The 140,172-nt window shown below is 47.6% G+C and overlaps 7 protein-coding genes and 2 long non-coding RNA genes across 24 annotated transcripts in view; 4 read left to right on the forward strand and 5 right to left on the reverse strand.

Moving 5' to 3' along the window:
* Positions 1-304: 304 nt before the first annotated feature.
* Positions 305-24,560, forward strand: VAX2 (ventral anterior homeobox 2). The gene is made up of 3 exons (XM_081587380.1): positions 305-602; positions 17,250-17,437; positions 23,898-24,560. The coding sequence occupies exons 1-3, from the start codon at positions 365-367 to the stop codon at positions 24,336-24,338; spliced, it is 867 nt and encodes a 288-aa protein (XP_081443506.1). The 5' UTR covers positions 305-364; the 3' UTR covers positions 24,339-24,560.
* A 1,846-nt stretch (positions 24,561-26,406) lies between these two features.
* ATP6V1B1 (ATPase H+ transporting V1 subunit B1) lies at positions 26,407-57,649 on the forward strand. The gene is made up of 14 exons (XM_081590346.1): positions 26,407-26,732; positions 33,630-33,685; positions 49,517-49,615; positions 49,817-49,910; positions 50,484-50,561; positions 51,124-51,263; positions 52,194-52,295; positions 52,750-52,847; positions 53,840-53,963; positions 54,123-54,273; positions 54,517-54,599; positions 55,568-55,672; positions 55,865-55,994; positions 56,079-57,649. The coding sequence occupies exons 1-14, from the start codon at positions 26,615-26,617 to the stop codon at positions 56,240-56,242; spliced, it is 1,542 nt and encodes a 513-aa protein (XP_081446472.1). The 5' UTR covers positions 26,407-26,614; the 3' UTR covers positions 56,243-57,649.
* Positions 37,403-38,478, reverse strand: LOC145545558 (nucleophosmin). Of its 2 annotated transcripts, XM_081590357.1 has the most exons (3): positions 38,328-38,467; positions 37,808-38,033; positions 37,403-37,723 (listed from the first exon to the last, which is right to left on the reverse strand). In XM_081590357.1, the coding sequence occupies exons 1-3, from the start codon at positions 38,383-38,385 to the stop codon at positions 37,504-37,506; spliced, it is 504 nt and encodes a 167-aa protein (XP_081446483.1). In that variant the 5' UTR covers positions 38,386-38,467; the 3' UTR covers positions 37,403-37,503. The 2 variants fall into 2 exon arrangements, with proteins under 2 accessions (XP_081446483.1, XP_081446482.1); XM_081590356.1 differs by having other exon boundaries at positions 37,808-38,478.
* Positions 50,881-54,967, reverse strand: LOC145545563 (uncharacterized). The gene is made up of 3 exons (XR_014082151.1): positions 54,886-54,967; positions 54,340-54,449; positions 50,881-54,196 (listed from the first exon to the last, which is right to left on the reverse strand). It is a non-coding gene; the product is annotated as an uncharacterized LOC145545563 (long non-coding RNA).
* LOC145545562 (uncharacterized) lies at positions 55,124-67,609 on the reverse strand. The gene is made up of 2 exons (XR_014082150.1): positions 67,466-67,609; positions 55,124-55,960 (listed from the first exon to the last, which is right to left on the reverse strand). It is a non-coding gene; the product is annotated as an uncharacterized LOC145545562 (long non-coding RNA).
* A 47-nt stretch (positions 67,610-67,656) lies between these two features.
* ANKRD53 (ankyrin repeat domain 53) lies at positions 67,657-76,069 on the forward strand. 4 transcript variants are annotated; one of them, XM_081590343.1, is made up of 7 exons: positions 67,657-67,821; positions 70,125-70,431; positions 70,610-70,757; positions 71,064-71,263; positions 72,500-72,664; positions 73,011-73,131; positions 74,696-75,456. In XM_081590343.1, exons 2-7 carry the CDS (start codon positions 70,169-70,171, stop codon positions 75,413-75,415), a joined length of 1,617 nt encoding a protein of 538 aa, XP_081446469.1. In that variant the 5' UTR covers positions 67,657-67,821; positions 70,125-70,168; the 3' UTR covers positions 75,416-75,456. The 4 variants fall into 4 exon arrangements, with proteins under 4 accessions (XP_081446469.1, XP_081446468.1, XP_081446471.1 ...); XM_081590342.1 differs by lacking the exon at positions 67,657-67,821 and adding an exon at positions 68,011-68,964; XM_081590345.1 differs by lacking the exon at positions 67,657-67,821 and adding an exon at positions 75,819-76,069 and having other exon boundaries at positions 69,967-70,431; positions 74,696-74,971.
* On the reverse strand, positions 76,044-84,122 carry TEX261 (testis expressed 261). The gene is made up of 6 exons (XM_081590361.1): positions 83,961-84,122; positions 82,979-83,058; positions 81,667-81,820; positions 79,774-79,841; positions 78,988-79,090; positions 76,044-78,760 (listed from the first exon to the last, which is right to left on the reverse strand). Exons 1-6 carry the CDS (start codon positions 84,028-84,030, stop codon positions 78,645-78,647), a joined length of 591 nt encoding a protein of 196 aa, XP_081446487.1. The 5' UTR covers positions 84,031-84,122; the 3' UTR covers positions 76,044-78,644.
* A 21,515-nt stretch (positions 84,123-105,637) lies between these two features.
* Positions 105,638-114,965, forward strand: NAGK (N-acetylglucosamine kinase). Of its 8 annotated transcripts, none has more exons than XM_081590352.1 (10): positions 105,638-105,788; positions 108,086-108,170; positions 108,325-108,423; positions 109,186-109,327; positions 110,046-110,213; positions 110,903-111,015; positions 112,251-112,338; positions 113,229-113,404; positions 113,914-113,992; positions 114,629-114,965. In XM_081590352.1, exons 3-10 carry the CDS (start codon positions 108,364-108,366, stop codon positions 114,817-114,819), a joined length of 1,017 nt encoding a protein of 338 aa, XP_081446478.1. In that variant the 5' UTR covers positions 105,638-105,788; positions 108,086-108,170; positions 108,325-108,363; the 3' UTR covers positions 114,820-114,965. The 8 variants fall into 8 exon arrangements, with proteins under 8 accessions (XP_081446478.1, XP_081446480.1, XP_081446479.1 ...); XM_081590354.1 differs by having other exon boundaries at positions 113,307-113,404; XM_081590353.1 differs by having other exon boundaries at positions 110,103-110,213.
* Positions 114,966-117,799: 2,834 nt separating this feature from the next.
* PAIP2B (poly(A) binding protein interacting protein 2B) overlaps positions 117,800-140,172 on the reverse strand; it is a 43,961-nt gene continuing 21,588 nt past the window's right edge. For 2 of the 5 annotated variants that reach the window (XM_081590364.1, XM_081590365.1), the window contains 4 exons: positions 139,893-139,999; positions 126,464-126,612; positions 124,369-124,545; positions 117,800-123,393 (listed from right to left, as the gene is read on the reverse strand). In XM_081590364.1, the coding sequence (XP_081446490.1) occupies positions 123,337-123,393; positions 124,369-124,545; positions 126,464-126,601 (372 nt within the window). In that variant the 5' untranslated portion in view covers positions 126,602-126,612; positions 139,893-139,999 and the 3' untranslated portion in view covers positions 117,800-123,336. The remainder of the gene's footprint in view (positions 123,394-124,368; positions 124,546-126,463; positions 126,613-139,892; positions 140,000-140,172) is intronic. The other 3 variants (XM_081590362.1, XM_081590363.1, XM_081590366.1) reach the window with 2 other exon arrangements.

Consider the following 140,172-nt stretch of genomic DNA (forward strand, 5'->3'; position numbering starts at 1 on the left):
GAGCAGGCTGGTGGTTGGGGGAGGGAGTTGATAAACTCTAGGAGGGATGCAGGCGTTCCTCGGTACCCCAGGGCCTCCTCGGCCTCCCTCTGCCGGGCTCGGCGTGCGGCTAGACTAGGGGTGGGAGAGGAGGGCCGACGACCCCCCACCCCCAGCGCAGCTCCCTAGCGCCGCTGGGAGTCGGAGAACCCCGACTCGGGCCCAATCAGCAGGGAGGGGTGGGGCGGCCGGGCGGGGGCGGGGCCGGAGAGGGAGGAGTCGGGCGGGGGGCGCGGGGGGCGCGGGGGGCGCGAGGGGCGGGGAGGCTCGGGCTTGGCCGGCCCAGGCTGGCCAGGCGGTGGCGAAGGCGGCGGTGGCTGCCGGCATGGGCGATGGGGGCGCCGAGCGCGACCGCGGCCCCGCACGCCGGGAGTCGCGGAGCGGGCGCGGTGGGGACGGCGGCGGAGCAGAAGACTCGAGCGCTGATGGGGGCGGCCGCAGCCCCAGGGAGATTGCCGGGACCTCCGACTCCAGCCCTGCGGGCTCTAGGGAGAGCGGCGCCGACAGCGACGGGCAGCCGGGTCTCGGCGAGGCAGACCACTGCCGCCGCATCCTGGTGAGAGGTAAGGAGACGGCTCGAAGCCCTGGCCCACTGGATTCCCCTCCCTTCCCTCACCGGGGCCTCAGACCTTCCTGCAGCCTCCACCTCCCAAGTCCTATATTCATTCAGACGATCGTCGTCCAGTCATTCATTCAGCAAACATTATTTTGAGCGTCCATTGTGTGCTGGACATTGAGCTGAGTGCAGGGGACAAAGCGGCGAGCGGTACGGAAGAGATCCCCGTTTCACTGCCTTGAGATACTCAGCTCTCCAGTCTCACCCGGGCTGGTTACCGTGGCGGGGGCCAAGATGCGAGGGCGGGATGCGGAGAGCCGAGTCCCCGCCCCGCGGCCCTCGCGGCGGGTGCGGAGAAAAGCGTCACGAGCGCTCCGCGGGGTCAGGGCGAGGATGGACCAGCGCCCGGAACCGCGGGAAGAGAAGGCCCGGGCTCCGCTCAGCTGCCGGGGGCCTCCCAGCCCCCTGCCCAGCACAGCTTCCCGGTCCGGGCCTCGCAGGCGCACGGGCTGCTCCCGGGAGACGGCACCAGAATGCAGAGGGCGGCGTGCGCCGCGCTCGCCCGCCCGGGCTTCGCTCTCGCGGTTCCCACTTCCTCGCGGCGCCTGGGCCCAGCCGGCTCTCGGCGCGGCCTTCTCATGGCCTGGCTTCTCGCGTCTCTCCGATTCTCCCTCACCCTTTGCCCTCCTCTCTTCTTTCCCGGCCATTTCCCTCCGCCGAGCTCGCCTTCCCCGCCTTCCCTTCCTGCAAGAGTCCGAGTGCCCGGCTCTGCCTGGCTTCCTCGCTGCGAGGCTGAGGCTTCCCGACCCCCAAAGCCAGCCTCACGCCCAGCTCTAGGCTCGCCTTTCGCCGGATCCGGGCCTCGCCTAGCGAGATAGGAGAAGAAAGGAGATTCCGAGGTCTTGCCTTAAGCCCGTCCCTAGGCCGTGGCGAAGCCCGAGGTCTGTTTCCCCCACCATCCCAGAGTCCCAGACTGGGAGACCCAGTGGAAAGAGGCCACTCGAGGGTAACAGCTGCCCCCGGTTCCTCCCGGTGCCTTTTTCTTGCCCCTTCCTTTTGATCGCTTCTCTTGGCGAGCCTAAAGGCCTAGAAAGAAATCAGCCGGAGCTGATTTCCTCGGCCACCGCCTAGGGAAGGGAAACCAGCACCAGGACCCCCGAGTTTGATCTGGGCTGGGCGGTGTGTGAGCTACCCGCACACACAGACTGAAACACCTTGGCCTGGTCGCTCACAGCTTCCCCACAGCTGCTGAGTCTGGGTGACTCTGGGAATGGGGGCTAAGGTACAGCATGGAGGCAGCCCAGTGTGAAGTTGCCTGATGACCATCCTGGACACAGACTCGGGGACCATGGTCTTCAGGAAACACAGCAAGCTCCAGGCCAGGTATAGTCACTCAGTGCCGTTCTGGGTCAGGCTTTGGGGGTCAAAGGACAGAGCATGGGGAGGTGGTCCCCAACCAAAAGGGATTCCAACAGGTGTGTGGACCTCTTGGGCACTCGGGATTAAATTAGATCTATTCCATAGACTGTGGGGTGTCCTGTGTACAAGGCGTTAGCAGCCAGTTTGGAGTTCCCTTAAGGAAATCTGCAAGGCTTCCAGAAACAGAGAAATCAGCCTCCTAAGCCCACATTAAGGACACTCACCACCTCACACTCCATCTGTGGGTTTTTCATTTCCTTCTGCCTGAACAGTTGTGGTTCTGTGCCCACCTACCATCCCTTCTGCTTTAACTCCGTGCAGATGGAATAGATTTTGTGTCTGCATGTGATGACAGATAACTCCAGGTGTTGACTCATAGAAGGTAGAATCAAAAATGATGCCCTCCAAGAGACAACCCACTCCAGGAGCAACCCATGGACCCCTGCTGGATGTGGGACAGCTAGTGTGCACTGTCAGGTGTACTTTTCCAAATTCCTGTAGGCAATGCAGCAGTGCCATTACACTTAGACAACATAATGAAAAGAGAGTACAGAGGAGGTATTTATTCACTTAAGAGAAACACACCTGTGGTGGATCCATGTCAATGTATGACAAAACCACTACAATATTGTAAAGTAATTAGCCTCCAATTAAAATAAATAAATTTATATTAAAAAATTTAAAAAAGAAAGAAATAAAAGGTAAATGCAGGGCCCGCATAAATCTCTCTGTCCTTTTCCATTTAACGACAAGGAGGTTATTACAGGCTTCAGATACCAGGGATGTCATTGACCGCTAATCCCTCCTAGCCAGGGTCACCTGCGTCACTCCAGGCTCCACTGGGCCCAGGGCAGAGGCTCTGTCAGATGAAAGGCCCTGCACTGGTGAAAGGAAGTCTGCAGCACCCTGGTCCCTTGACGAATGTCTCTCCATTGTGCTCTAAGCAGACAGTACATTTCGCCCTTGACCTCCGAGGATCTATCCTCCCAAAGTACCCGTGGAGGAAACTATAAAATGGGGGAGAGTAGGCAGTTAGCGTGTCTGTTGTTAAGTTGCTGACGGGGTGAAGATTCTGGGAAAGAGCCCCACTCTCTCTGAGTCTTTTTTTCTGCCTCCTTCCCACTCTGCCCTTGCTCCCTTGAGGGCTCCACCCCAAGGTAGCAGATCTGTTGAGGGAGTCCCAAGATGCAGAGGAATAAGAGAAAGGCCTGGTGCTGGAATTATGTGAAGCTGATTTGGAATACAAGTCTTACAGCCTTTTGAACTTGAACTAGTTTCTTTGCCTCTCTGTGACCCAGTTTCCTCATCTGTACGAAGAAAGTTTAGCTCTTCCCTTGAGTGCCTGTGCTCAGGGTCAGAGATATTGTCCATAAAACTGCAAACAAGTAGCGGGATCTCCATAAATATTCTGTGGAATGAGAGGGGTAGGAGCTCCAAGGAGACTAAAGCTGCTTCAGGCCGTGGGCCTCCTTCCTCAGAGGCCTCCCCCACTGCAACCCCTGGCCCCAGAGGCTATGTAAGCGTTCAGAGGTGAGCAGCCAAGGGCATGAGGACTGGCTGATGAAAGGAGGCCCAGTGCCACCTTGCAGACCACACAGTGCGGCCTTCCCCAATCCCCTTCGAGGAACCCTCGCACAACCAATCACTGAAGTTTCCCTGCCTCTGCAAAATGTGGGTCAGGGAGCCAGGGAGGCCGACCTACTACATCCCCTGCCTCAAAATGGAGGCCGCTTCATGCCACACACGGGCACAAGCAAGGCACCGAGATGACAGGGGTGTGCACACAACAGGCACCCCAGACACTCCACTGAGGACACAGCTAGGCTTCCACAGGGGCCCTAAAGCCACCTCGGCTGCCCCACACCTCTGCGTGCACAGCCTGTTGACTGGTGAGGGAAAGGGGTGGGAGATCCTTTTGTTTTATATTAACATTTGGAAAAGACAAGCCATGGGCAGGAAGCAGGTGGAAAGAAAGCTGCAGCTCCCAGTTCGCTGCAGCCTGAGTGGTACTGCCTTTTCTGTGGAGCTGGGATCCCTGCAATCAAAAGAGGGGGAACAAGTCTCACCCCAAACCTCACAATCCATGCTCAAATCTGCACACTCAGATGCACTTAGGTGATTCTCAAATGGACTCAGAGTCAATTCAGCCACACTTCTGGACAGATCCGGGAATGGCTGTCCACCAGCCTCACCCACCCAGCAGATGTTATGAACAATGCCTAGTGCTGGTCCCAGTTCACCCAAAGCATCCCTCTGATCTGCCAGTCTCAAAACCCCAGTCGGGCCTCCTCAGCTCTGCACTACCACCTAGGCCTGAGTCAGGCAGAGTTCAGAGGTGCCCCCGATGCACTCCCACACCTTGAGACCTGTGACACCCTGGGCCTGACTCAGCACCCCTCCATCTGGTAACAGGAGGACAGGAAAACTGTGGGAATCCTCGGACTGAGTGAATGACTACCGCCCTCACCCCTGCAGCACCAACACCCACTAGCAGAAATGCTTTCACCTGGGATCCTAATGGATGTGCCCAGGGCCTCTGGCTGTGGCTGAACAATTTCCACTGTGGATGTGAGTCTGGGGCAAGGGGTGATTGAATTTAGCGGGGTCTAGCCCCCTGAGAATTGAGGGCAGTGCCAGACCCACGCTGCAGAAATGTATTGGAAATAGCACAATGGCATACACCAGGCAGAGCCTTGGACGCTGCAGACATGTTTGAGGATGCTGGGCAAGGGGCCAAGACTTTTGGGAGCTTGAGCTAGTAGCAACCCTGGGAACAGACAAACCCCTTCTGCAGCCAGGTCTGGGCTCAGCGTTGACTGGCATCACCAGCTTTCCAGTTGGATTTAGAGCAGTCCCTGGACCCAGGATGACTAGACCTGGACCTAGCGTCCTCACTCCCCCCCCCCATACAAGTCATGGCAGCTCCACGAGGGCACACCTGCCACCCCCCACCCCCATGGGGTGTCTTGGCAATGGAGTCAGTGACCCAGAGTGTATTGGAAGGAGCCGCTGGATTGCAAGTCCCTGTGTCTGGGCCCTCCGCGCACTAGACCTTGGGACTGGAGCCTCAACATAAGTCTGTTAAGAGATAACCGGGACCATTCCCCACAGCAGTGGTTGAAAGGTTTAAATGATTCATACAGGAGGTTGTGCTTTGGAGGTTTTGGTTTTAGTTTGGGAGCTTGTGGGGGAGTATTAGGTTTCTTTTTTATTTTCCTAGGATTGTTTTCGTTTTATGTTTGTTATGTTTTTCCTTTTGCTTTGTTTTTGGCGGAAGGACCCACATTCTCACGGCGGGTCTATGTGGACCCTATCATTTCGGGTCTTTATTTTTCACTTGATATGCATGCTCCCACCCCACCCGCAAGGCGCGCACACACCCAGAAGCAGACCCTACAGACAAAGGCGTCGTCTTGTTGGTGTGTCTTGCGTGCACACTTTCATTTTCTGGGAGCTGTGAAGGGCCTTCCGGGGCTCCTCGAAAGTGCTCCTCCAGCTAGTACTGCATCCCTGCGTGGTCTCTTGAGCTCGGGTGCCTGTGGACCCGCTGCCAGCATCCCGCGCGCAGCAGACACCCGTGCGCGCGCGCGCGCACCTGAATGGTCAGAGCTTCTAGGTGTCCCCCGGGTGACCCAGCCGGGCAGGGAGACTGGGACAGTGGGTGGGTACTGGGAACTGGAAGGGAGGGGGCGGGCTGCCGCAGCGTGCGTCCCTGGACCTTTGTTCCGCCGCACCAAACACGTTGAGGCTTCGCACAAACTGCGCACCCCCTGTGGCGAGACAGGGCTTCTAAGGCTCGCGTTGGCTCGACACCATTTCCTCAATTACCCCGACTCAAGTCTGGGGCCGAAGTAACCGACCCAAGCTCCCTCTCAGTTCGCTCTTTGATTTGTATTTTAAATGGGCGACGAGGTGGGGGACGGTATAGGAAACATATGAATTTTGTCTTTATTTCCTGTTTGCTTAGTATAAACTAAAGATCGGCCTGACCCTCCTCGGAAAGTGGGTAGCGGGTTACCGGCAGCACAGCCCGCGGAGTCGCGTACCCCAGTTTGAAAACCTCTGAGAGAGGTCGCCGGGGCGAGTGGGCCTACCCAGGGCTCCCCGGGACCCGGGTGGTCTGTGCGCCTGTTTTGCTCCACTCCGTCCGCATCCAGGAGGGAGGTTGGAGGGTCTCGGCTAGGGGTGCCAAGGTGGCAGTGGACACGGCAAAAAGGGGAGGCGGCGCCAGGACGAAATTTGGCCCACAAAGCCGAAGAGTGGGCGGACCTGGAAGAGCCCGGGTTGCGAGCGCGGCGGGTCAAGGGTGGGGCGGGGAGGGGGCGCGACTGTGAGACGCTACTGCTACCGCCAACCCCAGTAAAATCCCCCCACCCAAGTCACCCACGTGTTCCCATGATCTTGCCTTCGCTTGCTAGTTGACTGATTCCACAAACATTAACGAGTACCTACTATGTGCCAGTAGAGTAGGAAATGGCACCCCACTCCAGTATTCTTGCCTGGAAAACCCCATGGACAGAGGAGCCTGGTGGGCCACAGTCCACGGGGCCGCAAAGAGTCGGACATGACTGAGCGACTGAGCAAGTACGTGCCAAACCAACACGGTGGGGCTCCTGGCGCTGACAGCCAACCGAGAGACCATTTGGAAAGCGGGGACATGCGAGGTTCCTGGCCCGCCGGGGCGTCGGCAGGGCCTGGGTGGCGAGGGAGCGATGTAGGCGAAAAATTCAAGGAAGGAGGGTGCTGGAGCCGGGTCCCCTAGACGCCGCGCAGGGACCACGAGGAGATAGACACTGCCCCCGCCAAACCCTAGCGATCTCCCCAGACGCATTCCGTGTGCACACAGTAGGCACTCAGTAAATATCTGCCGAATGAATTATAGGAAGCAAAACCAACCTCGTGTTCCACCAGGTAGGAGGCCGCAATGCCCCTCCCCGGGAAGAACGTCTGTCCTGCAGTGACCTCCTTATTCTTTGAGGTTACAAAGGCGTTCCTTACATGAAACGGTGATGATGCCAGAGCACAGAATAATTGTTAAAATAGAAAGTTGACGGCGCCCTATTTTTGGAATTTTGTGCAATCGTCAACTTCGGGGGCCACTGAAATATAAAACCTGAAAAAGCTCAAATATGGTTCTTTTTACTCGTTTGGACCCCCAGGGCCGCGGAGGCAATCTGGAGGCAGCCAGCGTCTGGACGAGGAGGCCGGGCAAGAGCAGGGCCCGCAGGGCGGTAGTGAGTCTCCCGGTTCTCCGCAGCTGCTTGGGGGAGTTTCCGCTGCAGAGCCAACCAGGGAAATATTAAATCCGCTCCCCTTCTCCCCGCCCAATTCGCAGGCCTCCATTCCTTGGTTGGAGCTTGAAATAGCGGGGTAATTAAAGTTAGGTTTGTTGTGTTTTGTTTGTCCCACCGCCCTCCGCAGAGCTGTCGGCAGCCAGGGCTCGGCGGGTGGAAGACACCCAGAGAAGAACGTAAGACCACGCTCACAAAATAGATGGGAACAAAGCAGGTAGAGCATTTAAATTCAAAAAGCAAAACGGGAACTTCCCTGGTGGTCCAGTGGTTAATGCAGGGGGGGATACGGGTTCCACATGCCCGCTGGCCTGTGAAAAAACAAACCAAAACGTTTACAGAAACATTATTGTAACAAATTCAACAAAGACTTTTAAAATGGTCCACATGAAAAAAAAAATAAGAAAAATAAAGCAATATGGTCTCAAGGTTAAAAAAAAAAAAAAGGCGGTAGAAAGCTCCCAGAAATAGCCACCATTCCTAGTTTCAGGTGAGCTTCAGCAGATTTCTCCCCTCTTATATACACATTACATAAGCTGTCTTGTAACTTACCATTAAAAAATTTTTTTTCAACCCCCCCCCGCCCCGGGGTCATCTTTTCTGCCCAACCATTTCACACTGTTCCCTTTCTGCACAGTACTCCTTTGGAGGAGGAAAGCGGATTTTCGTATCTTCTAGAAGGATGTTCCTGTTGTTTTCCTCTGGTACATTGAAGCTTTGTAATTGTGAAAAAGTAAAACCAATCTAAATATCCAACAACAAGGGACTGGTTAAATAAAATTTTATTATAGCTGCATAATGTAGTACTATGTAGTTAAAAATAATGAAGCACTTCTAGATGGAAAGACATTTATTGAATAAATTTTATCAAATGAAAAACAGCAATTTGCAGAAAATCTTACTTTTGTAATATATAACTTACATATTAATTTTTTTTCAATTACTGGGTAAAGTTTTAGAGCTTGAAAAATGAACTTCCAATGCCCCGGTCTTTGAGCTCTTGAGTGTTTCCTAAAGATAAATTCCTAGCGGTGGAATTGCTGCTTCAGGTCAGAGCCGCAGGTGCACAGCCCTCAAGTGTCATAGTAAAGCTGCTCACTGATCTCTCCATTCAGAGCCTCCAGTCTTAATGTACAGTGATGAGATACTGTTATTTTATGATCTTTTCACTAAAAGCTTGATTGAAAACTCATGTGGAAAAAAAGAGTTACACTCTACAAGTTTTAAATGTGTTTCCTTTAATTTTAAAATAATAACTCATTTGATTCAAACATCAAAAAGTTGTTTTAAGTACACATGAGAAATCTCTTTCCCATCCTCCAATTCCCACTGGGCTCAAAGGCAGCCATTAGTTACTGCTTTCCAATATGTTATTCCAAATCATTTCTATGCTTCTGTCAGCCAGTCCATTATTTTTTCTTCCTTTTGCTTGTTATGCATATGGTGGTATCTATATATATTTTCCTGCACCTTGCTAATTTCACTTGCCAGGATATAAAGAACTTCTGTTAGTTTTTTACAAATGGATAGTATTCCATTTCTAGAGACTGGGTAGACCATAATGTATGTTATACCACCTGTGCCCTAATGGTAGACATCTAGCTTTTTTCTTATTTTCTGTTATTACATACAATGCTACATTAAATATGCTTGTTCCTTGGTCATTTCCACATGTATGGGTCTTATCTGTCAGAGAAGTTCCTGAAAGTAGGTTACTGGGTCAAAGAGTATCTGTGTTTGTAATTTGAAAGATAATGCCCAAGAGTCCTCAGTAAGATGGTACCTACTCCCCTTAGCAATGCCTGAAAGTGCTTGTATCCCCAAGTCTTGCTATCACAGGTCACACTTTTTATCTTGATAGATGTTAAATTGTTCTTTCAGAGGAAGAAAAGTTTAGCAATTTAGACCCCCACCTTTGCCCTCTCCCTATATCAGACATTATATATCTTACACATCTTTGCTAAGAAGTTTCTCACTGGCATTTTAATTTTTATTTCTTTGATTATCAGTGAAGTTGAGCATCTTTTCATGTTTATTGGCCAGTTGCACTTCTTCTGCTATCTATTAATTCATTTCATGTGACCATTTTAATTTTCAAATATTCCTTTCCTAGAAATTCTGTATTGTGGACAGTGGCTCATTGCTTTCAATATATGTTGCAATTTGGGGAGTTATAAATTGTCCTTTAATTTTTTTCTGATGTCTTTTGTTTTCTTAAGTATAAAATCTCTTTCTAATTACAAAATCAATCCATGCCGTTTTGCTATATCATGTAAAAGTTGCAAGTTCTTCATTTCCCCCACATAATACACTTCTACTCCCAAGATGCAATCTCCCAAACTTTCCCTAGATATTGAAAAACATAAATAAGTTATAGATTGCAAGAGTGAGGTTTTTTTTTGCAAACTTCTTTTCTTCATTTAATAGATACCTTTTGATTTAGAACTGCCTTATTATTTTTAACAGTGCATGATACTATATTGTGCAGATATAATAACATTTATTTAACCAATCCCTTGGTGATAGATATTTAGGATGGTTCTACTTTTTTCACAATTACAAACAATGCTTCAATGCTTTGTATCCTAATTTGAACAGACTTATTTAAAAGTCTCATTTATGAGACAATATGAAAAATATGAAAACAAGTGAGACATTTTATTATATTAAGGAATGGTTGTTAATGTTTCTAATTGTGACAGTAGTATTGTTATTGTTTTTTAAAGATACTTATAAAAGGATTTATAAAAAACATTTATAAAAATGTTTCTGGATGAAATGATATGGTGACTGGGATTTGCTTAAAATTATAGGGAGATAGAAGAGCTAGGATTGTTACTGAGTTTATAATCGTTGAAGCTGGAGGATAGGTATATCACAATTCATTATACTGTCTCTCTTTCTCTCTTTGTTCTCTCTTTTCTCTCTTTTTCTCTTATTTTATATGTTTGAAATTTCTCATGGTAAAAATTTTAAAATAATAAACATCATTTCACATATATCTGGTATGCATATAATTACAGAGTAAGTTCCTGGAAGTGAAATTTTAAAATCCAAGTATATACACTTAAAATTGTGATTGATATTTCTAAACACCAAAATGTACTAATTTATACTCCTGGAGATTGTGTATAAGTATACCATTTCTCCCCTACATCCTCCCAACCCAGGATGTACTTAGTCTTTTAGAGCAAACTCTTTTCAAGTGAAAAAAAATCTTATTTTATTGATGTTTATGATTACTAGTCAGGTTAAGTGTATTTTCATATACTTATTTTTCATGTTTATTTCCTCTTCTGTGAATTTTTCATTCATATGCTTAGCCATTTCTCTATTGGCTTACTCATTGTTTTTTTATAGTTGTAAACTATTTGTAGACTACATAAATAAATAACATATATGTAACATATGTAAGCATACAAATATACACATATTTTAGTATATTTATATAGAAAGAAAATGATCCCTTTTTCTGTGACATGTGTGGCAAACATCCCCAGATCTTTTTCATTCCTTTTTTTTTCTTTTTCTTTTTTAACCTTACTGTGAGTTGGGTTTTTTGGGGGTTTTTTTGACTCAAATTTTTTGGGCTTCTATGTTTTAGTTCTCAACTAGAAAGTTCTCCAACCAAAGGTAGCATATGATGTATATGTTATATATAGAATACCCTTAAAATTTTTGTTACAAAAATTCAGTATATGTTACAATTTTTGAGTTTATAATTTGTCTTTTATTTTTCTTTCTCATGTCTTTTCATTTCTGAAGTATAAAATATTCTTTTAATTATAAAACCAATTCAGGCTGAAATGAAGCGAAAGTTGAAAACTCTTCATTTACCCCACCCAAGGCACTTCACTCCCAAGATATAACCTCCTAGACTTACTTGAGTAATTGAAAACATAAATATGTAAGTTATATATTACAAAAGTGGGATTTTTTTGCACACTGCTAAAAAAGTCTGTTTGCAGACTGTGACAGTCTTTGCAACAAAGCAAATAATAAAGAAGTACATGAAGTAAGATGGGGGAAATCTTTCCTTCCTTACCAGCTTCCCCTCCACAGAGTAAACAGAAAAGAGAGGTGTCCATCCTGCCAGATTTAATTCTATATAGGTATAAGCACATGCGCACACACATACACAGTTTACTTTTACCTTTTGTTCTTTATAAAGCTGGACTTGTACACATGAACTTGTTTTCACGTAGCAGTATATAATGGACACCCATTCAGGTCAGTATATGAAGATGGACCTCATTCTTGTTAATGTCTACATAACAACCAAAGGCATGACTCTACTGTGGCTTCATCAACAGTGTTGCTATTGATAAACATTCAGTTTTTCCTCTCCTCAACCCCTTCTTAAAAACTGCTACAAACAGTGGCTCTTTATGAAATATACAATATTTCTCTTGGGTAGAAACCTCTGTAAATTTTCTGAAACAAAAGAACTATACATTTTTAAATTTAGCTAGGCATTGTGAAATTTTCCTTCAAGAAAAACTTTTCCTATATTAACCTGTATTCTCACCAATAGAGCTTGAGAAAACCTATTTTCCCTCACTTTTGCCAGTACAATATTCCCAGTCTGATAAAGTATCTGAAAAAAATGTATCTCTTTTCTATTCTAACTTTCATTTTCTCTAAGTCCCTCTGAGCGTATTTTTTCATATTTATTAGCCACTAGTATTTCTTCTTCTCTGAGTAACCCTTTCATATAATTTGTTCAGTTTCCTACTGGACTGCTTGACTTTATTCATTAGACTATAAAGGCTGTGTGTGTACTAGACATTAAGACTGTTATGCATGTATTATTAATATTATCCCAATCTGTCACTTTTCTCTTAACTGTCTCTCATCCTGCAGCAGTTTTTTTCTCTAGGTGCTCAAATCTGTTATTTATTTTTAAAAATTCATCAGTGTTTTTATTCTGCTTTCAGAGATTTATTTATTACATCTAAAGTTTTAATCCATCATGTATATATTTTTGCATGCAGTGTGAGATAAATGACTTTATTCCAGATGATGCAGTAACTGTCCAAAAGCCAGGTCTTGAGTAATCTTGTCTTTCCTCCAACTAATTTGAAATTTCATCTTGATAATATCACAATTCCTCATATAGGCATGGATTTGTTTCATAACTCGTGTGCCAGCATCACCAATTTAGTTGCTGTAGATTTGTAATATATTTTGCTGTGACGGTAATGCAAGAATTCTCTCCTCTTGCATGTTTTTTCTCAACTGTTCTTCCATTTTCAATATTTCTAGTAAACTGGAGAATGAAGTTTTTTTATAAGGAATTTTCATAGTGATTACATTTCATTTGTAGTTTAAGGCAGAAAGGACTTTGTTACATTTAAAAATCAATATGTTAACAGCTTATCGTGTAAAGGGACTACCTGGGTGCTACCTGAATGAAGTCCTGGTAGGACTTTGAGGGGGTCTACTGGGAGAGGTAGTGGGAGAGGGTCACTTTTGGTGCTGGAGGTCAAGAGCATTAGCTATCTGTAATCAGGCAAGAGTCACCACTCTCCCATGGCAATCGATCTTTGGGTGGAATCCACTCTCCCTGGTACCCCTGAGGCTCACCCCTCTTTGAGGAGACCTGAAGAACACCAAAACTCAACCTTCATTACACTTAGACTCATGCCTTTCACCCCAACAAGACCCTACCCACCTAGAGGCTCTGGAATTACTGTCCCTCCTTCCTGGTGCCACTCAGCCCCCGCAACTCCACCTAGAAAAGCAACAGTTCAGGAAAGAGGGCTCTGTCAGTAGGAGGGACTAGATTTTGCTGCAGAGACAACCTCAAATCTCAGAGGTTTAACCAAGAAATATATTTCTAAGTCACTTGATAAGTCCATCACAAGTGGGCAGGGACTTGTCTTGGTACTCAGAAACCCAGGCTGATAAAGCTCCAGCTTGGCTTCTGCCTCTGTGACCATCCCGGTAGAGGGAAGGGGAGGTGGGAAATCAAGACCTGGCTTTTGACATGTTCCCTGAAAGTGACTGCATCCCTTCCTCTTGACTAAAGCAAATCATGTGGCCGTATCTGATTACAAAGGGCAGAAAATGAATGCAATCCTACCACGTGCCCGGAAGGAATTGGAAATACTGGCGAGCAGCATCCCTGGTTTTTCCATTAGCTTGACTTTGATGAGTGGTCTCCTCTGCTGGTCCTAGCTAAAACAGCAAGCACAGAAACACTGACTATTGGATGTTAGCTATTTGGAGAAGGTAAGAAATATCCCGTTGTTTTATTTTCTTCACAGTATTTATCATACCTTACATGTTAGGTTTTTGGGGTTTGTATTGGTTTGGTTTTGTTTATCTGCACTGGGTCTTCCTTGGGGTATGTGGGCTTCTGTAGTTGCAGTACTCAGGCTTAGTTGCTCTACGGCACATGAGATCTTAGTTCCCTGACCAGGGATCCAACCCACATCCCCTGCACAGGAAGACAGCATTCTTAGCCACTGGACCACCAGGGAAGTCTCTACATATTGATTTTCTAATTTATTATCTGTCTTTCTCCCCAGAACAAGGTCTGTGGGAAAGGGACTTTGTCAAATTTGCTCATTTCTAGATCCTCAGATACAAGAATACTATTTGGCACATAGTAGGCATTTATTACAGCTTTCCTGGTGACTCAGACAGTAAATAATCTATCTGCAATGCAAGAGACCCGGGTTCAATCCCTGGGTCAGGAAGATCCCCTGGAGAAGAGAATGGCAACCCACTCCAGTATTCTTGCCTGGAGAATCCCACGGATAGAGGAGCCTAGCAGGCAGGCTACAGTCCATGAGGTTGCAGAGTCGGACCGACTGAGTGACTAACACACGCAGGCATTTTTAAAATTTATGTTGGATGGTTGAATATACACAGTTGTTTTATTTACATAAATGGGATAGTACTACTTACTTTCTTTCACTTAATGTCAGTTTATATGGATACTGCCTCATTCTTTTAGCTACATGGTATTTTATAAAATATGAATGGCATGAATGTATCACAATTTGTTCATCTGTATCCCTTATGGGGAACACTCAGGGTGCTTTCAAATTTTCAACATTTTGAACAACGCAACAGCAAACATCCTTATGTATACCTTGGAGCACATGAGTCTGTGCTTAAAATAAAATTGCTGGGGCAATAGTTATGTGCTTCTATAAACTTGACAAATGCGGCCTTGAAAGACTGTGACAATTTATGGTCCTACCAGCAGTTAATGGGAGTGTGGAATCACCAACAGTGCATCTTTGCTTTATTAATCATCTACTAATGCTGCCATTGCCAACCCACTCCAGTGCTCTTGCCTGGAAAATCTCATGGACAGAGGAGCCTGGTAGGCTGCAGTCCATGGGGTCACCAAGAGTTGGACACAACTGAGCAACTTCACTTTCACTTTTCACTTTCATGCATTGGAGAAGGAAATGGCAACCCACTCCAGTGTTCTTGCCAGGAGAATCCCAGGGATGGGGGAGCCTGGTGGGCTGCCATCTACGGGGTTGCGCAGAGTCAGACATGGCTGAAGGGACTTAGCAGCAGCAGCAGCAGCAATGTCTCTCCAATCTTATGAGAGATAAAAAATTATCCATTGTTGCTTGGACTTGCATTATCCTGGTTACTGTGAAGCTGTGTTCATCTTTTCACATATTTATTGGCCATTTGGATATCTTTTCTGTGAATGGCTCACAAAAATTACTTGACCATTTTTTCTATTAGACTATTGCCCCTTTTTAAAATAATTGCTCTTAATTGTATTTTATATAGTCTGGATATTATTTCTTTGCCTTTTAAAAAAGATTTTCAATTGTGTATTTTGTATTTTATCTTGGTTTTGATGCTTTTGTCATATAAAGTTTTTACATTTAATATAGTTGAATACATCCTTTGTTTTTCCTTTACAGTCCAGATTTGCATATTGCTTGGAAAACTCTTCCCAAGCTTAGGATTATAAAAATAGCTTTTTATATTTTCTTGTAATGCCTTCATCATTTTATAGTCTACAGTTTGCTCTCTATTCCATTTGAAACATTGTTCTTTATGGTGTGAGACATGAATTTAATGTAATTTTATTCCAAATGGATAATTTATGGTCCTCAATCTACTTAACTGCATTGAGAGACTAAATACTGTCAGTATGATCTTGGGTAGGTACTTATAACGTGTTCCTCCATTTCCCCATCTCTAAAATGGGGATAATCACAATACCAACTTCACTGAGACATGGGGAAGGTTTAAGCACTTAAAAACGGTGCCTGGCCCAGAGCATGCGTTGCAGAGGTGTCAGCTATTACTATGAGCAGCCAAGGCTACTAAAGCTTCTGACCACATTGCAAACTCTTGCTGTGCACGCCCTCTGGAGAGGGGTGGAGTTCCTGCAACCTTGGAGCCTTGCTTTGTTACCCGTGCTTGATCAGGGCTGCCTTGAGTTGGTCAGTTTCCCATTGACACTAATCTTCCTTCATAATGGCAAATTACTGTTAGTTTAGCTTTATTATTATCAACAGCATGTGTTGGGTGAGGTTTGGTAAATCCCAGGTGGCACAGTGGTAAAAAATCTGCCTGCCAAGGCAGGAGACACAGGAGATGTGGGTTTGATCCCTGGGTTGGGAAGATCCCCTGGAGTAGGAAATGACACCCAACTCCAGTGTTCTTTCCTGAAGAATCCCATGTACAGAGGAACCTGGTGGGCTGTGGTCCATGTGGTCGCAAAGAGTCGGACATGAGCACACACATGGAATATGATGCTTCATATTTCCACACTCTAATTTTTGACAAACTTTTCTAATAACTAGATTTGAAGCCATCAGTGTGTGTGATTCAAACATGGATCATCTTTGCCCCTATACTTAAGGCTGATGTATATATTTATAATTCGTCCCCCCCACCTCCATGAAATTTTGCTTTAGCTGAGTTTCTTTAAGTGGGACTATCTGGCAAATGTTAGCTCCACGTTTTTCAATCTCTCTTAAGTAGGCTTCAAAATATTGGATATGCCATGCATGGATGACATTGGCCCAGGGACCAGGAGGGTGGCCTTGCTGTTCAGGACTCAGCACACAGGGAGTGGCAGAAATTCCCCCTCTGGAAGGCATCCCAGCAGCTTGATGTGGTGGCAGTAGTCCTCAGGCTCCTCCTGGGGATCCCAGCTCCACCCCACACCAGCGAGCCTCTTCAGGGACCCCAGGAGAGTCTGTGGATAGAGAGAGTACCCATGCATACTACACACACACACACACACACACAGGACTTAAGACCTGGCTCTGGACATCTCCTCCAGTAAGCCTTATCTGATTGATCAAATCCAATTCTAAACCATCCTTTCCTCTGCACTTAAGGACTTGATATTTTCTCTTTACATTTGTTTCTTATTCTGCCAAGGAAGAGAATCCTGGCTGGGGCAGAGTGAGTCCCTTCTGCCCAGGCTGGATGATAAACCTGACATTTGTACTGAGGCCCATTCACATACACAACATACTGCATTGGGTGATTGAGGAGGCTAGGCCCAGAGAGGGTAAGCAACTTGTCAGAGGTCACACAGCCAGGCCCACACCTGAGGAGCTTCCCATCAGATCATGCTACCTCTTTTTTTAAAAATTTATTTATTTATTGTATTTTTGGCTGCACTGGGTCTTCGTTGCTATGTGCAGGAGGCTACTCTCTAGTTGCAAAGCTCAGGCTCTCATCGTGATGGCTTCTCTTGATGTGGGGCACAGGCTCTAGGGTGCCCAGGCTTCAGTAGTTGTGGCCCACAGGCTTAGTTGCTCTGAGGCATATGGGATCTTTGTGAACCAGGGATCGAACGTGTGTCCCCCGCATTGGCAGACAGATTCTTAACCACTGGACTATCAGGGAAGTCCCACACAGCCTCTTATTAAGATGTTCATTGGTGGCTTACATCCTTAACTAGTGAACTAACTTGCCTCCTTTCACGACCCCTGCAGATGCCAAAGGAACCATCCGAGAAATTGTCCTGCCCAAGGGCCTGGACCTGGACCGGCCCAAACGGACCCGCACATCCTTCACGGCTGAGCAGCTCTACCGCCTGGAGATGGAGTTCCAGCGCTGCCAGTACGTGGTGGGCCGTGAGCGCACTGAGCTGGCCCGCCAGCTGAACCTCTCCGAGACCCAGGTAAAAGGGCAGGGCCAGGCCACTCCACTGCTACCCTGGCAGTCCAGGAGCGCCCTGGGGTGTGAGGCCCATGGGCTGCTGCCTGGAAACCCAGCTTTGGAGTTCAGACATCTATTAGGGAAAGGCTTAAAGTTACTGGTAAACCAGAGCAAATAAACACAGTGCTGACAAGAGAAAGTTGGCATTTGCCAGTGGGGGTGTTAGTGGGGCACTTCTGGATCCATCAGGCCCTTTGGATGGAATTTGGGGAAGGCCAGAGAGATAGGAGAGAGGGACATTCAAGATGCAGGGAGTGGCTTAAGGGGGTGTTTGTGGGTGCAGCAGGGAGCCTGCAGAAAGGCATGGGGCAGGGTTGGCTTGCTGGGAGCACAGGTTCAGAAAAGAGATGAGGCATTACAAATGGGGGTTGGGGAACTCTCATTTCCACATTCGGGGCCTTTTCCCATCCTCCCTTCATCCCAGTGAGCCTCAGAACCTCTTGTTGAAGAGAAAAGATCTGAACTCCCCCTTCACCCAGGTAGGGCCCAGCACTTAGCAGTGGTCTGTCTGACCCTAAGGGAAGACTTTTGTAAATGGAGCACCTATTCTGTGTGAATGGAGGCATTTCAGACTGGTTGTTGTTGTTGTTGTTCAGTCACTAAGTTGTGTCTGACTCTTTGAGACCTCATGGACTGCAGCATGCCGGGTTTCCCTGTCCTCCACTGTCTCCCAGAGTTTGCTTAGACTCATGTCCATTGAGTTGGTGGTGCTATCTAACCATCTCATCTTCTGTCACCCCCTTCTCCTGCCCTCAGTGTTTCCCAGCATCAGGGTCTTTTCCAGTGAGTTGGCTCTTTGCATCAGGTGGCTGACGTATTGGAGCTATATTATTCAAACTAATAGATCTAAATAATAATGATAGTAGTAGTGCAAAATTCCCTGGGGGTCATTGGTTAGGACTCCACACTTTCATTGCCGTGACCTGGGTTCAATCCCTGGTCTGGGAATTAAAATCCTGTAAGGGCGTGCAATGTGGTAAAAAAAAAAGTGATAGTAATAATAATAATACTTCCTCAATACTTATTGTGCCAAGGCACTGTTCCAAGTTAGTTATATTAGTTTGCTAACCCCTACAACCCTGTGACTGTAGCAACCAGTAATATCCTATTTTACCCATCAGGAGAGGTTATGCCCAAAGTCATACAACGAGTGAGTTCCAGAACTAGGATTTGGACAAGCAATCTGGCCCCTTTATGCTGCCTGTATACTGGGCAACCACACTGGAGCTTGTCAAAAAAAGACTCAGAGACTCTAAGTCTAGCTACAGGTAAAGAGCTTGAGGTACCAATAAATGTATCAAAAGGGCCAAACCAGGACATGTGAAGAGAAGAGGAGAGGAAGGAGAGGAGGAGGAAGCAGATCAGTCTGGGGAGGACTGGGGAGGCTCTTCTCACACCCCCTGGCCTTAGCACCCCCACCTCACCCTGCAGTGAGGTCAGGATCACGGCTGCTGGGAGGGGCTGCTGTCTTGCAAGCCGGGGCATCTCCCTCTGGCCTGTTTTCCTCCAGCTGCCCCTGTAAAGTCCCAAACAGCCCAGCAGATGGCCTGGGGCAGCTGGGCCCTCCCTCTAGCTGAGCTCAGCTGGACTGGACAGCCAGGCTCTGTTCAGGAGACCTGCAGTGGCCAGGTGGGACAGAGCTCGTAGAGGGAGTCAGGGAGACCCCGTCAGACCAGGGTCTGAGGTGTAGGCACAGGGTCCCTCCTCCTGTTTGGCCTAATTTCCCTTTGTCTCACGTAGTTTACCCCCAGCTCCCCTCCTCTGAAATTTTCTTCCCAAGGGCACCGCAGATGCCCAGGCCAGCAGCTCCTCCTCAGTCCTCATCCTTCCCTGCCCTGCCAGTACAGGCCACCTGTATCTGTTCTTTAAGGTCAAAGCCAAGTCCCTTCTCTTCCAGGAAGCCTTCCCTGAGGCTTCTTGACCTCACTGCAAGATCTGTTCCACATGGCTTGACCTGTAGAGTGTGGTGTTTGGGGTGTGTGTGTGTGTGTGTGTGTGTGTGTGTGTGTGTGTGGTGGGCACCAGGCTGTATTCATTTCCCCAAAACAAGAATGTATTTGAAGGGTACATCTGCTCTTCAGGCCTCCTTGGGGAGCCGAGCACACAACTGGGCACACAGTGGACCCTCAGAGAATCCTCAACTAACTGATTATTACTTACCAGCCTCCTTCCTCTTCCCCTGGTCCTGGGGTTTGGCCGACAATATACAGTGTTACTAACACTCACTGAGAGTTTTCCTGTGTGCCAGGCATTGTCTTAAGTGCTAGACGTGTTCTAACTCGTTTAGTCCTCACCACAAGCTCGTAGAACAGGTGTGAGGTTTTTCTTTTGACACTGTGTGGTGTGTTCCCACACCAACAGCAGCCAGTTCTCCAATACCAGCTGGGTGTCCAACAATACAACTCAATTCAGTTCTGACCTTAACTCCTGGAGGGAACACCCACGCTATAGGTTATGACCAACTATACAAGGCAGGTTCTCACACCCTCTCCTTAGGTTTGATAATTTGCTAGAATGACTCACAGAACTCAGGAAAACTCTTTACACTCTACTTACTTCTACAAATTTATTTATTATAAAGGATGCATGCATATATGCTGTGCTAGGTCATGTATGACTCCTTGTGACTGCTTGGACTGTAGCCCAGCAGGCTTTTCTGTCCATTGGGATTTTTCAGGCAAGAGTACTAGAGAGGAGTGCCATCTCCTGCTCCAAGGGATCTTCCCAACCCAAGGATGGAACCCACGTCTCTTGCATCTCCTGAATTGGCTAGGTGGATTCTTTACCCACTGAGCCATCAGGGAAACCCGATTATAAAGGATACAACTCAGAAATAGGCGTATAGAAGAGATGCATAGAACCAGGTATAGAGGGGAGAGTTCATGGAGGAAACGTCATTGTTCAAGAGTGTTTATAACCCAATCTCCAGCCCCACTGTGCTTCCTGAAGGGAAGGGAATGAAAGTTCCAACCCTCTAATTACAGGTCTGGTCTTTCTTTGACCAACCCCCATTCTAAAACTAGGGGTCCACCCTGAGTCACCTCATTAGCCTAAACTCAGATGTGCTCAAAGGGGGCTGGTTATGAACAACAAAAGCTCTGGACCAAGAACCAGGGACAAAAACTAAGTATACTTTTTTTTAGTACAACAGAATGGCTCTTTATTGTTTTTATATTAGAGAGAAGGAAACTGAGGCACACAGAAATTAAATAACATGCTCAAAATGTAAAGCAGGCACATTCATTAACTCATCTAATCTTAATAAAAAGTTAGCTTTCAGGACTTCCTGGAGGTCCAATGGTTAAGACTCCAAGCTTCCAATGTAGGGGGCATGGGTTTGATCCCAGCTCAGGGAACTAAGTTCCCATAGGCCACACGATGCAATCAAAACACTAAAAAAAAAAAAAAAAAAAAAAAGATGACTTTATGAGTCATATTATTCCCATTTCAGAAAGTTGAGCTCAGAGAGACTAATTAACTTGCCGAGTTTATATGGCTAGAATTTTGTGAATTCTCAGCATATTCACCCATGCATGTGTGTGCGTGCTCAGTCACTTAGTCGTTTCCAACTGTTTGTGACCCCATGGACTATAGTCTGCCAGGTCCCTCTGTGCATGGGATTTTCCTGGCAAGAATACTGGAGCAGGTTGCCATTTCCTCCTCCAGGGGATCTTCCCAACCAGGCATCAAAGCCAAGTCTCCTAGGTCTGCTGCATTGGCAGGTGGATTCTTTACCACTGGGAAGATATATTCACCCGTACTTTTGGGCAAATATATTATTGACTGCCTACTGCGTACCAGGTGCTGTTCTAGGGAGGCCCTCCCCTCCCTGTTACGCCCAGGACAGGACAGGACAGGAGCCCCTGTGAAAGCTCCCCGCGGTGTGTAGCACCCCGTTACTGCTGCCCCCTTTATACCTACTTGCCCTGTGTTTGGGGGAGCGGTCAGTCTCTCTCCTGCTACATCCTCAGGGTCCAGAGGGAAGGAACCACGACCTCTGAGTCTGTCCTCTCCCTCCAGGTGAGAGGTAGGAACAGAGAAGATGAGCAGTACACCTCACACCAAGTGTGGGCCCCAAGGATTTTGTGTTTGATTTCTGCCACAACCCAGGTATTTTTGTCCTTATCTTAAAGATGAGAACTGAAACTCAGGGGTCCCTTGGAGGCGGTGCCTGGCCTAGAACCCAGAAGGCTTCCCAGCAGGGGAAAGGATTACAGTGACGCATAGAGCCAGGTCCCCAAGGATCTGGCAGGACCTATTCCTGGAGCAGTCAAATTCCAGTGTGACTAACAGTCACATCCTTCAGCCAGGCTTGGCCGAGTCATCCTTCTTCCTTGACTGCCCTTCACTGATAGCAGCTTCAAATGTCACCTCTTTAGAGGGGCTGTGTTTGCCACCCCACTGATAAGACCCTGCCTCCCTGCCTCTCCTCTCGTTTTTGTGCCCCCTTTCTCTCCATCAGTGTCCCCGAAGTGCCAATCCACAGCTGTTGTCTGTACATACCAAGTTAATACAGAAATGGAGAGTACGTGTTTAGAAATATACGGAGCGGTTTTTCTAGTAACTCACTTTAATTGTATTTTACTAAAGTATTGGTCCACAACAGATTGGAAACATTAAAAAGTGACTCCTCACCACGAATCATTTGAGAGATGCTGCTCAAAGCACTTACTGCCACCAACAGCCACGCCTGTTTGCCTGTATTTGTTGTTTATCATCTGTCTCCCCCTCTACCCTGTCCACCCTACACGGCAAGGATCCTGCAGCCTAGAACAGTGCCTGGCACATGTGCTGTGGGTGCTAAGTAGCTTCAGTCATGTCCGACTCTTTGCGACCCCATGGACTGTAGTCCACCAGGCTTCTTTGTCCATGGAATTCTCTAGGCAAGAATACTGGAGTGGGTTGCCATGCCCTCCCTCCTCCAGGGAATCTTTCCAACCCAGAGACTGGATGCTCAGGCCACAGCTGCTGAATGCATGAGCCAGTGAGTGAATGCAGGAATCAACCTCAGGTAGATCCCCTAGCTCCCTGGTCACTTTCACTTATCGAAAAGCAATCCAATCCTGTTGAAAACACCCAACTCATACGTATTTCAAATCTTTTCTTCTCCCCCCTCCTCCACTCAGAGCAGGCATGACCCACTGCTGGAGGGATGTGCAGGGGAAGAGCCCTCCAGAGAGCCTCTAGAAAGGAGGGGGGAGTGTGCTACCCCTCCCCCACCGGGGTCAGGAGGGCAGGGAGGGTGGCACCTTCTGACCTGAGGAGCCCCATGGCCAGAGGCCTTGGCTGGAGGGTCGGTTGCTCCCACAGGGGGCCTGGTAGGCATCGCCCCAAGCAGCCTCAGCTCTGCCCTCGTCCTCTCCCAGGTATCAGCCTCCCGGCCCTGCTCCTCCTCCCCACCTCTCCTTCAAGTTGCAGCGTCCCTTCAGTCCTCCCAGGCTGGAGGACACCAGTGGGTCTCTCCATGTGTCTCTTTCCCAGCCCTCCACTCCATGGTCCCCTGCTGGCACCCTGCCCAGCCAACGGCCAGCCTTCCAGAACCTCCCAGCCAGGAGCAAGGGAGCCTCTCTGCTCCTTGGGACATGGATCTGGGTGCTGCAGCAATTGACAGGCTTGCCAACTGGGGAGCAACTGTCAGTCCCTCCTCCTTAGACACTTCAGGACTCCCAACATGCCTCCTTGGGGGAGCACCCTGTCTTTCCCCAGAGAGGGCAGAAAACCCCATCACCGTGAGGGGCCTGCAGAACTGACCACTGAGCTCACCTGCCCCCAGCCTTCCTTTCCTTCTACAGATGAGAGGGTTAGAGTGCTGGGTGCCAGGTGCCTGGTGCCTGGTGCTGACAGAGGGCAAGTTCTCCTTGTCTCATCAGCCTTGAGAAAGGTCTCTGCTCTTTGGTGGCTCCATTTAGGATGTGGGGTACTTGGCACCTCTCTGTCCCCAGTTTGGGGAATGAGGCCATTGGAAGTGTCCCTCACCATCCTGACACGTCCTCTTATATTCAGCGTCATGTTGAGAGGTGCTTTATAGGTGATGGGGTGGGAGGGGGTTGCCGAGAGGTTCAAATAGGGGGACGGCCAGATGGGCTAGGGAGCTCCCTTCAGAGGTGAGCTAGGGGCGGGGGGAGGTGAGACAGGAGGAAGTGGGGGTGGCTAAGAGTGAAAGGCGTGTGAGCCAAGAGGCGAACCTCATCTGTGCCCTCCCTCCATCCAGGAGTCAGGGTAGCAGTGGAGGGGTGCCCGTGATTTGGGGGGGCCAGGGTCTCTTGTTCCCCTAGCCAGGCTGATGGCGGGAAGATCCTGACGACAATCTGACTACTCTTCTTCCCTCTCTCACTGCACCCCTGCTCCCCCACTCCCTGTCCCCACTTTGCTCGCCGGTCCTCTCTCCCTCGCGGACTCCCCTCTCCTCAATCCGCCCCAAGGTGAAGGTCTGGTTCCAGAACCGTCGCACCAAGCAGAAGAAAGACCAGAGCAGAGACATGGAGAAGCGGGCGTCCTCCTCGGCGTCCAAGGCCTTCGCCACCTCCAATATCCTGCGACTGCTGGAGCACGGCCGGCTGCTGTCCGTGCCCAGGGCCCCCAACCTCCTGGCGCTGACCCCTGGCCCACCAGGCCTGCCTGCCGGCCACAGGGGCACCTCCTTGGGTGACCCCAGGAACTCCTCCCCACACCTCAACCCGCTGACCTCAGCCTCAGCATCGCCCCCACTGCCGCCCCCTCCACCGGCGCTCGGCTTTTCCACCGCCCCGCTCCTGGACCTGCCTGCTGGCTACGAACTGGGCTCCTCGGCCTTCGAGCCCTACAGCCGGTTGGATCAGAGAGTGGGCAGCCCCGGCGGCGGTAGCAAGAAGGCCAACGCTTAAGTCTCTACCCTCTGCGTGACACTGAGTCCCCAAGCACAGCACCACTCCTGCCTCCTGGGCCCAGAGGCAGAAGGGGCAGCCACACGCCCTGCCCCATCCACCCCCCAGCTCAAAGACTCTCCAGTGGACGGTGTTGGTCCCGCAGCTTGTGTGTGTGTGAGTGCAGTGTGTGTGCGTGTGCCTCTCACTAAAATAAAAGGAAAACAATGACAAGAAGGGAAATGGAGTCCCCACAGCATGCCACTGCCTCAATCCCCTCTCTTGCCCCTCCAGGGGAGGTAATCAGGCTACTGGTCTCCCTGACGGGAGAGGCAGAAGCTGGGGGCGTGTTCACAGCCAGGGAATCTGGTACCCACCTGACTCCTGCTCCCACCCCAGTGTTTCAACTCCCATGGTAGCACCATCCATGCCTTTGTTGGTTAGTGTTGCCCTTTGCAAACTTCTCTTTCAAACGTGGACTCTAGAGGTGGAATGTCAAGTCCTTGGAGAGGGTGACCAATGAAAGATGAGACAAGGATCCAGAAAGCCAGAGAAAGGGCATCACAGGTAAACCCAGGCAGGATCCCACATGCTTTAGAGAACCTGCCCATCACAAACACCCCAACTTGAAGCACTTTACAATTTTTTTCTTGCTTAAATAAGACATTTTTGTTTAACCTTTTAAATTTTGCAGTAATTGTAGACTTACAGGGAGTTGCAAAGATAGTCCAGAGAAATCTATGTACCCTACACCCAGTTTCTCCCAGTGGTTGCATCTTCCATTACTGCTGTATAGTATCAAAACTGGGAAACTGACATTGATTATGTGTGTGTGTGTGTGTGTGTGTGTGTAGTTCCATGTCACTTTATCATCTGCGTAAGATTCGTGAAACTACCACCACAAAGTTGATATAGAGCTGTTGACCACCTCAGAGATCTACCCTAGTGCTGCTCGTCAAAGTCACACCCACCCCCCACCCCAACCCAAGACAGTTCTTTGAAAGACTAGGAATTGTGAGAGGGACCAGGAACCTGAAATGGGTTCTCCTGTCCTAGGATGCAGGGTGAGATTTTGCCTCTGAGGAAGAAAAGGCAAGCACAGTCAGCTCCAGTCTCTCTGGGAAGTGTATTTGGTTTCAGATTGACTGCCCTGAGTCACCCAGAGAGGGAGGCTGGGAGACAGGGAGCCCTAGACAGCTGTGCTTCCCCATTCCCACGGTGGGGCAGTGTAGTTTGAGAAGGTGCTTAGAGATGCCAGGAAATCCTAAGTCTGGAAGGAGACATGCGGGTCACCGGAGCAGCCACCCCCTCGTGCCCGTGCTGCCTTGCCCAGCAGACTTGTGCTCACTCTCCCCCTCCCACCCCCCGCCACAGGGGACAACTTCTTTAGCCAGCAGGCATGAAGAGGGACCCTTCATTTGTACTTTCTGCCTTAGTCTGAAAAAGTCAGGGCAGACCTGCTGCCTGGGACCCTGGAGGTGAAATATAAGGTGAGACAGTGCGATCAGAGGGAGAGGTGAGCTGGTCCTCAGGGAACCCTCAGTATTGTGAGACAGAAAGGCTTATGAAGACACAAGTCTGATGAGCAACACAGGCTGAGCTCCTAGGGGCTCACAGCCCCAGGTGGCAATGAGACAACTCCACAAAACCTCATGACATAGGAAAGAGATCAGATGTGTGGTGAATCCACGGTGCTGGAGGATCCAGGGAAGGCTTCCTGTAGGAGGTGGCCCTGAAGCTGGCCCAAGAATGATCCTCTATAGATGTTTAAACAAAGATGACGATGGAATTTTGCAGGAGGAAGAGGTACCCAGAAGTAGTCAGGGCAAGGGGGCATGGGGCAGGGAGAAGGCATTTTGGGAAGACAGAAGACCTGAGGAGATGGCAGCCTGCTGGAAATGGGCTTTGTGGGGGATGGGGGGGCAGGGAGGGGTGAGCCCAGGAAGAGGTGTGAGGGGCTTAGGCTGTAGCAGCACCTGAGGTTCCAGGGGAAGGGGTTGAGTTCAAACCAGCTGCAGGGCTGGGTCAGGAGCGTAGGAACCGACTGACAGAGGTGGGAGAAGCCCGCCCCTGCCCCTCCCCCAGCCTCCCACTCCCAGGTGGCCCAGGGCGCCTCCCAGATCTGGAAGGGCTCCGAGCCAAAGGGCCAGGTTTCCGCGTTTACAGTCAACCCCGGGAGAGGAGAGGAGGGCGGAAGGAGGGGTGGTTGCCCGGGTAGGCCGGCCGGCTCTCTCCAGCTCCAGCTCGCCCGAGGTGTGGGAGGCTCAGGCACTCCGCTCCCAGCCCGCCACCTCGCCATGGCCGCGGAAGTAGACAGTAGGCCCAGGGGTCTCCCCGGCGGAGGCGCGAGCTTGGGCGCCGCCAGAGAACACGTGCAGGCGGTCACTCGAAACTACATCACCCACCCCCGCGTCAGTGAGTATGACCCCCAGCCGGTGTGGTCGGGTGGACTGCTGCATCCTCAGGCCCTGCTCCTTAGCCTCAGGGTCAGAGGAGGACCCAGACCTGGGGAGACCTTAGGGGCCTTCGGTCCTGCGGAGTGGCCCAGGCGGGGGGGACGGAGGTCCCCAGCCCAGGGTACCCCAGAGGAGCGGCAGCGGAGTAGCTGCAGGAACCTTCCTGTGATCAGTGACCCTGCACTGAGACCCAAGTCCACAGAGAGCTCCCAACTGACCCCCAAGAGCATGCGTGTGTGCCCCTGTGTGAATGTGTTTGGGGTGTGTTCATATACACCCCAGAATACTCAGCATGAGGAGTTGTGTAATCAAGTGCTCTGGGGTGTGTGTGCATTCTCAGGATGGGGAACATATGACCCCGTGTGTGCCCTGTCGTCGTGTATGCATTCTGGGGAAGGGGTGTGCCTGGGTGGGTGTGTGCTCCCATCTCCACTTGGGTGATGATACACGTGTGTGAATACGAATGTGACAGCTTGAGAGTGTGTACCATCAGAAAGGAAATGTGTGAGACAATGTGTGCATGCTTGTACACTCAGGTGAGGGGGTATGTGTGCCAGCATGCGTGCTCACAGGGAGAACATGGATGACTGTGGTCAGATGACGTCTGTGTGTGAGCAGCTGGGAGAAGGGCAAGTGCTTGGCACCCAGGTGTCGGGTGTAGGGGCTGTGGGTGCTGGATAGACCCTTGAGCTTCTAAGGGGGGTTGGGGGTGGCTCAAGTGCCTGTCCTGCAGGGGTGGGCCAAGTCCAGATGTCTGGGGCCAAAAACCTGGTAAGGCCCCAGGGCCAAAGCCCGCACCACCCCCTCCCGGCATCTTTCCTTGTCCAAAGTCACATTCCCTGGTCTGGTATGGCAAATTCCTGAATTCTCAGACACCCAGCTCACTGGAGTAAACCGGCCTAGCCGGCACCAGCTAGGCAGAGCCAGAGGCTCCCAAGAGGGTGTGTACGGGGGATGGGGAGGGGGGAGGGGGGACCCTGGCCTAACACAGCCACCCATCCTTCTGCAGCCAGCCAGCCCCACTGGGCCAGGGAGGGTGCACAGAGGGGCAGCTGAGAGTTTGGGGTGCAGTACGCCCACACCATGGAGAGCGGAGAGCGGAGCAGAGTGGGCCCAGGGCTCCCCCGAGCAGCTCCGGGTGGGGGCACTGGCTGAGGCCCTTGGGGGGCACTGAGGGGCATGGAAAACCCCAGCCAAGGAGAAACTGAGCGGGGTCAGATTTATCAAGGAGGTGCCATGGGGGACCGGGGAAGATGAAGGTCCAGATTCTCCCCTAGGGCAAAGCTGGAGTCACCAAAGCCCAGAAAGGTGCAGTGACTAGGCCCCCCTTGGGTCCAGAGCCCAGACCTGGAGACCTGAGCAGGGTTGGCTGATCTTTGTTCAGGCCCTGTGATGGCCTCCCCTTCCCCCTGTGAGAATGGGAGAGCTGCCTGGGTGCTGAGCAGGGGTGGGTCTGAGGTCTGGCTCCCTTTCTTCCTTCCTGGAATGTGCCCTCCCAAGGTGCAACCTTACCCCAGGATCCCCTCCCGCCAGTCCCCTCCCAGCCGGCTTATTTATAGTCAACAAGCCCTGGCACAACAGGCAACACCCAGGAGGTTTGACCCGGGGCTGGAAGCCGGGGCAGCAGTGTCCCCCCTGTCCGCGCCATGGGGCCCCTACCCAGGCGACTGTGTTCACACCCAGCCGCCAACCCAGAGTCACGGGTCAGCATGGGGTGAGCCCCTCGCTCCACGCCTGCATTAAAGATGTTATTGCGATGACAAAGGCCACTCCTGTGCCTCTGCCGCACACCAGTGTCCTCACAGCACCCACCCAGGGGCCCAGGCCGGCCGGCACCCCGACCCGAGGGAGGCTGGATTCCTTCTGCAGTTTCCTCCAACTCCCCCCTCCTCCTCGGAAGCCTGGAGGGTTTGTTTCTCCCTGGGGGTTTGGACTCCTGTGTCTCTCTCTGCCCTCCTCCCCCTACCCAGGGACTCTAAGCACTTCAGGCAAGAGAACTTCGTGTAGAGGCAGAAAGAGCCCAGGAGAAGAGCTAGGGGACCAGAGGGCCAGGGGACAGGGCAGCTGGTTCCCCGCCCCCCAGCTCACTTGGCCATGGGTGGGGATGAGTCCAGGGGAAGACTTCCTGGAGGAGGAGGAGGACTAAACAGGCCTGAGGCATCAAAAGTGATTTCTCTGCAGTGGCTGAGGGAGGGGAATGGGTCAGAAAGGAGGGTGGGGTGGAATCAGGATGGGGAGGGACCCCGGCAGTATCCACTCTGGGAAGGAAGGGACCCTTTTGCCTTCCTCAGAGCTAGAGCTGTTCCGCGGGAGGTGACCTGGGGCTTTAGCTGGCTGTGTGGGGCAGAAGATGGTAGGGCCACACAGCCTGGGCGAAGGTTAGGACGAACCGGCTGGCAGGAGGGCTGGAGCCAGGTCAGATCGCCTAGGGACTTGAGTGCCAAACCACTGGCCGCCTTGGTTTCCTCAATTGAAGGGCAGAGGAGGTGACACGGAGAGAGTTCCACCACTCAGGGTCTTAGGCTGATTCTAAAAACCCTCCTAACCCCTGCCCGCCCTCCCCTAATCCCTCCGGCGGGGATCGGGGAGGAGGTGCAGGACCTGCTGCCCCAGGCTTGCCCCCACCTTGGTCTCACGCATGGGCGCCCGCCTGAGCCCGCTCCCAGGACGCTGCAGGTGTGGCGGGCCAGCCCTAATTAGCGGAGCCCCGCTGAGCCTTTGACGGGGAAGGCGGTGGGGAGGTGGGGGCAGGGAGGGGCCCGCAGCCTGGAGAACAACCCGAAGTGTCAGCTAGGACAATGGAGCGGGGGTAGGCAGAGCAGCTGGAGGGAGTGTCTGCAAAGTCTCTGGAGGCCTGTGCCCCTCAGGGGTCTTCTGGTTCAACCCCTGCCTCCAGCAGCACCTCCTGGGTCAGGGGCATGCCCTGGGGCTGGGGTAGGGGCTCTAAGGCTTGAGCATCACCAGACCTGTCTTGATTTGTGGTGGGTCCTAGGAGAAATCAGTCGACTTCCTGGGCCTCAGTTTGCCACTCCATGCAATGGACACAGTCAGAGTTGGGAGTGGGTGCAGACAAAAGGCCTGGCTTCCAATCAAGGACACCTTTGTTACACAGCCACCACTTTAGCTGTGTCCAAACCAGAAAGGCTCTAAGAAAAGACACTGTCTAGTCCGATAGAGGAGACACCCCTAGTTTGAGGGGAGAGACATGATCTGCCTCAAGTAACAGACAAATTGGAAAGCAGGACACTCTCCTGGGTGCCAGCTGTGGGGTTTCAGAGGGAAAGGACTTGGTCAGTCAAGAGCGAGGCCTTGAAGGAAGCCAGTAGTCAGAGGCTGAATGGAAATGGCCCTATAACTGGATTATCTGCAATGAATAGTCCAGGCTATGCCATATAAAAGTCACTCAGTCGAGTCTGACTCTTTGTGACCCCATGGAATTCTTCAGGCCAGAATGCTGGAGTAGGTAGCTGTTCCCTTCTCCAGGGGATCTTCCCAACCCAGGAATCAAACCCAGATCTCCCGCATTGCAGGCAGATTCTTTACCAGCTGAGCCACCTGGGAAGCCCAAGAATACTGGAGTGCGTAGCCTATCCCTTCTCCAGGGGATCTTCCCGACCCAGGAATTGAACCGGGGTCTCCTGCATTGCAAGCGAATTCTTTACCAGCTGAGCTATTAGGGATGCCCCCAGTGCTGTATTCAGCCAGCAATGAGAGCCCAGCTCCAGGCCCGCCAGAAGCCTGGGAAGGGAGCTTGTGGATGGGGCTGTAATGAGCTGGAATTCGAGACATGCTGCGTGGAACTGAGAAGTGCGGTCGGAGCTCCCAGCCCCACTTCAGGCAAGCACCTTGCCTGGCTCCCCCAGACCCACACCCAGATCACTCCCTTCTTGGTGACCATCACCACTCTTCCCCTCCGCAGGTAGAGTTGTTGGGTATCACCAAGCTGGGAAATTGCAGGGGAGCCAGCTGTGAACAAAGGGAGGAAGTTGAAAGACTCGTCTCCCCTGGTGGAGTTAGAAGTGATTCCCTGGGGATTTCTGGACCTGGTGGGGGGCAGCCTTCCTCTCCTGCACCCCCACCTCCCTGCGCGCCCCCCCCCCCCCGACCCTGCATCTTTCTTCTGGCTGGTCTTGGTATTTTCTCCACAGGCCAGTAAGGTGCCAGGCCTTCCCTGGAAATGCGAGGTCTCCCTGCCCCATGCTGCCTCCCCTGTCCTCGCAGTCCCCCACCTTCCCTCTGCTGGGCTCCCCAGCCCTCTCCACTCCACACAGTCCTGGTAATCCACAGGATGTGGGCAAAATGCCACCTGGCCAGGAAGGGTGCATGTGGCTGTTGGGTGGTTTTCTTGGTGGGGAGGGTGATGCCACAGCCTCTGCCCTCCCCCTCCAGAGGCTGGCTCTTCCTGTGCCTTTGCAGGCCCCCCTGCCTTCATGCTCCTCTTTCACAGGGAAAGTGAGCCTGTGCCCGGCTGCCCTTCTTTGTTTTCCACAGGCCCTGATTTCCTTCTCTGGGCCTCAGGACCACCTCACCTGGGCCAGCTGTGCCCTTCGTCCAGCTCTCTGGGGGCTGCCTGCATGACCCCATTTGACCTTGGAGCCTCAGCTCAAATGGCTCTTCCTGCAAGCTGCCCCCTCCAGCCCATTCCCACCCACCCTGCTCTTTCCGTTGTAGCAGTTGGCAATTATTTCATCTTTGTGTTGTTCTTAGCTCTCAGTCGTGTACGACTCTTTGCAACCCTATGGACACTAGCCTGTCAGGCTCCCCTGTCCATGGGATTCTCCAGGCAAGAACACTGGAGTGGGTTGCCATACCCACTTGGGGAAGATCCCCAACCCAGGGACCAAACCCAGGTCTTCTGTATTGCAGGTGGATTCTTTACCATCTGAGCCACTTTGGCCCCTTTTAAATGGTAGACTTCATGTTTTATTTGCCTCCTTTATTTGCATAGCCTGGTACTGAGAAGGCCTCTGATGATCAGGCTTGAAGGGAGAGAGGGAGGGAAGCAGAGCTTGGAGGGCAGATGTGAGAGGTCGGAGCCAGGTAACCATCTTGAGGTCTCAGCATCCAAAGGTATGAAAATAGGCTGAGGAGTAGCTGGAGGGGGTCAGAGGAGGGAGGCGATTAAGGCAGAGCCTCCAGGGAGCTGCGGAGGGAAACACATCCAGGCTGTGGTCCCTTCCCAGGGCAGAGCTACACTGGAGGGTGAGGTGTGGGGTGCCTCCACGAAGCTACACCCGCCTCGTTCTCCCTAACGGCAGGAAGAGAGGGCAATGGAGCCAGGCTTGTGGGAGGCTGGGCTGTGATCATCGCTGCTGGACAAGGATTGGGGCAGAGGGCATGGTTTTAAGAGGGAAGATACCAGAGCTTGCTTGATGGGAAGGCCACAGAGAGAGGGAGCGCTGGCCGGGGACCCCAGGGTGCAGCCCTCTCTAGAGCCTGGTTCCCGGTGCCACCGGGCTGGGCCTGGCTAAGATGGAAGATGGGAAAAGGAGAAGAGGATGGTTCAGGTGGATGGTGGTTTGAGGGCAGGAAGGTGAGGCAGTGCCCTGGCTCTGGACCCAAGTCCAAGAAGAACTTTCTTGAGTTTTCCTAATTGCTCAGGAGAACCAGGCAAACATCTGTAGAAAGATCCCCTTGCCCGCTTGGTCTTCCTAGCCCAAGTCCCTGGGAAAGGAACTTAGATCTCACAAAAATAAGGGGTTGACCACTGAGCCTTAGACCAGGCAGGGTGTGGGCTGGGGCATTTAGCTTCACCTGGCGGGGCAGCTGGGCAGCCAGCTTGCTGGAACCATGAGAGCAGGTGGCTGGGAGCCATGTGGTCTGATGGGAAGCATGAGGGGGGGTGTCCAGCCCCTGCTCTGCCACAGAAGTCTGTGACCCTGGGCAGGCTTCCCACTCCTCTGGGCCCCATCCTCCTGGCTTGTTGAGAAGAGTGCTGGACCCCTCTCCCACCAGAGGCTCTTCCAGCCTAGCGACCTCGAAGACACCCCCAACTATCCTGCTCTGCCAGGTTCCTTTTGGCACTTTGAAAGGAGCCTGGGGAAGGGATACCATGTTCCCAGGTTATAGGCAAGGGAGGGACTCAGGGGCCCTCAGCTAGCCCCTCACAGAACCAAGTAAGCTTCTTGCCTGCCAGTCCGTGTTTCCCCTGTTGGGGTCCCCAGAACTGGAGCTAGGAAATATTTCGTGATGTCCTGCCCAATCCCTCCCTGTGAGCCAAGCTCACGTCCCCAGTTCGGGTCTCTCCAGCCACCAGCCTGGGGACAGTCTGCTTCATCCTCCTCTGTTCGGCTCTCTCCCCTCCCCCACAGGCACCCAATTAACCCGGCCTCATGGAGGAGCAGGGCCCTGCTGGCTTTTCTCACTGAGGCCTGTACCCCCCACCCCACTCACACACAGAGTGCCCAGTCAGTGTGGGTGATGCAGAGGAGTGTGGTCCTGCCAGGGGCAGGGCAGGGGGTAGAGAGGGCAGCTCTTATCGAATCTCCAGCTTTTGGAAATGCTGTGGGTCAGAAAGGAGGGAGTGAGTGAGTGGGGGCTGAGGCCAGAGCAGCCTCAGGGCTAAGAAAGACCTCTGGCTGGCTGCGGAGGGGATGGGAGGCCTCTGCCCTTGCCCTGGCCCTCCCCCAGCCTCCTGCAGGTGTCCGAGGCAGCGGGGGCCCTGCGGACAGGGGCATGACCCTTACAGCAATGGTGGCTGGTCCTGTCACAGCTAATGATCCTGATGGCCTGAGTCCCGAGAGGAGTGGGGGTGGTGCTTAGAGAGAGGGAAGGCAGAGGATGATTCTGTGTGTGTGTGAGTCTGTCTGTCTGTCTGTCAGTATGAGACCCTCACCCACCTCCTCCTTTCCCCCAGCCTACAGGACTGTGTGCAGCGTCAATGGGCCCCTGGTGGTGCTGGACCAGGTCAAGGTAAGATTTCCATCTCTTACTGGGGACAATTAAATCTTAGCACTCACTGCCCCTGCGCTGATTTCTTCTAAATTGCCCTGCCCTAGGGGTCTCCCAGGCGCCCACTCCATTCTTCCTAATCCCCGCCTCCCCGCCAGTCACCCAAGGTTTCCCCCTCCTACCTTTTCTGTGGGCCCCACCCTGGCCTTTAAGAGACCTGCTCCTACCAGCCATAAGCAGGGCCTACTGGGCTATCACACCTCTTTCTTCATCAGTAGAATGGCTGTATCTAACTTCTCCCAGGGCAGGAATCTCCCACCAGTCGCTCAGGGATTTTTTTAAAGGGAAGAGGAGGAGGTGGCAGGCAGATGGATACCAGCTAACTTTCCTCCAGACCTGGAGGTTTTCAAAGGTCTTTGGAATACCTCAGCTGGGAAGCCAGCAGCTGGAGTGGGAAGTGAAGTATGCCTCATGGAGGAGGGTGTGGGCGACTTGGTGTCCCTGGGAGCTGAAGGACCATGGCAGACACTGGAAGTATTCTGAGTTTGAGGCTGGGGATTCTCGAGACACAAAGAGCCCTGCAAAGTTCCCAGGTCACTCTACTTCCCCTCACTGTTAGTTCCACCCCTGTCTCCCACCCCATGGCACCCACCTGGGTGCCATCCTTGATCCCTCCCTTCGTGGACTCCAGTTTGTCAGCGTTCATGTTCCGTCAGCAACCTCCCACCCACTGCTCCCTTCTCATAGCAATGGCTCCTGGGTCCCCAGCCTGGCGCCCTCCCATCCTCTACCATGCAGTCCCAACCCCTTCCCTCCCCTACTCCAAATTCACTAGGGCTCCCCATGCCTTCACCATATAGACCCTCCATCTGGTAGAGTCCTGCATACCTCTCCACGTCTCATCACTCTCCCTTCCCCACTTAGAAACCCACACTGTCTCTGTGTGGAGCTCCCATTGATGTCGCCAGGGCTTTGCACATACTCTGCCTTCTCAACTACCTTTTCCTCATCACTTCTTCTGACTCACCTTCTCCTGGAAGCCTCTCTTAGCCTTCTGGACAGTGAGCTTGTCCCTGCTCTTGACTTTGTGTGCTGTCTTGCTAGCAGCATCCATCGAGGCATTATGGGCACCAACTGGCCACATGTGGTGACCAAATCTTCCCCCTAACCCCCACAATTGGACTTGGATGGTGTTTATGAATCCCGAGCTCCCAGAGCCACACGTTGTACTTTTACTGAACACCCAGCCCATCATGCCTGTTCAGTTTGTTCAAAGGAAGGGTGAGTGGATGAATGAATGAATTTAAGAGCATGACTGATTATGGGCCTGTCAAAATCTGGCCCTCCTAAAAAGATCAGACCCACTCATTTCTGGAAAACAGATTCCGAGCCCATATGGACATCACAGTTGGGCCCATTAGTGTCGGGGATGTCCTGGAAAGAAGTGTGGTGGAGTCAGACAGTGTGACTCAGACTTCTTGAATTTTAATCCCAGATCATCCCACCCTTTCTATTAACTATGTGTCAATTCTAGAACAGCAGCATAAGCACCACCTGGAACCTTGTTAGAAATACAGATTCTAGGGCCCTACCCCAGACTGACAGAAACTCTGAGGGTGGGGCCCAGAAGCTTTTTTTCATTGCCACCCAGGTGATCTGATGCTCACTGAAGTTTGAGAACCATCTGTCTAGGATTGTAAACCCATTTCCACATCTATTAACTGACAATAGGGCTGTTGTGAGGATCAAATCAGATAAATGTATTGTTATTATTCCTCCTCAGGAACAGCAAGGATATGCTGATATGCCTGATTAGCTGGTGAATCTCCTGCTCCCTTGCCCACCTCCATCACACTCCCTACCTGTCAGTCTCTATAGGACCCCGCGTGGTAAGGAGAGTCAGTGTCCATACAGACATCCAATTGTCAACTGTAAATTGGGGCTGGACTAGGAAACAGGAGGTAGATCCCAGGCTATGATCCTGAGATTCCTGGATGCATCTGTAACTCTTGCAGAACATAGTAACTGGGTGATGGAGAGACTCAGAGAACCCTGGGCTTGCAGAGGGAAGGAAAGGAACTAGCAGTTGATAGCCTCATAAGTGCAGGAGATGGAGAAGGCACCTTTATGCATCTCTCTCCACTGTCTCACATCCCTCGTTCTAGAGTTGCTTGGGCAAAAATGCCTTAATTCTGTCTCTATAGCGCCACCTTCTGCCCAAATTGAATCACACAGGCAATAACGCTTTCTGCTTCCATCTTCCTCAAACGGAAAAATAGCTGGTGGCAAGAATTGTGTAGGTCAGAAGTTCTTACGAATTCCCTGGTGGTCCAGTGGTTAGGATACAGTGCTTTCACTGCCGGGATCCAGGTTCGATCCTTGGTCAGGGAACTAAAATTCCACAACTAAGATTCTACTTGGCCAAAAATAAATATGAAGTTCTTAGCCAGGTACTAAGGGTTTGGAGATTGTATGCAAACCTTTTAAGGAAATAGTCATATGCCTGTGCATTGAAGGGGAGGGGGATGGTTTCCACAGTTTAATCTGATTTTTCTAAGGTCTGTGACCCAGAAAAGGCTACACCTCTGCTTTGTCAAGTATAAAATGGACCCTTCTAGATTCGTGAAATAGCCACACTCCAAGACCTGATCTCACCAAAGCACACTCATATACTCACACACATACCCTCACACACAAGTGCACAGGTTCTGCAAGCATTATACAGGAGTCTGGATGTCTCACATCCACCTGCCTGGGATACTTTAGAGAGATTTCACTAGAGCAGTGGTTTCTGAGTCAGCATCCTGGGTTGAGACCCAAGAATGTGCATTCCTGAGACGTTCCCAGTGGCTACGGCTGCCTGCAGGGCCAGACCACACTTAGAACTGTTGCTCTGGAGAATCTTCGGCTCCTATATTCTGTGTTTCCAGCTGCCCCTTATTTGAGACTCACTTTATCTAACAGACTTGGTGCCAGATGTCTGTGGCGGCTCCCAAACTTCAGGGGAAAAGCTTGTGTCTATCAGCTCAAACAACAGTCTCCAAGGAGGAGTCCCCAGACTGCCCTGGGTGTTGTCAGGGGAAGAGGTCTGGGAGGCAGCGCACCCTGTACACATTCTGCCAGGCTTGCTAAGAACTTTCCAGGCCCCTGTGCCTGCCCCCTGGCTGGTTGGGATCGGGGTTGGATCTGCAGCAAAGGAGGAGGATTGCACTGATCTGTCCACACTCCCTGCAATCCTCTTACTAACTGAGAACTGAGAGAATCAGGCCTGTGGCTGGGAAACAGGGTAGAAATATAAGCTCATTGCTGCACACTGGAATTCTTTCACTGCACACCCTGATCTAAGTGACTAGGCCCACACCTCCCCACAAATAAATAACTGGCATTTTCTTCCTAAAGGATTCTGGACAGTACTCTCCATGCCTGCCCCATGGGTCTGACAGTTCTTCCTTCTGTCTGGCTGTAACCTTCCTGCTGTTTAAAGTTCATTTTCTCTGATGTTTCATCTTTTTTTTTTTTTTTACTTTATTAAAATACTGAGTTTATTTCCCATGTATATTTTTGTCTCCCCACCATTTCCATCTGTCTGACCACCACTACTACTATTCCTATCATAACATTCCATACATACTTAAAACCAAGCAAAGGGTGGAGTTCCATCTTTAAAAACTAAACAGGCATTTTGGACAACACATTCTTGGCAATGGAACGTGGACAACATTTATCAGACACGGTAGGGAAAGTTCTCACTCTGCATTATAAAAAGGACAGCCAGATATCAACTGTTACAGAAATGAAATAAGACGGAAAAATTTTAACAAACTGTTTAAACTATTTTCTTAAAGAGACTTCCTCCACTGCCAGAGATCTTGAATAGCCTCCTGGTCAGTCATCCGGAAACAATTCTTCACATAATTGATAAACTTGGCTTCCACTTTGGGAAGGGAACCACCTTTTTCTATACTTGCTTGCATTTTTGCTTTAATGTCTTCTACAGAGCTAGGTCCTTTCGGTGTTTTAGGTGTTTTTTCTTGTTTTTTGAAGGATTCTTGACCTTTTGATCTTGGTGTTGACGGTTTTGAGTCTTTTCCATTTTGGTTCGATTTCTGTGCATTTTTGGCTGGAGTATCTCGTACAGATTTCTTTACTGGAGCTTTTTCTTCAACTTCTTCATCAAAATCGTCATCATCATCATCTTCATCATCATCATCTTCATCATCATCTTCATCTTCATCTTCATCAGCAGCAAGCTTCACTTTTTTCTGGGGAACCTTGCTACCACTTCCAGGGGCAGAACGCTTTCCAGATATACTTAGGAGTTTCACATCCTCCTCCTCTTCATCTTCTGACTCTGCATCTTCCTCCACAGCTACTAAGTGCTGTCCACTGATGTGCACAGGCCCTGAACCACACTTCAACCGTAAGACCACAGGTGGTGTAATTTCAAAGCCCCCAAGAGAAACCGTTGGCTGTACAGACATTTTCAAAGTTGCCAGTGTTACTTTAATTGGACTGCCTTCATAATTCATCGCCTCTGCTTCAACAATGTGTAACTCATCCTTTGCTCCAGCCCCTAAACTGACCGTTCTTAAAGATAACTGGTGCTCATTTTCATCATTATCCACCTTGAAGTGATAATCTCTGTCAGCCTTTTGTTCACAACCGAAAAGATAGTTCTGGGGCCTCAAGGGGCTCATGTCCATGTCCATTGAATCCTCCATGGGTTGGCGGCACGCACTTATGTGGGAGAGAAGCCGGACGGAATTAAACGACTACTACCCGAACGAGCAGCCGCGCAGGACGGAATCACACCAGGGCCATTTTCTCTGATGTTTCATCTTTCAGGGACAATCCGTGTGCCAGCTCCTCTCCCCTCTCCCTCACCCACAAAAAAAAAAAAAAAAAAAAAAAAATCAGTTTTATCACCCAGCTGCTTGTCTTCTCTTGGGTCCACTGCCTTGGAGCCCACTCGGGCCGGGGCTCTATCCAGTAGTTTTCCTCCTGAGGTTAGCAGCCCACCATCTGCGCCACAGACAACGAGGCCAATGGCCATTTCCTAGAGAGCAGGAGAGGGGAAGGATCAAGGACTTGCACTTCCCTGGTCCCCCGGGACCCCTTACCCCGCTAGTCCTTGCTCTCGGGCTCCCTCTTGTGGTTGCGAAGCCAAAGCCGGTCCCCTCAGCGGACCTCAGACCACTCTTCTTGGAGCGAGCTCTCTCTCTCAGGTTCCGCACTCCGCGGGATCTGAGGGTGCTTGAAGGGAGAACAAGATCGCCTTCCTGGCATACTCTTCACAGGACAAGGAGGGGCCCGAGCCAGAGCTACTGTCAGAGCTGGGAATCCTCCGGTCTCAGATTCCACCCCAGCAGGGGCGCCCTGGGAAAGAGGACCCCGTCTTGCTCACACCGCTTTGGGGAACTGAACCATCCACCCCTCTTCCCTGGCCCTTAAGGACACTGGCTTGTGGACAGCAGGGAATATAACGATAGTAATGATGGTGACAGCCACATCACTGTACTTGAATAGGTCTCCAATTTTTTTTTTTCTTTTTTCTTTTTGGCCTCACGGGGCACCTCCCAGATCTTAGTTCCCCAGCTAGAGATGGAACCCCCACCCCCTGCAGTGAAGGGACGTCCCCCTAACTTTTTTTTTTACATTTTAATTACGTGCACACACAAAACATGCTTTTTGTAACTACTGAAATTAAAAACACAAAGTTAACTATTTGCTCCTGACCTCTTTATTCCCAACCTCTTGATAACCAAGTAAAGATCCTTCTATCTGTGGGCAAATATAAGCATGTTAGATGTTAATGTTGGTGTTTGTTAGTCTCTTAAAATGTGTGGAGTATTTCCTCCATGTGGTAGATTTTAGTTATCCTTTTTGATAGTTACTGTGGTTTGGGTTTACTGTGGTATGAATGTACTGTGATGTATTTCCTTTTTGATAGACATTCAACCTGTTTTCAGGTTTTGCTGTTACAAATAGTACAGCGATATATATCCCTTTTATACAGATGCCTTTATTGCTGCAGGATAGATTCTCCCAAAATAGAACTGCTGGTTCAAAGTGTATATATCTTTTTATATAGATATTGACAACTTGGAGCAAAATTGCTTGTCCAGCAAGGCAGTGATACATGAGAGGACCCACTTCCTAGCATCTTTTCATCCCTGATGTGTTCACCTGTAATTTTGCCTAATAGCTAAGACTAGTTCTGTCTTGCTTCTAGTTGCATTTCCCTGATGACTAGGGGGGGTTGAGTATCTTTCTCTGTTGACGTCTCACTTCCTCCTCTGTGAACTCTTCCTACGTATTGAGTTGTACATTTTGCTTTGTTTATTGTTCGTTCACCTTTGTTGATGGTATCTTTGCCATACAGAAATTTCAAATGTTTATGGTATCAAAGATTTCTACTTTTTGTTTGCGGCTTCTGGATTTCTTACCTTGCTTAAAGATGTCTCTCTTATCCAGCTTTTAGCTAGATTATTCTGTAAGAAGGGAAAGAAGAAAAGTTCTTCAGGTGTTTTATTTATTTTAGTTTTATATTTAAATTTGTATATGCCTGGAGTCTGTTTTGTGTTTATAATGGGAGTAGATACCCAGTTATCTTAGAACCATTCCTACAATATATTCTTTTCTCCTGTGAACTCATATGCCACATTTGTTCTCTAATAATCTCCTAAAATCTGGGCTCTGTTTCTGAACACGTCTCTATTTATTTTCCTCACACCAGCACTAACCACTTGACCTCAGTAGCTTTAGAGCATGTTTTAATATCTGACAAGGCAAGTCCTCCACTCCTAATCTTTTCCATAACTGCTTTTGGATATTCTCAGACATTTAACTGATTTTAAGATCATTTTAAGATCACTTCAGTATTCTTGCCTTAAGAACCCCATGAACAGTATGAAAAGGCAAAAAGATAGGACACTGAAAGATGAACTCCCCAGGTCAGTAAGTGCCCAATATGCTACTGGAGATCAGTGGAGAAATAACTCCAGAAAGAATAATGGGATGGAGCCAAAGCAAAAATGATACCCAGCTGTGGATGTGACTGGTGATAGACGCAAAGTCTGATGCTGTAAAGAGCAATATTGCAGAGGAACCTGGAATGTTAGGTCCATGAATCAAGGCAATTTGGAAGTGGTCAAACAGGAGATGGCAAGAGTGAATGTTGACATACTAGGAATCAGCGAACTAAGATGGACTGGAATGGGTGAATTTAACTTAGATCACCATTATATCTACTACTGTGGGCAGGAATCCCTTAGAAGAAATGGAGTAGCCATCATGGTCAACAAAAGAGTCCAAAATGCAGTACTTGGATGCAATCTCAAAAACGACAGAATGATCTCTGTTCGTTTCCAAGGCAAACCATTCAATATCACAGTAACCCAAGTCTATGCCCCGACCAGTAATGCTGAAGAAGCTGAAGTTGAACGGTTCTATGAAGACCTACAAGACCTTCTAGAACTAACACCCAAAAAAGATGTCCTTTTCATTATAGGGGACTGGAATGCAAAAGTAGGAAGTCAAGAAACACCTGGTGTAAAGGCAAATTTGGCCTTGGAGTACAGAATGAAGCAGGGCAAAGGCTAATAGAGTTTTGCCAAGAGAACGCACTGGTCATAGCAAACATACTCTTCCAACAACACAAAAGAAGACTCTACAGGTGGACATCACCAGATGGTCAACACCAAAATCAGACTGATTATATTCTTTGCAGCCAAAGATGGAGAAGCTCTATACAGTCAGCAAAAACAAGACCGGGAGCAGACTGTGGCTCAGATCATGAACTGCTTATTGCCAAATTCAGACTTAAATTGAAGAAAGTAGGGAAAACCACTAGTCCATTCAGGTATGACCTAGATCAAATCCCTTATGAGTATACAATAGAAGTGACAAATAGATTTAAGGGACAAGATCTGATAGACAGAGTGCCTGATGAACTATGGACAGAGGTTCGTGACATTGTACAGGAGACAGGGATCAAGGCCATCCCCATGGAAAAGAAATGCAAAAAAGCAAAATGGCTGTCTGAGGAGGCCTTACAGATAGCTGGGAAGAGAAGTGAAAAGCAAAGGAGAAAAGGAAAGATATTCCCATCTGAATGCAGAGTTCCAAAGAATAGCAAGGAGAGAGAAGAAAGCCTTCCTCAGCGATCAGTGCAAAGAAATAGAGGAAAACAACAGAATGGGAAAGACTAGAGATCTCTTCAAGAAAATTAGAGATACCAAGGGAACATTTCATGCAAAGATGGGCTCGATGAAGGACAGAAATGGTATAGACCTAACAGAAGCAGAAGATATTAAGAAGAGGTGGCAAGAATACACAGAAGAACTGTACAAAAAAGATCTTCACAACCCAGATAATCACGATGGTGTGATCACTCACCTAGAGCCAGACATCCTGGAATGCGAAGTCAAGTGGGCCTTAGAAAGCATCACTACGAACAAAGCTAGTGGAGGTGATGGAATTCCAGTTGAGCTATTTCAAATCCTCAAAGATGATGCTGTGAAAGTGCTGCACTCGATACGCCAGCAAATTTGGAAAACTCAGCAGTGGCCACAGGACTGGAAAAGGTCAGTTTTCGTTCCAATCTCAAAGAAAAGCAATGCCAAAGAATGCTCAAACTACTGCACAATTGCACTCATGTCACATGCTAGTAAAGTAATGCTCAAAATTCTCCAAGCCAGGCTTCAGCAATATGTGAACCATGAACTTCCAGATGTTCAAGCTGGTTTTAGAAAAGGCAGAGGAACCAGAGATCAAATTGCCAATATCCACTGGATCATTGAAAAGCAAGAGAGTTCCAGAAAAACATCTATTTCTGCTTTATTGACTATGCCAAAGCCTTTGACTGTGTGGATCACAATAATCTATGGAAAATTCTTCAAGAGTTGGAAATACCAGACCATCTGACCTGTCTCTTGAGAAACCTGTATGCAGGTCAGGAAGCAACAGTTAGAACTGGACATGGAACAACAGACTGGTTCCAAATAAGAAAAGGAGTACGTCAAGGCTGTATATTGTCACCCTGCTTATTTAACTTCCATGAAGAGTACATCATGAGAAATGCTGGGCTGGAAGAAACACAAGCTGGAATCAAGATTGCCGGGAGAAATATCAATAACCTCAGATATGCGGATGACACCACCCTTATGGCAGAAAGTGAAGAAGAACTAAAGAGCCTCTTGATGAAAGTGAAAGAGGAGAGTGAAAAAGTTGGCTTAAAGCTCAACGTTCAGAAAACTAAGATCATGGCATCTGGTCCCATCACTTCATGGGAAATAGATGGGGAAACAGTGTCAGACTTAATTTTTCTGGGCTCCAAAATCACTGCTGATGGTGATTGCAGCCATGAAATTAAAAGACACTTACTCCTTGGAAGGAAGGTTATGGCCAACCTAGATAGCATATATAAAAGCAGAGACATTACTTTGCCAACAAAAGTCCGTCTAGTCAAGGCTATGGTTTTTCCAGTGGTCATATATGGATGTGAGAGTTGGAGAGTGAAGAAAGCTGAGCACCGCAGAATTGATGCTTTTGAACTGTGGTGTTGGAGAAGACTCTTGGGAGTCCCTTGGACTGCAAGGAGATCCAATCAATCCATCCTAAAGGAGATCAATCCTGGGTGTTCATTGGAAGGACTGATGTTGAAGCTGAAACTCCAATACTTTGGCCACCTCATGCGAAGAGTTGACTCATTGGACAAGACCCTAATGCTGGGTAGGATTGGGGGCAGGAGGAGAAGGGGATGACAGACGATGAGATGGTTGGATGGCATCACCGACTCGATGGACATGGGTTTGGGTGGACTCTGGGAGTTGGTGATGCACAAGGAGGCCTGGCGTCCTGCAATTCATGGGGTCGCAAAGAGTCGGACACGACTGAGCGACTGAACTGAACTGAAGATCATTTTTAAGTTCCAGGAGAAACAATCCATTGGGGAAGCATTGAATTTATATACATTTGAAAAGGATTTGAATTTTTATGATAGTAAGTCATACTGTTTTGGAAAACACTATTGCTCTCCATTTGTTCAGGGCTTGTTTTCTGTCCTTTAGTAAAATTTTATTATTTTCTTGTACTTTTCTTGTGAAATTTATTTCCAGATATTTTATTGGTTTTGACCCTATTGTGAATGAAATATTTCTCTCCATTTCCTCTTGTGTTTATTGCTGGAATAGAAAAGAGATTGATTTTTTTCGCTTTTTGCATAAATTGTGTTGAATGATCCCTTTTAACATTCTGTGATTCTTTTGGGGAGAAACACATTCTTTTTAAATTGAAGTATAGTTGATTTACAATATTATGTTAGTTTCAGATGTACAGCAAAGTGATTCAGTGTTGTCTTGTTTTAAGTTTAATTGAGGTATAGCAAACACACACAAAAGGAAAGTCATGACTATAAAACTTAATGAAGAGAATACATACCAAGAGTGACTCCATTTTATTTTATTTTTCAGATTATGAGATAAATTATGAGAATGGGATTAACAGGTACAAGCTACTTAAAATAGCTAAGCCACAAAAGTTTACTGTGTAACAGGGAACTATATTCAAATCTTATAATAACATATAATGGAAAATAATCTGAGATTGATTGTTATATATTTATCTTATATATAGCCAAGTTCTCTTATTAATTCTGTGTGGGGTTTTTTTTTTTTTTTTTTTTTTGGTGGGGTTGTTTTTATTTGTTTTCATTTTTAACTAGCTCCTCTGAAGCTTTTTTAGGTATACAATATCATCTGCAAATAAAGGGAATCATGTCTCTTTTTCCACTGGCATACTTTAATTTTACTTTTTATTAGAACAATTGCAAATTTATAAAAGGTTGCAAAAATAAAAATAGTGCAAGGAACGTCCATATACCTATTTGTTCTAGTATATGCTCTGAGTGTATGTGTGTGTGTGTATGTGTTCTTGTTTTTTTTTCTTTAGAGCTTTTGAGGGTAACTTATGTCCAAAACTTTAGTGTGTACTTCTGAAGAATAAGGATATATTCTTACATAACCACAGTAGTTATCAACACGAAATTGACCTGATACTTTTATCTAATCTACAATCTATATTCCAGTTTATAAGCTGACTTACTAAGTCTTTTATAGCATTTTTCTCCCTCTGGAATAGGATTCAGTCTATGGCCAGGTATCACATTTAATCATCACGTCTGTTTAGCCTCCTATAATCTGGAATGTTTCCACAGCCTTTCTTCAACATTTCTGAACCTTTCAAAAAACAATCTATGGCTGATTCATGTTGCTACTTGGAAGAAAACAATAAAAATCTGTAAAGCAATTATCTTTCAATTAAAAAATAAATATTTTTATAAAGAAAATTAAAAAAAACAAAACAGAACATTATTTATATTTGTTAGTATACTTTTCAACTTTTTTTTCTGTCTTACTTATAAACTAAAATTTCCAAAGCAATATTATGTAAAGTAGTGATATAAGCATCTCTCTCTGTGCATTACTGATTTTATTGGAAATGAAATGGGTTTAGCATTTTACCATTTACAAGGATATTGATGCTGGCTTTGGTAAATAGTCTAGTATGCAAGGAGTTACCTTCCATTCCTGTTTTACATAGGACTACGTTAGAAAACTACTGCTGGATTATATCGAAAGCCTTTTGGTTTCTATTTACATAATCCTGTGTGATTTTTCTTTTAGGTTCACAAACTCCCCATTATTATGAACAATGTTGTGAAATGTTGGCTGATTCCCAAAGATTGATTGATCTAAGCTGGCATGGCTAGAATAAACCCTACTTGGTCATACTTGTTTATTTATTTAATATACTCTTTGATTTGACTGACCAATAGTTTATTTATAATTTCTGCATCTATATTTGTAAGAGAAATTAATCTATAATTTTTTCGGGGATACTATCTATTAGATTTGGGGTTTGGGAGTTGTTCATTTTACAGTTTTGTTTTCTTCTAATCTCTGTTTTCTCTCCATCTTATTACTTTGGTTAGTTCCTCCAATAAAGCTGAATGGAATGATGATAGCAGGCAGTGTTGTTTTGCTTCTAATTTTAAAGAGAATGTTTTATACATTATACTATTTTTTATAGGTTTCCTGAGGCTACTTTTTAAGGTTAAGGAATTACCCTTTTATTCTGTTTTCAAAGAATAGTTTTGTTCTTTTTGTTTGTTTGTGTTTTCAATCATGGGTAGTTTTAACTTTTTCTAAAACTTGTTGAAATAATATGTTTTTTAATCTTCTAATTCATTAGCAAGGTAAACATATTAGTAGATTTTCTAATATTAGACTAACTTTGAATTCCTGGAATAATCCTAGCTTGGTCTTTTTTATTTTTATTTGTGTGAGTGTGCATTTATCTTCATTTTTTGTTTTTAAAATGTTTTCTTCAATTCCTTGGTTTGTTCGTAACTTGGTCTTTTTTGGTACGTTGCTGGATTTAGTTTGCTAATATCTGCTTAGTATTTTTGCATCTATGTTCATGATTGAGATTGCCTATAATTTTCCCATTAATATCTTATTTTGTATCAAGATTATCCTTGACTCATAAAATGAATTAAGACTGGAGTTTTTCTTTCAGTCTTTTGAAGAGCTTAAGTAAGTTTCAAATTATTTGTTTCTTGATTGTTAGAACTCATTAGTTATCTGGGACTAGTGTTTTCTTCATGGAAATATTTTAAGTTATTTATCTGATATCTTGAAGATTATAGGTGTATCCTGGCTTTCTATTTTGCTTTTAATTGGATTTGATTTGTATTCTTCAAGAAATTTATTCATTTAATTTAAGATCTGAAATGCTGCATAAAGTTATTCCTAAGTTTAAAATTATTTTTTAATAGTATTAGTACAGCTAATTTTGACTTTTTTTATTCCAACAATTATTTACTCATGTCTTTTTTCTTAGTGTTGCCAGAGATTTGTCTATTTTATCAAGCTTTCAAAGAACCAGTTTGGCTTTGTTGATCTTCTCTATTATGTATCTGTTTCTTTTTCAATGATCTCTGCCCTTTTATTATTTCTTCAATCTTATTTGGAATTTTAATGCTGTTCTTTTTTCTAACTTTTCATGTTGCCTACATTTAAAACTACCTCTACCTTTTCTCTTTTCTAATATAAGCCTTTAAAACTTTAAATGTGTCACATATATGTTGAAAAATAGTTTTTCATTTTTGTTTAGTGCTAAATGTTTGCTAATGTGTTATTTAGAATGTTTCAAAATTTCCAAACATAGGAAGTTTTTTCTCACTGTCTTTTTGTTATCAGCTTCTACCTTACTTTGCTTATGGTCAGAAACATTGTACAGCTTGCTATCAGTTGTGGCATGAAGTGCTATCCTTTTTATTATTTTTTGTTTCTCCTGTCATTTACTTTTGATTTCCTCTAATGTCCAAGGAGTAATTTAAAGGAGTGCTTTAATTTCCCAGAATATTAGAAAACACTGCATGGAGAGGTGCAATCTTTTTATCATTTATTTTTATTGGATTATGATTATGACTTATTCCCTGAAGTGAATCAAGGAAGCAAGATGGATGGGCAGCAAGGTGAGGGATACTGGGCGATGCTATATCATCTCTTCAGTACCTCCCCTGGAAGAAGGTGCAGGTAGAGGACTTAGCTCTCCCGGTGCTGACCAGAGCTGAGGACCAGGGCTAGAGGGGAGGGGCTGCCCTCTCAGCCCAGCTTCTGTGGCTCAGCTCATAGCCTCCTCTAGAACTTGGCTCCTGAAGCCCACACAGACAGCAGAGCTTGGGGATTCCCACCGGGCAGCCCTCCACCTGCCCATCTGTGATCCCGGAGGGACAGACTGATTGTTTTTTTTAATTGATTTATAATTTATATGCTATAAACTTTGCTCTTTTCAAGTGTATAGTTCAGTGGGTTTTAGTCTATACACAGACTTGTGCAACCATCAGCACTACTTGATTCCAGAACATTCTCATCACCTCAGAGAGAACCCCTGCACCTGTTAGTTGCCACCCCCAAGCCTTTCTCCGCCAGGCCCCAGCAATCACAATCTTCTTGCTTTGTGGATTTGACCAGTCTGGACACTTGGTATCAGTGGAACCATGTCCTCTGTGGCTTGCTGTGTCTGGCTTCTTTAACTTAGCCTGTATCAGTACTTCATCCCTTTTTAAAGCTGACTTGTATTCTACTGCATGGATAGCCCACCTTTGTTTACCCAGTTATCAGTTTGTGGACTTTTGGGTCATTTTCACTTTTTGCCTATTGTAAATAACGCTGCTATGAACCTTCATATGCAAGTTTTTATGTGGATATGTGTTCCCATTTCTCTTGGGCATACATCTGGAGATGGAATTGTTGAGTCATATTGTAACTCTGTGTTTAACCTTTTGAGAAACTGCCAGACTGTTTTCTAAAGTGGCCACACAATTTTACCTTCACACCAGCAGTGTCCGAGTGTTCCAGTTCCTCCACAACCTTAACACGTGCTATTATCTGTTTTTATTACAGTTGTGAGTGTGAAGTGCTATTTCATTGTGTGTTTCCATTTCTTTAATGACTAATTAGTTTGTGCTATTTACTTAGTCGCTCAGTCATGTCCAACTCTTTGTGACCCCAGGGACTGTAGCCAGCCAGGCCTCTCTGTCCGTGGGGAGTGTCCAGGCAAGAATACTGGAGTGGGTTGCCATGCCCTCCTCCAGGGGATCTTCCCACCCCAGGGATCGAACCCAGGTCTCCTGCATTGCAGGCAGATTCTTTACCAGCTGAGCTACCAGGGAAGCTCAATGACTAATTAGTTGGGCATATGTGTATCTTCTTTGGATAAATATTTATTTAGATCCTTTGCCATCTTAAAATAGCATATTCATCTTTTTTTAATTAACAAATTAGTTTTTGGCTGCACTGGGTCTTCATTGCTGCACACGGGCTTTCTCTGGTTGTGGTGAACAGGGGCTAATTTCTGGCTGCGGTACTTTGGCTTCTCATTGCAGTGGCTTCTTTTGTTGCAGAACACGGGCTCTAGTGCACGGGCTTCAGTAGTTGTGGCTCACGGGGTTAGTTGCCCCATGGCTTGTAGAATCCTCCCGGGCCAAGGATCAAACCTGTGTCCCCTGCATTGGCAGGCGGATTCTTAACCATTGGACCACCAGGGAAGTCCAGTATTTGTCTTTTTATTGTTGAGTTGTAAGATTTCTTTACGTATTCCAGATATCGGCCTGATTCTAACACTAAGAATGAATACCTCATTTGATCTTAACCAAAAGAGAAGTGACTGCCTGATTCTTTTTATTCCTGAAGACTGTGAGGACTACACATGAATTGATCCCAGCCCCGTGACTAGGGAATGATTGCCACTGGTAGATGGGGACACATGGGAGCCAAGGAGAGCACTTTGCCAGTGTGTTCATCATTAGTCCACAGGGGCAGAAACAATGGTCAGGAAACCTAAACAGCCACAATAGCTACTACATTTTATTGAGCTGTTGCAAGGTCCCAGCACCTTGCAGATAATGATTTACCATATAGTGTATATTCCTTCTCACAGCAGCCCTATGAAATAGGGGTTAGTATTATTCCCACTTTAAAGATGAGGAAAGTAAGGCTCAGAGACATTATGTAACTTCAACAAGGTCACACAGCTTCTAAGTGTCAGAGTTTCAATTCTAACCCTGGTCTTCCAACTCTAAAGTCAGTGATCCTACCCATCCAAGTATACTGCCTTGCAAACAGAATTCAAACTTGCCACTTAACCAGTCTCTCAAGTTCATTTCCAAGAGTGTCTGGGCACAAGATGGGAGAAAGAAGCTTGAGACTGGGGAAGGCTGGGGAGGTGACAGGGAGGAGACCTCTGGTCTCATTGTCACTCTGGGCTGCTCTCCCCTCGTACCAGTTTGCCCAGTATGCTGAGATTGTCAACTTCACCCTCCCCAATGGGACTCAGAGGAGTGGGCAAGTGCTCGAGGTGTCTGGGACCAAGGCAATTGTGCAGGTAAGTGGTGTCACTAAGATGTTTCTGGTTGAATAAGTGAATGAACCCACAAAGTTTCCACTTCAAACTCCAAAGGCAGAAAATGGCCTGTTTTTCCTGAAAGCACCTTGCCCAGAGCTGGACACAAAGGGAGCTTAGAGTGGGAGGCCCCATTCTCCCCAGCAAACCCCTTATTAAGGTTACTAACCTCTTATCCTGTAGGTGTTTGAAGGGACCTCTGGGATTGATGCCCAGAAGACCACCTGCGAATTCACAGGGGACATCCTACGGACCCCAGTGTCGGAGGACATGCTGGGTGAGGGGTAGGGTTGGGCAGGGTGGAGCGCCCCTCTGTCCGTTCCAGCGCCCCTGACCAAGTCCTTAACAGACCGCACTGTCCTTGCCTCCCCACCTGTCTGCCTCCCCGGGGAGCCCTGCGAGATCAGAGCTTATGCCTTCTCTTTGACCCCCAGCCCGCGCTCGGGGCCTGACATACAGCAGGTGTTCAGTACGTGAAGAAGGCAACTTCAGTAAACTAGAGGACGAGGACGTTTGGGGTCAAGCTGAAGTGAACTGTGCATCCCCTAGTTTTCTCCCAAGATCTGGCATCCCAGGCTCTCTCCTCTCTCCAGCTCTAACACGCCCCATTAGAGTCATTGTCCCGGCCAAGGTCTTGCCTATAAAGGTTTCCAGGAGAGGAGGGAAGGCCCCCAAGGAGACAGTCACTGTAGCCAGCTCCCTGGGGGTCACTGAGGGCTGAGGGCAGGGGGACATGGGGCATTTGGGACAGGAGGGACAGTGGGAGCTGGTGGTGGTGTGGAGGGTGAGCAGCAGTGAGAGACCCAGGGCTGGTCCTGAGCATTCTCCAACCCCCCTCACCCACCCCCAGGTCGGGTTTTCAATGGCTCAGGCAAACCCATTGACAAGGGGCCAGTGGTCATGGCAGAGGACTTCCTGGATATCAACGGTAAGTGAGGCTTTGGACAGCTCTCACGACCCAGCTTCCAACCACCTTTCCCCACCCCAGTCACAGCCTATGTCACCTCATACTTGGAAGTTCTGCCTCAGATATAGGCCAGGGCCATTGCCCAGGGTTCACCCCCAGGACTGGTCAGACCAACAGGCAGATCAGGTGAGATATGACAGCAGCAAAGGCCTCCCTGTCCGGGGCCAGTGGCCCTTCACGTCCCATTCCTATAAAATGTCATCATCATTGTGCAAATTCCCCACAGGCCCAAGACCCTCTGCCACATCTAACGTGCCTAGATGGTACCATTCAACAGAGCAAAGGGCTGTGGTTTTTATTTAAATACAAACTGATTCAAATGAAATAAAATTTCATGTCAAAACCCCACTGCACGTGCTCAGTAGCTACAGGTGGCCAAGCCTGCATCGTGGGCAGCGCAGTTAGAGCACATTTCCATCATCGAAGAAAATTCTGTCCCGCGGTGCTACTGGGGCAGGGCTGGGGGCGGTACACAGGGAAGGGCTTGAACCCTCCAGCAGGGCCTGTGACTGCCATCTCCCAGGCCAGCCCATCAACCCTCACGACCGCATCTACCCTGAGGAGATGATCCAGACAGGCATCTCGCCCATCGACGTCATGAACAGCATTGCCCGTGGTCAGAAGATCCCCATCTTCTCAGCAGCTGGGCTCCCCCACAATGAGGTAAGGACTGCATGGGGCCTGCAGGCACGACCAAGGGCAAAGGCCAGAGCAGAGGCCAGAGCTCGTGGGCCAGCAAGGGCGCCTCCTGTGCCAAGCGGGCAGGGGCCAGCGGAGCTAGGGTCACCGGCAGCTGTCTTGTGGCAGCTCCGGGCCTCAGGGCTGCACAGGCCCCCCTTGGTGTCCCCAGACAGATCTGCAAGGCTCATTCCTGAATGAGTGGGGCCCCCACTGGTTCACGAGAGAGCCCACTTATAGCCTCAGTGTTGAAAGTCCTGCTCAGCCGAGAAGACAGCTCTACCCACTGGTCCTCATAGTGGTCTTTACGTGCCTGCACTGAGCAAACCCCACCTCTTGCCAGCCCCACAACTGTGTGAAACTTCTCTGGGCAAGTTTCCTACCCTACCCACACCACCAAGAGCAAACAGCCCAGTTCTTCCCAGAGCAGCTGGTGTGACAAGGTTTCTAGATGGTTGCCACTGACCACCCATCCCCGCTACTCCTGGATGCACCCCAGCTCACCTTCAAAATGCCCGGAGTGATGGATGGTCTAAGTGTCCCTGCCTCCTGCCTACACACACGTTCATCCTGGATCTGGTAACCCCACACATCACCGGCTCCAGAGACATCCCAGCATGGGGCGGGGGGGCAGGGGATTCTGAAGGACCTAGTTGCCCCAAACTCGAGGTAGATAGTTGTTCTTTAGAACTGTTTTTCCACCTTGCTCTTCATGACAGGCACCGTGGGCTGGGGCGGCCCCTCCCCTGGAAGCATCTGTAGGACCCAGGGCAGCCCTTCCATGTGTGACCTTGGGTCCCTCCCACCTAAGGCCTCAGCAGGAGGATAGACTGAGCATCGGCCTGTCCACACTCCTCAGTGGTGCCGAGGGGCCGGCTCAGGCTCCAGTTCTGACGTCCTTCCTCCTGTCCCCAGATCGCTGCCCAAATCTGCCGCCAGGCTGGGCTGGTGAAGAAGTCCAAGGCCGTGCTGGACTATCATGACGATAACTTTGCCATTGTCTTTGCAGCCATGGGGGTAAGAGAGATTGGGAAGATGGCAAGTTTTGTAGGCGGTGGGCGGGCCCTTGGCCCCTTGGCCCCTTGGCCCCAGGCATACCCAGTCTAAGGGGGGAGGCGTTATCCTTCTCGTTGAGAACCTGGGCTGTCTGTTGGGAGAAGCAAGAGTGAATGAGGGCTGGGCAGTGTGTCCCCCACAGCAGCCCTAAGAGGGTTCTCGGGCAGCTGGGAAAGGAGGAAATTGGGAGAAAAGATGACTTCGGGACGGGGAACCCAGGGGCCCTCAGAGGACCAAGAGGTTTAGCGGGTCAGGTGAGGAGCAGGGTGACACTGAGCAGCTCAGCCTGACGTCTGAACCTCTCTCTGGGGTTCTGATGAGACCCCACTGACTGATAGCTGGTCAGTAATAGGCTTTACTGGAAGAGATGGGAGGGGCCTGGCCCCGCCTCCAGCCCTCCCTGCTGTGTGTCCAGGTGAACATGGAGACAGCCAGGTTCTTCAAGTCTGACTTCGAGCAGAACGGCACCATGGGCAACGTCTGCCTCTTCCTGAACTTGGCCAATGACCCCACGTGAGCACCCACACTACCTGTAGGCAGCAGGCCCTGCCCCCTTCCAAGACCCGGAGCCCAGGTCTCAGGCTTCGCCAGAGCTGGGAGAACAACCCCTCATTGTGCAGATGGGGAAACTGAGGCTGGGGAAGAGGTGCATGAGGAGATAGCAAGAGCCAGACCACCGCCTGCTGGCTGCCTGCAGCCCATCCACCCTCCCTACAACCTGCATCCAGCCACTGCCCCAAGTCAGGGCTCCTCATCTTAGACTTGCTTCCAGAAGGTCACCACTAAAGAGATATTTCCCTAAACCATTTGCTTAGAAAAACTGCTGTTTTAAAAGTTGAGAAAATGTGAATTTAAATCTGTAGGTCAGGTGATGGAAAAAAAAAAACCAAAAATCTAATAAACTGTCCTGGGAGCTGAAGGTACTCCAGAAACTAGAGAGCAGAGCTCAGGAGGCCCAGATGGTATCCTAAAGAAAAGTGCCATGGGCACAGGGCCCGGGGTCTGAGTGCCTGGAGCGGGAGGAAGGGCCCCGGAGCACTCACGGTGGAAGGCGCTGCAAGGCAGGCAGGTGTATGGCCCGTGCATGTGATCAGGAACAGTGAGGGGAACAGGAAGGAAGGAACCCTGAGGACATAGAGAGTGTGAGCCTTCTGGCTGACCCAAGCCCAGGTGCCCCGGGGGAGGGATGCGCAGAGCACCAGCTGCTGAGCTCTGACACACCATCTGCCCTGGGGACAGACCCTCCAGGCCCTCTCACCCAGCTCCCTGCCTGCCTGCCCCAGCCTCTGTCCCTGTTCCCACCTTGAACAGCAGGATGTGACTGAGGGCCCAGTCTCCCAGGAACCATGGCCTGGACCTGGGGGCTAGGGGCCAGGGCTCATCTTCCCCAGTCCTCTGCTGCCGTGTACTGTACCAGCTTCCAAGTTCACCCTCTATGCAGCACAGGGGCTAAATGGAGCACAGGCCTGGCCTCCAGGTGCTCTAACCATTGGCCATACCTGCAGGATCGAGCGGATCATCACCCCGCGCCTGGCACTGACCACGGCAGAGTTCCTCGCCTACCAGTGTGAGAAGCATGTGCTGGTCATACTGACAGACATGAGTTCCTATGCGGAGGCCTTGCGGGAGGTGAGTTGGCTGGCGAGGGGTGTCGGGCTCAGCCCCCCTAGTCATGAGGCCAGAGCTGGCCCACACAGGCCCACTCCCACCCCATTACTCGTGGTCACTGAACCCCCCATGCCCCTTCCTTGTATCATCCTCTTACCCCAAGGCCCACGGGTATTGCAGGTCTCAGCTGCCAGAGAGGAGGTGCCTGGGCGCCGAGGCTTCCCCGGGTACATGTACACTGACTTGGCCACCATCTACGAGCGGGCAGGCCGCGTGGAGGGCCGGGGCGGATCCATCACTCAGATCCCCATCCTCACCATGCCCAACGATGGTGAGCCACCTCCCTGCCCACTGCCCCCTGCAGTCCCCTGCCCTCCCGTCCCACTCAGACACTTACAGGACCCATGCTTCTTTCCATAGATGCACAGTAGCTCCACTCCTCCAGCAGGGTAGGCACTGTCCCTTCCTTGCCTCCACCTGTCACCCACTCCTGTGAGGGAATAGAACCTACATGGCCCTGAGTGGGTGGAGACCTGAGCACCATCTATACTGACACCAATGCTTCTCCTTGCAGATATCACCCACCCAATACCAGACCTGACGGGCTTCATCACAGAGGGACAGATCTACGTGGACAGACAGCTTCATAACAGACAGGTACCGTCCCCTCTCTACCCACTTCCAACTCTCTCCACCATCTCCAAAGACAATGACTAATAACAAGTGTGCCACTTCCCACGGCATTTCACCTCTAGTGAATGAGGAGGGGCCGGGCAAGGCTAACCCCAAACAGGAGCGAATCCCCAGCAAGACAGTTTGGTCCCCAGACAGAAGACAAGTCTGGGTGGAGTCCAGCCTCCTTGGCTATGGGATCTTTAGAAAATCATTTCATCTCTCTAATCCTCAGTTTCCACATCTGTAAAATGGGAATGATAATACTTACCATACAGTTGCATGGTGGAGAACAAAATAAATTGGTGGGAATTTCCTGGTGGTCCAGTGGTTAGGACTCCATGCTTCCATTGCTAGGGGGCACAGTTTCAATACTTGGTTACATGTCACCTAGTACAGCCCCCCCCCCCAAAAGAAACTAAAACAGCAAAAAAGTATACAGTATAAAAGTATATATAGATATAGAAAGCATCTAGCAGATCATAGATACAAAATAACTGCCAATTCTCTTTTCTTTCCAGTAGTTTGCTTTACTGAACAAAATCAATAGGTAACTGACACAAGTAGGTGGTGAATAATATGCCTGTCACGTCTGAGGTTAAAGGCCACCCCCATGACTGTTTCCTCTTTGGCAGCTTCTTTCCTTGCAGCTAAGAACTATTAAGTTTCAACTCGTTTTCATCTCAATAATAATCAAACGTTTTGAAATAGCTAGACTTTCATGAACTCCCCCCTCCGTTCTGTCTAGGCACACACATACTAGACACCTGTATACCCAAGCCCCAGGATTTGTGGGAGATAAAGGGGGAGGGGTGTGACCAGCTCATCGTTCTGTGGGATGAATAAGGACTAGTCTCAGGAGAACCACAGAGGGAAGGAAGACAAGTAGAGGTGGGAAGGAGGGGAAGGTTCAGACCCTGCCTTCTGCCACTCCCTGTTTCGGCTTCCCCCAGATCTACCCCCCCATCAACGTCCTCCCTTCCCTGTCTCGGCTCATGAAGTCCGCCATTGGGGAGGGAATGACCAGAAAGGACCACGGAGACGTCTCCAACCAGCTGGTAAGGATGAGCCCAAGGGCTGGTGGGGGAGCTAGTTTCAGAAGCCGGAGGCTGGAGCTTTAGCTGGATCACGAGCTTTTCTTCTGGCAAACGATCCCTCCCCTTTCGGGGTCCCCGCATGCACAGTCAGATGGGGGAACACGGGACTCCTGCGGTAAGCCTGCCGTGACTGCCGGGCCCTTTGCTCCCCAGTATGCCTGCTACGCCATCGGGAAGGATGTGCAGGCCATGAAGGCAGTGGTGGGGGAGGAGGCGCTCACTTCCGAGGATCTGCTGTACCTGGAATTCCTGCAGAAGTTTGAGAAGAACTTCATCAACCAGGGTGAGGCGCGTTGGGGGCATTCAGGCAGCAACCGCCTTACTCCGACACACACACCCCCCCTTAACACTCCTGCTCTGTCCTTAGGTCCCTACGAGAAACGCTCGGTGTTCGAGTCTTTGGACCTGGGCTGGAAGCTGCTGCGCATCTTCCCCAAGGAAATGCTGAAGCGCATCCCGCAGAACATCATCGATGAATTCTACTCCCGCGAGGGGGCGCCGCCGGACCCGGAACCCGACACTGCGCTGTAGCCCCGCCCGCCATCTGGCCCCGGAGCAGGGTCCAGGGACCGCCTTTGTCTGTCCCATCCTCATGGTCCACACACCTTAACCAACTCTATAACCCACCCTCAACCCTCCACGGGCCATGAGCAAAGAGGAGGCCGCTCCTACGGTCCAGTCCTCCCCCTGGATTCCCCGAATTGAGAACCAGAAGGTGGTTAAGCCTATATTCTCTGTCTTGTCCTGATAGGAGCATTTGTATTTTAAAAGTAGCCCCTATCCCATAAGAATTTATCTCATGTAAAAACAAGATTGGCAAAACATTGATAATTGTTAGAGATGAGGGTGATGGATTCGTGAGGTTCATTAAACTATTCTCTCCACCTTAAAAAGAAAAGACACGTTAGTGTCTTAACCAATGACAGCATCGTTATTCTTAGGGAAATTTTTATCTTCCTTAAAAAGTATCTTGATACCTATCTTAGGAATGTGAGGTCATGGGCCATAGAAAGCACAGTCTCAAGGCCACAAAAGATGTCTGCCTAAGAGATGCCAGAAAGGAATTTGGTTTGCTCTAGGGGAGTTGCTGGGGAAATAGCCTGAAGAAAAGCGCCCCCAGTTAAGAAATGAGTGAAGAGCATCCTAAAAAGCAGGATACTGATGTTCCTTTGAAAACTTCCCACTCTTCTGTAACGCCCTCCCTTCCTGCCTCCTCTGTCCCATCTACAGTGAAGTCATGCATGCTTCCTAAGAGGCAGAGAAGGTTGGGAAGGTAGATCTTCAGCAAAAGGCTGTGTCCCATCTCTGGGTCAGTGTGTTATGGAACCAGGCCAGAATTCTTGGATCAAGAGCTGACACCAGGGACTTCCCTGGCAGTCCAGTACTTAGGACTTTGGCTTCCAATGCAAGGGATGCAGGTTCAATCCCTGGTTGGGAGGCTAAGATCCCACATGCCTTTCAGCCAAAAAAACAAAACAAAACAGAAGCAATGTCATAACAAATTCAAAAAAGACTTTAAAAATGATCCACATCAAAAAAAAAAAGAGAGAGAGCTGACAGCAAAGGAGGCCCTGAGATCAAAATTGCCATCCCCAAGACAATTTATAGCCATTTTAGGGAAAGCTTTTGGGTGTCCACAGGGCACAGGGTTGTTTTTACTTACTAACAGCTTTATTGAGATGTGATTCACATACCATACAATTTACCTATTTATAATTGTATAGTTCAACAACTTTTAGTGTATTCAGAGAGCTGAGCAATCATCACAACAACCAATTTTAGAACACCTTCATCACCTCAAGTAGAAACTCTATACCCTGAGTTATCACTCCTCAAACCCCTCTTCTACCCCTTCCCCAGTCCAAGGTAATCATTAATCTTTCTATTTCTGTAGCTTTGCCTATGCTAGTCAACTCATATAAATGGAATCATACAATATGTGGTCTTTTGTGTCTGGCTGATTTCTCTTAGCATAATATTTTCAAGGTTCATCCATGTAGTAGTATGTGTCAGTACTTCATTCTTTTTTATTGCTAAGTAATATTTCACAGTATGGATACACCTTTTATCTATTTATCCGTATATGGACATATGGTTGCTTCCACTTTTTCACTATCATAAGTGATGTTACTATGAACAATCATCTGGAAGTTTTTGTGTGGATGTATGTTTTTATAAGTGGGTGTCAGATAGTGACTCTGTGTAACCATTTGTGGAACTATCAGATTGCAAAGCTACTTCCAAAAGTGGCTGTACCATGGTTCCCCCAGCAATGTAAAAGTGTTCCAATTTCTTTACATCCTCAAGTTATTTTTTATTAGAAATTTTTTAGAAAAAATTTTAAAATGTTTATTTATTTGTTTATTATTTCTGGCTACGCTGGGTCTTCATTGCTTTGTGTGGGCTTTCTCTAGTTGCAGCAAGTGGAGGCTACTCTTCATTGCACTGCTCAGGCTTCTCATTGGGGTGGCTTCTCTTGTTGTGTGGGCTTCCCTGGCAGCCAGATGATAAAGAATCCACCTGTAGTGTGGGAGGCCTGGGTTTGATCCCTGGATTGGGAAGATCCCCTGGAGAAGGGAATGGCTACCCACTCCAGTATTCTGGCCTGGAGAACCCACAGACAGAGGAGCCTGCAGGCTACAGTCCTTGGTGTCACAAAGATTTGGACATGACTAACTGACTTGCACTTCACTTCTCTTGTAGAGGAGCACAGGCTCTAGGTCTGAGGGTTTGTGTAGTTGCAGCATGCGGGCTCAGTAGTTGCAGCTCATGGGCTCCGGAGTGTGGGCTCAGTAGTTGTAGTCCACAGGCTTAATTGCACCACAGCATGTGGGATCTTCCCAGACTAGGGACTGAACCCATGTCCCCATGCATTGGCAGATGGCTTCTTATCCACTGGACCACCAGGGAAGTCCTCAACAGTTATTTTTTTTCCCTTTTTTAAATTGAGGTATGATTAACTTCGAATATTATATTAGGTTCAGATGTACAATCTAATGACTCGATATTTTTATACATTACAAAATAATCACCATGAAGGTCTAGCTACCATCTGTCACCATATACAGTTATGACAATAGTATTGACTATATTGCCTATGCTGTACATTACATCTCTATGATTTGTTTATTTTATCTGGATGCTTGTACCTCTTAATCTCCCTCATTTATTTCACTCATCTTCCCCTACTCCCCGCTGGCAACCACTAGTTTGTTTTCTGTATCTGTTAATCTGTTTCTGTTTTCTTGTTTGTTTTGTGTTTTTAGATTTCATATATAAGGGAAATCAGGCAGTGTTTGTCTTTCTCTGACAGTTCACTTAGCATAATACCTTCTAGATCCATCCATGTTGTGGCAAGATTTATTTTTTTATAGCTGAGTAATATTCCATTGTGTATACCATACCTGTATCCAACTATCAATGGACACTTAGGTTACTTTCATATCTTGGCAACTATAAATAATGAACATAAGGTTGCACACATCTTTTTGAATTAGTGTTTTTGTTTTCTTCAGAAAAATACCCAGAAGTAGAATTGTTGGATTGCGTGGTAGTTCTGTTTTTAATGTTCAAAGGAATCTCTGTACCATTTCTCATATTGACTGCACCAATTTACATTCCCACCAATAGCACATGAGGGCTCCCTTTTCTCCACATCCTCGCCAATACTTGTTATTTTTAGTCTTTTTGAAATTAGTCATTCTGACAGCTGTAGGTGAGCTCTCATTGTGGATTTGATTTACATTTCCCTGATATCTAGTGATGTGAACATCTTTTCATGTGTCCATTGCCCATCTGTCATCTTTGGAAAAATATCTATTCAGGTCCTCTACGCAGCATTTTTTAATCAGAGAAAAATGTCTTTTTTTTAAAAATGTTGAGTTGTATGAGTTTTTGTATATTTTGCATATTAACTCCTTATCAGATTTATCATTTTCCAATATTTTCTCCCACTCAAGGCAGTCTTTTGTGTTAAGCCTTTTAGATTCATGCAGACCCAATTTATTTATTTTTGATTTTATGTCCCTTGCCCAAGGAGAATATTGCTAAAATTGATGTCCGAGCATACTGCCTATGTTTTCTTCCAGGAGTTTAATAGTTTCAGGTCTTACATTTAAGTCTTTAACCCACCTAAAGTTTATTTTTTTATGTGGTGTGAGTCCAGTTTGATTCTTTTGTATGTAGCTGTGCAGTTATTGTGTCTTTTTGACACAACAGCCATTCTAGTGGGCATGAAATGACATCTCATTTTTTATTTTGATTTTCATTTCCCTGATGGCCAATGATAATGAGCATATTATTTTTTCGTGTGCTGTTAGCCATTTGTATATTTTCTCTGGAGAAATGTCTGTTCAGATGTTTTGCCCATTTTACCTTTTTTTGTGTGTCTTTTTATTGTTGAATTGTAAGAGTTTTTTACATTTTCTGGACACAAGTGTTTAACCAGTAATTTGTAAATATTTTCTCTCATTCTGTAGATCATCTTTCACTTTTTGATGGCATCTTTTGAAGCACAAAGAATTTTAAATTATAATATCCAGTTTGTTTCTTTTGATGTCATACCTAAGAACCTATTTTCTAATCTAAGGGCACAAAGCTTTACACTTACAATTTTTTTCTAAGAGTTTTTTGGTTTTTTGGTTTTAGCTCTTACATTTATATCTTCCTTCACTTTGAGTTAGCTTTTGTTATGATACAAAGAGGGTACCAGGGGTCAAGTTTTACTCTTTTGCATGTGGATATTCGGTTGCCCCAGCACCACTGGTTGAAAAGACTATTCATTGCCTTTTTTGAATTATCTTGGCACTTTCCTAAAAAATCAATTGACAATGTGAGGGTTTTTTTTCCCCTGGATTCTAGATCTATCCCATAGATCTGTATTTCCATCCTTTTGCCAGGACCAAGTTCCTTAAGATTTTCAATGTGCAAGATCATATCATCTTAGTAGAGATAGTTTTACTTCTTTCTTTTGAATGGATGTCTTTTATTTCATTTCTTTGTCTCGTTTCCCCAGCTGTAATACTTCAATACAATGTTGAATAGAAGAGGCAAGAGCAGACATCACTGTCTTGTTCCAGATCTTAAAGAGAAATCAATCTTTCACCATTAAGTATAATGTTAGCTGTGGATTTTACACAAATACTCTATCAGGTTGAGGAATTTCTTTCCATTGCAAGTTTGCTGAGTATTTTATCTAGAAGAGGTGTGGGATTTTGTTAAAAGTTTTGTTAAACTCTTTAAAGGTTTACCCATTTATTATGGCTGTGCTGGGTCTCCGTCGCTGCCTGTGGGCTTTCTCTAGTTGCAGTGCACAGGTTTCTCATTGTGGTAGCTTCTGTTGCTGTGGAGAACGGACTCTAGGCACACTGGCTTCCTTTGTTGTGGTTCACAGGCTCCAGACTGCAGGCTCAGTAGTTAGCCTAGTTGCCCCAAGGCATGTGGGATCTTCTCAGACCAAGGGTTGAACCCTTGTCCCTTACCCACTGACAGGCAGATTCTGATTACTGGGCCACTGGGGAAGCAGTGTTAAATGTTCTTTCTGTGTCTGTTGAGATGATCATGGGTTTTGTCTTTTATTCGATTGATATGATAAATTACATTAATTGATTTTCAAATGTTAAACCAATGTTGCTTTCCTAGGATAAATTCCACTTTGTCATGGTGTACAGTCTTTTTTACATGTTACTAGATTCTGTTTGGTAGTGTTTTGTAGAGAATTTTTGCATATTCACAAGAGCTATTGGTCTGTAGGATTTTTTTTTTTTTCTTGTGATGTTTTGTCTTGTGATGTTTTGGTATAAGGATGATACTAACCTCATGGTACAGCAGTAAAGAATCCTCCTGCCAATATAGGCAATGCAAGAGACTCAGATTTGATCCCTGGGTCGGGAAGATCCCCTGGAGTAGGAAATGGCAACCCACTCCAGTATTCTTGCCTAGGAAGTTCCTTGGTCAGAGGAGCCTGTTATCCATAGTTCATGGGGTCGACAAAATTAGACACAATTAAGTGACTGACTGCACACACACACACAACCTCATAGAATGAGTTGGAATTCCTTGATTTTTTATTTTTTGCTTTTGGAAGAGTTTATAAGTAATTGGTAATAATTCATCTTTAAATGTTTGGTAGATTCACCGAAAGTCTAAACTAGGAATTTTCTTTCTAAGGTTTTTTTAAAAGTTTTTTAAAGTTTGTTATTCCCAACTGAATCTCTTTACTTGTTATAGTTCTATTTATATTTTTCATTTCTTCCTGAGTCCGTTTTGGTGCTTTTTGTCCTAAGAAATTGACCACTTCATGGAATTTCCTGGCTGTCCAGTGGTTAGGACTCCATGCTCTCACTGCCAAGGGCCTGGGTTCAGTCTCTGGTCATGGAACTAAGATCCCACAAGCTGTATGGTGTGGCCAAAATGAAATTTTTTTTTTTTTAATTAAAAAAATTTTTTACAAAGAAGAATTTGCCCATTTCATCTAAGCTATATAAATTGTTGGAAAATGACTGGTCATAGTATTCCCTTGTAATCCTTTTCATTTCTGTTAGGCTTGTAATAATGGCCCCTCTTTAATTCCTGTTTTAGTAATTTAATTCTCTCTTTTTCTCTTGGTCAGTCTAGCTAAAGATTTGCCAGTCTTATTGATCTTTTCAAAGAATCATCTTTTAGTTTTTTAAATTTTATCTATTGTTTTCTATTCTCTATTCTATTAATTTCTACTCTAATCTTTCTTTTCTCTACTTGCTCTGGGTTTAGTTTGCTCTTTTTTTTTCCATTGTTAAGGTGGAATTTTAGATTTATCTGAGATCTTTCTCCTTTTTTACCCTAGGCATTTACAGCTATAAATAGTCCAGTTAGCACTGCTTTAGCTGCATCCAATAAGTTTTGGTATGCTGTGCCTTTGTTTTTGTTCACTCAAAGTAATTTCCCTTCTGATTTATTCTTTGACTCATTTGTTATTTGGAAGTTTGTTTCTTAATTTTCATATATTTGTGAATTTCTTAACTTTCTGTTATTGATGGCTAATTTCATTCCTGTGTGTCAATTGTATAATTTAAATTTATTTAAGTTTATTGAGGCTTATTTTATGGCCTAATTTATAGACAAAATTTGTTTATTTTGCAGAATGTTCCTTGTACACTTGAGAAGAATGTGTATGCTGCTATTTTTGGATGGAGAGAGCTATAGGTGTCTGTTAAGTCACTGATTTGTAGTGTTGCTCAAGTCTTCTTGTTTCCTTGTTGTACTCTGTCTCCTTGTTCTATCCATTACTGAAAGTGGGGTGTTGAAGCTTCCAGCTATTATTGTTACACTGTATATTTCTTCTTTCAGTTCTGTCAGTTGTTGATTCATATTTTGGGGGCTGTGTTGTTAATTGCATATCTGCATATCTGGTATATCTTTCTGATGGAGTGACCCTGTTATCATTATGAATTGTCCCTCTTTAGCGCTAGTTTTTTGTGTTAAAGTCTATTTTGTCTGATACTAGTAGAACCACTCCAGCTTTCTTACAGTTGCTGCTTGCAAAATACAACTTTTTCTTTCCTCTTCTCCTTTTGCTGCTGCTGCTGCTGCTGCTGCTAAGTCGCTTCAGTCGTGTCCGACTCTGTGCGACCCCATAGACGGCAGCCCACCAGGCTCCCCCGTCCCTGGGATTCTCCAGGCAAGAACACTGGAGTAGGTTGCCATTTCCTTCTCCTTCTCCTTTTACTTTCAATCTATTTGTGTCTTTGAATCCAAAGTATACTTCCTGTAGGCAGCATAGAGTTGGATCTTGATGTTTATTCAGTTTGATCATTTCTGTCTTTTGATTGGATTATTAGATCCTCTCACATTGACTATTATTTCTAATATGTTAAGATGTACATTTGCCATTTTACTTTTGTATGTGTCAAGTCTTTTTTGTTGTTATTGTTTCCCTATTCCTCCTTTAATGTTTCCTTTTACAGTAAGTGAATTTTTTGTAGTGTAGCATTTTAATTCTGTTGATGTTTTAAACTTTTGTTTTTTATTTTCTTAGTGTTTTCTCTAGGACTTATCATATACATCTTGTCTTAGCAGAATCTAAGACTTACATTAATTTAATTTCAAGGAGATGCTGGATATCCTCTATATCCTGTATATCCTATATATCTATATTTTTCTTCCACTTTCTTGTAATATTATTATACATATTACAATTTGTATATATATTATATATGCAACAATACATTGTTAATTATTGCTTTTTGTAATTTTATGTCCTTTAAAGAAGCTGAGAACAGAATATATTTATAGATTTTGTTATACTTGTTTTCTAATTTACCATTCCTGGTTCTCTTCATTCAAGAGTCTCTTGAATCTCTGTAGATTCAAGTTAAAAAATCTTACTTATTTTCTTACTCCATACAGCTTTGTTCCCATCTACCTCCTTTGTGTTGTTATTATTGTTATTGTTCTATATGTTATAGGCCAACAATACAATTATATATTGTTTTATACAATTCCTTTTTAAAAAATATTTATTTATTTGTTTATCTTTGGCTGGACTGGGTCTTAGTTGCTGCACTAGCCTTTCTCTAGTTGCAGCAAGCAGGGTAAGCAATGTCTTTATTTTGTCGTCATTTTTAAAGATGGTTTTGCTGGATATAAGATTCTTGGTTGATAGTTTTTTTCTTTCAGTATTTGCATATGTCATCTCACTGCGTTTTGGCCTTATTATTTCTGATGGGAAGTGAGTTGCCTATCTTTGTGGGATCCCCTTGTATATGGTCACTTTCCTCTTTGTTGCTTTCAAAATTTTCTTCTCGTCTTCAGAATTTTTAGTATGATTGCCTGGGTGTGAATCTCTTTATGTTTTCCTACTTTCAATTTGTTGTGCTTCTTAAATGTGTAGATTAATCTTTTTCAACCATTACTTCTTCAAGTATTTTTTCTGCTCCTTTCTCTCACTTCTTGGCCTTATTATTTCTGATGGGAAGTGAGTTGCCTATCTTTGTGGGATCCCCTTGTATATGGTCACTTTCCTCTTTGTTGCTTTCAAAATTTTCTTCTCGTCTTCAGAATTTTTAGTATGATTGCCTGGGTATGAATCTCTTTATGTTTTCCTACTTTCAATTTGTTGTGCTTCTTAAATGTGTAGATTAATCTTTTTCAACCATTACTTCTTCAAGTATTTTTTCTGCTCCTTTCTCCCACTTCTCATCCTAGTACTCCCATTATGTGTATGTTGGTGTGCATAATGATGTCCCATATATATATTTTTTTTTTGAGGATTTTTCTTCACTCTTTTTTATCTCTGTTCTTGGAATTGCATAATCTCTACTGCTTATCTTCAAGTTTGCTGATTATTTCTTCTGTGAGTTCAGATCTACCCTTGAGAATTTCTAGTAAATTTTTCATTTCAGTTATTGTATTGTTCAATTTCAGGATTTTCACTTTTTAAAATAATTTCTGTTTTCTGATATTCCTTTTTTGATGAGACATTGGCATACTTACTTTTACTTTTTAGTATGGCTTCCTTTAGTTCTTTGAAGATACTGTAACTGCTTTGAAATCTTGGTTTGTTATATCTGATATCTGTGTCCTTGCACAGACAATTTCTGTTGTATGCTTTTTTCCCCTACTTTTTGTTTCTTTGTATATCTCATAATTTTTTGTTGAGAACTGGACTTCTAAAGTAATATATTGTAGCGACTCTGGATACTGATTTTCTCGACCCTTCCCTGGTGGCTCAGATGGTAAAGAATCTGCCTGCAATGCAGGAGACCCAGGTTTGATCCCTGGGTCAGGAAGATCCCCTGGAGAAGGGAATGGCTACCCACTCCAGTATTCTTGCCTGGAGAATTCCATGGACAGAGGAGCCTGGCAAGCCACAGTCCATGGAGGTCACAAAGAATCAGACCTGACTGAGCGATTGTCACTCATTCACTCACTTACTCACTCCCCAAGGTTTGTTTGTTGTGTTTGCTTGCTTATTCCTTTAGTGACTTGGATGGATTATTTTGCTATTTTCCCCCTCTTTGTGAAGCCTCTGATATGCTGCTCAGAGGGTGCAGCCCTGGATATATGCGCTGGCAGTAGTTGTAGCAGAACTCTCTGAGACTGTCTCTTTCCCTGAGCTCTTTGTTAAACTGCTTGCCTCTGCTGGCATCATACCCAACTTTTAGGCTTCACTAATTGTCAGCTTATTGCTCTATTCATTGCTGTAGGGCATACATTACTCTAGGGTCTGATTCAATTAAACTTGGGTGCCTTTGTGGAGGTAGGTTTTAAAGCCAGTCTTTGAGGTTTGTCTGACCCCGTGAGGGCTCTTCTAGGCTTTCCTTTTTCCTGGTTCTCTCTGGTAAACTAGCTGGCCTACAGCTTGTTTTAAATTGGTTACCACCCAAATCTCCATTGCTTTCAGAGCACTCTTAAGTTTGAATGTCCCCATGTTCTGTTTCAAATAAAGTTCGTGATTTTATTTTGGCTGCACTGTGCTGCTTGCCAGATCTTAGTTCCAACCAGGGATGGAACACATGCCCCCTGCTGTGGAAGCGTGGAGCCCTAACCACTGGACAGCCAGGAAATTCCCTGAAGTCAGTGACTCAGGGAAGAGCTTCAGAGTTCTCAGTTTTTGTGGATTGACGGGGCATAATCTCTGAGTCCCTGTTGTAGAACTGAGGGCAAGGACAGTGGTTCATCTCCTAGAATAACATCTGGCTTTGGGTGCAGGGTTCTGGGCAGTGGTGGTAGCCTTTCATTCTGTCGATGGACATTTAGGTTACCTGCAATTCTTTCCCAACACAGACCATCTGCCCCATGAGCATGCAGGCTGGGACAAAGAGATCAGTATTCTTAGCCTGCCATGCCTGAAGTCAAGCCTTTGTCCCATCAGTGAGAGCCAGGTAGAGGAAGAGAGCCCCAATCTCTTGGCTACACTCACCAGGAATTTAGCCTTCACCACTTGGAGCAGAGAAAGGAGGCACCGGTGAGATGCTGGCAGCCTGCTTCTTTCAGTGAGATATCCTATATCTCGACTGGGAGCTGAGAGGAAAAAGAGACCCATTCTCTTGGCCATTCCCACCTGGACCAGAGCTTTAGGCATTGCTCTGAGATGGGTAGAGAGGAGGGAAGGAGCAGGTTGCTGCTTAAGTGCCACAGACTCTCACTGTTCTTGCTGAGATTGAGTAGATTTTCTTGAATAAGTTTCTTCATTTGCTGTATGCCCTTAGGAAAATGTCAAAGACTTTGACAATTGGTTTGTAAAATAATCTTCACCGATTATGGTAGGACAGTGGGTCAACAGAGCGCTCCATTCCAGAAATGAAAGCCAGGCATAGGGATTTGAGATAAACTCACTCCAGCTCTCAGCAGTTCAAGAGACATTGGAATCACATTTTAGATCCCTTCTGGGATCATTAAAATTAAGCAGGATACTCAGGTGCTAGCCTGATTAAATCATCTCCCTGATACTGAAAGCTTCATGTAACCTCCAATCTCTGAGACATGCAGTGGATAGGGGAAAACACCAGATCAGCTACAGTTCTGCTGATCCTTTGGAACTGCTTTGAGACTGAAGCAAAGGATTCATTCAAATGTGGCCCATTCCCTGAGAGTACTTGGGAGAACAGATAAGACAATGGGCACACAGCTTGGAAATCTGGTAAAGAGACATGACCTGCTCTCTGGAGTTCCTGTCCTGCACAGACTCCATCTCCACCCCCACAATGTGATAGGCACTCAGATTCATGCTTTTCTCTAAATCTGGTCTCAAGATGCAGGCATTCTCTCTCCTACCTCTGAGGATGTGTCTTTCAGGCTTCCTTTCTCCCCCTGATGGGAGTGTTTACCCCCAGAGCTACAACTGGTAGCTGTGCTACCAGGGTACCAGGGTACCAGGGTACCAGTTACCCAGGGTGTGTGCTAAGTCGCTTCAGTCATGTCTGACTCTTTGTGACCTCATGTGCTGTAGCCCTCCAGGCTCCTCTGTCCATGGAATTCTTCAGGCAAGAATACTGGAGAGGGTATCCTCCTCCAGCGGATCTTCCTGACCCAGGGATTGAACTTGCATCTCTTACATCTCCTGCATTGCAGGCAGATTCTTTGCCACTGGGCCACCAGGAAGCCCAGATATCCAGCGTGCTGATCTCAAGGTCAGTCAGTCCTCTTTCCTATGCCATTACCACCACAGCCAGAAACCAGACCTGCCACTTGAGGACTTCAGCTCCTTGCAGCCACGATCCCCTGTCCTACCACTATCCTCAGATGATGCATTAGCACTGCCAGGTCACAATGGCAGTGTCAGCCTCCCCTGCCCTTGCCCACATGAGTGTGCCCCCACTCAAACCAGCCCGTCCTGGCTCTCAAAGCACACCCACCCCTCAGGAACCGGTCCCAATGTCCTCTGGGGCTTCACAGTTCCCTGGCCCACACAGCTCCTTTCAAGGACCACCCCCAATGGTCTCAATTATTTGTTCCTATGGAGAATTTAACCTCAGGAACTTTTTAGTAGTCAGGCTTCAGTTTAAAGGGACAGAAACAGTCTGAAATAGCCTAAGCATCAAAAGGATCCTTAGAGAAGTGGCTTAGAGAACAATGAGGAGCCGGCCTTGGGGATGGGACCAGGGTTTGGAGACAACAGGCTCTGAGGTCCTGCCTCCATTTCTCTCTGGGTTTGCCTCCTCTCTCAGCCTTCCATCTCTCTTACCTAGGGCTGTAAAAACCAGCTGTTCAGGAGCCATACCCGTTATCCTCCCCTTCCAGAGAGGAAGTCAACTCTCCCTGGGCATATTCTGCCATCTGCCCTCCCCGTGGTCTGGTGTCTGCTTTTCCATCAGTCACTGTCTGCCCAGCCATATGGCTCTACCTCTGGCCAAGGGGTCTTTAGGTGGAAAGACATCCTCTTCTCCCATCTCCCTGCCTACCTCTGTGACCTTCTTTCCTTAGGGTCACCTGCAGCCTCTTGCCTCCTCAGGAAGAGGACTGAGGCTGGAACGCCTCAAAGTCCTTCTCAGCCCTGGCTGCATGTGATGATCACCTAGAGAACTTCACAAGACACCAACTGCTCAGGCTAGAAACCCAATCAATTAGTTGACTGTTGAACAATGTGGGGCTCAATCCTCACACAACGTAGTTGGCCTTGCATAAACGCGGTTCCTTCATATCTGTATCTTGTTTACAAATGCAACCAACCAGGGACTATGTAACATTTAGTATTGAAAAATATGTGAGTAATGAAACTGCACAGCTCAAACTCGTGTTGTTCAAGGGTCAACCTGTAATTTGAATCACTAGGGGTAAGTCCTCTGCATTGGTGTTTCCCCCCAGGTGATTCTAATGTACAAACAGGGTTGCAACTACTGTATAGAGACCGAAGGTGAAGATAAAGAGGATTTACTTGAAGAGGGCTTGAGATACACTCTCTGACCCCAACACACACATAAGGTCTTGCCGCCATTGTTAGAATCCTAATACTCCAAAAGCAACAGTTCCAAAGAATCCTTCAGTTGCCAGGAAATCCTCAAAATTTGTCCTTGCAAAGCATTGTCATTTTAATCTTAATTTGAAGTCAGTTGCTAAGGCCCCACCAGAGGCAAATTTCCAGTAGGATTTGCTGGGTTTTAAGGTGCTCTGAAGGGGTGCTATCTCCTTCTGGCGACTGGGATTGAAAGGCAAGTGGGCTACCAAAGGTTTCCCTGGAAAGGGGGAGAGGTGCTTCTGGGTGGAGAATTGCATTTTTGTTGCTCCCTGCTCCCTGTCACTGTGGTCTTAAGAGACCCTCCTTTGTCCATCATAGACTTTTCCACGGGCAACACTAAAAAGTCAGGCACAGAGGGGAGACAGCCGTTAGAAGTGGGCAGTGTGCTTAGATAAGCATAGAGTTGACCCTGGGGTCTCAGGCACCCTTTGATAGGCCTGGGGTCTGTTTCCCCTGTGAAAGGGTGAGAATGTGGTTGAATCAGTAACATGCAACACTGTTTCAAGCAACATTTGTTGCTTGGCTACTTGACCAAAGTCATGAGATTGATTTACAGTGTACCTGTTTCACTGCAGGTGGAAGTAGAAGGGAATATAGAACCTTACTGGAGGGCAGTTTGGAAACATCTATCAACGGCTTAAAAATGTTCATTTCCTTTCACCTAGTAATTCTACTTCCGGGAATCCATCCTAAGAAAACAACCAGAGAGGAGCCGTTTTGTTTTCTGCATCACAAGTGAAATAGCAGCGCATCCATTATGATGCTGGCCTATGGTTGCGTCATCACGTTTAGTGTGTGGACTGACAATGGAAGCTAGTTCATTGTATAAGGCTGAATGAAAAGAGACAGGAACACGTATAGGATGTGCATACACATAGCGAAATAGATCATGATTTCTGTGGGTAATGGGGTTGTGGTTTTTAATATCTTCATTGCCCTCTGTTTTATTTTGTTACAATCAGCACTTATTAATTTTAGAATCAGAAACAAAAGCTGCTCGTCTTTCTGTGTGGGGTGTTGAAATGCCGCGTCTCCAGGACGAGTGGGCCGTGGGGTGGGGTAACCGACTGGTCGGTGACCAGGCCAGGGAGGCGCGCAGGTCCCGCCCCTCCACCACGATCCTAAGCTGGGAGCCCCCGCTGGCCTCCGCCCATAGCGCGAGCTGGCACTTCGGCAGGTGGGCGGCGGCACCCATCAGGCGGCGGTACCTCTCCGGGACCGTAGACCTGCAGCTGCCGAAGAAGGGCTCAACCACCCGCAAAGAGTCGGCGGTCCAGCGGACCAGGTGGGCCCGGGCGTGGGTGTGCGGGCGTCGGGGCGGGGAGGGGAGGGTTCAGGCCAGGCCGGGCTGTCCTCCCAAGAGGTGCCCGGGGGCCCGACGACTGTCACTTCCCCATCGCCCTGCCGCCCAGCGCGCCCTGGGCCGCCCTCTAGGCTCACGCCCACCTTCCTCCCCGCGCCAGCTCCAGTTCCATGAGTCTAGCCGAGGAGTGGGACCAGAGGGCGATCGGAGGAAGCTACTACCAGCTGTTCGCGGCCTCATTGGGCAACCTGGAATGGTTGCGGTTCTGTCTAAATCGGCATCGTGGCGAAATTCTGGCCGATGACAAGGTAAGGCCTTGGAGTGCCGGGGCAGGAACCGAAGTCTTCTCCACCCTACAAAGAGCACCGCCCACAGTGGTTACCTGGCAAGGAGTGACAGTAGAGCTTCTGGGTAGACGGTTCTAATTCACCTTCCTACCGTCTGGAGGGCAATTTTGGGGGGAGCGAGTTAAGGGAGTGGGAAAGGGGAATGTGGGATTCCCGGGGGCACAGAGAAGAGGCGAGGGTAATCCCAAGAAATCCTCTCTAGGTTAGGCTGTGGGCCCTGGGGCCCAGTCCTGCTCAACCACTTCCTGTCTCCTCTGGCCCCCGCAGGGTTTCACTGCCATCCACTTTGCAGCCCAGAGCGGCAAGCTTGCATGCCTGCAGGTCTTGGTGGAGGAGTACAAGTTTCCCGTAAACCTGCCCACCAACAATGGCCAGACACCTCTGCACCTTGTCATCAATGGTGACAACAAGACCATGGCCCTCCCCTGCATTGACTATCTGATTAAGCAAGGGGCGGCCCTCAACACGTGAGTCCAGCCTGTGTAGGGAGAGGGGCTGGCAGGCTGGGCAGATAAGACCCCCACTTCCAGGCAGGAAGATTCAAGGAGGAGAGGGAGGGGAGCTGTGGGGTGCCAGGAATTCGTTCCCACATGAAGCAGTCACGTGGTAGTGGCTGAGAGGCTTTGAAAGAGGGCAGACCTACTTCATGTCCCAGTTTTGCTACCTGCCAGCGGACAGAAAAACCTCAGGCAAGTCACTCAATCCTAAGTCTCAGAGCTCTGGTTCCCAAACCTGTCTGTACACTGGAATCACCTGGGGAGCTTCAAAAATACCAGTGCCTGTGTTTCAATCCAAAGGAGTCTGTCATTTAATTGGTCTGGGATGTGGCCCAGGCTTTGAAGGTGCAAAAGAGCCCCAGCTGTTTCTCATTTGCAGCTGTTTAGGAACTACTGCCTCAGTGTCTTCAACTGAAATTTGGGTGGGTGACAATCAATGCCTATCACATGAGACTACTGTGATAATTGAGAAAGTGAATGGACGGCTTATAGGAGACTGCCTTCATTCAAAATATTTATCCAGCATCTAATGTGCTGAGCACTGGGCCCGAGTTGAGGAATATGGTGAATTTAACAGCCATGGTCCCTGCCCTCCTAAGGCTGACATACTAATGTAGGAGTGGCCAGTCAACTAGCAAACACATGAACAAAATGACAGAGTGTGGTAAGCAGTTAAGAAGGGTAATGGAGCTGTGAGTAAAGGGGACAAGAAGACCTATTTGGGAACGGGCAGTTACCTCTAAGGAGAGGACTGAGAGGAGCCGGCCAGGTGAAGAGCCAGGGAAAATTATTCCAGGCAGAGGTGCAAAGGCCATGTTGGGAGAAAATGGGGCAAGGTCAGAAGACAAAGTTGGGGAGGAAGAGGGCCCTGGTCACACAGGCCTTGTGGGCCATGGCCAGGCGTGGGGAAAGGGGAGGAGGCCTGGGTGGTTAAAGAGGAGATGAGGTTCATGGTCTCTGCATTCCAGCCAACCCAGCGCTCCTTCTGGTAGGTCCTCATGGTCACATACTCCATAATCAGACTTTTGCTGTTCATTTAGTTCAAACCCTCCTTCAACAGTTGAAAATGAGGTACAGAGAGAAGGGACGTGCCAGGGTCACCCAGTGGACTGGTGGCACAGCAGGCCTGAGAGCTGGTGTGCCCACCTATCTGATGTCCTTCATCCTTCCTTTCTCCCCTCTTCTCCCCGGCGGGGCCCTCCACAGTCAGACGTGCAATGGCTCCACACCTCTGCATCTGGCAGCCCGTGAGGGCCTGCTGAGCTGTGTCAAAGTCCTGGTGCAGAAAGGTGCCAATGTCCATGCACAAGATGCCACAGGCTGCAAGCCCATTGACTACTGCAAAATATGGAACCACCGAGTCTGTGCCCGGTGAGGGTGTGAGAACTACCCCCATCTGCCACCCTTCCCCAGGGCCCTCACCCAAGGATGAGTCTCCGGAGGGGAACCCCTCTCCAAGATGCTATTCCTGGGGCTCTCCACAGGGCCTCACCCCTGGGGTTTAGCATTACCTTGAGGTCCTAGCCCTTCAACAGGAAGGTGGTGATTACTTTCCTCTCTTACCACCAGGGAAGTAGTTAGCCAGACAGGGGATGGTCCATCTTGCTCACCTCATCTCTGGCAGTTCCCCCTACCCTCACCCAGGCCCTCAGCAGCAGCCAGTCTTCCCAGCCCAGAGTGAAGCTGAAGGAATGACACACCCCCACCTTGGCACCAGGTTCTTGAAAGACGCCATGTGGAAACGGGACAAGAAGGACTTTGCCCATGAGATGAGGAAACTGAAGAGGCTCAAGGACCAGCTGGCCCTCATGGAGGAGGACTACCTGACTGAGTATCAAGTAAGGGGTAGGGCAGGCAGGGGTGCTGGGCATCAGCTGTGATCCAGGTGTGTGGGCATGACTCCCGTGTGTGGTTAGTTAGAAGACTGGCTAGAAGTGGTTCTATCCAGAAAGAGCCTCCCCCCTCCTCTGAAGAGGGAGCTCCAGGAGGGTGCCGGACGGGTAATGCTGAAGAGTCTATATAGGTGGGCATCAGTTGGCTATATGAACAATCAGGGAAGAGCTGACCTGGTAGAAGGAACAGACAGCCCTGTGAAGAGGCATGGGGACCCATGAGAATATGGTATACCTCAAGAAGTGCAAATTCAGAACAGACAAGGACTCAGATGTGAGCTGGAGACTGACGAGCTAGAGACCCGGCAGGGGCCCAGATCAATGTCAGACCTTGACAGGGGCAGAAAAGGAGAGTAAAGGATTTTAATGTGAGGTATAGCTACATAGAATGCAAGAACCAGAAAACTCCAAAAGAAGATGCTGGGATTCCTAAGTGGATCCAGGGGTGGGGAGGGTTTAGGGGCTGGCAAAAACTGGTATTTCAGCTCTGTTCCAGCTGCATTCCTCTCGTTTTCCCTGTCATACCCTCTGTTGGTTCACCCAGCTCTCACAGTCACGTGTGTATCCAGAGGCAGCAAAGCCCATCTGTTCCTGTGCCTCTAAGATTTCCCAGAAGCCCCTTGAAGATTTCCCCCTTATCTCTTATTGGCCTCAACTGGATCACCTGTGCATTCTTGTTCCAATCCCTAGAGCTCAAGGAAAGCCATGTGCTGACTGACTGAAGTCTGGGGCAAGGCTGATGGAATTATGATTGGCTTAGCCTAATCCGGGGGCCTACCTCTGGAGCTGGGTCAATCTCCAAACCACCTGACTGCTTAGCGACAGTCTGGGAACTGAGACACTGTGATGGGGATGGAGGAAGGGGGTGGTTCTGTGACAAGCTGAAGGTTCAGCTCTAGTGGAAGCAAGGACAGAGAGTATCACCATCCAGTCTGGAGCACCAGCCAACTGTCTCTCTCTCTACCCTGACTGCTCAAGGCCTCCACTTCCAAGAAGCCTGCTCAGATTAGCTCCATCCAGTTGCTGGCCTTCCAAACTTTTCTGTTCTCTCCTTCCAGGGTCAAGGATAAGTTTGTACCACTCATTTGCCTTTCCGCCCCATCAAACCAGAAACTTTTAAGGCAGGCTTGGAACTCCTTTATGGGGGGTGCAGGAATCTCCCCTATTAAGACTCAAGCTTTTCCATAGGGCAGGGATTGGGTCTCCCCACTCAAGCTGGAGACCTCACCTAGGGCAGAGGCCGAGTCTCCATCTGATTGGAGGTCTCCCCTATGGGAAAGGCTTTGTCTGTCACATGAGCCAGAGACCCCTCCAGGCAGTATTTTCCTCATCAGAACAAGGGCTCCCACAGGCAGGGGTTTCTCTCATCAGACTCTGGGCTCACAAAGAGCAGGAAGGTATCTGCTCAATTAGACCTGAGGTTTCCAGGGCTACAGCCACAGGGCCTGCTTCCATAGAAGCACAGGGGGAGCAGCTGGCCAGAAGTATCTTGTGCCCTCTGATGTTGCAGAAGGAACACCAAATTCTGAGAGAAGCTGACTTCAAGAAGTGGCTCCATCGCAAGTTGCTACTCCAAGACCAGTCCCTAACACCCAGCGTTCAGCGAGAGCCCCGTGCTCTGCCCCGGGCCACGGCCCTCTCCAACACCTGCAAGGAGGGGGTACTGTGGCCTCCCACGAGCTTCCACCCCTCCCCGGAGGCGCGCCTGCAACAGATACAGCAGCCCAATCTGCCCTTGGTGATGCCCGCGCCCACCTACAAGCCGCCCACGATCAGGCGGCCCAAGGTGTGGAATCTTAGCAGCAACCCCGCCAAGTCCCCCACTGCCCAGATCAGCTACCCACAGGGCGTCCGCCTGGGTGTGCATCCCGACCCCCAGCCAGAGCGCGACTTCCACTGCTTTGTCGAGGTGAGGTCCGACGGGCATGGGGGCGCGCACCTGCGCTCGGTGGCCGGCCACCAGGTGCAGCCTGTGCCCCGGCTGCCTTTCGAAGCGGTAATCCGCGAGCTGTACCCTTCGGTGCGGCCCTACAGAATGAAGGTGCCCCAGGGCTTCTGCTCTGTCACTGTGACAGAGGTGCCCCGGAAGCGGCACTTGGGTGACAGCAGCTTCTGGACCGACACGCTGAGCATGAACCTGCGAGAGACATTTGACAAAGGCTTTCTGGCGGCTGTGCGAGCCCATCAAGGACTCCCTGCTCTGCCTTCCCCTAAACCACACCTCCCTTAAACTTACTTTGGTAGCCTCTCCACTGGAGACTGCTCAGTGAAGGCTGAGGTGTGGTGATTGTGTGTGGATGGGGAGGAAGGGGGAGTGCCCATAGGCTGCCCACCCTCAAGCTCAAGGATGGCAGCCCCCTCCCCCACAAACCCCAGATCCCCTTCTCTCCACAAAGGAATCTCCCCCAGGAGATCCAAGTGAGGGCAGTATCCCAAGGCTCAGAGTGGGGATCCCTCTATTCTGGGCCCTGGCATTGGAAAAGTGACACCTTGGCGTCCCCATCTCCCCCTCCCACCCCAAACAGCTCACTAGGAGCGAGGATTCCAGGATGAGGGACTGCTTGGAAATTCTGCCTCTTGTTCATATTAAGTCCTTCCTGCTGCAGGTTCTAAGCCTCATTCTGTATTTCCAGATCCAGAACAGGGAGGAGGAAGGCTAGTGTGTCACCCTGCTTTCCTGCCACTCTGTCATCCTTCATCCCAGTTGCCTCTGGGGTCTCTGCAGAAGTACAGGCAGTCTCTATATGGAGGATGGAGGGAGGACCTGTGGCTTCAGGTTGAGACTGAAAGCACTTGTACTTCCTCCAGGAAGCTCACCTGGATCCCCTGCTAGCCCCTGTACACGTCACTGCAAATCATTCATTAAACAAACATTTATTGAGTACTTTCTATGTGCCAGGTGCCAAGCTAGGCGCTGTTGATACAAAAACTGGACAGTCCCTGCCCTCAAGGAGCTTACAGTCTAGTGGGGAGACAGACCAGTCAGCAGGCAAGTAAGACCAGAGTGATCTGTGTGGTGTGCTGGAGGGAGACGGGACATTCAGAGTTCCTTGGAGGAAGTGAAGTCTAAGTTGAGAACTGACAGAGAAGGTACCCAGGTGAGCAGAATGAAGGAGAAGCAACGGGGCATCTCTGGATACAGGAGGCTGAAATTCAGAGTGCAAGGTGGCCAGTGACGAGGCCAGAGAGGCAAGCAGGAACCAAGACACAGCGAGTCTCACGAGCCATGCTAAGGGGTCTGGACTTTATCCTGAGGGCAGTGGAGAGCCATGGAAGGTTGTAAGCCAGAGAGTGACTGGATCAACTGTGCATTAGAAAGACAACTCCAGCTGTGGGATAGAGAAGCCAAAGGAGGCTGTCACAATAATACAGGTGAAAGCTGATGACAGTGGGAGTGGCTCAGATAAAGAGATGTTCAGAAGGTACCCTTGACAGTTGTTAGAAGTGGGATGTCCGGGCAGAAAGAGAAACCAGGTGTCTGGCTGGGCCCCTGAGTGATCTTCGGGCGAAAGCAGGACCCAAAAAAGGCAGGTTTGCAGAGGACAGCAACAAGGGCTATCTGGCCCACAAGAGTTGTCTGCATGCCCAAAGGCAGCAGAACTGTGGTTCAGAGGACCAAAAGGGATGCTGGGGTTGGAAGTCAGCTCTCAATTCCTTGAAATCATCAGCAGCAGGGACAGGCTCCGCCAGGGAACCCAAGACAGAATCCTGTGCACAGGGTGAGTGGAGGAGACTGCACTGGCCTGGAAAGGAGCAGAGAGGGAGAACCAGCCACAAAAGGGCTTGGGAAGCTGGCAGTGATGAAACCTGCCCAATGCTGCAGAGATGCAGAAAGAGATGTGAAAAGGGTTCTCTGGACTTACCACAAGGCCACTGGCAACCCCTGGAACACGAGCAGTGGAGTGAATGGAGGGGCAAAGCTGCCACTGGGGTGAGAAAGAAATAGAGAGCAAGAGACAGCAAGGACGGCTGCTGGCCAGCAGTCAGGAGGACATTGGCCTCCAGCGTCCTTGACCTTGTCCTGCCTTGTCTGCATAGGACAGAAGGGCCTGGCAGTCTCGGTGCCACTGAGAGGAGGCCAAAATGGCTGCTTCTCCCCAAGAAAGGGGAAGCCTGGCTCTTTTTAAGAGAAAGGGAATACTAAAGCCAAGGAAATGAAGGGCTATGGTGGGGCTTGGAGGCAGGAGGTAGAAATAAGGTTTTCAAGCACAGAGGTCTTCCCAGTGGCTGAAAGGTACCATGTGTGCAGTCCATCTCTGCACCTGCCTGCTTTGCTCTGAGGTATAGGACATGCTGGTAATGGCTCCCATGGGGGCTTCATTCCCATACATACTGCTGAGTACTTGGAAGGCACTATAGTTGGAGTGCAAGGTCGACAAATGCTGCCCTATGCCCAGGACCTGGCCTGTCTTCTTAGAAGACAATCACCCCCTTGGAGCCATGACCACTCAGAAGAGGGGGCCAGCCCTGTGTGTTCTTAGAGTAACAAACAGCTTCTCCCACCACCCGTTTCTTACAAAACAGGCTGTAGTCCAGGCTGCCTGGAAGCCAATTTTTATTGTTTCTCCTCAAGCCCAAGATAGAAATCAGCCAGAAATCACTCCTCTTCCCTAGGACAAGACTTACAAATAGGATATTACACATGTTCTCCTGAAAAATCTAACGCAGACCCACACTATCCCCTCTCTGCCCCCAGTCTGGCAGTCACAGAGCCCCAGGGAAAGAAGAGACAGAAAAAGAGAGAAGGGGATTAAGGAAGGTTGCCTCCACTTCCACTCCCCATCCTCCCCACCAGGTTCAGCTCCTCATCTCTGTCCCCTTCCCACTACGGGCCACAAGAACGGTCCCTTCGGAAGGGCAAGACCCAAACGTGGAAAAAGAGCCCTGGTGCAGCAAAGCCAGTCCAGGCAGAAGGTCTGCAGGAAGAAAGGAAGATGAACTTTCAGGGTATTAAGGCAAACAGTGCCACCTAGAATCTTTATTCAAATGGGAATCAGCACTTGGACAGAAATCACAGTTCAACAGCAAAAACTTTCTCTTGCAAGTGCTAAGTCACAGCCCCTCCCATGGCCATCTGCCCACTGGCAGTTATCACTGTCTGCTCTTCAGCTTCATGGCCCTGGCCCTACCTGCCTAGGCTGAGCCAGAACTCCTGACCCATCACAGGAGGGAGCAGGAGGGCCACAGGGGCTCGGCTTCTGTGCACCCAGGTGGGTGGTGGCCTCCTGGCTAAGCAGGCCCTGACTCCTCCCTGGCAGCCTCTGAGGTCTCAGCCTCCAGCAGTGATTTGACCTGAGCTGAGCCTCCTGAGGAGGGTGGGGACAAGGGCTTCCAGGGGAGTGGAGGGAAGGAGGGCCAGGGCTGGGGGAAGGTGCCTTCCAGTTTCCGGCCCCCAACCAGTGCAGAGGCCCAGGGGCCTGACTCTCCAGCTCCTGCGCCAGCATCCCCTCCCCAGGGGGTCAGTATATCTTCTGCCGACTGGGTAGAATGGCCTCTTTGATGAATGAGAAGACAACCAGGATCCCTAAGCGTTTGCCCCGCTTGCCTTTGGTGAAGTAATTGGAGACCACGTCATCTGTGGAGACACAGGTAGGGAGATGAGAGTGAGTGAGTGAGTGAGTGAGTGAGTGAGTGAGTGAGTGTGTGTGTGTGTGTGTGTGTGTGTGTACACATGAGTGTGTGTGTACACAGTGCTGCCCACCCAGAATTCAAGTGTCTATGACAGGCTGGGCTCTGGCTCCCTCAACAGCTCAGGCTTTGCTGGTGTCCTCCCACCATGACCCCTTCCCACCCACTTCTCACCTCCTGGCTGCATGGTGGAGGGCAGGACGTTCTCCCCAGCCGAGAGTGACACGAAGAATGCAAACGGGATTATCCACAGGCAGAAAGTGAAATAGGCCAGGACCTGGCAACAAAGACACTGAGAAGATGGTGCCCCTAGAGATGCCAAGGCTGGTCCAGGAGCAGTCACTGTGTATCTTAGAAAGGTGGTCACGTGCACACTGACGGCCCCACATGGGATCTCTGAAGGGGCCCAGGACCCAGGAAGCAGAGACAGGACAGCCCCAGACATGGAGAAGATTCAGTGGGGAAAGGTGGAGACTGAAGATGACCATGATTCAGGCAAAAATCCCTGAATCCTGGTCACCAGGACAAGCAACTCCTCTGAACCCAAGGATGTAGATGGAAGGCAAAACCATGACCGACCCGTATCTCCTGGGGAAGTGACCTTGTTCTTCTCCAGGGTTCAAACTAGAGCAGCAGGGTTCAAGGTTGTGGCCCAGCCCTGCCCTGTGAGGTTTGCATCAGACCAGGTCACCCCACGCCCTTCCTGACCTTAGGATGTCAGGCTGGGATCCTGGGAGACCCAAAGGACTCACTGGGAGACAGCAGTGGCCTTCTTCCTCAGCCAAAGGGTCCCTGCTCCTCATACTCACAGCTTTCTAAAATCATCTATATATTTTTTTAATGTGTTATCCCTGAATAGTCTATTTCAAATCACAGCCAAATTCACAAAGAAATCACACAAATCCCCTTTACTCCTGCTGTCTCTGTTAGTAGTTTGAGGACACACTGAAGACTTCTTACCTCTGAGAAAGGATAATATTCCTCTGCAAAAAACTGAAATGCTAGGTAATGATTCACCACCACTAGCCCTGTTGAGGGAATGAACAGTCAGTCAGTCTCAGGGATGACATAAAATAGACTCTCAGCCTTCACAAGGCCCCAGAGGCCAGAAGCCAGGTCTTGGTCCTGACTTTACACACGACCCAGAGCACAGCTTGGCCAAGCGCACTACTCTTCAGCACTCAGTTTCCCACCTGTTAAAATAAGGAGCCCCCATCTGCCCACTGCCGAGCACACTTATGAGTTACATTAGAAGTAGATAAAAACGACTTGAATGTTATAAAAATGAGACTTCAGTGCTACACAGCCCAAAGCACCGTGCCAAATGACTTGGTCTAGAGCGGCCGTAAGTCCTGAAGAGAGCTCTGCACGGGGGGTGGGGGAGGAGGAAGTCACAGCCGAGCATTCGCTCCTGCGTCCCTTCCAGACAGGAGGAGGCTCCACAGACAGAGGGTCTCACCCCTCAGGAATAAAGGGCACCATCTGCTGGATGCTTTGCGGTGCAGCCTCAGGGTTCCTCAAAGTTCCGGGGACAGGGGTCTCTCCTTATCCTGTCCCAGGATAAGGCTCACTGATCTGAACTGGTATGTTCTGCATCCCCACACACGTCCTTTGTGTGCAGCCAAATTCAGACAGAGAGAGATCCTGGGGACCCGCTGCTCAGACACAGGCATTCCCATTGTGGTGAAGTGAAGGGTAGACATCCCCTCAAACCTAACACCCCTCACATATACCTCACTGGCAACAGCACGGGTCCTTCCTCTTTTCTCCTCTCTTGCCACTCCCCTTCTACAGCAGGGACAACAGCTCGGCCATGCCTAGCCATGCTCTAGGGCAAGGGCTTGCTGGAAGACCAGATGGTGCTCCACGCCCACAGACCTTCAGAAAAACTCTCCCAGGCATCCAGAGGGCAAGTTGAGGGAGTGACAAAGGGAAGCCAAGGGAGCGTGCTACTGTGGGTGGGGTAGGGGAGTGGGGAGCACCCTCCCACCTAGGAAGACGCAAGAGGGGCATAGTATCCAAGGAAGGACACCTCACACCAACCCCCACAGAGCAGATCTTTCAGCGGAATCAAATGAAGGCACTCAATCCTGGCTGGAACACCATGCCCTCCTGGGAAGGACAGCTTCTTTCCAGGTGCTCTCACAGAAATAGGAAAGTAGCTCTAAGAAACCCCAATTCCATTTGACATCTTGACAAAAGGCTATGATGACCAGTAACAACTGAAGGGAGAAAAGGCAATCCTAGTAACCAGATCCTATCTAGAACCTTTTCCAGAAATTAACTAGAGCATCTATGTGCCAAATGACTTTCCCAAATATCACTGAACAGATGGAGACGCTAAGGTCAGAAAGGGGAACTGACTCCCTGGGGTCAGAAACTGGTGGCAGAGCAAAGGCAGGAAGGCCAGGGTCCTCCAAACACGTTTGTCAACCCCAAGGCAGCTGTCTGCAGGGAGACCCGCGGCCCCATGAAGCTCACCTTAATCATGACTTACAGCCAGAGGACTGGATGGGGCACTGTCTGCAGGCCAGGGAAAGGCTTTGGGCTTTTCCTGGCCAAGTGGTTTCTTAAGGGCTGTAACTACTCAGGTAACCCACTTCTTTTCCCTTCTCAAATCTTTCAAACCCCACCTGCCCCAGGAAAGCCATCCCTCTCTAAGCATCCCAGCCCTCCAAATTCTAGTCACTAGAGTCAGTGTGGGCTCTCGGTTCCTCACATGTGAGAGCCCCAACCTCCAACCTGCCTGGCCTCCTGGAGGACCTCAGTGGTTTGCCTCCCCCTTCAGTGCCACTGAAGGAGCTGGGCACATCCCACCACCTCAGCTGTCCCTCCCACTCTCTCCCCTCTCACCGCAGGACAGGATGAAGTTAGGCGAGGTCAGCATGATGAAGGGGAAGGTCTGGAGGAGGCCAAAGTAGACAAGGTTGGTGAAGAGGCCCACGCCAATCATGTAGGTGGGGAAGCGCTCAAAAAGGTAGAGGCCAATCAGCACAGCTGTGGAGAACTGAAACAACAGAGGCACACAGTGCAGGGAGCTTCTTCTAGGCAGCCTTCCTGGACTCACTAACCCCTAGCCTACTCAGGGCAACATTGTTCTCATGCTTCAGTCTTTCCTTGTTTCACAGCCACAGTTCTGACCTCCCCAACTAGCCTCTCGGCTCCCAAAGGGCAGCACTTTTTAATCCCATAGTTTGTTTGACAGCATCCCACAGTAAGAAAAACAGCTTACACTGTGATCCCAACACACATACATATATGTGATCAAAGTTCAGATTTCAATTCTAGTCTTTTCCATTCCCTTTTTTTTTTTAATGCTGATAATGACTTACTGAATTGATTGCACAACCCAATAATGAATCAACCTGCAGTTCGAAAAACACAGTTCTGAAGGACTTATAGCTGTCAGTGCATAACAAATGGCAGGCAGTTAGCTGAATGAAAGACTGACTCCTGTGTCAACACTTATGAGCTGGGCCCCTGAAGCCAGGGCTGAGAGCTATGGTCTTGTTTCCACAATTGACTCCCTACCCTAGGTCATGCCAGAGAGAAAGTGGTTGCTGACAGCAGGTGATTTGAGAGGCAGTGGACTCCTCCTGTTCAAATATGCCTCCAGCCCCTCCCCAGCCTCTCCTGCAGCTGCAGAAACCACCAGGAGTCTCTCCTGTGGCTTTGACATCGATGGCAAGGATTGTATCTTCAGGAAGAGAAGCCTTCCATGAACCCTGAGCAGGGCAGGGCCCGTGCCACGGACGGTGTCTTCCTCTTAGAACAAGTCACTCGGTCCAACAAGTACTCAAAACTGTCCTTAAGGTTCCTCTCAGTTCTAAATGCTGTGAACAGAGCAAGGGGCTAAGACCACTGAAGACAATCAAACAAAAGCAAAGCCATGGTCCTGTCAACACAGAACAGGCACTTGGCTCTCACCTTAAGGAACTGAGAACAAGGCCTGCAGTGAAGCGATGCCACTGGGAAAGGAAGCTTCGGAAGACCTAGGCCCGGGAGAGCAGACCCAGGGGACCAGGTACAGGGCAGGGAGGTGGGGGATGGTACCCTCAGGAAACAGCAAGGTCAGAGGTCTCATCACCCAGGCCAAACTTTCCCCACTTCCTCCTTTTGAGGCAGGTCAAGAGTGAGGGGGATCCCGGGGAAAGCTGTCACTTACCCAGATCATGTATTTTATGATCCTGCTGGTTGCAACTGTGTATTCTTCTATCAATTCGGCCAGGTAATAAAGTCCGGCGGCTGGAGGCGGGAGGCGAGCAAGGCAAGCAGGGAGAACATTAGCCAGGGTCTCTCCCACCATCCTGATCAGCCCTCTATCTGCAGCTGCGTCCCACCCAACCTTTCATGAGTCCATGAGGTAAGGAACAAACCAAACAACCCGTTTGTTACCCTCCCAAGTCATAAGTAAAACTCTGTCAAGGCAACTAAGGAGAGATTTCACAAAAGTGAATGGAAACCTGTATTTGGTGCCTCAGCACAAACCTAACCTCTGGCCCATCAAAGGGAATTTCTTTCGCTCATCCAATAAATAAATATGCCAGGTGCTGGGCTGAGAGCTGAGCACACTACAAGACAGACGAGGTCCCTTTCCTGACCCAACTTTGAGGGAGGGCGGGGAGGGGGCGGTTGAGTAGTATATGAAGTCAGACGATCCCAGTGTGACAGGTGCTACTTTAGAGAGACCATCAAACCTCATAAGGAGGGGTTCTCGGAGGAGGTGAGATCTCAGCTGAGATCAACAGTAGGAACTAGCCAGGACGGGAAAGAGTGTCAGAGAAAGTAGGAAGCACGAAGGGCCAGAGGCGAAAGGGCGGCGGTAGGGGTCGGGAAAAGTTCGGCGCGGCTGGCTCTGCGAGGACGGGCGCGACAGCGGTTGGCGGTGCGCGGGCAAGGGGCACCCGAGGCTGCCTCTCCCGGGCACCGCCTGGGGTGGACTTTGTGACTCCTGGAAGGACCCGCGGTCAGCTAGGCTGCTGGGGCCAGGAGGAGAAGCAGGACCAGGCGGGACAGGAGGGGGGCTGCGAAGGCGGGAGGGCCGGGCGGCGGTCTCGCCGGTCGCCCCGGCGCCCTCGTGATGCGACCCCCGGCGGGCACAGATGCCGGAGCGGGAGCCCGCGCGGGGCCGGGTCGCGCACTCTCACCGACGGCCAGCGTGATGAAGGCCACCTGGATGAAGAGCGACAGCCAGCTCAACACGTACATGAACCACATGGCGCCCCCGCCCCCCGACCACCGGGACGGGCCTGCGCGCTCCGGTTCCGGCGACAAGGAGCCGCCGCCACTGTCGCCGCGTCCCCGCCCCCGCGGACGGTCGTGCGCCGCCGCCGAGAGCAGCCCGGCCCGAGAGCCACCCTCGGCCGGAACAAGACTAGCGCCGCCTGCCGCTGCGGAGGGCCAACCGCTGCTGCCCCCAGCGGCGCGCGCCCGCGGACCGCCGGGCTCCCCGGGCTGCACCCAGAAGACGACCCGCAATGCAACTCGGGGAGGCGGGACAGCCTGTCCTGAGGGGCGGGACGCGGCGCTAGTACCGGAGCTTGAAAGGTTACCTCCGGCCCCTCCCTGTGCACTCCTGCGTCAGCCTGGAGCGTGATCCCGGGCCTCCCAACCCCTCCCCAGAAGCCTCGGACCAGAAGCCTCCAGGCAGGTTGCCCAGGGCTTTCTCTTGCTCCTGCAGGTAAAAGGAACAAAATTCTCGAGTGCCAGGCAGTGTGCTAAAGGCTAGGCTGTAGGTTCAGGATGGATATTAATCCGATCCCAGGAAAGTTACTTTGCCTCAGGTTGTACCTCTACAAGTGGTACAGGTAGAAACTGGGGCTTCTTTGATTAGCCATCCTGAAGCCTAACTCTCCCTCTCTGTTGACTTGGTCCATTAGGTGCTGAATGCACTTACTCCACCTCTGGAAGGGCTAATTGAGGGGCCGCAAAGAGCAGGGCAGCCCATCAAGAAGTCCCCCATCTGGTGGCGGAAATAGGCATGCAAAGATAAGGAATGTATAAGGGGCCTCTGGTGTGTTTCTTATCTCAGAACATTTTTCATGCATAAAAATAAATACATATTCCTCAGAAAATTAAACAGAATTACCATGTTATCAAGAAATTCCACTCCAGGGTATATACCCAAAAGTATTGAAAGTACTCTTGAGAGTACCTTGAACTATGAGGAGATCAAGCCAGTCAATCCTAAAGGAAACCAGTCCTGAATATTCACTGGAAGGACTGATACTGAAGCTGAAGCTCCAATACTTTGGCCACCTGATGCGAAGAACTGACTCCTTAGAAAAGACCCTGATGCTGGGAAAGATTGAAGGCAGCAGGAGAAGGGGACAACAGAGGATGAGATGGTTGGATGGCATCACCGACTTGATGGACATGAGTTTGAGCAAACTCTGGGAGTTAGTGATGAACAGGGAATCCTGGTATGCTGCAGTCCATGGGGTCACAATGAGTCGGACACGACTGAGTGACTGAACTGAACTGATTCAAGGTAGAGATGCAAAGGAATATTTGCACACTCATGTTCATAACAACATTATTCACTATAGTCGAAAGATGGAAAGGAAACAATTCAACAGATAAATGGATAAACAAAATGGTACATGCATACAATGGAGTATTATTCAGCCTTAAAGAACAGGGAATTCTGACACATGCTACAATATGAGTGAATCTTGAGGACATTATACTAAGTGAAATAAGCCAGCCACAAAAGGACAAATATTGTACGATTCCCCTTATCTGAGGTATCTAAAATAATCAAATTCATAGAGACAGAAAGTAGAATGGTGGTTGGTTGGAGGTGGAAGGGACAGTGGGTGATAGGCAGTTACTGTTTGATGGTACAGAACTTCTGTTTGGGAAGATGAAAGAATTCTGGAAATGACTGGTAGCAATGCTTGCATGACATTGTGAATATACCTAATGCCACTGATCTGTACACTTAACATGGTTCAAATGGTAAATTTTGTGTTATGTATAGTTACCATGAATAAAAAATACACAAGATTACAAAGCAAAAAAAATTCACTGAACTACAGATATCAAAATATTTTTAGATAACTGTGTGATATAGTCATATATATATGACTTCCCTGATGGCTCAGTGGTAAAGAATCTGCTTGTAATGCAGGACGCACAGGAGATGCAGGTTTGATCCCTGGGTTAGGAAGATCCCTGGAGAAGGGAATGGTAGCCCACTCCAGTCTTCTTGCCTAGAGAATCCCATGGACAGAGGAGCCTGGTGGGTTACAGTTCATAGGGTCACAAAGAGTGAGACACAACTGAAGTGACTTAGCACACAGCACAGACACACACACACACACACACACACACACACATGCTTCTTTATGAATGCATAACATAACCCATTCTAACAAAGTCTAATAACTACATACCTGTGACATAATAAGAAATATAATATATATATATATTATATTTAGTCTCTGCTCACAGTTCCTGATACAGATCTCCTAAGTTCCTTGGAATTTCCTGAGTGATAGAAGCATCTTTTGTTCTAATGAAGGACTCTTGGTGAGCTCCTGGTTAGCTTCAGGATGGGGGCTGGTCACCAGATTGGAAGTTTGAAACTTTTTTTCTCTTTTTGACCTCGCTGCTTGACTTGGTGCTATTTTAGTTCCCTAACTAAAAGGATCGAACCAGGGCCCTCTGCAGTGAGAGCTTGGACCTCCAGGGAATTCTTCAGAAGCTTGGAACTTTGAATCCTATCCTCTGTCTGGCAGGAAGGGGAGAGGGGCTGGAGATTGAGTTAATAATCATGAGGAAGCCTCCATAAAAATCTCTAAAGTATAGGGTTCAGAATGGTGAACACATCCACCTGAGGGGAGGGTGGTGCACCCCAACTCCCCGAGGACAGAAGTTCCTGTACTCAGTCCCCTCAGACCTCACCTCTTCATATGGCTGTTCATCTCTGTCCTTTATAATGTCCTTTATGATAAACTGGTAAACATAAGTAAATGTTTCTGGGTTTGGTGAGCCATTGTAGGAAATTATCCAATCTGAGGTGGGGTATGTGGGACCCTTAGTTTTGTAGCCAAGTTGAACAGAAGTGTGGTACCACAGGGCCCCATGACTGTGACTGAATCTGAATTGAAGGAAGTCCTGTGGGACCAAGGTCTTAAAGCTGTGGAGTCTGACAGTAACTCCAGGTAGTCTCAGAATTGAATGCAATTGTAGGGCACCCAATTTGTGTCCAGAGAGTCACAAAATTGATGTGCGGAAAAAACCCACACATTTGATGTCAGAGTGTGGTGAGTAAAGAAACTGTTTTCCTTTACTACCACAATGACAAAGAAGGGATGAGTGTAAATATTTTCAAAATATCTTCAACCTTGTAAGATGAGAAAGTCACAGATACTGCCAATTATTTTGAGTGTGTTGGCTGCATTCATAATGGAAGGAAATGTTAAATTTCTGTTAGACCTTAGTGTAAATAAAGGGAGTTTTTTCCCTTCCAGGTTTCTAGAGCCCTTCAGTTTTGTCCCCTGAATTTTATATCTGCTGACTTCTAAGGAGTCCCCATGCCCCTGGTTAAGAATTTCTGGGGGCTGTGTATAAGAAGTGTGACCTTAAATGACTGTGTGCTTATTTACAAGGCTTTTCACTGCATCACTGGGAGAGACTGAGAACAACCTACATGTTCATTAATAGGAAACTGGACAAGTACATTTTGGTACATTCTAAAGCACAGCCATAGAAACAATCGAGACTGTTCTCTATGTACCCATATAGGAGGATCCCCTTTTGAGAAAAGCCAAAGAATAAGGAGAAAGAATCTGCATAGATATTTCTTTATATGGACTATCTCTGGAAGAGTCCATTTGAAAATGGTCACTTTGCTTGCTTCCTAGACAGAAAGAGAGGAGCTGGGTTCAAGAGTAAGAGAGGGTGTTTCCTGTGTGTCTTTTTATATCCTTAAAGTACTGAATTATGTAAATATATGTAAATGTATCACCTATTTATAGATTAAATTTAAAATGTAAATGTTTGTAGTGTGTTGGATCTGCTGGGATGCCTCGAATTGTCTGTCCTTACTCAGTCTCTTCTTGAGAAAAGCAGACAGTGCCTTACAAGTCAGTCAGCTAGCCTTGGATCACGTGACCTGGCCTCCTGATGGGCCCAGTAGGGAAGCCTCATGGTCTAGTCTTTTCTGTTGGATACTTTGTATTTGAGACACAGAAGTATCAGTGAGTAGAAGAACAATAAAATCTCAGTTGATTGTAGTTTTTATTTTCCTGAGCATTCTCCTCCCAAGGAAGGAGGAAAATATAGTAAAAGTATCCCCCCATTCCTCCCCAGAATTGTAGATAAGGGAAACATCAGGCTGGAAAAGGTTAAGGGCATTCAGATGTCTGATCCAGGACTGTTATTCCACAGCTGGGCATTTTTACTTCCCCACAGTCTTAAAGCCAAAACTGGCCCTGGGAATCAAGGTTGAGGACTCACATTTCCTCTGGATAGCAGGAAGAAACTATGATTTCCCAACAAGGCAGGGTAGGGCTCAAGGAGGCTCTTTGGGACCTGTGCTTAGGCAGGAGGTCACTAGGATGAAAAAAACAAAAACAGCCTCTCTTGAAGTAGGAATGGGAGGAAGCAGAAGGGCTCTCATGCTCAATTCAAGGAACCCAAGAGTGAAAAGATTTGTGGAGTCAAAGGTTTATCGATTTACATGTTGACAGACCTTGGTAACTCCATACATTTTTACCAATGTTATACATATTCCTTTAACTTTTACTAATTCACTAACTCATATGTTACTATTTGATGCCTGGGAGTATGGGAATCCATTCCCATATATCTCATGAGGATGTCTTAGGGAAACTAGACATTGGGTGGATCTATTCTCAGAAAACTCCGACTGTTTTTTGTTTCTTTTTGTAGTTTCTATAAAGGCACTCTAGTGCATATATAGTGTTCTTATTCTGTGCCAGACACTGTTCTAGATGATTTGTATGTTTTACCCCATGTAACACTCACATATGGCATAGGATGTACTGCTATTGCCATCTCCGTTTTACACATGAGAAACCGAGGGAGGTTCAGTGGCTCACCTAACGTCTCAGGGCTGGTACTTGAGGAGCTGGTGTTGGAATCTGGACAGTCTGACTCCAGAGCCACGTGGTTTTCTCTGGTCTCTTAAAGTAACCTGCCTTTGCTGTCAGGGTGATTCTGCCTGCCTGGTCGTGGGCTGGGCCCTGCCTGTCTCCCTGCAGGCTGCCTGGTCCGCTGGCTCTTCCTCTTGTCCCTCTACCTTTATCCTTATAGGAGGTAATGAATACAAAGCGAGGTTCTGACTTTGACCACGCCTATTCACCTCTCGTCCCCTCCAGCGTCTTCACTAACTAACCTCACACTCACATATCATTACACCTTCACCGCACCCAAGGCTAGGGACTGGCTTTAGTGGGTTCTGTGGTCCTAGTGGTTGTGTGGCTGCGGCCTGATCATCTCTCCGCGCTGGGAACGGCAAGGAAACCCGGAGTGAAAAGGCTGGGGGTGCCGCTCAAGTTCCCCTGGCCTGGCTATGTTCACTGCCGCCCTCTAGTGGCAGCTAGAGGAGCTGAAGCGGACCAAAGCCAGGGCTGGTTCAATCGAGAGCCAGTTCACAAACACACTACATACACTCACACACACACTACACACAATTGGAGACAGGGTCTGCATCAGCATCCGGGCCTCTGCTGCCCCTGCCTGGCTTGGCTACAATGGTTGTTGTGTGAGGGACACCATGAAGTCAGAGATGGACAGGCAGGGACAGGCTGGAGACCCAGGCCCCTCTTCCCTCCTCGTCCTCTCATCCTGCTGTGGGCTCCTGTCTCTCTCCTGGCCAGTTCCCCCACCCCAGAGAAGCACAGAGTCAGGGATGGAACGATTTAAGGGCATGTGCTACCCCATCCCACTCTATGTGTTACATACAGTGTCTCCACGTGATGGCCCCTCTTTAAGGTGCCCACACCCAAGAGGAAAACTTTTCCTGTGATGGTCCATGTAGTCAGGAGGTTTATTCTTTGGCACCTCACCTCTCAGGCCTTGGTTCTGCAGCAGATCAGCCAGAGCAAAACGCTAGGAAGAGAGAAACCACAAACAGTGAAAAACAATGGCCACTCCTATGTCCGCATAATCTACAGGCTCATATAATCTAGGCCTCCTGACCCTGTTTCTCTGCTATGTGTCTGCCCCATCCCCCACCCCCACCGCTGCACACCCCCAACCCTTTCCCGACCCAAGCAGCTGCCCTGGTGTTCCTGGAACTCCTCCCCCATCCCTGTCACATGCCTGGGGCCCCAACTCAGGTGGCTGAGTTAAGGAGCTTTCTAGTGACAAGTCTTCAATAGGCTCTATTAATTGCCTCAGCCTTGTCTTCAGCTGAGCTACCAGGCCTGAGAGGACCTGGTTGGGGGTGAGGGAGGGAGATGTGTAACGCTGTGAGGCTAGGAAATGACAGGAAAGAACCAGGCAGGGAGAGGGAAGCACTCTGGGACTTGGCAAACATCACCTGATCCCCTTGTGGATGTCTCTGTCTCTCTCTGTCACACACACACACACACACACAAGAGCTCCTGAGCAGGTTGTGGGGAATCAGCTGGCTGATGGAGGTCCAGTCAGGGCTGGGAGCTCTCTCCAAGGAGAGGAGGCAGCCCCATGAGCCCAGACAGCAGACAGCCCTTCACGCTTGCTTTGCCCTTACTCATCACAAAGCCCTGGAGTCGAAGGCAGAGTGTCTTCCTCTTGTGACTCAAGCAGTTCCAAGTGGGCTCCCATGACAGAGAGTCCTGACTAGAAGAAAAGGGACAGCTCTTTGATGAGCCAGCTCTCCTCTCCTCCCAGTCACAGGCAAACTGGGCTGAGTTGGTCTCCCTAGTCTTCCTGGCACCACATGCTTCACCACAGAACATCCTGTACTGGTAACCAGTGCCAGGAAAAGTGAAAGTGTTAGTCACTCAGTCGAGTCCGACTCTTTGCGACACCATGGCTCCTGTGTCCATGGGATTCTCTAGGCAAGAATACTAGAGTGGGGTGCCATCCCCTTCTCCGGGGCATCTTCCCCACCCAGGGATCGAGCCTGGGTCTCTTGCATTGCAGACAGGTTCTTTTACTGTCTGAGCCACTAGGGAAGCCCAGCTAGTGCCAGGGAGAACTCCAATTAAGAGGAGGATAGCAAAGATCATCACAGCGTCAGCCACCAGAACAGAAGTCCAAACACTTCTGTCCCCTGAATCTTGGTGCTGGAGTCGCCAAGGAAAACACGACACAGTCCAGCCCTGAGTGGCCTTTACTCGGGTGGAGAAAGAGCAAGGGCAGCTTCAGTGTGGGCCTTGGCCCCTCATGCACCGCAGCTGGCCCTCATGGTGGTGCAGCTGATGCAGGCCAGTTGGCCTCTGTGTGCCCCTCTTGTGTGGAAGCAGAAGGACTCCAGCAGCTCCTTCCTGGAGTTTGAAATAATGAAAGCTGGGGTTTTGCGGGAGGGCCATGGATGTACATAAAAGCAGAACAAAGGAGCACATACTGAGCTGCAAACAGGAAAAAATGTTCCCACATGAGGCAATAAGCCTGGCACAGGCTGCGTGGGCTTTTTATTTCTTGGGGAGGAAATGTTCTGGGCCAAAGGCCTGTTCTCTGGCCCAGTGAGGGTAGAAAGACTGCACAAGAGAATGCCTTTCCCACCAAATACACTGCCTCTGGATACCTACTCTTCAGATATTTCTCTCTCTCTCTCTCACACACACACACACATGCCCCACTACCACCACCAAGCCCTCTCCTTCCCATCGTTCTCATATGAACATTTTCACCTCCTATGCCAGCCTCCTCCGCTTCTGCACACTTTTTGTGGTCTGCATATTGTCACCTCCTGCCATGGGCGGAGTCAGGTTCTTACAGTACAAGGGAATGGAGATCTGGAGGCTGAGGGCCTGCTGCCAATCGCCCCTTTTCCTTCCTAACAGACCTTCTGTTTTGCTTAGAGCAGCGATGTGCCCTGCTTTTCAAATAAAACAGGAGGTATGGTCAGCAGGGTGTGACTTAGTGTTTCCAGATCCCAGAACCCTTCCCATCCTTGCTTCCTCCCCACCTTTCAGTTGTAGGAGGCACCAGTGTTTCTGTTTCTTGCAACTCAAGAGTCCTAACTGCCCCCGGGGGTATGGTTACCAGGGCCCCAGCTTCCCCAACAGCAGCTGTGTCCACGTCCCCCTGGTTGTTTACTCTCTCTGAACAGAGAGTCAGGGGCTTCTCCATTTCACTTGCACAGCCTAACAACTTCTCAGACCAGTGGAATTAGGCTCCGGGCAGGGCCCCAGGCTGCGGCAGTTTCTCAAGTGCTCCCATGGCGCAGGACACTCCCCTGTTTGCTCAAGGCTTCCGCAGGGCAGCCAGGATGGGAACCACTGCCCCAGTGGGGAGAAGCGCCCAGGAGAGCACAGGGCGCTGCAGTCTTGAGGACCCACCCTGCTCAGGTAGCACAGCGGCCATGATGGCTAAGGAGGGGCCTGCATGTAAGGCGAGCCCACCCAGTCCTTCTTCTTCTTCCTCCCCTTCTTCCAGCTCCTACTCAGCAAAGGGCTTCTCCCTGAAGTTTTCTTGGCCCTATCCCCACTCCCACAGAAGACACTGAGTCATGGCCCTGGAACCCTACTTCTCCCGGCCCCCCTGCCCTGCACAGACCCTCTTCTCTCAACTCACAGTGCTCTTCCTGCCCCTCCTCTCTGCCCATCCAATTTCTACCAGTCTTTCAAGACCCATTTAATATTCCTCCTCCAGGAAGCCTTCCTGAGTACTCCAGTCCATTCTAGCTCCCACCTTGTCTGGCCCCCTGTCCACACCTAGAGTCTATGGTCCTCACCAGGCTCATTTACTGCCTCCTGGTGACTTTTCAAGAGTTGACGCCTTGCCTCCCCAGCCAGTCTGTGAAACCCATGCCTGCCTCTCCCCCCCAACCCCCGCTGACCCCCTGCCCCCACCCAGTCTGGTCAAAACCTGCGCGAGGCATTTAGAGAGGTTCTGAATCCAGGGCCCTCGTTGCCCCTCCCAGCTCCACCTTCTCACCTCCCCACTCCCAAGTTTCAGTGAGGGTCCACTCTTAGGAGGGTAGGAGAGAGTCAGGTTCAGTGGGGACACATACAGATGCAACTGCGGCCACTGGGATGGATACACTGGGCAGAGGGCGAGATTACTTCTGAATTTCCTCCTGAATTTAAGTCTCTGAGCCCCACACAGCTGAGCTGCCATCCAGCCAACCCGCCTCCTTGCCCCGCCGCCACACTCCATGCTCCTTCAGGGTAGGCAGCAGCCTGGACGGGAGTCTGAGACCACAGCCAGAGGTCGGTAAGAGGCCAGGATGAGTGGAGGCCTGGTTTGGGGGCCGCCGGTCTGGCCAGCCATGCAGCAGGCATGACAGTGACAGCAACAGCAGAGGCAAAGCTAAAGCGCAGGTCTCTGCCGGCCAGCCCGGCAATCCTGCGGTCCCCAGAGCTGTTCGGCTCCACCGCCTTGACAAGAGTGGAGGAGGCAGCTTCTCCCTGAGAGCCTCGGGGTCACGCTAGGGAACGGGGTGTTACCGTTTCAGAGGCTGACAGGCAACAAACCGCAAGACACCTCACGCACTCGCACCCGGAAAGGCACATACCCAGAGAGGCCCCCACACGGCCGCACATGCAGGGTCCTCAGAGGCGTCCACCTGCAAACATACAGGCATGGGGGGCTCACTCACAGACACACAAACAACCAGGAAGGACCCAGGCTGACACAGACACCGGATACACACAAGTATACACACTCACACAGGCCCGCAGACAAAGCTTCACGGGGAGACAGACACAGGCCCCATGCCTGCGGTCACCCACCCTGAGACACCCCAGTCAGTCCGCCCCAGCGGAAGGAAGCCTTTGGCTGGGTTGGCGTGGTGACAACAGTTTTGCTCCCCGACCACCTCCCTTTCCTTTCGTCCACCCAACCTCTCCCAGAGGCCACCCGTGGCGGAGCCCGCTAAGCTTCCCCTCCCGGGCCTGCGAGGCTCCCTGTCCAGGGCTGCTGGGTTTGGGGAATGACAGGCAAGGTCTGAAGCCAGCTCTGGCACCTCTGCTGCGGTCTAGAGCCTGCCCTCCCCACAAGCTCTGGCACCTCTGCTGCGGTCTAGAGCCTGCCCTCCCCACAAGAGGCGGTGCACAGAGCGGTGAGGCCTCCAGCTCTCCCAAGGCCCAGCCCTGCCAGGCCGCCCAAGTCTGGGCTGAGAGAGCATGTTCCAGGGTGCCTATTGTCCCCACCAGCCTCTTTGCAGTCCCATCACACCATCTGCCAGTGGTTCCTCGCGTCAGAGCACCCACAAGCAGCCTCGCCTCTGGCCTCTAGGATGCAGCTTCAAGACCAGTTTGGAGCCTGGCTGTGAGGGCCCTTTTCTCTCTCTGTGGGCAGTGGCTTCTCTGGTTTCTGGCCACCCTGTGGACACGTCGGCCAAGCTGAGAGGCCCACCTGGGGAGGCCTGGGTGTGCTGGACAGTGGGGGTGGATTTAGCAAGCTGAGTTGGACAAGTAGGTTCTCACTGAGGGCTGTTCCCAGGTCTGGCCTGTCAGATATCCCCCCAGCTGTGCGGTCTTCCTTTTCCTCCCATCCACATCACACATACTGACAGGACAGTGGAACCCTAGCTCCTTCACTTTGGCCCTGCTTTCCGCACTCTGTCTACAGCCCTCTGCTCCAGATAGTCATGAGCTGCCTCCTGCTCATGTAGATCAAGATCACCTCCTCCGAGGGGCCCTCCCCTGATCACAGACTGAAACAGGAACCCTCAACCCATTTCCTGTTTGCCTTTCCACTTAGCACTTTACTCTACAGAGTAGTTGTTTGCTTGTTTCTTTTTGGTCTCTCCCACTAGAACAGAAGCCCCTTGAGGGCAGGGACTTTGGCCTGCTCAGTCCTAGAATTCTCAACTCTCACGAAGTAAACACACAAGCACGCACTAAACATGCTGAAGGGACGTGAGCATGCATGTGCATGCACAATGACACATGAGTCCTGGATGATGAACGGGTCACACACACCACACACATGTACACACATCACACGTGTGTGCACACAGCACACATGTGTACTCATGCCACACATGTGTACACACACACCACACATGTGTACACACACACACTAACTCTCGGGCACAGAGGCACACATACTCCCACATCTCACTTGCCCCAGCTGCCTTGAGCCCAGGGGAAATGTTATCACCCACACTTCGCAGTGCAGGCAGCCTCCAGCCAGACTCCACTCAGCCCTCCTGGTGCTAACTCAGGCTGGCATGCTGGTGGCACGTGGGGCTTCTCGTGGAAGCCGCGGCAAGCCCACTGCCACTGTGGTGGCTGCTAATTGGCTCTGTATTGAGCCCTAGGTCACCGCTCGGTCAGCCATGGCTGATACCTTCTTCCCACTTGTCTCAAGAAAGGCGCTACTGTCCCCTCTGCTTAGGCCTCAGACAGCCGCTGAACCGCACATGCCCAGCCACGGGGGACCGGCTGGGCCAGCGAGCCCTGCTGATGGTGGCTCCCACCCTTCACACTCCTGGGAGAGCGCAGAGATGGCTCAGCACACAGGACTGGCTTGGGGGGATGTGGTGTGATGACAAGGGTGTGAGAAAGGCTCCAAGCCCAAATATCTATGCCGGATGACCTGTTCAGTGTCTGAAAAGCCATTGTTAGAGGGACAGACCTCTAGGTCCATCTTTTCTCTCCCTCATCAGTTCAGTTCAGTCGCTTAGTCATATCTGACTCTTTGCGACCCCATGGACTGCATCATGCCAGGATTCCCTGTCCATCACCAAACCCTGGAGCTTGTTCAAACTCATGTCCATCGAGTTGGTGATGCCATCCAACCATCTCATCCTCTGTCATCCCTTCTCCTCCCACCTTTGATCTTTCTCAGCATCAGGGTCTTTTCAAATGAGTCAGCACTTCGAGTCAGGTGGCCAAAGTATTAGAGTTTCTACTTCAGCATCAGTCCTTCCGATGAATATTCAGGACTGATTTCCTTTAGGATTGACTGGTTAGATCTCCTTGCTGTCCAAGGGACTCTCAAGAGTCTTCTCCAACACCACAGTGCAAAAGCATCTATTCTTCAGCTCTCAGTGAGTCTCTCCCTCATGGTTTCTCTTAAAGTCCACATGCCCTAATGGGAGTGGGTGGGGAGAGGAAGCCCCACAAACTGGAGTACTACAGTCGATCTTTGCTGACATGCATCTGTCAGGGTTCATACAGATGCCCCTGGCACCCCATTTCCAGGGATTTTCTAGGGATTTTCCAGGGATTGAGTAGAAGTAGTTGCCCAGCTTCTTGCCGTCTGCAGCATTAGGGTTCTAGGGAAGATGAAGTGGCTTTTCCTCAGCCAAGGCTGGAATCCTCAGTGGGAGCTGGTTTATGATGTTCTTCTCAATGAGGCAGTGCCCAGGCCATGAGAAAGCTTAAGACTTCACCTCCTGAAAGGAGTACCTATCTCCTGCCCATCTTACATCCCTCCAGAGCGCGGCTGGGACCCCTTCACACTTTCAACAGGGCCCAAAGTCTTCCATCAGTTTGGGATTAGAATACCTCTCACTCTGTAATCCACCCCCAAATCCTGTCTCCTTCAGGAAGGACCCTCCTGCTACTCTGGCCAGATCTTATAACCTTTGTCTACATCCTTGCCCCATCTATCCTACTCGGGATTGCGGAACTCTGGGCATATTTGGGTTGATATGCCTCTCCTGCCTTTCACCCCCTCAATGCCCCAGCTCAGGGGTTCATGACTGAAAAAAAACAAAAACTCATCTGGTCATCCACTCCAATGGCCTCCTTTGATATATTCCACCACTCAGAGAGAGGCAAGATGCTGGGGAAGGACCCAAAGAGGCTCTGGGCAACACCTCCTAGGCCAGTCATGCCCTTGCTCTATGTCTAGAGAGCTGAAAGTCGTATTGCCCCTCCTCCTTAGGAGTCAGAAAAGGCTGGGGCCAGCCAAGGTCTTCTTGAGCCAGTATTTGGGGAAAGATTCTGGGCTGCCCCAGAGAAAGAGGTAAGAGGAAGGGAAGGAGTGGAGGAGAGCAAGCCCCACCTGGCTAGGACATGGCTTTGTCCATCTTCTCCAGGCCTTGGGCCTCCAGCAGAGATGACCAGGCTCTGGGAAATGGTCCAGGGCTGCTGGTGGTTCCAACCCAGAGGGAAACAAAGTACACCTGGGACTCTAGGGTGAGGCGGCTTGGAGAGTTGAAAAGCCCAACTTTTAAATGCCAGTGGATGATTAGAGAAAAAAAGAAAGAAAGTGAGTAAGAATAGAAATTACACTTCCAGCTGGATTACCCTATGAGATCACTGAGCTGGAAAAGGCCTCCAGGACCATAAAATAGATGACCCTGTAGATCAATATTCTCTTCCAGAGTTTTCAAACTGGAATTAAGAGAAAATGTCTGTGTGTGTATGTGTGTGTGTGTGTGTGTGTGTGTGTGTGTGTGTGTGTGTGTCTATGTGTGTGTTGGAGGGGCAGAGATATTAGGCACCTAATACCTCTTGTGAGATAAGACTTCCTTGGTATAAATGTCAGCTACAAATTGGCACTTGCCATGGGTGCTTGCCATCTACCTCTGTAAGGGTTAAATCGTGTGTTGCTGCTGACCTTCAACACCCCCAAAAGGAGTTCATGGTGGAGAGCTGACATGAGGCAGTCTGTTCTCCAGGAAAATTGGCAGAACAGATCTTCAGATAGATATTCTCAGGACTGATATTATGAACCCAACTCTTGTGTCTCCTCATATCTAGACAAGCACTGAAATCCGTCATGGTGACATTGTTCCTCATGGCTAGTGAAGGCTTCATGAGACTAGCAGAAATCTTCTGGAAAAATACATGCTTGCTTGCATGTATTCCACCTTTGCCAAAAATCACACATATATACTGACTTCCCTCCCACCCCCTGCCTCTTTGGAGCAATTTCCTAGATCTATCTAAGGTGCTATCTCCTGGACTGCAGTCCTTATTTTGCCTGAAACAAAGAAACTCCTAGCTCTCGCGTTGTGTTTTTTTTTAAAAAATCAGCACAAGTATCCTTGCTTATTGAGCCATTAAACAGGATGAAATGGGTTGTTCTCCTTTGGGGCTTTTCTGAGCCTTAATGTATTGATGGGCAGCAAGACTCCCCAAGATAAGGGTGGAGCAGGAAGACTAAAGAGGACTCAGTATTCTGAGGGACCACAGGAACACTTTGTTCTGGAAGTACCAATGAACATCTCTTAAGGAAACATTGTTTGGGAAACAATGCTGAATTGATCTGTGGAACAATACCTCATTCTCTTATTTGCAGTGACATGTAAATCCTGCTCTCCTAAATTATTGGAAGACAATTTTATTGAACTGAAAACTCAACATTTCTCCTCCTAAAGACACCCGAGCCATATAATCTGTCATGGGTCATTGGGGCAACTGACAGAATTGCCCTAGGACTCCTCTCCAGGAGTGATTTTTTTTTTCATAGAGTGACCAACTCATCCTATTTTTAAAAAAGATGAAGTCCCATGTCACAGGAGCTCCCTCAGTCCTGAGCAAACCAGACCATTGGTCTCCCAATTTCTTAACAGGTATTGAAATAGCAAGGATTGGCTCCAAGGAGCCCTTTGAGATCTGCAGGCAGGGCATCATGAAAGGGACTGTATTAACTGATTAAGCTGTTGCAGGAAAGTGTGGGGCATGAGAGGATGGTCACTTTCCAGGTCTCAGATGAGTCCCTGGGATTAGGTTCTTGGCTTTGCACAGGAAAGAATTCAAGAACAAGCCATAGTAAAGAGAAAGAAGGTTTATTTAGGGAGATACACATTGTGCAGACAGAATGTGGGCCATCTCAGAAGATGAAAGAGGCCTGGAAACATGAGGTTGCTAGTTTTTATAGGCTGGGTGATTTCATAGGCTAATGAATGGGATGATTTGTTATTGCTGTGGTTTGGTCACTCAGTGGTGTCGGACTCTTTGAAATTCCATGGATTGCAGCACACCAGGCTCCCCTGTCCTTCACTGTCTCCTGGAGTTGGCTCAAATTCATGTCCATTGAGTCAGTAGTGCTACCTAATCATCTAATCCTCTGCTGCCCTCTTTTCCTTTTGCCTTCAATCTTTCCCAGCATCAGCGTCTTTCAGATGAGTTGGATCTTTGCATCATGTGGCCAAAGTATTGGAACTTCAGCTTCAACATCAGTCCTTGCAATGAATCTTCAGGGTTGATTTCCTTTAGGATTGACTGGTTTGATCTCTTTGGTGTCCAAGGGACCCTCAAGAGTCTTCTCCAGCACCACAGTTTGAAAGCAACAATTCTTTGGCACTCAGCCTTCTTTATGGTCCAACTCTCACATCTGTACATGACTACTGGAAAAGCCATAGCTTTGACTAGAGGGACCTTCGTCAGCAAAGTGATGTCTCTGCATTTTAATATGCTGTCTAGATTGGTCATAGCTTTTCTTCCAAGGAGCAAGCATCTTTTAATTTCATGGCTGCAGTCACTGTCTGCAGTGATTTTGGAGCCCAAGACAATGACAACTGTCACTGCTTCTATTACCCACCAAAATCTTGGCTTTCTCTGCCCACGGAAGCTGAATAAAAAGACAAAGAAAGTTTGAAGGAAATAGAAAGGTGCCTTTAATCCTCAGCCGGTGGAGGAGGGGAACACAGTAGGCTCATGCCTCAAGGACTGTGGGCCCCTTTCCCTAAGGAGTCTGCTGCTGCTGCTACTGCTAAGTCGCTTCAGTCGTGTCCAACTCTGTGCGACCCCATAGATGGCAGCCCACCAGGCTCCCCTGTCCCTGGGATTCTCCAGGCAAGAACACTAGAGTGGGTTGCCATTTCCTTCTCCAATGCATGAAAGTGAAAAGTGAAAGCGAAGTCGCTCAGTCGTGTCCGACTCTTTTCGACCCCATGGACTGCAGCCTACCAGGCTCCTCTGTCCATGGGATTTTCAAGGCAAGAGTACTGGAGTGGGGTGCCATTGCCTTCTCTGATAAGGAATCTAGGGGCTTTATATAAGATGAGGGCTTGCAGTCCCGGGTCTGATGAGGAACAAAGGTGTAAGGATCTTGTATTCTTCCTATTGCATTGTTTCCAGAACAGTCATAGGCTGGAGTCAGTAACTCAGTGATTGAGTCTGGCAGTCTGGTGGCCCTGCAGCCTTCTCTTTATAATTCAAAGAGAGAAAAACTAAGAGTGGTGGTTTGTGAAGAGACTGCTGTAAAGGTAAACACCAGATACAAGATGTGATTAGCATAGAGTCAAAGGATAATAGGTGCAAAAGGTAGTTCATTCAGAGTTAGGGGCAGAAAAGCAAATTTAGTAACAGACTAGAGATTAGGAACAAGTAAAAACTAAGAATGTTCAGAAAGAACAAACCCTGATAAAGGAGTGGGACAAACTGGGAAGTAGGAGTTGGTGAAACGTTTACCACTGGCTTTACATGTGACAGACTTCCTAGAAGAAGTTCAGCTCACAGCCCTCCCTCCACACACATTTATTTCTGGGGTTCCTGTTGTACCATAGTGTTGGGAGAGGTACCAGCTGCTGCAAAGTCAAATGATGAAACCAGTAATTCTATAATTATTTGAGCACCCATCATGACCCAGGTTTGATCCCTGGTCCGGGAAGATCCCCTGGGGAAGGGAATGGCAACCCACTCCAGTATTCTTGCCTGGGAGACCCCATGGACCGGGGAGCCTGGCAGGCTACAATCCATGGCATCACAAAGAGTCGGACACGACTGAGCAACTAACACTTCATTTCATTTCATGACCGAAAGCATGTACCAAGAGCTCCTAATCCATGGAGAATTTGGCCCGTCTGGTAGAATGGAAAAGGCTCTGGAGTCAGAGAGAACTGTTCAAACTGGTTCAAATCTTGGCCCCTGACCTCTGGCGTTTCAGCCTCTGTAAGATTTATCCTATCGGGGACTTTGTGGTGAGGGGATGCAATGCTGCTTCTCTTGTGATTCCTGTATGCAGCAGACTGCAGGGAGAGTCCAGATGCCCAGGAGAAGGGAAACAACTTGCCCTGACACCTGCCAAGAGGATAGGTTTCAAAAGTGGCAGTGTGCTCTGGGAAGCTGGATGCTTCATGGGCCGAGGGAATCTCAGGAGCTGTTAGGAGACTGGATGCAAATGAGCAAAGACCCTGAAGGGAAAACCTCAGATCTCAGCAGATGCCTGGAGCTGCCCTTACCCACAGCCCCCTGGCCCTCAGACACAAGCGTGGGAAACCAAGAGGAGGAAGAGTGAGAGGTCAGTCAGTCTAAATCGAAACCTGAAATCACTGAATTCTCCTGTAAGCAGCTCGATTAAGAGTGGAGGGTTGAGACAGAAATTATGCTTAGTTGTAGGAAAATAGGTGCATTTTGAACCCCTGAGTCTGTAGTCTATAAAAAACGGACCCATTACGTAGGACATGCTTTCACGTATGTACTTTTACACTGGTGTACACAGACCAGAGACCACCATTGCTCTCACACACGGCAAACATCTATCCAGTGTGTGTTGCTAAAGGTCTAACAGCCAGCTTTCTGGGAAATAAAAATAACAACGTGATTGGTACCAGTTGCTGATTTCTGTGCTGTAAATACTCCCACCGTGGTAATTTAGAGCTATCAATGCCATATCACTGAACAGTTAGAAAAATATGCACAATTAGCTGTTTGTGAGCTAGTGCGGGCCAGCTCCAGCACAATGGGCAAAGTTACATTTGTACACCTATGCACCCACTCAGAGGTACCTAGATGTGCAGGATTGCTTAGGTTCCTTTGAGAATTGAAATGCTAATTCTGTACATACACTAATACAGAAACATGCATAAAGATACAATCTCAAATACATGCCCTTGTAGATGAATTTAGTCACTTAGAACATATACAAATATGTAATACAAATATGTAAACATATACGTATCTACATATAGATCAATACAAGCCAAAACATGCATATAAACACATATATAAATACCCTAGTGCCTAGGAAGAGGGAGTAAACCAACCTGATTTTCTTGGGTAGCTGGCTTGACCTAAGGACCCCCTTTCAGATCCGCTTCAGATCGAGGCAGAAGAGGCTTGAAGGGCAGACTGTGTACAGTCATCCACACCTGCTTCTTTGGACACCTCACCCCTTCTAGATTGTTCCTGGTGGACCTACAGGTATGGAAGAGCTCTTGCCTCCCAGCTACCAGCCTCAGAGTCCCACCTCCACCCTTAGTAAGGCAGCCCCTCACCCCTCTCTCTTTCCCGGTAAGAAGCCAACTCCAGCCTGTCTCTGCTCTCATCCTAGAACAACAAAGGACAAGGTCAGCATGATCCCCACCCTAACTTCAATCCCTCCCCATGACTTCTGCCCTGCTCCTCATCACTTCCTTGTTCCTTGCCTGAGTCATTGCCCCAGCTTTCTGAGTATCTTCCTGCTCCAGGCTCTTCCCTCCCATTTGTCCTGCTATAAGGAACCTGCCAGATTAATTATCCTAAAGCACAGTGCTGAGGTCACACGTGCCCTGGTAACTTCTCAATGCAGGACACGTTAGGGCTCGATCCCTCTGAGGCCCCCTGACCACTTGTCCAGGGCCCACTTCCCCAGTTCACAATTTCACTTCTATTTTCTCCAAACGTCTTCCTCTCCTCAGTTTGTTCTGCAAAACGTCTCTGCTGGAGAACCTGCTTGATTCCGTCTTTAGTTCACAGTAGTATTTACTACCTCTCATATTTGTGGTACAGCACTTTATAAGTACTCTTAAAACCATTCATGGACCTCCTATTATATGCTTGATACTGAGGTTAGCCCAGGAAATAGTGCTGAGTGAAAACAGATGTGTTTGTGCTTTCATGAACCAAGTCAACATACCCTTTTGAATATCTTGGATCCTCAAACCCCATGCTCCAAAATCATAAGTGGATTTGGGAGGGAAGATATTTTTCCACTATTTTACCTGACCCCTCCTCCACTCCTCAGGAAATATGGCCTCCCTGGAGTCATGGGGATTAAGTAGAGAAGACAGAGAATGAAACTGGCTTGCAGATTCTTAGAGGACTTTACCAATCTTGTGAGCATCTCAGGAGCAGCTGCTGGGGCATTGCAAGGCCAGTACAAAAGGGCACGAAACCTTTACAAAGCTATATAGTCATTAACACTTGTCTGCATTGCAACATCTTTATTTCCTTCCCATTACAGTAACTGCCCATACCCATTTTAAGCAACATCTTTTATTTGTGTGAGCCTAGGCTAATTACTTTGATTTCACAGTTTCCTCACTTGTAATATGTGGTTAGAAATCTGCTATTTTCATGGGGTTGTTGGAATGATCAAGTGAGATAAAGATACATAAAACAACTTTATAAACTTTAATGTACAACACAAATGCATAGTCATTTATTCAACACAATTTTCGTCTTTAAATCAATCATATTTCATAAACAGGTACTTAACAACTTTGAAATATTCTGGCCCAGATGGCTAGGAGACAGGATATAGAATAGCACAGTGCTGGTGGTAAAGAATCTTTCTGCCAACGCAGGAGACGTAAGAGATGCGGGTTCAATCCCTGGGTCGGGAAGATCCCCTGGAGGAGGGCGTGGCAATCCACTCCAGTATTCTTGCCTGGAGAATCCCATGGACAGAGGAGTCTGGTGGGCTACAGTCCATCAGGTTGCAAATCGTTGGACATGATTGAAGCAATTTAACATTCATGCACATGCAGTAGAAATGTGAGTCACATATGTAATTTTTAAAATTTCTAGTAACTATATTAAAAAAAGATAAAACAGACTGGCAAAATTGATTTTAATAACATATCATTTTAATTCACTATCTCCAAATAATTTCAACACGTCAGTTGTGTAAAAATTACAGGAGATACTTTTATATTCTGTCTTGGTACTAAATCTTGGCCGTCCTGTATTTTACACTCACAGTGCATCTCATTTGGACTAGCCACATTTCAAGTGCTTAATAATCACATGTGGCTACCTTGTTGGACAGCAGACACTAATTAGCAATGCCAATAAAAATTAGTTATGTAGTACTTTATGATTTCCACAACCCTTTTGATATATAAATCCCGTGTAAGTCTGAGTAGGTGGCTGTTTAACACCTCCATTTCATAGAGGAAAAGCATCAGTAATTCTGTGTACTTTGCTCAAGGTCATCCACTAGCAAATGGCGAACTCAATTCTTCAAACCTTTCTTGTGCTTCCTTTTCTAACAAGAAATACAAAGGGAAACTTTAATATTATTATATACATAGATCCGAAGGCTCATTGTACCAAGGTATGAAAAGGAACAGTTCTTTCAAAATTTATCTACAATTTCCTCTTCAAAATCCTGCCAGTTTAATATCACCAGAATATTTTACTTCCATTATTCTAAAAATGTGTGCTTTGGATAAACACTTTCCAGGTCTGAAGTACTATGGATGTAAATGATACAGGTGGGCTTAAAAAAATCCTAACCGTCTCTCAGATACTCTCTCTGATGTAGGGCTCTACTTTTAATTACTCTTAGGGGTTAAACTGAAGTGTTTCAGAGTCCCAAATAGGTAAGAAATGAAAAGACTCCTCTTTTCTAGTTTAAAAAGCACATATGCCCCAGATGTTCAAAGCATAAACAGATCTAGTTGGCTGTCAGGGGAAGAGGCGCCTAGTGCTGGGTTTCTTTTATAAGATCGGCAGGCATGTCCAGGAGATGGGGGTGGAGAATTGGAACTGGCTAGCTTGAGAATTGCCCTGCGAAGCCCCTCTCCCTAGACTGATGATCCTGAAGAGATGCCAGTGGCAGCTGACTGCCTTCCTAGCCCAAGCTGCTGCCCAGAATCGCCTGGAGATGCCCACGGAGGTGCGCAGGTGCCCCGGCTTGACTCCCAGACCTGACTAGTATTGTCCCCTTCCGACCTCCCTTTCCCTGTCCCCACCCCTATAAAGAATGAGAGCTCAGTGGTGGCTGGAAGGTAACAAAAGGCTTCTAAAATAAAACCTGTCAACAATAACAAAACTATCAGTCGATCTAAGAAAGAAATGGAAAATTTTATTCGAGCCAAATTTGACAATTATACCTCAAGAAGAGCATCTCAGAAAGCTCTAAGAATTGTTCCACCTGCTAGAAGTCAAAGCACAGTAATACGAATTTTTTGAAAGACAGCTGTACATTAAATGACATATTATTGACAGTACAGAATCCAGATCTCAGTGCCATGTGGCCCCAATCAAGAATGAGTGTTATCTTTAAGGAATCGTCTTACTGATGCCAGAATTTTGCTCTTTATGGTTAAGCAGGTATTTCTGCCGAAGGGGAGGTTCACGGAGGCTTGGTCCATGCCTAACGCAGATACACAATGCACAATAGGTGGGGGAAGAGGAAGCCAAAGAGCAGATAAAACTTTGGAAGTTTAAATTTTTCTTGCCAAAAAAATACAAATTTTATTTTACAAACCAAATCTGCTGATTTGCCTGGCAGACTACAGCCTCTAAATAGCCTCCACAAAGAACCCAACTTTCTCTGTAAGACAGCAAAAGCTGAACGCTCCCTTCTCGGCTTACAAGGACAACCTGGAGGGCTTTCTCGGTTTCCAGCCCGCTTCTAGTTACTCTTGGTTACGAATATTCACACAAACGAAGTGTAAAGTCTGCGTGGGTACTCATGGGCGCATGGTGTGACTCTGCCATCGCCGGGCATGTATTGGGGTTATCAGTGCGATAACTCTTTAAGACTTCCAGTGACCCCAGATCCCACACCGCGAAGGCGCTCTGCCCCCGACCTGCGTCACGGTCCGTTTCACCTACAGTCTACGTGGCTTCCAAGCTTTGCGCATGCGCGAGGCGGAGCTGCCACCAACTTCCGGGCAGTGAGGGGCGAGCAAGGCAGTGACGGGGTTGGGCGGGGGTCTGGCCTGAACACCCCTTTCAGGCTCCTCCACTTGGGATCCCGTATCTGTCTCCAGAAGCAGGGCCCAAGAGGTGAGGAGAGGGCCTGCAGGAGCCGCCGCAGACTGCACTGATCCGTCCGGGTGCACCACCCAGACCTGCGGCTCCGGGGCTGGGGGCGGGCCGCGGCGCCACGCCCCACGCACGCGCACCGGGAGTCAGCTGGACCGCACGGGTGTTCACGTGACGCGGGGCGGTGCCCTGCGCACTGGAGGGAGGGAATCGCAGCCGGGAGGGAAGCGAACGGCGGGATCCGCGGTGGCGGTCGCAGCAGCATGGTTACGTTGTACGGGGGCATAGAGGGGTGAGTGCGGGCCTGAGCGGGGAGGCCGGGAGGGGCGTCCTGGGCCACTCTCTGGCACGAGGAGAGGGGGCGAAAGGAAGGCCGTAGCCGGGCCGGCAGGCTGGTGACCTCCCGCCTCAGTGAGGGTTCGGCCACCTGGGCTTTGGGGCCGCGGAGCCTTGCGGAGGAGGAGTGTGTGCAGGCGCAGCGGTGCCCTTGGGTGCGCGGTGGTGTACTTTGCGGGCACTGTTTGCCACGGCCACAGCCCGGGGTGGGTCCTTTTTGTTTTATGGCGGAGACACTCCCCTTTCTCCCACGAAAGACCCACTACATCGGAGTTCTGCTGGAGCAGCTCTTTTTTTTTTCCCATTCCTGCCCCCGAGAGTTTTGCAGAACAGGTGTCAGGTGTGAAGTTGCTGGACTGGGGGTGGGGAGCGAGAGTGTGGTGGAATCCGGAACACTGAGCTTTGCCAGAAGGTATCTGGGATCTAAGGGACATCCCAGGTGGCGCAGTGGGGAAGAGTCCGTTTGCCGCTGCAGGAGACGCATTGGATCCCTGAGTTGGGAAGATTCCCTGGAGGAGGAAATGGCAGTCCACTCCAGTATTCTTGCTTGGAGAATCCCATGGACAGAGGAGCCTGGTGGGCTACAGTCCACAGGGTTGCAAAGAGTCAGACGCGACTGTGCGCGGGGACACACAGACACACACACGACCTAAAGCTGTGGGGCGGTGAGAGTGCTAGCCTGTCCTGATGTATGTCTGAAACCCCTCCATTTTTTTTTAATCCTCTCCTTTTCTATTGGCACTAAAGGCTCCTCACGCTAGATCCAGCCCTCTTGTTCTTGCATATTTCCTGCTGGGAAGCTTGTCTGCCAGACTTTTTGTAATAACATTTCTCCTCGGTATCACCATGGGCAAGACTTTTGCCCTGTCTAGGCTTAAGTTACCACGTGTGTGAAGTGAGAAGAGCGATGAACAGAATGATCGCCAAAGTTCCCTGCCAGTGACAACATTCTATGCATCTGAGTGTGTCAGATCAGAGTAGAGGGTGGCTGTTGTCTGAGCTAGAGCATTTTTTAATCTGAGCTTGGACTACTCCTATAGCAGTCACATCTCACTGCAGACACATGGACCCCAAAGTCTTTTCTTTGACATGCATAGTTATGATCGCTCTCTCCTGCCCTGCATCTATTGCAATTTTTTAAACTAAGTACAGAAGTTTGTGTTCATCTTTGTCATATTCATGTGTAACATATAAACCTTTTTTCCGGTTTGTTAAGAAGTTCTTTGGGGACAGTGTGCCACCTCATGCATTAACTACCCCTTGTAACTTCTTGTCATCTTTGAGTTTGATCAGCAGGTCTTCAGTGTCCTCTTCTGATAGTTCTAAAAGTACTGATGAATAAAGAAACACACATCACACCACCACACACTCCCAAACTACCATGTCCCAGCATTTGACCATTTAGTTGCTTAAGCAGGTATTAACTCTCCCTCCCATCTGGTCAGTGTCTCACAAAGGTGTCTTAAAAGATCTTGGCAGCTGAAGCTGCTAAAGGCAACCTTTAGCTATTGTGAGAGAAGTAGAGAGATATGCCGTTCCTTTTTTATCTACCTGTGCCAGGTGTGAGGGTAAATAAATGATCCAGAGCTTGACCCCATGGAACTTGTAGTCTAGTGAGAGGCAGACAGGAAAACAGCTTAACACACTTTTAATACAGAGGAGTCCGGGGTGGGTGGGGTGGGGAACACTGACATGGCTGAACTAATGGAGCTGTGGTGGCTGGCCACACATCAGAGGTTTCAAGGACAAAGGGTCTTGGAGGATAAGTAGGATGCCCCCGAGGGAAGCTGAATGGGAACTGCATTTCCGAAGTCCAAGAGCACAGCAGTCACCCAGCCACAGAGGAAGGTTTGGGAGTGGTAACTGGGTTTGCTGAAGCTATCTCCCTCACACTGGGCTCTGCCTGTGACAAGGACTGCATAGGTTTAGCTGTATCTGCAGGTTTTTCTGAGCAAGACTGAGTGCCCCCTTGTGTTCTGTAGGGGAGGCACACGATCCAAGGTCCTTTTACTCTCAGAGGATGGGCAGATCCTGGCAGAAGCGGATGGACTCAGCACAAACCACTGGGTAAAGGCCACACTGAGGGGACCACTAGGCTTGATTGTGGTTTTATTCGCTGTAACTCCTGTTAAGGTGGTGGCTGGGGGCTCACTTAGCAGCCTTTGGGGCAACACAGGTCATGCACGCCTTTGTAACTACTCCTTCCCTTGATTGGGGCCAGCTGATCGGGACAGACAAGTGCGTGGAGAGGATCAATGAGATGGTGAACAGGGCCAAACGGAAAGCAGGGGTGGATCCTCTGGTTCCTCTCCGAAGCTTGGTGAGTCTGGGTAGCGCTTGGGAATTAGGTCACAGCAACGCTGAGACAGTGAGTTTGAACTTGAGTCTGGTGACTGCAGAGCGAAAGACATACATTCTTGTGGCTGCATTGTCACCTACAAGCCAAAGGATTGGAAGAGCAGAGGGCTTTGGAGAGCCTTGAGGCCTTGGTTTGAATCCCAGCTTTGTCACTCAACATCTGGGTGACCCTCAGCACGTTACTTGTCTTCTCTAAGCCTCAGTTTCCTCATTTGGGAAATGCAGATAACAGTAGCTACCTCAGTTGCTGGGAAAGTAAAATGACATGATACATCCCAAAGTGGTTCTCACAGAGCCTGACGCCTGAGCGCTGATTAAATGTTAGCTAGTATTCCTAGCTCAGAGCTTACTCTCAGGTCACTGTAGCTCTGGCTTCTCCCTGGACATGTTTGTGAGATGTCCTGCAGGCATGGCCAAACCCCATGCATTCCAAACCAAGCTCTCTTCTCTGCTTACTCCTCTGCCTGGTTTTTTTAAGGGTACTGTTGTTCTTCCCAGCTCCAAACCTGGCAGCGTTGAATCCCTTGTCTTGTCCATGCTCAGTCCTGGTTCTTGCAGCCTCAGCCTTCTGCTGAGGCGCCGTGTGGGGTGGATGGAGGACTGGGCTGCATGAACAGGGAAGGCCCAGCTGTAGAAAGCAGAGGCAGTCATCAGGAGGGGAGGGGGTTGAGAAAGGAGCTGGGTCTGGGCCTCTGCTTGCTCGCTCACCTGCCGCGTGGCCTAGGGCCTCTCCCTGAGCGGTGGGGAGCAGGAGGACGCGGTGAGGATGCTGATGGAGGAGCTGAGGGACCGATTTCCCTACCTGAGTGAAAGCTACTTAATCACCACTGATGCCGCCGGCTCCATCGCCACAGCTACGCCGGATGGTGAGGAGGTGGAGGGAGGGGTGAGGTTGAGAACCGGTTTTCTTGGGGAAGCCCCTTAGGTTTAGCTGGCAGAACTTGACTTGCAAATGTCTGGGGAGCAGCCTCCACCATGGCCCCCACTCCCTTTCATTAGCAGAGGCTTGCTAGAGCAGGGACTGGACAGAGGAGGGAGGGCAAGAAGGGTATCTTCACAGGAAGTAAGAAAGGAGTCAAGCACAGGAGTCCACTGCAGAGGAGGAATGGGCCGTGCAGTGATGAAGCTGGCTGGGGACGGCAGCCAGTGCCGAAAAGACAATGGGAGGAACTCGGTGTTGGGAATGCAAAAGCTATGGTATCATGAGATGGCCTGTTTTGCCAGCTGCACCATCTTGGAGGAGTTACAGAACTCTCTGAATTTCAATTTCCTCATCTAGAAAATGGGGATAATTGTATTCTTAAGGTGGTTTAAGGTCTTGTATGAGTAGCACCGTGTGAACAGGGTCTCACACAACCCCTGGCACGTGGCAGGGACTCAGTAAAGCAGGTAGTCACTTGAAGGCTGGCTGGGCAAGGAGACACAGATTCAAGTTCCTTTTGGAGAAGGGCTCTATGTGACTGGAGTTCTTTTGAGACCCACGCCCTCTACCTTCAGGCAGGAAACTAGCTGGGCTGGGTTTTCTCTACAAAGCTGGGTGGTGATCCCTGTGCTTGGGCTGGTTTCTGTCCTTTCTTTCCTCAGAAGCTGTGAGCTCTGTGCAGAGCCTCGACCGCACTGAGCCTCCTGTGCCCTTTCCAGGTGGGATCGTGCTCATCTCTGGGACAGGCTCCAACTGCAGGCTCATCAACCCCGACGGCTCTGAGAGCGGCTGTGGTGGCTGGGGCCACATGATGGGAGATGAAGGCTCAGGTGAGCTCACGCCAACTGGGCCTGTCCCAGGGTCCTGGACCTTCCCTCCCTGCAGCTCCCCATCTTTCTCTCCCCTCAGCCTGAATACCCCTGGGGACTCTTGGGGGGACAGCGCCTGAATCTGAGCACAGGGTAATGACCAAGAGATTGTAGAGATGTAAATGCTGGGTTAGTGGCAGGCCCTGCTCTTCAGCAGTAACTTGCACCCTGGACTCAGATTCATGCCTCAGCATAATAGCTGTTGCCTATCTATGTTCACCTTTGGAGTCCTTTGGAGGGAACTGACATGAAGGTTAAGGCCATGGATATCAGGCGATGCATGTTAGTCTGCCAGTGGGAAAGGGGTATAGAAACTCCTTCCACCATCACCTCTTCATAGGTAGCGGGTGTACGTTTTCATGAGGGCCATTATGGTCTAGTTCCTGGCAGTGACAACAGTGGTTTGAGGGGCAGCTGGCTGACCCGGTCTTTATTTGGGGATGGGAGTGGAAGTGACACAGCTTCACCTGTTCTGTCTCCCCCTCCAGTTTTCCCTTAAGTGGATCAGATACAGTTTAATTAGAAGACCCCAGACTGGGAATCGGGGCACCTAATTCTCTGTAATACCCAACCCTGTCTAGATCTGAGTTTCCTTCCCTGTGAACCTGGGGAGATTGCCCCATCTTCTTAGTCCTCTCTGCTCTCTGCAGCCTACTGGATTGCACACCAAGCAGTGAAAATAGTGTTTGACTCCATCGACAACCTAGAGGCGGCTCCTCATGACATTGGCTGTGTCAAACAGGCCATGTTCAACTATTTCCAGGTACTTGCACCCACTAAGCATGCCCGTGTGGATAGGACAGCGGGAGACTGAGCAGGAGTGGGTTCGGGAGAGGGACTGGGTGGGCCAGGGGAAGTTGGGGTGAATTGTGGGTCAGAGCTGGAGGATGGAGAAGTCGTCAGTGGGGACAGGATTCAGAATGAGATGGGTGCTGCTTTCCCCGAGGGTGTCAGGCATGAGGAGTGGGGCCAAGCTAGACTTCATCCTTGGGCAGCTAGACTCTGCGGGGAGGTGAAGGCAGATGCCATTTTAGGCTGGAAGGAGAGGTACAGGGTGAGATTGGGAGCCAGTGCACACAGACCCAGGGGCAGCAGATTAGGTCTGACCAGGTATGCTGGACCGTGAGCCACCTGTGGCTTGTATGGTCAGGGAGGTGAGCCTGTTAAAGAGGTGGGCAGGGAGAGTCCTTGGGAAGGTACAGCGCTCCCATCCAGGGCAGCAGGGATTGACTGCCCTTGTCTGGGCTGTGCTCGTTTGCAGTGGGTTAGGAAACAGCTGCCTTTAGCTGCCCCAGAGGTAGAGGTGGGGAGAGGAGAAGGGAAATCCGTTTATTTGATAGGCATCTCTCTGGCTGAGGGCCCTGTGAGCAAGCGGGGGTGGGGGTGGGGTGGGGTGGGGGCTCACCTGACTCAGTAGATTGGTTCTAAACTCCACTAATATGTCTGCTGCTCCCTCGCTTATCCTTTAGTCATTAAGTTGTTACAAAGATTAATTGACTGAGGGTGTATAACATGCTTAACATGCTCAAATTTTAGCATGCCCCCCACCTTCCGTTTTAGTAATGTTGTCTAGGGAGCCCCTCGTTCTTTGGGACCTTCAAAGGCATCACAGGTGTGTAAGTTTGTTGTGGTAGAAGATGGACCTGTGGTGAAATACGTGTGGGGAAAACAAATCAGTTTCTCTTTGATCTACCCTGTGACATTTAAGGGAGAGGTGGGGTGAGCAGTAGTCGTTAGCACCTGAAGAAACTACAGAGCGCTCTGGTGAGACCAGACTGCTCTGCGTTGCGTTCAAGCGACCCCTAAAGAGCAGTAGATGCCATGCTGGGAAAAACAGAGAACTTTTCTCAAACGACGCATCTCAAATCCTTGTACTCTCTCAAGCTTAAACAAATACTACTACAGCTTTTCTAACAGTAGAGATCACAGGAAGGCCACCTGGGTGGGAATTTTCCTTTGCCTCTGCTGACTGTCTTGTGCCCTTTCTCTGTCTCCCAGGTGCCAGATCGGCTAGGAATCCTCACCCACCTGTATAGGGACTTTGATAAATGCAGGTTTGCTGGGTTTTGCCGGAAAGTTGCAGAAGGTACTGGAGATGGGGCAGGGTTTTATCTGACTTTGTTCTACAAAGACCTCCCTAATTGGAGGATGGAGTAGAATTCAGATGGGGATTGGAAGTCAGTTTCCCTTTGACCAAGTGACCTTAGTTTTCTGCCACCATGGGCCTTGGTACTGGTAGGCCATAGGTTGGAAGCAGAAGGATGCTCAGGTTGTGTGGACAGTTGTTTTATGTTGCCTGTTTCTCTTCTTGACAGCTATCAGGGCATGTGCAGGCTGTATGTCTATATCTGAGACATTCATGAAGCAGTTATCCTTTGAGCAAATCTATAACTTTCTTTTTTAACCAGTGATACCCAGAGAACTAGGGGATCACAGAGAGATTAGGCATATTTGGTTGGGTATCAGGAGAAGTTGAGCGAGGTCTTGTGTGTCTGTACATTGCTTTTTCTTCACTGTACGCTCCACACTCCCTTAATTTTGATTCCTGCAGCCTCAGGGCATTGTAGGGCCCCCTTAGATCCTTCTGGTCTGAGGCCCTTTCAGAGCAGAGCCAGGAAGGGGCTGGGCTGACCAACAGCAGACTGTTGGAGGTGGGTGAGGGCCCCCGACAAGCAGTACCAGCTAGCTGCTCAAGTTTCTGGCTTCCCAGAGCTGAGAGACCCTCAGGGACAGACTGAATGACTCAGTGAAGTTAGAGTACAGACCAGGCATCAGTGTTTAGCCCAGGGGGGCTCCCTTTCTTGAGTGCCTGGAGTGAGCCACCTCTGTGCAGGACACTATTCTAGGGTGGAGGTTCCTAGTGGGGGCAGGGGGAGTGAGGATGAGAGGCACCCCTAGAGGCTGGCTTACCCACACGTCAGCAGGTGAGCCTCGACTCCTGACTGAGCCCTCTACTAGCCATCCGTATTCCTCCAGTGGCTGCCCTGCAGCAGAGAAGAACAAGATGGCAGCTTCCTAGGTACTCACCCGCTCCATTTCCTCCTCCCTACCCAGTTGCTCAGCAGGGAGACCCCCTTTCCCGTTACATCTTCAGGAAGGCCGGGGAGATGCTGGGCAGACACGTTGTGGCAGTGTTGCCTGAGATTGACCCGGTGAGTTGACGGGGGACATGGAGGTTGGGAAGCTGCTGACCCAGATCCGGCTCTTTCCTGTTAGGATGAGGTTGTCCGGTCAAACTCTGTGTAAACTGGATACAACTCTAAAGTAACTTGGGGTATGAGGGAAATTCTGTGGGAAGTCTGTAACCCAAAAATGGTTTGGTTCGGGGCTTTCCCTTCGAGGCTGGTCCCGTGGTGTTTGTAACAGATTGGTTGACTGTGGCGTCTGCGCTGTTGCGTCTTGTTCAGTCTGGCTTCTGTCCCTTCTGCTCCCTTCTCTTTCCTTGCTCTCTGTTGCTCCTTAACCCATTATTCCTTTCCCTTATTTCCTTTGCCTTTACGAATCTATTTTCCTCCCTTTTTTCCTTTTCCTTGAGTCCACCTTCTGGCTCTTGGCTAGAGGGAGGGTGTCTAGGGTAGGTTGGGTTGATCCTAAGACACTGCCCCCCCCCGGCACTGGCGAGGCTTGGTCGCCCCCAGTTTCCATTTCTGCTTTCCGCCAGGTCTTATTCCAGGGAGAGATGGGCCTTCCCATCCTGTGCGTGGGCTCTGTGTGGAAGAGCTGGGAGCTACTGAAGGAAGGTGAGCATAGGCTGGGAGGCCCCTGTGGGGATGGGCAAGGGTGAGGGATGGGGCTGGAAAGCGGGTGGCCTGGGCAAACTGCCTGCCCCAGGGAGGACTTGGGACCTGGGCCCCGAGGCCTGGACAGGCCACTGATGTCTCAGGCCAAGACCCTCAGCCTTCACTCTTCCAGGGAGCCTTTTTTCACTGTCCCATCCAGCTTCCTCGAACTCTTTAAAAAAGTTCTTTTCCAGAGGGTTTACTAAATAAGCCCTGCCTTTTAAAAATTAAAGACAGATCTAACTTGAAGTTGGAGCTTCTGACCAGCATGTTGTGACAGCCCAGTCATTACAATTCTACCTATAAGGACAGAAGTGTGCCTTCTGCTTCCTCGCAGCTCATGTTAGGTGGCTGTGTGGTTTTCATGACACTGCAGTAGCTCTCCGACCTGATGGAACCCCCAGGGGGCAGGGGGGCCGTGGGCTCCAGCATCCCACGGCCATCCCTGGGCTCCCGCTCCCTGGTGCACCATCTGTGAGGGGTTTGGCACGTGGTTCCCCCACAGGAGGCCTCAGAGCCTGGGCCTCTTCTTTCCCTCCCTCTGTCCCCACCTTTTTCCTGGTCTCTTATCTCTGTCCTCTGCATTCTTTCCTCTAGGTTTCCTTTTGGCACTGACCCAAGGCAGAGAGATCCAGGCTCAGAACTCCTTCTCAGGCTTCACCCTGTTGAAGCTTCGACATTCCTCCGCCCTGGGCGGGGCCAGCCTTGGGGCCAGGCACGTTGGGCACCTCCTCCCCATGGACTACAGTGCCAATGCCATTGCCTTCTACTCCTATACCTTCTCCTAGGGCACCAGCCCTGGCTCTACCCTCTCTAAGCAAGCCCAGTGGACATTGGGTGCTGGAAGGCTGGAAGCTTTTTCTCCTTTTCCTTTTTTTTTTGTAAAAAAGAAACACATATAGAAGAAAATAAACGCACTTTTAACCACTCCCCAGCTGGACTGTTACCAAGCATTTGCTTGTACATCCTCAGCTTACTTTCCAGCAGGTATCCCAAAGGGCTCTGAAATGGTTTTAGCTCAGGGTTTAAAGCCCCACACTCAGGCGCTTGACCTGTGGTCTGCAGTCGGCTCACCACGTGGTTAGATAATCCATCTGTGTGCTGCCCCCACCCGTCATGCTAGATACTCGTATGCTGTGTGGCTGCCAGTTAACCTGTGATCTCAATTTTCTCCTGTCAAACTGGGTAAAAATCCCTGCCTGACCATGTTTAGTGGAACATGGAACATCACCAGGAATAACCTTAGACATGTCATAGCCTCTCTTGATAGTTCCAGTAGGATTTAGGGGACAGGAGACAGTTGTAATCTGGGAGAATTGTTACCTCACTGGATTTGGTACTTAAAGGAGAACAGCACAGTTTGTAATTCTTCTGCTTGAAAGAGTTCTTAAGAGGTTGTGAGAATGGCTGAGATCCAAGAAGGCCAACTAGACACAGCTAGGGGTGACTGCTGGCCTGGCTCCCATTACAGGATGACACTTACTATTTGTCACGTGGCACCAGGAATGAATATCGGTGAAGAGCAGACATGATTTCCTGTCCTTTGGATACTGCAGTTTGATTGATAAAAACAAGCCCAGAGATTGCTGTTCTGTCCACGCCGCGTGGAGGAGACTGAAGACAGACTCGAGCTAGAGTGGCTGCCTCTCTGGGTGTCTAGATTGTAAGCTGTTAGAAGGCATGGATCATGTCCTAGACATCAGTTCTCAAACCTCTGTGCATCAGTTATTGATGAGTTTGTTTTAAACTTAGATTTTTTTTTTCCCCGATTTTTTTTTTCCCCTTTCGTAAGCTGTCTGATTCAGTGGGTCAAGGATGAGGTGACACGGTGTTTTCATTTCTACTAAATACGTTGGGTAATTGCTGCAGAGGTCCCAGATCTGCACTTGAGGGAGCTCTACCCAGTAACTTGGGTGTTCTGATCAGGCTTATTTCCCAAGTCAGATGACACTGTTACCTCACTGTCTAGAGCAGAACCGTGGTGGCTTCGGTCCGATCAGCTCTAGCTCAACACAGTAAGAACTCAAGCCAACTCCCTTCTGAAGGGACAGTCAGCTGTCTAGGTATGGTTCAGACCACTGGGGTCAGCTCTCAGTCTCCAGTGCATCTTCTGCCAAAAAGCTTGCAGGGTCAGGGACACAAGCAAAGTGCCTTTGTTCCATCTCACAGTCTCAATAACAACTGAGGAGCCATGAACTTTGGAGAAGTCTTGACGTGATTGCAGGACCAGGGTCTAGCAGTATTTTGGATTTAGAATCTGAAACTATTGGTGAAGAATTTAAATAAGACATATTTATGTTCTTCAGGGAACAGCCATCACTTCGTACCATTGTCAGGGCTCAACTATTCCAGTTGAACAGTGGAGGTCTTAGAGCACAGCAAGGAGCACAGCTTGATTGACTTTAGTGCCCACTCATGAGTGCTCACTAAATACTAGTTGAAAAAATGAAGGCAACACTAAAGTGTATAAGGTCAGATGTGTTCCTATTTCCTTTGGCCAAAGGAGATGTGATGGGGTAGCTTATTCTCCAGTCAGGCTCTGTAACACAGAGGCTGCAGTACAGAAAGTCGTAAGTGATTTTTAATGAGATTCTCCTTTAAATCTATAATCTTCCCTAATAAGATAGGATAAATTAATAGAATTCCATACTGCCAAGCCATTGGGAATGCATGTATTCATCTGAGCTCAACAGCAAAGCAAGACAGCTGGGAACAAAAACTGCACTTGAAGAGGCCAGCATTGCCTCACTCTACCTGCGTTATCTCATGGACAGCATGGCCTCATCTGCGCCACCCAGTCAGCAAACGTTTACTGAAATGTCTGCCGATTGTGATGAGTGCTCTGAAGGTTTTTAATATAAAGATTAAAAATGAATGGTACCCTTATACCAACAAAGTTTGGTGAAAATGTATGGACTGTACTGTTTACAGTATCTGTACTTTATTATACTTAGTATAATGAAAATTTTGAATGAAAGTTCTCAACAATGCACATCTTAAAGGCTGTGAATCGTTCAGGCCCTGTATAGATACAACCGCAGTATCTCAAAAAGCTGTTAATAGGCAAGTCAGCTCAGATTTTTAGAAACCTGATTGTAAGAAGGAGGCAAAGAAAAGCACTCAAAACCCATAGGCTAGGTTCTGATCCCCTGATTTTTCTACCATATAAAATAAAGCCTCAGAGAAGCAATGGGAGGTTCAAGGGAGGTGTAAACAGTAACAAACTAACCTCCGCAAGAGCAGGAATGATGCCTGCTTATTAACGTCAGCAGCCCTGGTGCCTAGAACAATGCCAGGTACCTACCAGGCTCTCAGACTTGTTCAGTAGTTGAAAGGCAAATACAGAAACCCTTGACTTGTTTTCTAGAGAGGAGTAAGTTTTGCCCAGGAACAGGAAAAATAACAGCTATCCTTCAAGCTCAAGGATTTCCTGTTACCGCCTCTATTCAAAGGTACTCACATTATTGCCAGTATTACTACCATGTATTAAGTGCTGATCATATGCCAGGCTGTATTTGAAATTAAATTTGGTCAAATTTTCACAACAGCCCCAGAAAGAAGGTGTTACACCTTGACACACAAACAGGTTCAGGCCAGAGGCACTAAGTGATGGAGATGGGATTCACTCAGGTCTGACTTCCAAGACAATGCTTTTAATACTTTGTAACACTTTTTAGAGTGGAAAATTGTACAACTAAAACATTCATATTGAGACAAAATCACACACACATCCTCTAATATAATGACCCCACTGAAGGAAAAACAGTATCACTGCCACCAAATGCATTTTATTCTCATTTTAATGAGACAAATTTTCAACAGCTGCCACTTTGTATAGCAAATTTTTTAAAAAGTAACTTTTCCATTTTTGATATTTTTATGAAAATTATTTTCTTCAATTTTAAAGCTCTGCCCCTCCCACAAAAAAGTATAAGTATTAACAACTACCGTGTAATGTATATGTAGGGAAAAAAAGGAACAGAAACAGCTTTTAAACACCTGAGAAATAGGGGAAAAGGTCCAAAGTCCAGGCCGGGGCCTGCTGGAGGTGCTGAGCTGCCCTGGCACTGGCAGACCCGCTGGGATGTACCACAAAGTTCACTCCCTTTCTCCTCTTGACCTCCTCTGCTGGCTGTCCTAAATCATCCAACAAAGGTAACATGATCTTAACACATGTTCAGCTTTGTAATGGAAATAACATTGTTTAGAAAGTTCAGAGATTCCTCCATCTAGCTGAGGAGAAAAAAATATCCAACACAGTATTGATGGTTTCATTTCTTTCCGCTCAAACACACGCTCATTAACTTGTTAATTATCAGATGCTTCAGAAGCCTGATATAGACGGCATGAAAGTTTCATACAAAAAATAAGTTGAAAAATTATAAAAATTTCTGCAGCATTTCAGGCTCCTCGTGGAGCTTCTGATGACAGAGCTGGTTCTGATAAGCAGTTCCTTTGACATGCACAGCAGCTCCCCCATGAGTCCTTTACTCTCAGGGTTCCATTTAGACCCCAAGAGGTTGAAATCCAAGTTTAGTAAGACTCCCTGCTGACAAAATGTGGTATATCCATCAATGGAATATTATTTAGCAATAAAGAACAAACTAGTAACATAAATTATATGTCATGGATTAACCTCAAAAATACACTAAATGAAGAAAACCAGATACAAGAGACCAGATTGTATGATTCCATTGAGATTATGTCCAGAAAAGGCAAATTTATAGTAATAGATTAGTGGTTGCCTAGAGCTAGGCAAGTACCATGGGTACCATGTAAATAGACATGAAGGATCTTATTGAGGGGGATGAAAAGGTTCTAAAACAGAACTGTATGTCTGTACCCCTCAGGAAAGTTATTAACATCACTGACTTGTACACTTGAAATGGGCAAACTTTTTGATAATGTGCCTCAATAAAGGTGTTAAAAAAAAAAAGTCACTGTCTTGCAAACCACCCATCAAGCATTAAACATTTCCAAAGGCCTACAATCAACAAGAGAGGATTCTCAATTAGTGTTGAGTTACAGAGTGAAAACATTTTCCACAGCCTAGAATGTTTCCTTACTATTTGCAATATTAAGAGGGAGCCAGTAAGAAGGTAGGACTGGGAAAGAAAGCTCAGCAGACCTCACAAATGAGACTCCTGATAACAAAACATAAAGGGCCTTTTTCTTTAAAGATGGTGCATCTGTTCCTTTGTAGATTTCTCTTCTGTCCCCTGGGGGTAGGGTGATGAACCTGTAACACCCTGTAGAGATCAGTGTAGTTAGCTGTTCCACTGTATGACACCCCCCTCCCTCGGCAAAACCTGGACTGTGGATACTATGGAGGATTGGGCAGTGAGACCAGGTGGAGCCAGTGTGGTAAAGAACCTGACTGTCAATGCAGGACACTCAAGAGACTTGCGTCTGATCCTAGGCTGGGAAGATCCCCTGGGGTAGGACATGGCAACCCACTCCAGTATTCTTGCCTGGTAAATCCCATGGACAGAGGAGCCTGGTGGGCTATAGTCCATAGGACTGCAAAGAGTTGGACACGACTGAGGTGACTTAGCATGTACGCACGAGTAGTGTGAACTCAGGACATAGTGAGCCATCTACAGAGGCCGTGTAGGAAACCTGAATGTGCCCTGGGTCAGCCTCCTATTCCCCTGTCCTTTGTCACTAATGGGAGCTTCAAGATGGGAGAAATAGAAGATTAAAAACAGAGGGGAAAAAAACCTTACTAAATTGTGACTAACCAAGCCTGTGGATGAAATTTGCAAGTCAGCAGAGCAGTGGCTGCAGAAAGTACACTGTACCACATGGGGACCAGGAGAACTAACAATCTGTGTGGGCAATGAGAGGGGAAACAATTCACATGGTTCACACGGGTGACTGTGGGCAAAGAGAGGAGGAGACCAACATTCCTGACGCTCACCAGATCTGTCAGTCCTCCTGCTCTCTCCACCCACTTCTACCTAATGAGCTCTACATCCACCCCAGAAGAGAGTGGCCAGGGATCTACAGTCTTTCCCAAACGCTCTCCAAATCTTGGTCAAAACTGTCAGGTCTCTGGCTGAGCTCATACATCAACATAATCCAAATCAAACAACACTATTAAACGTGATGCCAGGACCCTTAGCGAAGAACACTTGCCCCCTCCCATCTCAGTAGTGTGGAGTCCTGGGCTCCTGATGTTGACAGTAATACACAATTTTAAAAATGCTGATTACCTCTAAAAACACTTTTAAAGTCATAATTAGCACTGTAACTTTAATAAAAGAGACCCCAGCTGTTTTGACTTTGGAAACTAAAGGTGCTGCAAAGGTCCAGCCTTTTCCTTACAATTTTTTGGGGTTTGACCTTATGTGATACCCTAAAGTCAACTGCCACAGTCAGAAACTGGCCCAAAGACCCAAAGCTGCAGGTGCTCAGGCCTAGGCTGTATCGAAAAATTCTCTATTGCAGTTCAAAGGGCTGGAGAAACTAAAAGGCATTTCTTTTGTTTTTTCTCCTTGAAGAGCAAGAGATAAAATACTTTTCATTTTGGAGTTTTAAGAGTCCAATAACCACAAAATCAATCACTAATAAAATAACACTGGGACCAGTCAGAATTGGCAATTGTTAAAAATACATGTTCTGTTTCTATACTTAAACTTCCAGTTGCCAAAAAAAAAAAAAAAAAAAAACTGAAAGAGTAGTGGCTTAAATTCAACATCAAAATCATCACTTATAATAATACCAGCCTCATCCTGAAAAGGTAAAGGTATCTAGTCTGGCTTGCATCCATAATCTCTCTTATGAGGAACAGTCTGAGTCCAGCCTTTCTTCACTGAAGACCCAGTAAGACCCACATGCATTTCCTGCTAAGGAGGTGGCAAACTAACTATAGCTGGGCCTGTGGTCTGGGTGACAATTGTGCTCCCACCTCACAACATAAAATAGATGGAGAAAAGTCAGAATGCAAGAGGAACCATAAGAAGCACAAACATACACATTAAAAAGGTGGTCACACTGCTAGCCACTTCCTGATCCTGGGGTCAGCACACTGTGTCTCAAAAGGACTGGAAAGGCCAGTCCTCAGGTTCCATTGCTTATCTGGCAGGAAACTTTCTTAGTCCTGACCAAATATGCCTTGTGAAACCACGCTCACATCCAAGATGAAACCCCACAGCAGAAGGGGAAGCAAGCCACTTGGACCAGACCTAACAGCTTAGCCTATCCTGGTGTCAGAAGGGTACGCCTTCGTCAGGATAAGGAAACAGCTCGATGCAGATCCCTGAAGGACTTCCCAGACCAGGAGCCACATAAAAAAGAATCTGCGGTCCTCTTTGTGACGGAGACACCATGATCTAGAAAACAACTCCTTCTGCAATCCCAACACACTTTCAGCAGCCTTTAGAATTCTGAGCTTGGACAAGTTAATGCAGATTGAAGGAGGAACAGCAGCCCTGGAAGAAACAGACCTCTGTTTATACACTTCCAAGGTCCTCACCTTATCAGAGGCAACCATTCCAGCTGAAAGCTGAAGGTAGAATTAAGACGTTTCTTTATTTGTAGCCCTCCCTGAACACAAGTTAAAAGAGTTCCACTCTCTCAAGGTAGAGGCTTTGTGAATTCAGGAGCCCATCTGGCAATATGGGTTCGTATTTTCAATCTGACATTAACCTGTGGCTGTTAGAAAAGTCAGCAAGGGACCTAATAAGAAAAAGGAGAAATTCGTAAGTTTTCCAGACCCTAGTCCTTTCCTTCCAACCTCTGTCCCATAAACACATACTGAATTTACAGACTTTATTCAAGTTCCATGATCTTTTCCTGACAGGCTTGTCATATAAGACAGTGGTGGTCATACAGAGGGGCCACTGTTCTCCTCAGGCCCCTGCCAGTCTTCGCCCATCCTGGGAGAACGGCCAGGACCAGACACGCTCTCTTTTAGACCTGACTCTGCCACCAACCTCTCCAGCACACAAAGGCATCTCCTGGTGCCCAGTTTAGTTCCTTATGAGTATCAACAACAGTCAAAACACCTCTGACCTGTGGGCAGGAAAAGAATATACCCAGAAAGTTCAACCTAGAAAACTCAAAAAGCTGCATGTGGGAACAGCAAAATTTTGTAACTGCTGAAACTGTCCCGGTGCGTCACACAGTCACAGGGTCAAGCGGGACTCACTCTCCTAGGCTTTTCTGGAGTTCTTTTGCATAATTCTGTAAAGTGGGGAGAAGCATCAAACCATGAACGGAGCTTCTTGCTAGCATTCTGAAAAATACATGGGCTTCTAAAGGTACACAAACCTTTCTAAGGAAAGTAAGATACAGGTGGACCAAGTCTTCACAGGGCTAGGAAAAAACTGTCAAAAAAAATTTAAGATGATAACTATCAGGATTCAAGGATGATTTCTCCAGACTGAAGCTGATGGCCAGCACCGCATGCCTCTCACACACCTTTGGTAACAGTCTCTTCTTAAAGACAGAATAGGGTTTAGGGCAGAAAGGAGACAGGGGATTAGACACCATGACAGACGAGGTGGCAAATCCACCCTAGAGTTCTTTTACCTTGTAAATAATGAGTCTGATGGTAGCCATAAACAGAGGCTTAAGAGTAGGTCAGCAGTAAATCAATGCCTCAAGTGACACCACAATCCCAGTCCTTTCCTTCTGTACTTTCATCAACCATCAAAAAATGGTTGATGAAAGTTGGTTTATCAACCATCTAAAGTACTGGTAAACCAGTACTTTTAAGCCTGTGTTTTCTTGAATGGGGTTCAGGCAAGGAGATACGGGCTCAGCAGGCCATTGGTAATCCCGGCACATTGCAGGAAACCCCCAGGAGTCAGGGAGCTGTGTACTCTGGTTTACAACACCTGCTTCTTCCAACTGTCCCTCTTCCCATCCAGCTCAACAGACTGAATATGTAGTGCTCCAGGTGTTCATTGCCCTTGGTAAGTAGACAGCAGGGTGGGTAGGGCATTTTTAAACACCCAGATTTTCTTGGTCAGCTTATTCTTTTAAACACACACAGCAGAACATTCCTGATGAGGGCATGGGAAAAGATTGCAATTTCCCTAAATCGAAAAGCTAATAATAATAATAATAGGAAATTGCTTTAAATGAAAGTCAGTAGAACAAAAGAGAAATACTCAGAGGCTTGTAGAGAAAGACTGAGCACATCAGTTACTCTAGTCACAGTGTCAAGTTAAACCACTGTTCCCTTCCCCGCTGGGCACCCCCTGCCCATCCCGCCCCCCTCTTCAGCTCCGCCTTTTTGTGCAGCGCTGTCCCCAGATGTGGGGACATACAAGTCCTCCTCAAAGCTTTCTGTCAGGTCAGTACTTCACTCCTGGTATAAATTCCTTGGCATCCGGATTCAGGTTACTTTTGCTCTGAAATAAGAACCAAGAGATAATAAATCCCAAGGCAAGCTGCACTTTAGCACTTTAAAATTTATTTTCTCCTTGCTTCTGTTATTACCAGTACCTTCCTCTCAGCCCAAAGGAGAGAAAAAAACAGAATTCTTTGTAACTCAGGCAGTTATTACTGGACTGTTCTCAGTGGCTCCTGATGGACTCAGCCCCCGCTAACCTCATTTTCTCCTCCCTGCTTTAGACTCCTGTTCCCTTCATGATGCTTTCATTAGAGGCTTGTTAACTTGGACTCAAAAAATAATTTTTCAGTTCACAAGTACCTTAACTTGATGAAAATCAGAGTACTCCATCAAACTAGATTGGTTACTACAATCCCTATATTATTTTTGTCTATCCTCTCTTTGGTTATCTACTCTTGATTCACAAGATCTTGATCTAAAACCTCAGCAAACTGCCAGCCAAAATCATTCAGACAAGAATTGTGCAAGAACAATGTCACTTATGGAATTCTGACATTAAGTAAACATGGGAGGCAGGGAATTCATTTATCTGGTCTTCTAATTATAAATGGAAAACAGTCTCTTAGAAGTATATTCCTTCCAAAATGAACCAGCAGTTTTTATAACAGAATCATTCAAAACTATAAATACAGATTTGAGGGACAGTGAAAAAAAAGGACAACAGCAAATGATAATTTGAAACCAAACCTCTTCCATGTTCAAATTTTTATCCTTAATCCCAATTCTGTTTTGAAAATCCCACTGGAGAAAATGAAAGTTGGTGATGCTGCAGCAATCACATTTCCACAGTGCTTTAAGAGGTGCAATGCGTCTTCAATGCACCCCCTTGTTAATGCCCAGGTGATGAGTGAAGAAACAGTGACTCAGAGGGTGCCAAAGCTGGCCCAAGGTTGTTGGGCCAAAAAGAGAGACTGTGACTCCAAATCCTATATTCTTTTCACTATGTCACATGTGGAACTACATATGCTCTTACCAAAATATCTTCAGAATCATGACCATCACTGACCGACAGTCCATTTAACTGCTGTTGTAACTGTCCCATGGCCTGAGGCAGGTCTCGTGATGGAATAAACCAGTCTTGGTCTTCCTCGTCCAACATCTCCTGAAAACAGCGGTCCAAGAATTCTTGCTCCTGCAGCTCCTCCTCCACCTGGCAAGCAAAAGGGAAGAGCTCATACTTAACTATCCCAGTGGGACTCACACTTTCTAGTTTTTTTTCTACCTCTTTCTTTCAGAGGTTATTACTTTGCAACTAAGAATGATCTTGTATGAGATCTACTAAGAGTTATGATGCTTCTAATGAAAGGCTAGAAAAAAAATATAACTTTTAGTATTTTCAAAATCCATAAAAAATAAGACAGGAAATAGTCAAAATAACAGAAATTCCAGGTCTTCACAGATCTAATACGTGACACAGATATTTTTCACTCATATGACACTTAACAGAAAATCATTTTAAAGCTTGACTTTTTCTTTCAATCTTGTTGAGAGGCAGTTCTTAAATTTCTCATTTTACAAGTATGAAAAGGGCCCAGGAACTATGTAACTAGACTACTACCTGAACAGTGGAGATTAAACCAAAACCAACTCCCAGCTTCTGGCCCACTTTTCTAGTAATAAAGCCCCTTCGGGAGAAAAATACTTTCAGAACCTTAGAAAGATAAAAAGAACACTTTTTGGCATACCAGTAGAAAATTCTTTCAAAACAAGAAGAAATAATACGAATATTTAAACAACTTGCATATTTCTGAAAAAGAGTGTCTTAAATCTAAAGCAATATATAGCAAGGATATTTTATACTTCTTTGCAGACCCTGTTAACTCTTGGTAAAGCGTATGCTTCACTCTGGAGATTAGTCTGATTTTAACAGGCCTCCCGCTTCATGTTTGGCCATCCCCTTCCTGCAGGCTGCCTGGTGACTGATTCACAGTTTATATGCCACCACCAGAGGGCTGGTTAAGCAAAAATAATCACCCAAACTAGCCAATATAGTTGAATCCAAAGGAAAAGTCACTTGTAGCAAGACTTAAACATACTATTTCAACATTACAATTAACTATACTTTTTATTTTTTTAATCTCAAGTAAATTAGTTACAAAGTACTTAAAATAACAACTGAAAATATTTCCAAACTACAAGATTTAACATGACTGCTCTGGATCTGCCCTAACTCTCCCCAAGAGCATAACAACATGCTCTTCCATATTAACCCTTCCCTTATTCACAGGCACAAGCCATGAAAGCAGTTACCTGGGCCCGGGGTGTCACAGGAAGCATGGTCTATGTACTGTTTACACAGATCATAAAACAGTGAGCCACAGGGGGTGGAAACTCCTGGCTGTTTCCTAAACTCGTTTCCATCTCCCCAAAGCACCAGTTGTTCAGTTAAAATCAAATTTCCTGTCTCCCATGATGGATATGGCCATGTAACTATAATCACATAATGTCCCCAAGAAGGGATGTGAGCACTCTGGCATCATTTGGTTAAAAGGAGACCCTTTGCCTTGACATTTGGCTCTCTCCCTTTCCTATGGCTTGACTTCCAGTTATCCCTCAGTTGCCAAATGCCCTGGGAGTGGCAGAGCAACATGATGGAGAGCATCAAGTGGTTGCAGAGTCACCTGTCTACCTGGAGTGCTTACCTGGGGCTGTTAAAACCACAGAGATATAAGAGAACTGATTACTGCTGGATCTTTGTGGAAGCAGCCTAGCCTTCCCCCATCAAATACACTATCTCAGACTTGCATTCTGCCAGTCCCTGAGTTCCTACTTGGGGCATGCCAGGCTGCTCTGTCTGCACACAGCTGCTGTTTCCCAGAAGCCTACACCAGAACACCATGGCATTAGATCCTCTTTTAATTAGCATGATAGAAAAATTTCAATATCATCCTCCAAGGTATCTTCAATTTGGTCTCTTAGCAACTGAAGTTGCTTTTTGGTCAGCCCTGACCAGGCTTCTACATATTTTCAAGTTACTCTAAAGCCAATGGACACATTTCTCTTTTGACAGACTGATGGTAAAATATAGCTGTTGAACTACGTGTATCATTAGCCTTTTACTTCTTTACCTCTCTGTTGAAATCCTCTTCATTCTCCATCCACATGTACTCTGCAAATGGGTTTTCCTTCTCATCATGCCCATTTAACACTTGGTCCTCTTTGGCTTTTATATTGGGTGATGTATTCGCCACACTGGATCCATTCATTATGACAGAACCTACACAGGAGCAAAAGAAAGGATAAAATGATGCAAGGATCAAGGAAATGAAAAGATTCTTCCAGATGCTTCTGATGTTCTAAATCAATGTTATTAACTACAGATAAACAGAAAATGCTAGTCTGTAACTAGTTACCATCTATACAGATGTACAATTCTTTAAGAGTTAAACAAAAACACATCTCAGCTCAGTTAGCCTTTCTAGGAAAGTGGGAAGGGTGCTGGGTGGGAGAGGACTTTTTCAAGCCAAATTTCTGTAAGTTCTAGAACCTAACCAAGATCATAGCTTCCCTAACATTTCAGTTCAGTTGAGTTGCTCAGTTGTGTCCGACTCTTTGCGACCCCATGAACCACAGCACGCCAGACCTCCCTGTCCATCACCAACTCCCGGAGTCCACCCAAACCCATGTCCATTGAGTCGGTGATGCCATCAAACCATCTCATCCTCTGTCGTCCCCTTCTCCTCCTGCCCTCAATCTTTCCCAGCATCAGAGTCTTTTCAAATGAGTCAGCTCTTCGCATCAGGTGCCCAAAGTATTGGAGTTTCAGCTTCAACATCAGTCCTACCAATGAACACCCAGGACTGATCTCCTTTAGGATGGACTGGTTGGATCTCCTTGCAGTCCAAGGGACTCTCAAGAGTCTTCTCCAACACCACAGTTCAAAAGCATCAATTCTTCGGCACTTAGCTTTCTTTATAGTCCAACTCTCACATCCATACATGACCACTGGAAAAACCATAGCTTTGACTAGACAGACCTTTGTTGGCAAAGTAATGCCTCTGCTTTTTAATATGCTGTCTAGGTTGGTCATAACTTTCCTTCTAAAGAGTAAGTGTCTTTTAATTTCATGGCTGCAATCACCATCTGCAGTGATTTTGGAGTCCAGAAAAATAAAGTCAGCCACTGTTTCCACTGTTTCCCCATCTATTTGCCATATTGACTATGCCAAAGCCTTTGACTGTGTGGATCACAATAAACTGTGGAAAATTCTGAAAGAGATGGGAATATCAGACCACCTGACCTGCCCCTTGAGAAACCTGTATGCAGGTCAGGAAGCAACAGTTAGAACTGGACATGGAACAACAGACTGGTTCCAAATAGGAAAAGGAGTACTTCAAGGCTGTATATTGTCACCATGCTTATTTAACTTATATGCAGAGTACATCATGAGAAATGCTGGGCTGGAGGAAGCACAAGCTGGAATCAAGATTGCCGGGAGAAATACCAATAACCTCAGATATGCAGATGACACCATTCTTATGGCAGAAAGTGAAGAAGTACTAAAAAGCCTCTTGATGAAAGTGAAAGAGGAGAGTGAAAAAGTTGGCTTAAAGCTCAACATTCAGAAAACTAAGATCATGGCATCCAGTCCCTAACATTTAAATAGGTAGAAAATAGGGCCGGGGCAATGGGATGACCCAAAGGGATGGGATGGGGAGGGAGGTGGGTGGGGGGTCCAGGAAGGGGAACACATGTAAACCCATGGCTGATTCATGTCAATGTATGGCAAAAACTATTACAATATTGTAAAGTAATTAGCCCCCAACTAAAATAAATAAATTTATTAAAAAAAAAATAGGTAGAAAAAATACATTCTTAATAAACATTGTAAACAGTTGCCCCTTATTCTGATTTTTTTCTTTTGTTTTCTTTTATATATATATATATATATATATATTTTTTTTTTTTTTTTGCTTGTGCTGGATCTTAGCTGTGGCATGCAGGATCTTTAGTTTCAGCATGTGAACTCTTAGTTGCAGCATGTGAGATCTAGTTCCTTGACCAGGGATTGAACCCAGGCCCCCTCCACTGGAAGCACACAATCTTAGCCACTGGAATACCAGGGAAGTCCCTATTCTGATTCTTATTAAGCTCTGTTTTTCTTTAAAACCTATTTCAAAAAATAATACATGTTTATCACATCCCATGGAAAAGAAATGCAAAAAAGCAAAATGGCTGTCTGAGGAGGCCTTACAGATAGCTGGGAAGAGAAGAGAAGCGAAAAGCAAAGGAGAAAAGGAAAGATATTCTCATCTGAATGCAGAGTTCCAAAGAATAGCAAGGAGAAAGAAGAAAGCCTTCCTCGGCGATCAGTGCAAAGAAATAGAAGAAAACAACAGATTGGGAAAGACTAGAGATCTCTTCAAGAAAATTAGAGATACCAAAGGAACATTTCATGCAAAGATAGGCTCGATAAAGGACAGAAATGGTATGGACCTAACAGAAGCAGAAGATATTAAGAAGAGGTGGCAAGAATACACAGAAGAACTGTACAAAAAAGATCTTCACGACCCAGATAATCACGATGGTGTGATCACTCACCTAGAGCCAGACATCCTGGAATGTGAAGTCAAGTGGGCCTTAGAAAGCATCACTACGAACAAAGCTAGTGGAGGTGATGGAATTCCAGTTGAGCTATTTCAAATCCTCAAAGGTGATGCTGTGAAAGTGCTGCACTTGATATGCCAGCAAATTTGGAAAACTCAGCAGTGGCCACAGGACTGGAAAAGGTCAATTTTCGTTCCAATCCCAAAGAAAGGCAATGCCAAAGAATGCTCAAACCACCGCACAATTGCACTCATCTCACATGCTAGTAAAGTAATGCTCAAAATTCTCCAAGCCAGGCTTCAGCAATATGTGAACCATGAACTTCCAGTTGTTCAAGCTGGTTTTAGAAAAGGCAGAGGAACCAGAGATCAAATTGCCAATATCCACTGGATCATCGAAAAAGCAAGAGAGTTCCAGAAAAACATCTATTTCTGCTTTATTGACTATGCCAAAGCCTTTGACTGTGTGGATCACAATAAACTGTGGAAAATTCTGAAAGAGATGGGAATACCAGACCATCTGACCTGTCTCTTGAGAAACCTGTATGCAGGTCAGGAAGCAACAGTTAGAACTGGACATGGAACAACAGACTGGTTCCAAATAGGAAAAGGAGTATGTCAAGGCTGTATATTGTCACCCTGCTTATTTAACTTATATGCAGAGTACATCATGAGAAACGCTGGGCTGGAAGAAACACAAGCTGGAATCAAGATTGCCGGGAGAAATATCAATAACCTCAGATAAGCGGATGACACCACCCTTATGGCAGAAAGTGAAGAAGAACTAAAGAGCCTCTTGATGAAAGTGAAAGAGGAGAATGAAAAAGTTGGCTTAAAGCTCAACGTTCAGAAAACTAAGATCATGGCATCTGGTCCCATCACTTCATGGGAAATAGATGGGGAAACAGTGGAAACAGTGTCAGACTTTATTTTTTTGGGCTCCAGAATCACTGCTGATGGTGACTGCAGCCATGAAATTAAAAGACGCTTACTCCTTGGAAGGAAGGTTATGGCCAACCTAGATAGCATATTTAAAAGCAGAGACATTACTCTGCCAACGAAAGTCCATCTAGTCAAGGCTATGGTTTTTCCAGTGGTCATGTATGGATGTGAGAGTTGGACGGTGAAGAAAGCTGAGCGCCGCAGAATTGATGCTTTTGAACTGTGGTGTTGGAGAAGACTCTTGAGAGTCCCTTGGACTGCAAGGAGATCCAATCAGTCCATCTTAAAGGAGATCAATCCTGGGTGTTCATTGGAAGGTCTGATGTTGAAGCTGAAACTCCAATACTTTGGCCACCTCATGTGAAGGGTTGACTCATTGGCAAAGACCCTAATGCTGGGTAGGATTGGGGGCGGGAGGAGAAGGGGACGACAGAGGATGAGATGGTTCGATGGCATCATTGACTCGATGGACATGGGTTTGGGTGGACTCCAGGAGTTGGTGATGGACAGGGAGGCCTGGCGTGCTGTAATTCATGGGGTTGCAAAGAGTCGGACACGACTGAGCGACTAAACTGAACTGAACTGAACTATCACACTGGAAAGGAAAAACGAAAAAAGTAAGGTCATCAGCTGTCTAACTATACAGAGTTAAAAATGATTCACAGTGTGGTGGATATAAGCTTGCTGACTTCCCCTATGTACATACAGACACATATACACACACCCATTCCCTAAGCACCCATTCTTATAGTAACAGCATGATGCTCCATCATTTGCTCTTTCTCATTTCCATATTAATATAGACATTCTGTTAGTTGGTGTGTTTCCAATGTTTCTATATTATAAAGGTGGGATGAACTTCTTGTGTTCATTTTCTCTAATGATTTTCTTTTCTTTTTTTTTTTTTATAAATTTATTTATTTTAGTTGGGGGCTAATTACTTTACAATATTGTAATAGTTTTTGCCATACATTGACATGAATCAGCCATGGGTTTACATGTGTTCCCCTTCCTGGACCCCCCACCCACCTCCCTCCCCATCCCATCCCTCTGGGTCATCCCATTGCCCCGGCCCTGAGCCCTTGTCTCATGCATCGAACATGGAATGGTGTTCTGTTTCACATATGATAATATACATGTTTCAATGCTATTCTCCCAGAACGTCCCACCCTCACCTTCTCCCTCAGAGTCCATAAAATTGTTCTATGCATCTGTGTCTCTTATTCTGTCTCGCATATAGGGTTATCGTTACCATCTTTCAAATTCCATATATATGCATTAGTATACTGTATTGTTGTTTTTCTTTCTGGCTTACTTCACTCTGTATAATGGGCTCCAGTTTCATCCATCTCAGTAGAACCGATTCAAATGTATTTTTTTTTTAATGGCTGAGTAATATTCCATTGTGTATATGTACCACAGCTTCCTTATCCATTCGTCTGCTGATGGACATCTAGGTTGCTTCCATGTCCTGGCTATTGTAAACAGTGCTGCGATGAACATTGGGGTACACGCATCTCTTTCAATTCTGGTTTCCTTGGTGTATATGCCCAGCAGTGGGATTGCTGGGTCATATGGCAGTTCTATTCCCAGTTTTTTAAGGAATCTCCACACTGTTCTCCATAGTGGCTGTACTAGTTTGCATTCCCACCAACAGTGTAAGAGGGTTCCCTTTTCTCCACACCCTCTCCAGCATTTATTGCTTGTAGACTTTTGGATAGCAGCCATTCTGACTGGTTCTAATGATTTTCTTAAGATAATTCCTAAAAATAGAACTGCCATATAGGAAAGAATGTTTGTTTTTTTTAAGGCTCATGATTTATTGCCAAGCTGCCATAGAGTTGAAATTCCCACTGGTAGTATGTAAGTGCCTGTTTATCTGCACTCATGAGTATTCTTTTGGCTTCCAAATTCATTCTGGTATGCTTGCTATCATCTGGAATGTATTTATTTTCAGTTCTTTATTTAAAATTTAACCATTCTTCAAAAACAACTGTAGGACTTTCCTGGTGGTCCAGTGGTTAAGAATCTGCCAGCCAATGCAGGGGACACAGGCATGACCCCTGGTTCAGGAAGATCCCACATGCTATGGACCAACGTGCTCTGCAACAAGATAAGCTACTGCAATGAGAGGCCCTTGTACCGAAACTAAAGGGTAGCCCCCAATCGCTGCAACTAGTGAAAGCCTGGCACAGAAATGAAGACCCAGCACAGCCAAAAGTAAATAAATAAATAAAAATTAAAAAAAACAAAACAAAGCAGCATTGTAGTCTTTACTCTCTATAGTACCTCCCCTAAGCTCTTGTAGGTAATGAGCATGGTGCTAATACTACTTAACTATTCTGTTTCATATGTATAATTTTTCTCTTCTTACTTAGATTCTCAACTCCTGAAATACAAGATGAAAGTTTTTATATTTTGTAATCTTCCTCAATATTAGGAACTTCATAAATACCCACGGATCATTGTGCTTAGGCAATTTTCCCTTTCTAGCCTGTCTCCTTTCAATCTCAGCTCAATCCTCTCCCCAGCGCTCCCTGGGGCATCTTTAAGTTTTAATACATTATTTTCTCACTTATTTCTGTCTTGGTAATACTCACGAAAAAGTTCTTCTCTGCTTCTGGGTACACTAAAAGTTACTGAAGTTTTTTCAATTTTCAAACCTGTTATGAACATTAGAAAATATAATCTTAAAAAACGAAGTACGATTGTGAAGAGTAATAAGAATAAGGGCTTCCCTGGTGGCTCAGAGGTAAAGAATCCGCCTGCCAATGTAGGGGACACTTCGATCCCTGGTCTAGGAAGATCCAACATGCTGTGGAGTAACTAAGGCCATGCGCACAACTACTGAGCCTGTGGTCTAGAGCCTGGGAACCACAGCTACTGAGCCCACACACCACAACTACTTAAGCCCATGTGCCCCAGAGCCCATGCTCCACAGCAAGAGAACCAGCACCGAGAAGAGAAGCCCGAGCACCGCAACTAGAGAAAAGGCCAGTGCGCAGCAACGAAGACCCGTAAATAAAATTGTATAAAAAAGGATGGAAAAATAATTCATCGATAGCTCAAAAAGAATTTAAGACAGAACCCACGTAATTCACTGTTGGTTTAATTAGGGCACCTAGTATGAAATATATCAGTTTAATATGTTTCAGACAGAAACAGAAGAAATCAATGATTATTTCAAATACTGCTCCAGAATAATAATCCCATAAGGCTATAAAAGGGGGGAAACCAGTTTTTATTTTTACCACTTCCATTTTCAGCATAACAATGATAGAAGCAAGTATGTTCTGAATGTCAGGGCAACTGAGTAAATAGGTATTCCTAATCAGAGACTCTTAACAGGTCTTGAACCTTGATGGATAGCAGATTACATAGCACTTTCCAAAGATTCATTTGGCAGTTGCTTACTATTCTCATAGCTCAGTTGGTAAAGAATCCGCCTGCGGTGCAGGAGGCCCTAGTTTGATCCCTGGGTCAGGAAGATCCCCTGGAGAAGGGATAGGCTACCCACTCCAGTATTCTTGGGCTTCCCTGGTGGCTCAGCTGGTAAAGAATCCACCTGCAATGTGGGAGACCTGGGTTCAATCCCTGGGTTGGGAAGATCCCCTGAAGAAGGGAAAAGCTACCTACTCCAGTATGCTGGCCTGGAGAATTCCATGGACTGTATAGTCCATGGGATCACAAACAGTCAGAAACAACTAATCAATCTTCACTTCACTTACTATCAACACAGTGATTTCTCCCCACATTATGGAAGTCACCTACAGAGAATCAGAGCTCCATTTTCTAAAACATCTGCCTTTGCCACCAAAATAAATCTTGAGTGCCCATGACCATCAGGAGAAAGGGAAAGCAGAGGAAGAAAGAACAGAATAATCCTAATTCAAGGGCAAGGCAGAGCACAGAGAACACACTGCAGGATATACCTGTTCAAGAGAAAGGGAATGGAAAATTACCACCAACTCAACATGGGGATATTACCTAATTTAACGTAAACACTTTAAAAAGTTTTTTTTTTTTAATTTTTAACACAAACACTTTAGAAAAGTCAAAAACACTGTGATTGGGACTGTCAATACTAGGAAAATTGTTCTCTCCACAGTAGGTTACAGAGTGTTGATTTGTATTTTATACCATTCCACCTTTTCCAAACAATTGGGAAGTTTGGTTTCTCTAAACAGCAGCAATCCAAGAGCTTAATTTGCATAGTGCTTAACAATTTATAAAGAAACTTCATATTTATGCTATAACTTAAGGTACATATTCTGTCCAACCTCACTTTAAAAAAAACACCCAGACAGTACTAAAGACCACAGAAGGTACTGGTTCAGCAGTTAAACAAACTGGGTTGCTGGGCTAGTTCAATACCAACACTGGCTTGTGGGCCCACTGTGTGACAGTGACAGCTGGTGCTCAATGTGCCTCTGACACTAGTCACGGGGTGAGCATGGGGAGGTTTTGCTGAAGAATGGTAAACCCTAGGTAAGACACCTGGGGAATGCCATCCAACCTGGGGAAGACAGCAGGTAAGATGGGACCATTGCCTGTAACTTCCTTGACTGTCCTGTTTCCAAAGTTGCATGTAACATTCTCTGTTTCCAGCTCCTCTCCAGCTCACCATCTATCATGCTTGCCTTCCAAAAGCACAGTGTTTCCCTAACCATCTTATTTTGATATTTCACATTCATGACTTTGATCCTCCCACACAAAGTCACATCAGTGAAATTCTAGTCTAGTGGAGGCAAAGAAAATGTTCCCAAAGCTTCCAGAGATGGGGAAAATGCTTGGTTACAAAAGTAGCATCACAAATCAGAATGGCTGCTATGTTGTCAGCTACACTATGGAGAGGGCCATGTGACTAGGAATTCATTTTTTTTTGTTGTTTTTTTGGCAGCTCCGCTTGGCTTGTGGAATCTTAGTTCCCCAACAAGGGATTGAATTCGAGGACCCAGCAGTGAAAAAGCCAAGTCCTAACCACTGGACCGCCAGGGAATTCCCAGTTACTCAGTCTTGTTAACAAGCATGCAAGTTTCGAAGGTCATCTTCTCACCATCAAGTCCTCAGATGAGACAGCCATTCCAGTCGACCACTTGAACTTTATGAGATTCTGAGGTAGGGGCACCCAGCTGGGCTGCTCCCAGATTCCTGACCCACAGGAACTGTGATAGTAAATGTTTATTGTTTTAGCCTGCTAAACTTTGGGGTAAGTTCTTATATAATAATAAATAAATAACACAGGTATTCACTAAACACAGACATCTAGCTCTGCCATACAAACCACTAGTTGCCACTCTTCTATTAAGAAGACAAACGTGCAGTCTGAAGTAGGTCATTATTTGAGGAGTTCTTCAAGAACTAGACCTCAATAGCACATCAAGGAGTCGATGTCTGGTCTGTATCTAAACTGCATTAAGAAATATAAGAACTATTTGAAACTCATTCCCAGCCTCCATCTCACTTTCCCTCTTAAATGTGTGGCAAACATGCTGAAAATGGAAAATAATGATTGTCATTTGGCTGAAGATGGTAAAGCATGTAGTCAAAACAGGAATGCTAAGCTCCTGCCAAGCATATGATTTAGCACTTTACCTTGGTCAAGAGTTTGTGTTTAAGATATCTGGCTTGAAACAGAGGTCTTGGTTCCCAACCACAAAGAACTTCAAGACTTTTAATATACCTAGGATATTGCCAGAATACATACTTCATCAGTTCAACACTTTGAAAAACTACAAGGTTCAGATCCAGCAATTTTTCCAATCCAAAAATTGGCTTTTTCTTTTTTAACCTAGATGAGTTTTTTTTCAGAAGCTAAAACTAGATTATGCCCAGGATAACAACTTGACTGTCAAGAACACTTGGAACTACTGGCTCAATTATTGGGAAAAAGTCTATTGAGTAGTTTATATTAAAACTAGTCTCTACTATTATGTTTCCTACAGTTTTGTTAACTTCATTCAGTCTGGTTGTTGTTGTTGTTCGGTCGTTACGTTGTGTCCGACTCTTTGTGACCCCATAGACTGCAGCACGCCAGACTCCTCTGTCCTCCACTATCTCCTGGAGTTTGTTCAAATTCATGTCCACTGAGTTGGTAATGCTATCTAACCATATCATCCTCTGCCGCCCCCTTCTCCTTTGCCTTCAATCTTTCCCAGCATCAGGCTCTTTTCCAATGAGCCAGATCCTCTCATCAGGTGGTCAAAGTACTAGAGGTTCAGCTTCAGCATCAATCCTTCCAATGAATATTCAGGGTTGATTTCCTTTAGGACTGACTGATCCCCTTGCAGTCCAGGGGACTCTAAAGAGTCTTCTCCAGCACCACAATTTAGTCTGGTGAATACCATTTAAAAAATTAAACATTGTGGGTAACAGTTTTACATTTTATTTTACTTCCAACATGTTGCCACTAGATTCAGGCTTTGGTCTTTCCCAGTTACATCTTAATAACTCAGGTAATTAGATGCACTCACTCACTAATATCTGTGTGTCTACCCTCAGCCCTGTGCTTGACAGCTATTTTCACAAGGTACACAGTTGTTTCCCTGATGGTATTTACATTCTCTCAGGAGAGAGATAAGCAAATAGTTAAGAATAATTAGTATTAAATTAAAAGGAGAGGCAAAAGGGACTAGTAGAAGACAGGAAGTCCCAATCTAGTTCAGGAGTGGAGGATGGCTAGGAAGGGTTTCCTTGAACAAGCGACATTTAGATCGATACCTGAAAAATTTGTTAGCTAGCGGGAGGGAAGAGAGGGAAAACCATGTGCAAAGACTCAGAGGCAGGAGGGAACTTTCAAGAACTATAAGAAGGTACGTCCGCATATAGTTGAAGAGTCAAAGGAGAACCAGTTGGAGAATGGCCAAGGAAGAGAGATGAGGTTGCAGAGGCAGATGGACCTCATTATCTAGGACATCAGAGGCTACATGAAGAATTTTGGATATCATCCTAAAAGCAATGAAAGCCACTGAAAATGGTTCTCAGCAGCACAGTGACATGATTCAGTTCATGTTTTGAGGTCACTCATATGGAAAATGGATTGGAGAGACTGAGAGAGGATAATGGGAGACCAGTAAGGCAGCTAATGCACTAATTCAGACGAAAAACAAAAGGTAGCTGCTTAAACTAGGACAATGGCAGTAAGAAGAGAGTAGATAGATTCCAAAACTATTTTAGGTTTTTCTGGTGAGGAACTGGATGTGGGGAGACAAGGTGAGGCAGATATCAAGGATAACTTTGGCACAAGCACCTGGGTGAGTGGTAATGTCACTCACTGAGCCAAGGAACTCCACGGGAAGGGCAGGTTTTTCTTGGGTGGGGATGGGGATTCGAGGTATAAAGGGTGATGAGTTATATTTTGGACACATTAAATGTGTAATGCCTCTGAAACACTCAAATGGTGACATAAGTAGGTTGATGGTATACATCAATAGGAGAGGTATGACTAAATATAGAAATTTGGAATAGTCGTCTACATACATGGTAACAGAAGTCATGGGCCTAGAATATTGACTAGGGAGAAAGGGCAAAGTCTGATAAGGCAAAGAGATAGAAAAGGAGACTGAGAAGGAAACTACAAGAGTGTGCCATCACAGAAATCAAGGGAAGACAGAACCCTTCCCTTATAGTGAGTTGAAAGGTAGCCCCCAAAAAGATATGTTCAGATTCTAATCCCGAGAATCTGTGAAGACTACATTATTCAGAATAGGGGTCTTTGTAGACGTAACTAAATTAAGGACCTTGAGATAAGCAGATCCTCCTGCATTATCCCAGGAGGCCCTAAATGCAAGTGTCTTGTAAGAGAAAAGCAGGAGATTCGACATGGAGAAAAGGAGGCAATGTGACTGGGGAGGCAGAGATTGGAGTGATGGAGCCACAAGTCAAGAAGTCCCTACAGGCAGCACAAGTTGGAGTGGTGGGGCCACAAGTCAAGGAGTGCCTACAGGCACCACAAGTTGAACAGGCAAAGAACAGATTCTCCCCTGCAGTCTCCAGAGAGAGAGAGTCCAACCTGATTTTTTATTTCTTGACTTTTGATTTTTGACTTCTAGCCTCCAGATGGCAAGAGAAAAAATTCATGTTGTTTTAAGTCTCTAGTTTGTGGTAATCTGCCACATTAGACACAGGGGACTAATATACCCAGTAAGGCAGGTACGTTGAAGGCTGAAGTGAAAAATGAAAGTGAAAGTCACTCAGTCGTGTCTGACTCTTTGTGACCCCATGGACTATACAGTCCATGGAATTCTCCAGGCCAGCATACTGGAGTAGGTAGCTTTTCCCTTCTTCAGGGGATCTTCCCAACCCAGGGATTGAACCCAGGTCTCCTGCATTGCAGGTGGATTCTTTACCAGCTGAGCCACCAGGGATGCAAGGTCAAAAGGAATGCTGAAAAGTGTCTACAGAATTTAGGACCATGGAGATCTCTTATGACCATAATGAAAGCAGGATCCTTAAACAGAAATGAGAGAAAAAGTAAAATGGATGAGATATGAATTGCAGGTGACAGGAAGTAATCAAAACTCTTTTAAGGGGCCAGGTGCCAAGGAAAGGAAGAGGAATGAACAGGAACTAGAGGGATGAAAGGTCCCTGGAAACTTTATTTTTAAAGACTAGAGAGTCCAGAACATGTTTAAATGTTCATAGAAAGAGTCTAGTGGAGAGGGAGAGGCTAGAAATAAAGGAGAAAGAAGGAAAAGCTGATAGTACAGGCTAGGGGAAGGTAGGAAGAGATACTTACTTGTTTATTCTTTTGAATAGCTAATACATTCCAATGATTCAAAATCTAAATGCCTGGGATTCTTTAATTAGTAACAGATAGTTAATTATAGTAAAAGAGAATTACTAATTAAGAATGGATGATGAGCATAAAGTCAGAGCAAGGGAAGCACACTGGGAGAGACGGTTAATCCATTACAAAGCCTTACTCCATGAAACACTCTAACTCCATGGAAGATTTTCACTTCCCTGGTGGCAGGAATGTAAGTCTCGCTGTTCCAACAGCTGCTGGATAAAACTACCAAACTCTAACTCTAGAACTTTGCTTTTGTTTTCTCTTCTAATTTTTCATAGTCATATATATGTGTGTGTGTGTACATATAACATATACATACATTTTAAAGCTACATAGCACTGTAGAAAGTAATTTTATAAATTTTAAATATATACTGTCAACCAAAAACAATGCAGGAGGCTGCAAATAAGAAATGAGTTTATTTGGGATCTTAAGAATTGGAATTCAGGACCCACAGATTTGGGTAACCCCAAAAGAGGGGAAACAGTGAGAGATTTTATTTCCTTGGGCTCCAAAATCACTGCAGATGGTGCCTGCAGCCACGAAATTAAAAGACACTTGCTCCTTGGAAGAAAAGCTATGACCAACCCAGACAGCATATTAAAAACCAGAGACATTACTTTGATGACAAAGGTCCGTCTACTCAAAGCTATGGTTTTTCCAGTGGTCATGTATGGATGTGAGAGTCGGACTATAAAGAAAGCTGAGCGCTGAAGAACTGATGCTTTTGAATTGTGGTGTTGGAGAAGACTCTTGAGAGTCTCTTGGACTTCAAGGAGATCAAACCAGTCAATCCTAAAGGAAATCAACCCTGAAATATTCATTGTAAGGACTGATGCTGAAGCTGAAACTGCAATACTTTGGCCACCTGATGCGAAGAACTGACTCATCTGAAAAGACCCTGATGCTGGGAAAGACTGAAGGCAGGAGGAGATGGGGATGACAGAGGATGAGATGGCTGGATGTCATCACCAACCCAATGGACATGAATTTGAGCAAGCTCTGGGGAGTTGGTGATAGACAGGGAAGTCTGGTGTGCTGCAGTCCATGGGGTCACAAAGAGTTGGACATGACTAAGCGACTGAACTGAACTGAAAAAGAGTGCTCCAAGGAAAACAAAGAGTCATAAAAACAAAAAGGCATAAGATTGTTAAAAGTTGCCTGATGAGTGGGGCAGAGAACATATTTGAATACAGAATAGTTAAAAACTTTCCTAACCTGTAAAAGGAAACAGACAGCCAGGTCCAGGAACCACAAAGTCCCAAGCAGGATCAATTCAAAGAGGGCCACACCAAGACACACTGTAATTATTATTTTTTTTCACACTGTAATTAAAATGGCAAAAATTAAAGATGAAGATAAAATATTAAAAGCAGCAAGGGAATAGCAATGAGTTACATATACAGTAACGCCCAAAAGACTGTCAGCTGAATTTTCAGCAGACACTCTAAAGGCCAGAAGGGACTGGCACAATACCATTAAAGAGATAAAAGGGAAA

The sequence above is a fragment of the Giraffa tippelskirchi genome, chromosome 4 (genome assembly GCF_054371585.1).
Source record: "Giraffa tippelskirchi isolate mGirTip1 chromosome 4, T2T-mGirTip1v1.2.pri, whole genome shotgun sequence".
NCBI classification, from domain to species: domain Eukaryota; kingdom Metazoa; phylum Chordata; class Mammalia; order Artiodactyla; family Giraffidae; genus Giraffa; species Giraffa tippelskirchi.

Coding starts and splice junctions, on each gene's coding strand:
- VAX2 (XM_081587380.1), top strand. CDS start 365: ATGGGCGATGGGGGCGCCGAGCGCGACCGCGGCCCCGCACGCCGGGAG. Junction 603..17,249: donor CCGCCGCATCCTGGTGAGAG/GTAAGGAGACGG, acceptor CGACCCCTGCAG/ATGCCAAAGGAACCATCCGA. Junction 17,438..23,897: donor TGAACCTCTCCGAGACCCAG/GTAAAAGGGCAG, acceptor ATCCGCCCCAAG/GTGAAGGTCTGGTTCCAGAA.
- ATP6V1B1 (XM_081590346.1), top strand. CDS start 26,615: ATGGCCGCGGAAGTAGACAGTAGGCCCAGGGGTCTCCCCGGCGGAGGC. Junction 51,264..52,193: donor CTGGGCTCCCCCACAATGAG/GTAAGGACTGCA, acceptor TCCTGTCCCCAG/ATCGCTGCCCAAATCTGCCG. Junction 55,995..56,078: donor GAAGAACTTCATCAACCAGG/GTGAGGCGCGTT, acceptor CTCTGTCCTTAG/GTCCCTACGAGAAACGCTCG.
- LOC145545558 (XM_081590356.1), bottom strand. CDS start 38,385: ATGGAGGATTCAATGGACATGGACATGAGCCCCTTGAGGCCCCAGAAC. Junction 37,724..37,807: donor GAAGAAAAAGCTCCAGTAAA/GAAATCTGTACG, acceptor AACACCAAGATC/AAAAGGTCAAGAATCCTTCA.
- ANKRD53 (XM_081590343.1), top strand. CDS start 70,169: ATGCCGCGTCTCCAGGACGAGTGGGCCGTGGGGTGGGGTAACCGACTG. Junction 70,432..70,609: donor TCGGCGGTCCAGCGGACCAG/GTGGGCCCGGGC, acceptor TCCCCGCGCCAG/CTCCAGTTCCATGAGTCTAG. Junction 73,132..74,695: donor ACTACCTGACTGAGTATCAA/GTAAGGGGTAGG, acceptor CTGATGTTGCAG/AAGGAACACCAAATTCTGAG.
- TEX261 (XM_081590361.1), bottom strand. CDS start 84,030: ATGTGGTTCATGTACGTGTTGAGCTGGCTGTCGCTCTTCATCCAGGTG. Junction 79,842..81,666: donor TAACTTCATCCTGTCCTGCG/GTGAGAGGGGAG, acceptor TTCCCTCAACAG/GGCTAGTGGTGGTGAATCAT. Junction 79,091..79,773: donor AATATTATCCTTTCTCAGAG/GTAAGAAGTCTT, acceptor CTTTGTTGCCAG/GTCCTGGCCTATTTCACTTT.
- NAGK (XM_081590347.1), top strand. CDS start 106,031: ATGGTTACGTTGTACGGGGGCATAGAGGG. Junction 111,016..112,250: donor CCATGTTCAACTATTTCCAG/GTACTTGCACCC, acceptor TCTGTCTCCCAG/GTGCCAGATCGGCTAGGAAT. Junction 113,993..114,628: donor CTGGGAGCTACTGAAGGAAG/GTGAGCATAGGC, acceptor TCTTTCCTCTAG/GTTTCCTTTTGGCACTGACC.